Raw genomic sequence first — 141,962 nt, 5'->3', positions numbered from 1 at the left:
GTTATTTGAAAATTGAGTGAGTCTCATGTGAGACTGTCTCACAGATCATAATCTGTGAGACGGATCAACTCTACCCATATTCACAATAAAAAGTAATACTTTTAGCATAAAAGGTAATTTTTTCCATGAGTGACCCAAATAAGAGATCCGTCTCACAAATACGATCCGTGAGACCGTCTCACACAAGTTTTTGCCTTGAATATTTTCATTCAATTATTTCGATTCAAATAATATAATTTTATTTTAAAAAATTCAATTATTAATTCTATATCTATATATATCTATAATATCTATATCACTTTCCACTTCTTCTTTTTTTTTTAAAATAAAATTATTTATGTATGGACTCTCCCCACCACCTCTTTCCTCTAATCTTCGTAAACATCAAAGAGCTCTCAGCATGTATAATTTCACCATTATAGCTTATGCTTAAGCCGTAAAGGTAAGTACAGAGAGAGCTATTTTCAAGAAAAATGGAAGAACCAGAGTCCCCCCTTCAAATTCTTACACCATATTGTGGCGGTGGAAGAAAATGCAGTAATCCAAACTCACCTGAATTCGAGTTTCGGATGATTCGAAACCCATCTTTTCCACAGCCTAATCTCCTCTCTGCCGATGAACTCTTCTATGATGGATTCCTCCTCCCCCTACACAAGATTAACCTCTCCAACGTGCCTCCACCTCCGCCGCCGCGTCAGGACATCATTGAAGCATCTGAACACGGGGAAGAATCTTCGAATGTTGAATCGTCTGAGTTGTCAGCATCTCCTAGGTTGACTTCTTCGAAACGTTGGATGGATATATTCAAGAAAAGCTCACGCTCATCGACTACTGCTAGCACAGATGGTAATGGCAAAAGGAAGGGTATCGATGATTGCAGTAAGGAGAAGAGGAGAGAGAAGAATAATGCTGTTAGCGCGAGTAATGGGTTCAGTGCTTCGGAGCTAAACATAAACCTTTGGCCGTTCCCAAGGAGTAGGTCCGCCGGGAACGACGGGACCAGGCCTCGACCTGCTGCAGCGGCTCGGAAAGTGAGTAGCGCTCCGTGCTCCCGGAGTAACTCAGCAGGCGAGTCAAAGTCCAGGAAGTGGCCCAGTAGCCCTAGCAGAGCCGCTGGTGTTCACTTGGGGAGGAGCAGTCCTGTTTGGCAGGCTCGCCGCGGTGGATCTGGTGGCGGCGTCGCAGTAAGTGAGCGGAGTTCAGACGCATTCCTGAAGAGTGCTCGAAAGGGTATCAGAAAAGACGGGAATGACAGTCGCCGGAAGACACAAGCCGCCGGGTCTGTCAGCGAAGGTCCTATGTATATCGACTACCGGCATCATCTAAGCTGCAGAAGTGACGATAACAGCGCTCACGACGGCGGCGGCGGCGGCGGCATATCTGGTGAAGGGGTACGTGGCAATAATTTATTCAACATCCGAAGCCTCTTTACCAAGAAGTCTAATTCAGTATCGATATAATATATACTATTTTATTAGCATACTAAAGGATATCACTGTGTTTGCTCATATCGTTTTCCACTCATAGCGAGCGGCTCTAATTTCAAAATAGTGATTTTCTAAATATTTCTTATTATTTTATTTACAAACAACAACCCATTTATTTCACAAAATGTTTATTAACAAATTCAGCAATATATCAATTCATTAATTTAAATATTTAATAATAAAAAATTATTGACTTTAATACAATGTTGTATCGTCATCTACCATGTTCATTAATAAATTTATAATTATATAATTTATAAAATAATGTAATTATCATCTCTCTAATTAAATCATTTATTGTTCCTTACTTCCTTTTAAAAAAAAAATAATTTTCACATTTTATATGTGATTGATTAAATTTAATTTTCATATTTTATTAGTACCCCATGCTAAAAATAGCATCCGGCTTGGAAGTTACAATTTTCATTTTTTTTATAGTAACCAGTCGGAAAAAAATGATATTTTGAATTTATTAGAAAATGTTCAAGCAACAAATATTCCAAGTAAAATGATATAAAAACAACATGATTAGCATAGTTTGCGGATAATATTATAGCGCTCACGTACAAAGTGGCAACAAAATATAGAAGAGATCTTGAATTCAATGATGATGACGTTAATTTATGTGTACTTTATTAGTAATTATTTGTAAATTGTATTCACTAATATTTTGGAGTGTATTGAGAAAATATATGAGTTGATCTAATTGTTTGCAAACCATATTAGTTAGATCAATCATATTACACAAACTTTGTTCGACATGTTCGTTTGAAAAAAATATTGATAAGAAAAATCGAATTTCTATCTATTGGCTAAGCTATCTGTTCTATTAGCTCGAACATATGATCTATATTTTTATGATATTAAAAAGGGTAGCAACAAATAATTTTTTTGGAGAAGACACGTCACATGACCAATCGTGTCAGAGCTGACCAATAAATATTGACAAAAACTTGTGTGAGACAGTCTTATTGGTCGTATTTTGTGAGACAGTTCTCTTATTTGAGTTATCCATGAAAAAATATTACTTTTTATGCTAAGAGTAATATTTTTTATTGTGAATATCAGTAGGATTGACTCGTCTCACAGATAAAGATTCGTGAGTCCGTCTTACAAGAGACCTACTCATAAATATTTTGCTCCATCTGTCTCATTTATATATGTTTGTGCATGTTTTCACACAGATTAAGAAAAAAGTTTAGGAACTATCTAACTCCAAAATTTTCCACTGCCTAAACGTTACAATTAAACTCCAAATTATCAGATTTTCACCGTTTAAAATTGGCAATGAAACACAACAGATTTCCACCTCCAACAAATTTTTGCAATGTTAAAAACATTAATGAAGTAATCCAAGAAATTCCACAGCCAAAAACAAATTAATTAATTGGATTTTTAAATTTTTCAATGATAAGTGCACCAAATGTTTCCTGCTTGTTGGTAAATTTAATAGCCTTGTCCTTTTTATTGAGTTGAAACTATAAATATAGCCATCATATTTTTGCTTGGAGATTCAAATGGCTTGTAAGAGATGAAGATGTAATAATATGTAATGGCCAAATATAAGTTCATGAGCATGAATATTTATTTATTTATTTTTTTTAATCATATTTTCGCGTAAATGAGGACAAATTAATAAATATTTTTTTACCATATTTTCAACACTAACTAATAAATATGATAAATTAATACTTTTCCATTTTCAGAACAAATTAATAATTTTAAAAGCAAATTGAATAGAGGTAGGTTGGTAAAAAAAAAGTAGGGAAAACAATACTAAATATAAAAACTGCATTATATAATGAGTGAGTAGGAAGGAGTAATAAATTAGACAAAAACTTGTGTGAGACGGTTTTATTGGTCGTATTTTGTCATACAGATCTCTTATTTGAGTCATTCATAAAAAAATATTACTTTTTATGCTAAAAGTATCACTTTTTACTGTGAATATCAGTAAAGTTGACTCGTCTCACAGATAAAGATTCGTGAGATTCTCACAAGAGACTTATTCATTAAATTAAAGGTCAACAACGATTTTACTGTTACACGTGCTTTTGTTCTGTTTTTTTTTTTTTGTATGCGCGCGCGCGTTAAACTTAAATTAATCCTGTATTATAAAAAGAACTCTCTATCCATTAAACTTCCAATTTCAAGTGTTCCCGATTGGACTCGATGGGCCTTATCGGTTCTTGGACTCTTTGGGATTTCCAAAATTTCAGTCATGGAGTGGGCTACGGCCCAGTATCTTAAAAGATACTGATATTTTGAGAAAGTGTCGTTTCAACTAGTCTCCCTCCACTTGATTCTACTTGGAGTGAGATTCACAGATTTTAACTTCTTATTTGTTTTCATGCATATGTATGTATACATGCTGCGGAAAAAAAAACTAGCTCACCAGTTCGGATTGCAGGCTGCAACTCGTTTGTGTTATGATTTAGTTAGGACAATATTGTCTCAATTGGCGACTCGAATGTTTTCCGGTATGAAATTGGATTCCGGCGATGACCTGACTGATCTAGGTTACATATAGATTCCATGTAGAGTAAGTCTCTTGTGAGACGGTCTCACAAATCTTTATATGTGAGACGGGTCAACCCTACTGATAATCACGATTAAAAATAATACTCTTAGCATAAAAAATAATACTTTTTCATGGATGACCCAAATAAAAGATCTATCAAACAAAATACGACCCGTAAGACCATCTCACAAACGTTTTTGTCTTATTTTATATAAATAAGTTAACCACCATGGAAACATTGGGTTCTCTGTATATCATGTTGTAGAAAACTATATATATACATACATCTTATTGCATAAAGTACATCCAAAAAGTACTCTAAAATTGAAAAATATTATTATGAATGTGATTGAAACATAAACTATTGTATGTCTATTTTAATTTATATTTATTATATAATATTCACCAATTTTTAATAACTCGAAGTTCGATCACATGTTGTCTAAAACACATGTATCATAAAAAATAATTGATAGTGAATTTAACTATCAAGTTTTTTTTTTAATAAAAGAAACACATGAAATTCATTTTATTTTTTAATTAATTTTTTTTGAGTTAAGAGAAAATTATTGTAATTAAATATCGAATTCAAAATCTCGTTTCAAACTTATTTTTTTCGAAATTTAATTCAATGTGTGGCTCAGGTTCCGGTCCCCGTGGTTCAAAATCATAGGGACCCAACGCGAAATTGTACAGTCGAGAACAGCTGAAATGTGAAAAACTCTTAATTACAGATCAGCAAACATAAACCGTGATTAGTGATACGTAAAAACACCAATAATTTCCATATAAATACCAACGGCATTGCTCTCCACCAGTAAAATAGCTCTAGGGTTCGTTTTACTGCAAACATTTTCTAGAATAATCTAGGGTTTCTATGTGTATCCTCCATTTTTCGTCGAAATCTAAGACCACTGTTACACTCTGTACCTTCATTTTCTACGTATTCCTTCAAATTTCACCATAAAACCCTGCTTATCTGTATATATTGACGAAGATATTCGCGACCGATCGCTGTGCAGGGAAGGCGAAGTTCGTTGCGGTGTTCGATCTACCCTTGGATATTTGAGGAAAAGAGATTTATTTGATTTATCATCCATGGCGAAAACAAGACCTGGTAAAAGAGATTTGGATTCTTACACCATTAGAGGAACCAACAAAGTTGTCATAGGTAATGAGGGCGTTATTTTGTGTCTAATTTATCGATGAGGTGGTAGATTTACTAGCATTTATTTTGCCTTTGAAGGCTTTTTAATAAGTGAAGTGAATTTGTGTTTGTCAGTGGTATCAAAGAGCTGAGAAGTTCGTTTTGTGCATGCATGTTTATGACTGTATAGAGTTTCAACATTAGGCAGTTGGGCATTTGGGATTTGATTATTTGTAGCTAAATGAAATGAAAAACATGTTGGTATAGACTTGTGGACTTGTCGGGTGGGGTTTTTGGTTGTTTTGAAGCGTCGATGTTCTCTTAGGTCGACGATGAAGAGCCATAATTGAATATTTATGCGCACAAAGGTTGGTGGCATGAATATTTATTGCTGTCAGCTCTGGGTTCGGTTCCATGGAAAACTAAAGTTAACCTTTTGGTACCGCCAGAAAGAATATTTCTTCTTCTTTTGTCCACATTTCCAAAATATTTTTATTGCATATACAAGTTCGATATTCTCTGTCCAGTTTAAAGATATTGTACATCTAGTTGTTATGCTTAAAAAATACTTCTTTCCATTGTTTTAGTGAGTTTTTTATTTTGTTGTGATGTGAGCGATGTAAATTTTATTTTGATTTTTTTTTTCCTGAAGTTGGGGATTGTGTCTTGATGCGACCATCAGAAAACAACTCTGCCCCTTATGTGGCGCGGGTGGAAAAGATTGAGGCAGATAACCGTAACAATTTGAGGGTTCGAGTGAGGTGGTACTACAGGCCAGAGGAATCAGTAGGTGGGCGGAGACAATTCCATGGATCAAAGGAGTTATTCTTGTCAGATCACTATGATGTTCAGAGTGCTGACACCATTGAGGGGAAATGCATCATTCACACTTTCAAAGATTATACTAAGCTGGAGAATGTCAGGCCCGAGGATTTTTTTTGCCGATTTGAGTATAAACCTTCCACTGGAGCTTTCCTCCCTGATCGTGTTGCAGTGTGAGTGATGTGTTAGTTATGAATTTATCTTGCATGATTGATTCTCATAGCGCTGAAATCTGAGACTCTGAATGTTGTTCTTGGTGTTGCATTTCAAAGGTATTGCAACTGTGAGATGCCATATAATCCGGATGATCTGATGATACAATGTGAGGAATGCAAAGACTGGTAGGACCATTTCTTCTTCCTCCACTAATTTTCACTCCTGAGAATGCAAACATTTCACTTAATCCACAAGCTTCCTTCATGATTTTGCTACTTGAGACATGGACCATCTATTGCAAATAGTAATAGAGAAGATGGAGAAATTTATAGAAAGCTCGTTTTTTCTATTTTACGAACATCCATTATGGGTGCATTGTTCTTTTTGCTCGATCAACAGTTTAACTAAGCTAGTACTAGAAATGTGCAAATGTTTGTTGCAAAGAACTTCTAGAAGAAATTGATTTCCAGATGGTTTAGCAATTGCTAAGATTCTTTCAGTTTGCCAGCATGAAAGCTGATTGTCCATGCCAGATTTTCTTTCAAAGGTATGTCTTTCTACAATGCACATGTGTCATGCCCGTGACATTAATGGATATTGAACTTTAAATTAAACCCACAGGCGCATGAGTAGATGCCTATTTCTTATTCTTTAATTGCTATCTATAGTTACATGATAAGCTGATGGCTAAAAATTGTTCTTCATCTCATTTATGATACATGCTCATGTCTTAAGCTAAGATATAGAAACGTGGAAACAATGGGGTTGAAAATGGCTGGTGAGCTTGTTTGACCCAAGGGGATTATATATCAGTGGAAAGGGACTGAAATGTATGGATTTAGGCCACTAAAAATGCGTTTATAGTTAATTCTGTAGTTCCATCGATAAAATTTTTGGTAAGTTACCTGTGTTATCTGATATTTCATTTTAAGTTTCATCCTTTTTGGTCCCTAGGTATCATCCTGCTTGTGTGGGTATGACAATAGAACAAGCAAAGCAAATGGATCAATTTGTTTGCTCTGAACACTCAGTTGATGAAGATGTTAAGAAGCCTAATGACTTCCACATTCACAAATGGCAAGGTGCATCTAATATTACTCACTGCTGCGTCAATTTCACTTTGGAGTACTTCGTCTCATCCTTATCTTCTTCGATCTGGTGCCACATGAATTCTTAGTGTTGGATTTAGTTTTAAGCTCTTCATTGGGTTCATTTGTAGTTAAAACCAAGTAATTATAGATAATTTCTTTTGGCAGTGGGAGGACTTGGGGTGTGTGTGGGTGGGGTGGGGTTGGGGGGCTGGGGGTGGGGTGTTCTTCTAAGCCGCCTCTGAAACAGACGCCCTTCCTTTCATCTATCCAGCCACCTGCACTTGATACCATTAAGGTTAAATGGGGTACAATGAGAGCTAGAAAGACTCCCCTAAATAGAATATCATCAGGATAAAAGTAGTCCTATTCTCTTCTGAAATGTTATATACTAAGATTATGGACTTAATATCCCTCCTGCTTTTGCCCAGTAATTATAATTCTACTAGCAGGTGAGAAATCGTGAAATGATGGGAGACAGTTCTGGCATTTGAACTAATAATTCTAATACTTTCTACATAGTTTCATCCTTAGGATGCTGGATCTATTAAGAACGGTAAATTTGTGATTCGTGTTTCTTGTTGAATCTTTGCATTATATTTTTTCAGCGACTTCCTTATCGTTTCTGGCCATCACTCTATTTAAAGATGGTGAAATCTAATGTCAGTAAATACCACATGATTATTGCTGTTTTAACTGATTTTACCTTCTGGTATGCATTTATTTATTTAAAATTATCGATACAGTTAGTTAGATTGATCTGCTAAATTAGGTAGCACTCTGATGCAGCATCTGTGCCATCAAAAGTTTGTGTGTCCTTTGTTATGAATATGTTGTTGGCCTGGGCAAAACAAAGCAAATCAAGTTGATACTCCCAACAAAATTTCCACCTTAAGTCACTTGGAATAAATTTTTGTACCAAAATTGGTAATTTTTGGATCTGGATTAGACCTATTAGCCTATGCTTGAATATCCGTCTATATTATTAGTGGTATGACCTTACCTCTGTACAAATGCATCATGCTCAGTTGCTCACCACTCATATGAGTTGTTTACTCGCACAATATTGTAGCAGCAATCACAAATCACAATTGTTTCTGCTGGTCGTGATCGTGATAATTGTGGTACCAACAGGGAATTACTGTTTACTACTGAAGGCATTTCCCTTTTGCGCACACATGAAAACTTTCTTTTCCAATCATGGTACCTTCTGCATTTTCGCATGGGATGAGATCACCAATATTACATCAGAATAACTACTCGTTTCTGTGGATATGTTTCGTTGCTGAACTCTGAACATAGGTCTGATATTCTACAGGCAGAGACCAAGCGCCAGAAGACATAATCCTTCATAATTAGGCGACTGCAGGAAGGGCGCCAGGATTCTTGCATGAACTCTGCTGATGTTTTGTGCATTTTAAAGGGTGGAGAACCACATCTATGTCAAGACTAATCCTCTTAGTGTACTCTTAATGTATGTGTATTAATTAGCTTTAGAACTTGACTAAATAGTCGTGTTGAAAAATTTAACACACACATTCTTCTTTTTTAATTTAATGTTGAATTTTTCTTTGAATACTTCTTTCTGCGGTTATCAGTTCAATCTGTTTGATCTTGGTAGTCCTGTCCTGGTTTTCCGGCGTTGACCTAATTTACGTGTGATACAGGTATAACCTAACCTACTCATGATACGTAGCATTGAACTAAGGAGTAAAACTCCTTAATTAACTACAATATCATCCATCATTCATGTTCGTCGTTTAGACTAATTATTTCTTGTATATCCTAATGTACAAACCTTCCATCGACATCTGTATATTACTCAACTTTAAGAACTAAATCACTTAGAACTCTTTAATGGGTTTATTTTGTTGAAGAATAAATGGTAAACAAATATTCAATCAGATGCAAGAAAAACGGAGAGGTAAATAAGCACTTGTTGAAGGGACCGACCGTTTGTGCCAGAAATTTGAAAGCATTCAATAATACGATATAATGGATTTCTCACAAACTAACCGGTTCGAATGTGAAACGGACCCGTATTTTTGTGAAAGCACATTATCCAGGTGAGTCAGTGCCAGTTCTTAACAAGGTTGTTTGGTCCAAACGCAACTATTTCTTCACCTATATTTGTATTTTTCTTGAGGAAAAGCCAAGAATGCAGTAGCTTTACTCACACCAATTATGTGGCTGGATACTTATTGTTTGCTTGCTTGGCTTGTAATGAGAGCGTTTTCCTGCACTAAATTTCCTTATAAACGAAATCCTGAGACCATTGATCTCTTCCAACATTTGTTCACCATGAAAGAAGTGATATAGATATGTTGTGCCAAAGAAGCATAGAGTACAACTTCTGGTATTCTGTCATAATTTCATGCGTGTCTGAAGAACGAGACATCTATTTGCTTTTAATGGATGGTGAACCAGTTGCATTTCATTGAGCTGTAGAGCAGGATTATAAAGTAGGCAAAAGAACTGTTTATGACAGGAAATTGAAAATTAGATACATTAATGAACCCTTGAAAATAGATTTATGGGTTTCACTATAATTTTTTAAAACTGTAAGTTTCCCATTAAAAACGCACTGTAACGTCCTGCCCGTGTTGGTTAAATTAATGGGTTCACTCCTTAATTTAGTGGATTCAAAGGTAAAAAAGGTGATTATCAAAATATTTAATATAATCACTTCTATCGTTCACCGTCAGTGAAGCTTCCATTGCTCGTGCAGAGCACTTGGTGGACTCCCGTGATCAATTTCTGCAAAGAACTCTCGATGAAGGGACCTACAACAAGCTCTGCAGCTTTAAAAACGTCATCAACGGATTCGCAGTGCACACAACCACTTCTCAGGATATAGTTCATCTTATTTTTAATCCCTGCATACCCTTAACACAACCCACTTTAATTTGTTTCACTTTTAGCTTAAATCCAGAGACCTAAAACTTGTATTTTTTGTATGAAAAATGAAGGTAGAGAAGTTCAAGAATTCAGTTGAAGTGAAGCTGGTCGAAAAAGATAGGGGAGCTAAACTAATGACAAGTTATACTCCAGAATTTTTAGGGTTACCAGCAGTTTGGAGTCAAGAAGGACGAAAGAAAAACTGGAGGTGAAGGCATAGTGATTGGTTTCGTGTATACAGGCATAAATCCTTGACACCTCAGCTTGTACGATCCCTTGAATCCCTTCAAATAAAATATTTCTCATTTAATTTTTCTGGAACTTGAGGGAGGCCCTTTATTTCCTGAGACATCTTGCAATGGTGAGATCGTTTCTGCTCGGTTTTTTGATGCTGGGGCAAGAGCGTCGTTGACTCCTCAATGCTTCTGTTGATATTCAGTCACCTTTGATGCAGCTGGACATGGAAGGTATGTATATATCTGATTTTTCTACCTCCACTTTTCTTTTGTCAAGGTCATTGATAAACGATATCGAGGAGTAATACGGGATTGAACTTGAGAACTTAGTCATGGTGGTGTAATAATTTAAAAGTTATAAGAATATCGAATAGAAAATGGGGGCACGAAGTTGCTGCTCACCTCTCGTTAAACTATATGCATGCATGCAACGGCCTTTACGTGTTTTTGTTTTGCAGTCACGTCGCTTCAACTGCAGCTGGGAATTTTGGAGTCCCGGTGGTTGTGGATGGATTCTTTCACGGTAGAGCCAGTGGAATGGCTCCAAGAGCAAGGTCATTTTAGGAATTCTCGGAGAGTTTTATCTAGCTTTTTACCCCCCACCCCACCCAGTGAAATTAAAGCTTACATAAATTAATTGTAATTGACACTCTGGATGGATAACTAAGACGATGGATTTTTTCTTCTTTCTCGTTCTTTCTTTTTTTTTTTTTGTTTTCGTTTTTGTTTTTTGTTTAATATGATTGCTGTTTATAAAGCTGTTTATAAAACTGTTTATTCAACGGTGGGAACTTTAACAGATGTATTAGCAGCAATTGATCAAGTAAGCACCTTCTTCTTGTTCTTCCGTTAAGTTTTCTCAAAGAATTCCACTCATGAAGAAGAGAGTTTTGGCTGGATTCTTTGGTAGGGAGAGAGGAATGGCTTCAACGTCAAGTTGCAAGCCACGCTACGATTGTTTTAGTTACCACCTGTGGTTCGTGAGTGACACTAGACATTACGTGCTGCAATAATTCGTGCCTTGTCATATAATATATTTACTAGAAACAAATACACGGTAAAAATATCATAAGATAGTAAAAGTATGCGTAAAAAAAATTTAGTTAGAATGTCAATCTCGAATAGAGAATGAGATGGGTTTCACTCCGTTGCAGGCGATATTTGATGGGGTGGATATCTTAACACTGTCCGTAGGACCAGATGTACCACCTCAAGGCACACTCACATCCATGGGCATGATTGAATTATTCATGTTGTATGCACACAAGGCCGGAGTTCTCGTTGTTCAGGCAGCAGGCAATCAAGGTCCGGGTCCTTACTCCATCGTCTCATACAGCCCTTGGGTCGTTAGTGTTGCCGCTTGCACAACAGACAGAACTTCCCCTGGGACTCTTGTCCTTGGCAATGGTGAAAGGTGTAGTGGGTGGTGATCGTGTTCTCGTAATATTAGCAATTCGATTGATTTTCTTTAATCCTACAACTGTCCAAACCTTATGATTTGATCATTGTGTCGCACAAGTACTAGATCCCATAGGACACCATTTGCAATTATTACCTCCTGAAAACATATACAATTCACATTTAGAAAATCCAGATTTTGTACCACACGTCCAAGTTTCGGAAGTGGCTTGCTTCAGTATAAGTTGGTTCTGGCCAAAGATGCACTCAAGGTGAATGGAAAGTTTCCTATGACTCCTCGGTATGTAGAGGAATGCCAATATCCAGAGGCATTGGATCCTATAGTGGTGCAAGGCAGTGTGGTGATCTGCACGTTTTCAGCTGGTTTCTACCACAATTCTTCAACTCTAGAAGCCATTATTGAAATAGCAAAGGTTATTGGATTTATGGGATTTGTCCTTGTTGCAAATCCGAGTTATGGAGACTTTATAGCTCAGCCTATTCCCTTCTCGGTTCCTGGCGTACTAATCCCACGAATAACTGATTCTAAGGTATATGTTTACATGAACCACCAGTTAAACTAGCAGAAACAGGCAATCAAGAAAGTTCGGACTTGGGAAATATTTGCCTCACCTTTTGTTTGTTATGGATTATATCTCGATATCATGAGCAGCAGACTCAAAGAGACGATAAAGGGCATGGTATAAGATACAGTGGTAGGGCAGCCATAAGTGAGGGAAGAATTGCTACAGTAGATACCATAAGTGAGGGAAGAATTCGCTACTTACATGGAAAGAGCGCCAGTCGTGAGTAGATTCTCTTCAAGAGGTCCTGATTATATGGACCAAAGAAAGAACCCTTTGGATGTGCTTAAGCCAGATATTTTAGCTCCAGATAACCAAATTTGGGCAGCTTGGAGCCCTACGAGTGTTCAGAATCCTATCCTATCAGGTATTTTTTTATACAAAACTGTTGCTCAAAATCCTTACCAAGAATCTTCAAAAATGTCAAGTCCCCTGTAATCTAATACTACATTTTCAGGCAAAAGTTTTGCTCTAATACCAGGAACGAGTATGGCAACTCCCCACATTGCAGGCATAGCTGCACTAATTAAGGAAAAAATCCGGCATGGACTCCTTCCATGATTGCTTCGGCCATGTCCACCACTGCCATTAAGCGCGATAACAGAGGGGATCCAATAATGGCTGAAGGTTTTACCTCCTACATGTTACATCCAGCCGCACCATTTGGTTCTGGAGCCGGCCTAGTTAATCCCATTCGCACCGTGGACCCAGGACTGGTCTTTGCCACTGGTAAATTTTTACTCCATCTTGACCACCTTCCACTGATTTCTTTTCCAGTTCGATCTTGTATCTGTATATATTAATAGCATGAATTTAGGATTTGAAGGTTACATTAGTTTTTTGTGCTCTCTTCCAAACACCGATCCACCAGCAGTTAAAATGGCCACTGGAGGCTCATGTGGCCCATGTTTTAGCAACCCGTCTGGCCTGAACCAACCTTCAGTGACAATTACAGCAGTATCTGGAAAACGAACCGTGAATAGAGTCATCAAGAACGTCTCAAGCAAACCAAAGACACACCTTGATTCATATAATTTCTTCAATATATATTAGTACATGATTGTTTGATTTTGATAGAAAACAATTTTGGTGAATTTGTCGATAATATAGGAGCAAAAACAGATATATATATTTTGGTATAAGTGTTTGTAACGTTTTCTCTCGAATTTCTGTGTACACATATATTGGGAACAATTTTTTTTTTTTTTTTGCACTGACTTTCATATTCTTTTTTTTTTTTTGAATACTTGACTTAACTATTCTAACATGTTTATACATGTTCCTTGAGACTAATATAAAATTAATTAATCAGATGTGACGCCTTGTCGGAGGATATGAACAAGGCTCTCTCCATTCTGCTGAGAACTAAAATGCGCCCATCTTCCCCCGCAACTGTAAGCTCTTCTTTTGACTGGGTTCTGATCAAAACGACGATCATTCACGGAGTTGATGAAATTGAATCACCGCTTAATCATTTTTTTAATGAGTTATTTCTTTATGGGTTGTGATTTGAGATGGTGATTTTGCGATTTACAGAACAGGATTAATCAAATGCAATTTCCTCCGATCGACAATTATAAAGTTTCCTCTTCCGATGAAGTCTCCACCATTCCCCGCAGGTGTGCAATCACCAAAGAACGAGTCTTTTTATTTTAAAACCATGTATATGCTCGTCTTCGTGACGGACTAGAAAGTTTTGAGCAATCTAATTTTTGTTTTCGAATTTTTTATTTAGGTGCTGCTAAAATCTTGTGTTCATTTTTGCGGATTGGAATATTTATGCTACAATGAGTTGAAAGTGTAGGTTTTTGAGTCTTGATTTGTGGATGTGCTTTACTCTTGAAAAAAGATATGTAGTTTTGTGTGTGTGGTTAAGATGTACACTAGTTGCATGCAACTGGTGCATGCGAGATATTAATTAGTTGCAATTATGTTGATTTTCTGATAGAATCTTATTTGAGTTCAAACATAGCTCAAGTAGATGGATTGAAGTTGGTAATATTGTCTCCACGATGCTGCAGATAACGATGGTTGAATTTTTATGCGGTATCCAAAAAAATTCCTTTTTTACTCAATTGTAACGTGCAAATTAAAAACAAAGTGCATTTTGGAGTCTGAAACTCTGAAGAAAATTCAGTTTCACTGTGCAGAAATATCTCGTGTTAGTTATATTGGCGTGTATTTTGGTGTAAACCTCTTTCCATATTGTCTCCCTCACCAATAAAATGCTTAATAGAATGAACAGTGTCAAAAATAAAAATAAAAATGTCACTTGAAACTTGAGTTTTTGTCTAACAGAAAAAAGGATGGGGTGTCATAACTTGGTAGACAAGGATTGTGGGTGAGATTGAGCTACCTGCTTTGTAGGAGAATCGAGAATGATTTTGTGATGATTTCTGAAAGCTTTCAGGTGGTTTTTTGGAAACTAAATTGGAATATTGACATGCCATGTTATAGTCGCTTACTGATTATTTTCATACAAATGACAGACCTGGTAGCATACCCAACATCGTCATGTCAGAAATATATACTTAAGTGGAAAGAGTATCCATTGACCTTTATAATTATCTATTGTAGTCCAATGACAGAAGAAAATGTTTTTTCTTGGTCATGAGTCATAACAGATTTTTATGATAGATGTGATGTTTTCAGAGAACTTGGGGAAGTGCGAGAGTCCATGCACTCTGCTATATCGATGAACAAGACAGAGATTCTAGATTCTGCATTAAATGAATTTTCTGAGGTGATTTTGTTGTTTAAAATGCCATGCCAATTTTTTACTAATGACTGCATAATACTGACCGCAACTTGGTGTAGGGATACTTTGGACTATCAGATGAGAATCGTCGGACTTTACTGATGACACTTGCTAGAGAATATGATCTCAATCGAACTCAACTTCGGGAACTGATGAAGCAATACCTTAAACTTGAGCCTCCGAGTGGTAAACTTGTGTGTTGTCATTTATTCAAAGCGACTACGAGTGTTTTGATTTTTGTTTTACTTACTCTTGGAAATTGATGCATTTTATAGCTTTAGGTGGTATGGATGCAGATGATATTCATGACGAGGAAGGTTACTTGTCTGCTTTCTATAGGATTGAACGGAATCTGAGGCATTCTCTTAAGCCAATGTATGAAGTTCTATTTGAACGGTTGAACACACACACTGGGGGACTGAGATTCTTGTCCATCATGCGAGCAGACATACTCTCTTTGCTCATGTAAGGTTATGCAACCAATCTTACAATTTTTTCATTTTTTTCTTGATATATTTAAGTGAATCATACATATGCAAACTCGTTGTCCTAAACATGATGGGGGTATGTCACCCCACCTTAAATTGAAAGTAAACAAAAAAGAACGAATTTAGTTGTTTCACATGTTCTGTCGTTCTCACAATGTGCTTTTTCATTTCTATATGCATCATGATTTGCTGAACAGATACCGTAGAATATCTGAATCTTACTGAAACCCTTTTCAACCATCACCTCAGGGAGGTAAATTTGGCTCCACTGAGAGCACTCGACTCTTACTTGAAAGAGAAGCTCATTACATGGCTCAGTCCGGCTAACCTTCAGCTTCATAACATAACATGGGATGATCCAGCTTCCTTGTTGGAAAAGATCGTGGCATATGAGGTTAGTTTCTTGGTTGTCACATGCAATAGATTTTTCCAATCCATGTATTGCATCATGTAAACGTATAGATGTAGTCATTCTTATGATCAGGCAGTGCATCCAATCAGCAACCTTTTAGATTTGAAGAGAAGACTTGGTGTTGGACGCCGTTGTTTTGGATACTTGCACCCAGCTATTCCAGGTTTGCATTTTTTTTTGTCTACCATAGTCAGAATAACACGGGATAGCTGATTAACGTATCACAAACTGGTGGTTGCAGAAAATTTTCGACCTGTGTTAAATGGTCAATGCATAAGATAGCAAGTTTTCTTGCTATGTATTTGCAGAGTGTAAGTAGGTTGTGCCTTGAAAGTCACTCAATCAGATATCTCGATTATAAAGTCATATTGCTAATCTTAATTTCCCAATGCAAGTCTTAGAGTTTGTAAGTTATCAGTCTTTCTAAGTTGTTTTTAATTCCATAATGGTTTGAAGCTAACTGCATCAATCTATAATCTGCATTTTAGGTTTAGGCGTTGCATCAGTGTCCATTCAGAAATTCACTGCATTTGCTGTACATCATGCATATTCTATATATTTGCAGTGATGTAATAATTTTTTTTCCCTTCAGGTGAACCACTGATTTTTATTGAAGTTGCACTTATGAAAAATGTGGCTCAAACGATACAGGTGAATAACTTTCTACCGAGTTGGTGGAGAATTAGTACTTAGCTATCATTCGTTACTGACTAATTCAAAACAGGAAGTTCTATGGGATGACCCTCCGATAGCTGAATATGAGGCAACTTGTGCACTCTTTTATTCTATATCTTCTACTCAGGTAAATATTAGAATGGTCATAATTTTCTGCCCAAAAGTGATTTGATTCTAATTTAATTTTTGTTTCAATTCTTCTCTACATAGACCTGTACAACCTGGTTTTTCCTTGTTTGAGCTTTCATGAACTTTCTTTTTTCAGGATCTGACTATTTTCTCCTCTATCTCACATGCAGTGGTGATGAGATTTTATGGCTTCAGTTTGATGGAATGTTGTGGGTCTGCTTTTTGGGCAATTAGCTCTACTAAAATCAGCTAATTTTTTTTATTCAAATATAGTTCTAAAAAACCCACCAATTTTCCATAATTTTTTACTCAAATCAGTATCTAAGATTTGATTAACTTATTCTACAACATTTATTACATGCCTACCCTTTATTCTGTTCACTTTTTTCAAATAATCGTTATTTTATTTTCATATTTTAAATTCAATTATTACGCACTTACGCGCTTGTTTCGTATCATACTAATTCCCAGTTTCATATCCAAATACCATTTCAATTATCTTTTCCCCACAAAATACCTCAAATCATTTCTCGAATTTTTTGAGTTGATAGTCCAACCAATGCCATGCTCTATTCTGTTCACTGATTTTTGTTGGAAGTGCGCGAGTAGGATGACAAACTTATTATTAGTTTAAACAATTTGCGTGTTAATGATGCATTTCTTTTTCCCCCTCTTAAGTTCATTTAACATCATTCGATGCTGCATCCTTGCCCGCACCACACATTGATCTCCCCTACTCTACTTCATTTTTATTCTGAATTGTTAGCTTCTGGTTGATTCTTAATAATTATGCTACTGAATCTTTATTTTCCTGACAGTTTATGTAAATCTTAATTTGTAGCCTGGCTTATCTGGAATTAACCTGGGAAAGTTTCTTATCAAACGTGTGATTGATGTCGTGAGAAAGGACATGCCGAGAATCTCAGTAAGCGCAGATTTTTTTATGCGGGATTTAAACTGGAACATGCATATTACACTTGAAGCATACTCATTTAACAATCCATCTAAACTTCCATACTGATGATATGGACCTCCTGTAATTGTCATTTTTCAACACCCTTGAGGCTTAAAATATCTGCTAGAAAAAATTAGTAAAACCAAAGGTGAACATTGAGATCATACTCTGACTCAATAATGAAAGATATAGGCATTCATAATTATACATTTTCACTTAGCAGAGAAAGGAGAAAGATCATAACTGAACAAATTTGACGTTGTTCCTTGGAAACGTATTTCTGTTTCTAGTATGTTTATGTCATGCTCATATGCTCATTTTATAAGCCCTTTGCAGAAAGGATTTTCTTTACAGAATTGTTTTAGAATAGAATGTTTGAAGATACTGCTATTATAAAAGATTTGCTTCATTGAACAACAGCTATAGGATTAGTGCCTTAAAAACAGAAAAAAGTAATGAAATATTCGTACTTAAACCGTTGGGAAGCACAATTAAATGCATTTCTTGAACGATGATGATTTTTATTTCTCCACACTTAGGTCAGTCAGTTACTTGCCTCTGTGGTCAACTCGTTACACTTTTTTATACTCGTGGAACAAATATGAGAACTATAGTATCACATTTTTTGGGATTTTTCAGCAACATCATATTCTTACTCTTTCTTAAACCATTTTCTTCCCATTTCTTACAAACAATCTCCTGTTCTCACTATTATGTTGAAATTCTACACTGCAGACATTCGCAACTCTTAGTCCTATACCAGGATACATGCAATGGCTTTTGTCAAAGTTGGCATCCGCTGAAAGATCTACTTCTACTTTCAGAGAAATGTTACTAAAACCAGAAGAAGAAAGTGCTATCTTAGATGTAACAGAGTAAGTATGTGTCGATTCAATTTTACTTCAGATTCGATGTACTATACTTCTTTGTTGGGGTTCTTGAACTCTATATTGTTAATTCTGAGTATTTGGAAGGTGTGTGTGCTTGTGTTGCATTCTAATATATCCCGACCATTGTTAACCTCTTTGGCATAAACTTTCCATTTAGGTTTCCATGGACATTTTTTGCAGCAATACTACACCATAGTTCTCTTTATTTTGTTATTTCAGCATGTATTTTGCAGCATAGTTGCACCATATTACCACAAGTAGGCTGTTGTGGAATCTGATCAGCATATATGACATTATTACCGTCCTTGTTTACACCTGGGAGCCGGGAGGAATCCAGAAAATCGTGCTTGATTTAATCTCTTATCTTGATCAGGATCACACAATTATGATCAAGATAAAGATCAAATCAATGCCAGCTTTCGCAACCAAGTAATGATGTACTGTCGTTAACATGTTGATCTTGATTACCCAAAACTTCGCCAATAGATCTTTTGTATATAAATGATTTTCCTTCCGTTCTTCAATCATGTAGCCTAGTTTTTTTTTTTTTTTTGGGTTTTATTTCCAAATCTAGCTGAAATAGCATGCTGCAGCATATTACTTTGTCCTCAAGGAGTCAGATATTAGGATATGATTTTACTCAATTTAACTACTTGGGAAGATTTTACTATGTTTCATTTCTCTCTTTTTGTGGTTTGCATTATGAGGTGGGAAGATTAATATTGTTTATCTACACTTGTTCTGTCTCATGGTAAAAATTGATGATCCTTTGAATCCTTGATGTTTTTTTTTTAAAAAAACTATACAAAACCATGTCTCTTAGACTCTAGCCTGGTAACCATTCTTTACTGTGCTGTTCTCAATAGATTCTTATTTCAACTGACAGCCATTAACAAAACACCACGTCAAATAGGTTATGAATCAAATTTGATATTTAAGGTAATTTAATTGGGATCACAAATGCTTCTTGTTCTAATATATTCACATGTGACAGAGAATTTGCTTCTGGAAAAAATGGGATGGAAGTGATGCGGAACTTGTTATCCACAACAGATTATGAATGGGTTAATTCAACTTCTTTGACAGTAGCACTGCAAATCCCTTTGACACGGCTTTGCGCCAGGTATTTATTTTGATATATTAGTGCCAACAAAGAGACTCTCCTAGAAATTTTAAATAAACTAGGTAAAGACACGTGCGTTGCACGTGAGAATAATAAGTAAGGCTATAAGTAAGATTATACAAACAATAAGAACAACAATAAAGATAAAAATATCTCATTGCAAAGTAGATTATTTTAAAGGTTTACCAATATTATAACCCTTCATAGTTTTTCTATTTTGATCTTAACATTTTGCTTTTCTGGTGTCTTTGGGCTTTTAGCTTGTTTTCGATTTTTGTGAGTGAATGTCGATAGCTTCTTTTCATCTCCTATGTTAATTGATTGAATTTTCGGCTTCCTTGTGCTCATGTTGTGTTGACTTTTTTTCCTTGTTATTCTGGTACGTGGTGAACTATTTTTTCCCTTTGAACTTGAAGCTGAAATACTCTTCCTTTTCTTATGATATTTGGAGTTGGCATGTAATTTTCTATCTGCCATTAATCCTTCCGCTAAGATAGACATTGTGCCATTATGTTGTTTTACATTGTTGTCAAACTTAAACAAGAAATTTTTGTTTGACATTATTTTTCTCCTCGAGTTGTTGGAGATATTGTTCTGGTATTTCATCCTGACATCAAAAAATTTTATTTTTTATCAATGTGAAATTGAAGACAATCTGTTGTTACATTATGAACTATGTTACCTTCAATATCTTGTCGATGAACTCTTGTACTGGGAAGCCTATCAACATCACAGCAATATCCTCAAATAAAGTAATCCTTGCCACCAAATAATTTTCTTGTACAGTTAATGATAAACGATACCTGTTTATATTTCATTGTAATATTTATATGTTTTTTAACTTTGGCTTAGCGGTGAAAATATATATTTAATTAATATTTAAACATTTATATGTTTTTTTAAACTTACGTTTACATACTTACATACTTACTATAACCGAAACGACTAAAGTAAAGTTCACAAACAAAAATAAAATTAATAAAATGACTTTCTAGATGATTCATGATAAAATCCCCAACAAAAATAAAATAATAAAATGAGTACCTTGGACTCCATGATGGATCCAAAATCCAAGAAAATTAAAATTGTAGCACGTGAAAAAAAAAAGACTTGCTAGATGATTATACAGTAAATCATCGACAAAAATAAAATAATAAAATGATTTTTTTTACTCCGTAATAGATTGAAAATCCAAGAAAATCTAAATTGCAACAAAATATTGCGCGTTCAAATTCGAATTTCTTTGCAGCACAATATAGGCATGTCAACATTGAACTCAATTCATGGACTTCTGTTTTATCATGAATTTCAGATAAATTAGTATTTCCAATCCCAAGATATATCATTTACGTAATAACCTTTTGGTACAAATGTAATTACCTTCTTGTCTAGTCGCTTTTTGATGATCTTCATTATCAAGTGAAAATGGTTGAGTAATCAACCGACTGAAACCAAAACATGATGAATACAAAAATATTGTTAATAAGATGGTTGATATTGACATATGAATGGATCAATACTCAATTTATTCTTAACCTTTTTGAGTATGATTCAGAAGATTTCCGATCCATTTTAAATACGAAGAAACTTCAATGTAGAATATGCACAATTCTTAGATATCAATCAATAAGCTATTAACCTCATACTAGTTAAAATGTTCCAAAGAAATGGTTAATCTATAACAACCAAATGAAGAATGATTATATATATATATATATATATATATATATATATATATATATAATTAGTATCAGTAATAATAATGTGAAAAGACACAAAACCAAGATAATATCACGTGCTTCTAAGTATGCAAGTAATTAATAATAACTTTAAAGAAATGTTTAAAATAAATATCTGGGAAAAATTGTTCTTTGAAAAATTAAATTAATTTGAGTTCCAAAGCTAATTATTAAATTTAATAACATGAATATTTCGATTTTTTGTGTAAATTAAATTTTAATTAAACAAGGATATCAAGAGCCAAAATTATAATGATAAAAACAACCACTCAATAATAATTATATATTTTTGTGAACAAACCTTCTTCTACGAGATATAATTACATTATTTATGTAGTTTTGACCAAAAACCCCTAATATGGAGTCCACATATTATATATAATGATGATTCACATTCCCTATATATACACAAGCTTATATATAGAGACTCGCTTTTACCAAAAAAACAGTATATACACAAGCTGTTTTATGTATAGTGAGAAATAAAAAGAAGAAAAAATTTATATAGGCTCTTTTATGTAGGTTAATAGATTAAAATGACAATTCACAAACCAAATGACATAAATGACAATTCATAAAAATGAACATAAATGACAATTCACAATGTGTTCAATTAATTGTTTTTATAATTAATAATAAATCATTTAATTGCCTAATTCCTATAATAATAACATTAATCTCTCAAATAAATATATTAAATTTATCAATACTCAACTCACAAAATAAATATTAAAACTTTATAAATTCAAAAAAATATTTGAAACAAAATTAATTATAATAATTTGACATACATGTGATATCACAGATACAATAAAATACACGGTATAAATTTCTTTCAAAAATAAAATAACAAAAGCTTTTAGATTAAAATTAGATTGGAAAAAACGAAAAACAGTTAGTGAGAAATAAAAAGTAGAAAAAATTTATATAAGCTCTTTTATATAGGTTAATAGATTAAAATGACCATTCACAAGCCAAATGAATTTCACAACCAATGGACGTAAATGGCAATTCACAATGTGTTCAATTAATTGTTTTTATATTTAATAATAATAAATCATTTAATTGCCTAATTCCTATAATAATAACATTAATCTCTCAAATAAATATATTATATTTATCAGTATTCAACGCACAAAATAAATATTAAAACGTTATAAATTCAAAAAAATATTTGAAACAAAAATTAATTATAATAATTTCACCTACATGTGATATCACAGATACAATAAAATACACGGTATAAATTCTTTTCAAAAATAAAATACCAAGAGCTTTCAGATTAAAAGTAGATGAGAAAAAACCAAAAACAGATAGTGAGAAATAAAAAGAAGAAAAAAAAATTAGATTGGAAAAAACGAAAAATAGTTAGTGAGAAATAAAAAGAAGAAAAAATTTATATAAGCTCTTTTATATAGGTTAATAGATTAAAATGACAATTCACAAGCCAAATGAATTTCACAACCAATGGACATAAATGACAATTCACAATGTGTTCAATTAATTGTTTTTATATTTAATAATAATAAATCATTTAATTGCCTAATTCCTATAATAATAACATTAATATCTCAAATAAATATATTATATTTATCAGTACTCAACGCACAAAATAAATATTAAAACGTTATAAATTCAAAAAAAATATTTGAAACAAAAATTAATTATAATAATTTCGCCTACATGTGATATCACAGATACAATAAAATACACGGTATAAATTCTTTTCAAAAATAAAATACCAAGAGCTTTCAGATTAAAAGTAGATGGGAAAAAACCAAAAACAGATAGTGAGAAATAAAAAGAAGAAAAAAATTATATAAGCTCTTTTATATAGGTTAATTAATAGATTAAAATAACAATTCACAAACCGTCAATTCACAAACAAAAGGACATAAATGACAAGTCACAACCAAAGGACATAAATGACAATTTATAATGTTATAGACTCTTTTATAGGTTATTAAAATTAATTAATTAATAGATTAACATGACAATTCACAAATCAAAGGACATAAATGACAATACAACCAAAAGACATAAATGACAAATCAATTCACAAATCAAAGGACATAAATGGCAATTCACAACTAAAGGACATAAATGATAATTCACAATGTGTTCAATATTGGCTCTTTTATATAGGTAATAGATTGTTTGATTTTGAAATAGTGAACAATATCAAAGAGTTGGAACACTATATTATGAGCAAGTTGCTAGATATTCTAAATATAACCAAAGTGAACTAATTCCTTCATATTTCAAATCTGCCACTGAATATCATGCAATTATTATGAGAAAAACTTTATGAAAAATCTACAACTATATGCATATCCCCCAAGTAATCAAATTACATTGGCAAGAAGAAGCAAAAGAAAAAAGGAAGCATTTGCATCCTTGAAAGCCTTTTTTTAGTTATAATTTTGCGGAGGACATAACTCAAGAGTGAGGTACGTAAAATAGCACAATTTTTATAGAATGATATCTAAAGTTTAATAATTTGATTGGCATTTAGTGTGAGGTGAACATGATTTCAAGTGTATTCATAGGGCTGCTTTAGTTTTTTACATTTTGTTTTATTGACTTCCTACTACAGGTATCTTTTCCTAGAGAAGAAGAGGGGGAAAGCTCTAGATTCTGTCGGAAATTTTCATTTGCAAAATGGAGCGGTATGTTATTTAACATTAATCTGTACAATAGCACTTCTCTTCTTTCATACTTGTTACATTTTTTGTGTGTTGGATGCTGCTGGGCTGGAGGGGTTGTGGCTTTTTTATTTGGTGTCCAGTCTCCTTAAAACCTTTACTTGCATGGGTGCATATGAGTGCATGACTCTATTTTTCACTCACCTTCCCAAGTAAAAATCCATATTACCGCATCTACTTTCAGTTGACTTCGAGGGGGCTAACGAACTATCTGATTGAGCTTTAAGTCACCGGTTGTTTTATCTGTATGAGTTTACTCTCACAGACACACAATAGGAAAAAAATGTTCAGCCAGTAAAGAGATAGGGTAGATAAATTGGAATTGCAAAGCATCAGTACAGAAGAAGTTCATTGTAATCGGTTTTCATTTTGTATATTATATGTACAGGTGAGCAGGAGAATTAATTTACTTAATCTTACAACATTACTTATCTTGTTTCATGTTTGTTACATTTTATGTGTGTCGGATGATTGGAAGAATTGTGTATTGTTTATTATATGTACAGATGATCGGAAGAATCAATTGGATGGCTGATCGGTCAGAAAAAGGCCTAAGACAGAGTGCAGGAATAATGGTCAATTACATTTATGAGTAAGACAATGATCAATATTTGCTCGGGGCTCTGTATTTCATGGATGTTTCCATACTTCCATCTTCTTAAACAATGGCACTTCATGCTCAGTGTTATGATTCTTGCCATTTGGTGATGACTATCGAATTCATTCATCGAACTTTAGTTTGTCTTTTGTTTATGATCAACGGAAACTTTTGACATGCTGGCTTGCAGCGTTGAGAATATTGAAGAAAATGCTCAATCATATTTTAGTGAAGGAAAAATCCAAGCTTCTTCAGATGTCAGAGCCTACATCGAGGTAATCATTTGCCATCAGAGAACATTTGTTGTTTGATATGACATGCACGTATTTACCTTGTTGACCTTCATTGCACTGAATATCCACCAGAAACACCCGTTTTATGCTCACAATGATTTGGTTGGTGCAGCCCAGTCAAGATAATCATGAAGAAACTAAGGACTAGAAGATTGCGTTATAGTTTGTGCTCAAAATTTACAGGTCAAGCCTCTTCATACACACTAGTATTCATGACACCATAGAAATCCCTTCACATACTTGATTTATCTTTTTTGGAGTGAATACCGTGGCTTCCGTTTGTTTTGGTCTCTCTTATTTATGGAACAAAAAATGTGTACATTAATTCAACTGCTTCCATGATATAGTTGTGCGTCTTTCTAGCTATTGTTTCCTTAAAAAATTATTTCTACATGCAACAACTATTAGCAATTAGTTAATGGGTTCTTGTGCTAGTTTAACCTTACAAGAGATTATATATGCTTTCAATATTTCTGGAATCACTTTTTAAATATCAAATTATTATGATGAATATAACTGAACTCCTTGGAGTTTCAAAGTTAATCGCTATTGGAAATCATTCTTACAGGATTAACTGCCAGTAATAGAATTGTGCTTACCTGTCTGTGAAGAGGAAAAGCATGCCTATTTTTAGGGGTGTCAAAATGCGACACGACCCGTCAACCCGACACGAACCAACACGAAAAAAATCAGGTTCGGGTTGGGGGGATTCGGGTTAGTGTCATATTAGGTGGGTTTCGGGTTGGGTCGGGTTGGGTCGCGGATTGACCCGCGAACTTTTTTTTTTGAAAATATTACCTATATTTTTATATATTGTGTGTTTGAACAAAATTTATTGTATATTTATATGATAAATTTTCATCATTTAATATTTATTTTGCATATTTTTTTTTAATAATTTTTTATTTGATTTAGTAAATTTACTTTTAATTTTCTACGATTAAACTTTCAAATTTAAATAGGAAATTTTGTTATTATGTATTTAAATTAAAATATTCTTATTTTTTGAATTTTTTTCATTAATTTTTTTTAAAAAATTAAAAAAAAAATAAAATTCGGGTTAGGCGGGTTAGATGGGTTGAGTCGGGTTATACGGGTTCGTGTTCGGGTTGGGGGTTTTCGGGTTGCTTCGGATTCGGGTTGGGTTCGGGTTGAAAAAAATAAAAAAAAATCGCGGGTTGACCCGAAACCCGACCCAACCCACCCGATTGACACCCCTACCTATTTTTATCCATTTAACTTGAAATTTCATCTTATTGTATTGGATATACAACAAATTACAGAGTGATATTGTCTGTCTGATTGAGGAAGATGTCCTGACATCAGTTCTCACTAGTTTCTGATACATAATCCCTCGTGACTTTTGTGTTGTGTTCATCCATCATCTGTTTAGCATTCACGCAAACTGCACAATTAGTAAAAACTAGTTGAACGTTTAAAATAAGATAGAAGAAAAAGACCGGCTTCACTTGGCCTTTGATGCCAAACGCTTCAGGTTGTCCCATTTAAAATCTTTCTTGCAATGTGCAGACCGGATCTTAATTACATATTAGACACAAACTGTATAAGTTGTCAATTTTTTCCTGGTGAAAATAACATAAAAGTGAAAATCTTAATTCTAGTATAGAAAAATACTGACCTCTAGTATGCGTAGAGCTGAGAAGAAAAATCAAATCATAAACATACCATGCCATTTGCACACAGATGTTAATATTTTTGCGAGTCAATATTTCAGATTATACTAAAACTGAATTATTGATGCACCTAAACTTTTGTGCCTGGATGACTTCCACATCAAATCAGCACAAAACTCATCTCCATCATTCAGGGAATGCTGTTCCAGGAACTGCATCAGTTCTGCATATGCCTCTCCGTTGTAGCTCTGTTCTTGCAATCTACTCTGAGTTTCTAAAACTCATCCAGAAGGGGTTGTGTACATACATTTATAAGCATATTTATATGTTTGTTCCATATTATTGTAGTTGGTCATTTTCAAAGGGGGTGGTCTATATGGCAAAACAATTCGTGGTGTATGTATTTATTGTAAATGGAGAAGTGTAAAATTATTGTTGTCCACCTCTCGTAAGCTCGAATGTTTAAGAAAAATGATTTACAACATGATATCAGGGCCATGAGATCACAAGTTCAAAAATCGTGGACACTCTTTTTTATATTTTTAAGTTGGTCTAGAGTCTGAAACTTTTGGGCTTCGTTTACCATAAGTGAGTAAGTGACCAATATGCACATGTATACCTTGAATATTAGTTCTAGAACTATGCTCCCTGGTCTCCAACTTTCATGTAGGGGTTGATAAAAATAAAAAATTATTGTTGGTCCATTCAATGCTATTTTTGAGAAGTGATTTCTTGCATTTCGGTTCGAAACATCAAGAAAAGAAAGACAGACCTGAAGCTCTGCGTTGACAATTTTAACTGCAATTTAGGTGAACAAATCATGTAGGTGTTTAGCTGCTTTCTTTTCTGGTGAGGCATCTCCATATCCTACAAAGCATGCACTTCTTCAAACACTACATTCGCTTACGGATTCATTTCTATTAAGATAGTTCAAAACGAAGAAACTCACCAGGAACATACATCTTTTGGCATTGAACTCTTGTGGGGTGAGAAATCCTTTGTTTCAATGGTTTAAAGGTAAGACTTCTGGTTCTAGTGATGATATTAAGATTTAGAGGAGACAGGGCAGAACAAGAATTGAGAATCTGAGAGAAGTGTGTAGGATTCCATGGATGATGTTAGCACTCTTGCTTACTGTTATCTGTAATTTGTGTTAGTGGATGATTTGGATTTAATTTTGTTTTCTAAGGGGTTTAAGTTTAGTTTAACATTTTAGGGAAATATTGAAAATATCTTGAGTCATCTTCCTGAATATCTTGACTTTACATGGAAGAAAAAGCTAGTGTTTTGGATCTCAAGAATAAACTCTTTCTAGAACCTTACATTTCGCACTCGGACTGGTAAGATATATTGTTTTGGAATATTATACGGGGAAATTTTAATATTATTTCAAAACAAAATTGCTTTGAAATATGTAACAAGGCGCGAGATCTTATTATTTACATCAAACGGTGTCTTATGTGACATATACATGGTGTTTGGTTAAAACCATATTAAGTTTTATAGGAAGCATGAATTTGAGATGAAATAATAATGATAATTAATAAAAACAAAGCATATATGATATTTATGTGAAAATGGTATTGTCTCATCTTGTATTGAGAGGAAAAATCAAAGGATATGAAAATTTCTGTGAGATCGTATTATTGATTAATTTTGTTTGATTCATAAAAAAAAAAAAATTACTTTTTATGATAGATATGATTGTTTCACATATATTGATCCGTGAGATTATCATATAATAGATCAACTCATCAACTGAATGATGTGTTTTTTATTGCAAAAAGTATCTTTTCTTCAAATTTAAAAAACCGGGACATCAAAGTTCATTTCATCTTTGTTTCATATGCATTACCATTTTGTTAAATCTAATAATAAATTTCTAGGATTGGGAATATCATAAAAAAAATAGGAATTCTTTACGATTTCACGGCAGTTGGATTTTTATTTTTTATTTTTTTTTGCTTTGATTACTTAAAAAATTTTGAAATTCAAATCAACACATGGAAATGTACTCTTAAATAGGATGGATTAAATTTAGAAGTTTGAAATTCCAACAACTAACACAACATGTTCAAATATATTCAAGGCGAGTTTGAACTATAACTATTTTGTTAATAGCTCAGAAATCCCGCTCGAGTTTTGATTTGTTATTATTTTCCTGCAATCGATCATCTTTTTTAGTCTCGTATTCACATGTCTCAATGGTGAATCCAAGTGCAGAAAAGGCAGCTTCATACTACGTTTGGGAAGGCACTAACCTCACGTAAATCAGCAACATATTCAGTCGAAAAATCCCAGACATTCTGATATACAAAATTACATACGTCTAATCTTATCACGTAAATGATCAATAATGATAACTTTGTACATGATTTTAAAAACAAAAACAAAACTACTTTGGTCGATAATAATTTTTGTGACCGAGTATTCATAAATACCTGATAAACATACGAGTTTTCCATTTTTAAATTTACCGCACTAAAAAAATGAAATAATACCATCATAATGAAAATTGAAAAAAAGGTCCTAAAAAAGAACAAATTTGAGAAAAGAGATATCATTAGTCTCATTTTCGTCATTATAATTTAAAGGGTAGAGCCGATTGGATTTTCAAACAATTTTGTCTAAATGCTTTCATTTCACTAAAAGCATAATTATTCAAAAAGGTGACAAATTGTTGCGACCACCAAATGTACATAGTCAAAAAACATATCATTTGGTGCCATTTAGGATACATACGATGTAATTGTATGTAAATATGCTTTTTTTTTTATAAATATTTTAAGGTTAAAGGTCACCACTTCATTTTGGTTTTGTTTAAATTCGCATCGTGATGCATCATTTTTTTACTGTGCCTTGTATGTGTCGAAGATCCTTAAGCAAGATTTCGAATGGTTTGTTCTTATCTGCCAGGTTATTTGGTACGAAACTTGCAAGGGAAAGCATGAACCTTCGGGACAAAAATCTAAATGTAGAATGGACTGGGGCATATACACTTTTGGATTCTCTTTGAAAATTCAGCTCGGTGTGTGCTATAACATGGAGTGAATTACAACAGCCCTCATATTATTCTTCCAAGTCACCTTTACCTAATTAATTCATACTGGATGTTGATGTATGCTTTGATAAAACTTGTAACAAATTCAACGTTGGGACAGTAGTAAGAGATTCACAATATCTTGTATGTGACGCTCATGCTGATGTTATTCGGCATTCAGGTAATGTACAAGGTGCGGAGTTGATTGCAATCCGATGTAGCATGAACTTTTGCTTGAAACTTGGTCTCTCCAACGTGTACATCTTCTCGGATTCCATCGATGATGTTTGATCTGTACATAACCCAGATGATGAACTTGGTCCAATTGGTGTCCTGACACTGGAAATCAAATATTTGTTTAGGACCAATAACTTTACTTCTCTTTTTCATATGAAAATGTCGACGATATGTATGGTTTGTCTACAAATCACAAATCTTTGACGCTTTCATTATTTTAGAACGACTAGATGGAAACATTTCATTTTGGCTTATTAGTATTGTAACTCCAGATCTACCGATTTGATTTTATGAAATTTTTATCCTAAAAAAACAATTCATTTCGGTTATTTAAAATTACAAATTATTTTATATATAAATTATTAATATTATTATATATATATATATCCTAAAACCGTATTCTTCATACAAATCGACTGGATAAGATAGCCGTCGTAGTGAGGAAGCCAGCATCACAGGGATAAGTGCCGACAGATGGTGGCAGGCTTGTTTGCCAGACAGTTAATTGTGGTAAACAAATAATGGATTTCCGAAAATATTACAAATGCTTTCTTTTCTTTTTCTTCTTCAGCGATCCTTTTCCTATTCCAGCTCCGTTAAGTAACCACCATTGTCGACTACTTCAATCCTTAAAGCGATAACGTAACCATCCATTAATTCCCCACTAAATACGAACAGAAGTCGTGCTGTTACTCATACTTGCGCTAAATACACCAACCCTTGATGCAAAGGCTGTAATCTGTTGATATATTCTCTGTATATGTGCATAATCGCATGTGTATATGCGTAGTTTGATGAGTGGGTTTGTTGGCTGTGTGAGGGAAAGCTGGGATCTTTGCTCATATTGAACTCTGAAGCTATTCTATCGAGTCCCCAATCCGCTCCCTTCCGCTCTATTATTGTCCTCTTTTGTTGTTACGCAGTTTTGAGTAAATTATTCAGCTTTATTTGAGTTGTTTGGAGTCCGTATCGTCAATTTTCGCGAAGGTAACATGGATTTCTTTATTATTTGTCTGGTTTGTGTTTGTTAATTTTCTTAGTGAGTGCTGTTTTAGTTTATTGGTACTTTAATCTGCCATGGAATTACGATGGCTTTTAATTTTTTCTTTACTGAAGGATGAAAACTGCGTTGTTCTTGGCTATTATATAATTACTCGGTTCATATTGTTGTCAGTTTCTCCGGGGGTGTGGGTGTGGTTCCCAATGGGAGAGAGTTTCTGACATAGCGGCTTTGGATGGAAGGGCTTGATCTGAGGATTGTCGTAGGAAGACTGGTGTATTGTAAATGGGAATTGGATATAGTTTGTTTCAAAAAATTACTTAAAATTGAAATTGAGGTGTTTGATGCGTTGTGTTTTTTTATCAGGGAATTGAAATCTAAGCCCACCAAATTCCTCCCATCTAAAGTAGGTACCCCGTAATTGCTAAATTACTGCATATTCTTGCTTGTCTTTCGTATGTTGACAATCAGTTGGATTTTTCTGCTTTCGGTGTTGATTGATTATTCGTAAAAGAATTTCTGGGCACATTTAAAGTGGAACTTGTGCTCGTTGTTGGAGATGAAAAGGTTTTGTTATGCTATGGGGAAGCTTTTTCACAGTTTATAAGCTGTGCTTTAGAATTTCCTCTTTCTCGCAGGAAGTTTAGTTCTTACGCCGGTACTAAGGGATGGCAACTTTTAAGGATATTGGGATTGCTGCAGGATTTAACATTCTCTTCGCAGTAGCTTTCCTGGTAGCATTTGCCATCTTAAGGCTTCAGCCATTTAATGACCGCGTCTATTTTCCAAAATGGTACCTCAAGGGCTTGAGATGCAGTCCCGCGAACTCAGGCGTGTTTGTGAGCAAATTTGTGAATCTTGACTGGAAATCATATATTAGGTTTTTGAATTGGGTTCCAGATGCACTTAAAATGCCAGAACCCGAGCTCATTGATCATGCTGGACTGGATTCGGCTGTCTATTTGCGAATTTACTTGCTGGGGTAGGTCTAGTTATCTGAATTGTTTTGCCATGGTATGGTATACTAAGCATCAAATTGGAACACACGCAAGTAAAATTCAGAATCATGCATTTGATTGTTATTTATCGTCTCCTGCTTGAATGTGTGCTATCCAGACTTAAGATTTTTGTACCTGTGACGTTACTTGCCTGGGCTATTCTGGTTCCAATCAACTGGACCAACCACACCTTGGCTAAAGCTGGAATACAAGACAAGCTCGAGTACAGTGACATTGACAAGCTTTCTATTTCAAACATTCCGGAGGAATCATATAGGTAAGAGCTTTTTTATCTTTGAAACAGGGAAGATTGCAGGAGTTATTTTAAAATTTTGGCATTATCAACAATGTTGATTCACCAGTGCTGCATATGTATGACCCTACTTCGCAGGCCAAAAGCACACTTGACCGAATGCATAGTTGTTTGAAGCCTGTTTTGGGTTGGGCTGGTTTGTAATAAAGAATATGCATTCCTTAGTGGGTCGAGTATCTCTGACATTTATGACTAATATCGCAACTTGCAGGTTTTGGGCTCATGTAATTTTGGCCTACGCCTTTACTTTTTGGACGTGCTATACTCTGTCAAGTGAGTATGCAACAATTGCGTCAATGCGCTTACATTTTCTTTCTTCAGAAAGACGTCGTGCTGATCAATTCACGGTAAGATGCAAGTTTTGGTTCAATTTAGTTTAGAATATAGAAGTTTGTACTAAGAAAAATATAGATCATATGATGTCGCTGAGTTATGCAACGGTATATTTGGAAATTTTTTCTTCGCTCTTCATGAAAATTAGGTGGTGTGTCATTGTTAAAAACGTACTGAAAATGCTTGAACTTCCCGCATTTAGGGAAGAAGACAAGTCGGTAACTAGGAAAAACGGTTTGTAGTGGTGTTTTGCCGCAACCATTTGATCATACTAGCATACTTATGCATCTTATGACCTCAGAGGAATTTGATATTTGATTTAATATGGATAAGTTTATCTATACTTCATGAAAATTAGGTGGCTTGTGATTGTTAAAAACGTACTGAAAATGCTAGAATTTCCTGCATTTATGAGAAGAATACACAGTAGCTAACTTGAAAAAAACAGTTTATAGTGGTGTTTCTCAGCAACCATTTGATAGTTGTGAATACGAGCCTCACATACTAGCATACTTATGCATCTTATGACCTCAAAGGAATTTGATTTTTAATATGGATAAGTTTATCTATTCTTCATCAGTCAAAAACATTTCTGAATGTTGTTCCTTCTTGGTGTCTTTTGGTGCTTCTGGAGCCTCTTTCGCCCTGAATTAGGGACCTACTACTGCTTTTGAGAAATTTATTCAAATAACATATCGTGAGTTGTTCAATTTGATTAAGTTCAACTTTGTTTATTGTGTTGAATTTCTGGATATTAGGATCTGGTAAATGTTTAGAAGACTTGATCAATCAATAAGTTTTGTCATGATTTTAACAGTTTCAGATGTGTTATGCTCAAGGTAGCTTCACTTATTTCCTGAGAAATTTGCAAAACAAAAAGAAATGAAAACGAAACAAAAAAAAAAATATGTACAACCAATTTTCGGCATAGGTGATTTTATGACTCTGTTGTGGCACTAATTCTTAGCTCTGGTTCACCAGACCAACCCTCATTTCCAGTTTATTTTTAATTTACTGGGAGTGCTGAAACTTGATTTTTCTCAGGTTCTTGTCAGGAATGTGCCACCAGATGCAAATGAATTGGTGACTGAATCCGTGGAGCACTTTTTCTTGGTCAACCATCCGGATCACTATCTGACTCATCAGGTTTTCATTTATAAATGTTCATTTGTTATAACGAGAGCAGGAACTTTTGTCGGATTAGATTGAGGTGCATTTATATCCCTTGTTTACCAGAATGATTATTCATATATTGTCTATGCCTACAAAATTATTGTCTCACTCTTCATATATTGTGGTATCATGTCTTACGCCGGTCTTAGAATAAAACAATTATTCTCTTTGTCTTTGTTCATGTTTCAGACGATTTCTGCAGGTTGTTATCAATGCAAATAAACTTGCAAAACTGGTTAAAAAGAAGAAAGTTAAGGAAAATTGGCTGGACTATTACCAACTAAAATATTTGAGAAACCCATCAAAACGTCCCATGACAAAGGTATTTTTATTTACTGCACTTTAATTTAAATGCTCTGTTTCTTGTATCACTTGTTAGAGATATAGTTCGCCTGCTTTTTACAATTCCTTTTAGTAAATTGTGACATGGCACCATTTACTTCTTTTCAAACTTGCAGATCGGCTTCCTTGGCCAATGTGGAAATAAAGTTGATGCAATTGATCACCAGATTGGTCAAATTGATAGACTGACAAAAGAAGTAAGTATAGATATGGTTACATTCTCTTGGAAGGTTTGTGCCAGAAAAAGTTATCACCAGGACCAGATGGATCCTGGATTCATTGAGTGATGATGGGCGTGAATCTAGGGGTTTGAATTTTGTATAGTTTAAAATTCTCCCTGTGGGGTCTGCCCTGAGTGTAGGAGCAGCAATTTCAGAAGTCGGAGCGAATGTGGTCACTGAAAGCGGATCAACCTTACTATTTTCCTTTTTATGTTATTATGTTAGCAAGTGTTCCATCTTTCTTTCTCCTTGTGTGCTGTATGAAATGCTAGTTCATTGCAAAGGACATCTTTGCAATATTCACCTGTCACCATCAAAATAAACTCATTAAATTTTGTGTAATAGGAAGATAAAGGGAGTTTGGATAAATTATGACATATGATATTGTAGTTTGGTTATAAGACCTGTTACGGAGGAAGCCGCGCAAAGGGCTTAATATACTCTTCTGTTTGGAATACAACGATCACCTCTTTATAAAGGTGGGTGAATTTACTGAATATCAAATGATGGAAGAAATCACTCCGACTAGATCAATGTAAAATCAAGTCACAAATTTATCATTATTTGATTACATTGAATGTGCTTTTAACAAAATCTGATTTCCTATAAAATCAACAGCAATACAAAAAATTCGGGAGTTTGGGGAAATATACTATTCGTTTGATGGCATTTTGCTTTTAACTTGCAATCACATACGCTGAATTGGATGGAATAGTGTTGTATTTTCTTCAATGAGAATGCACATTTGTCTTTTTCTTCCATGTGGCAAACTGATTTGCTATAACTTCTTTGATAGTCTAAGTATCGCATTATGCAGATAGAAGAAGAACGTGAGAGGGTAAAAACTGATATCAGCTGTATCATGCCTGCGGCATTTGTCTCATTCAAAAGTCGGTGGGGTGCTGCTGTTTGTGCGCAAACACAGCAATCGAGAAATCCAACTTTGTGGATGACAGAGTGGGCTTCTGAGCCACGTGATGTATATTGGAATAACCTGGCAATTCCATATGTTTCACTGTCTATTAGGAGGCTTATTGTTTCTGTTGCTTTCTTCTTCCTTACATTCTTCTACATGATCCCTGTTACTATTGCCCAATCTTTCGCCAATATAGAGGCGTTTGAAAAGAGGGCACCATTCTTGAGATCAATCATTGGTAGGTGAGTTTAACTATATACAATTATTCCCATGCTACTATTCGTCAAGTAACGTCAAGTTGTAAAATTCATGCGTTTTGTTCTTGCTTCTGTGATTTACTTGTGCATCTTATTACTGATTGTCAGAACACCATTGTGGCGTTGTATTGATGTATGATCACATTATTTTACACCTGAAACTTTCTCTACGGCAGAATTCCTTTTGACCTATGTGCTTTTTGCTTGATTTCTTAGCCTGTATGCATAGTTTATCTTGTTCTATGTTCTTTTTACAACATTTCTTTTGGCGGGCATCTATGGCTAATTATTGTTGGTCTGCTTTTCAATTTTTACCGTACTATTAACAACCCATTTGCATTGTAGAGGTTTTCTCAAGGGTTTAATACAAGGATTATTGCCTGGGATTGCTTTAAAGATTTTCCTCATTGTGCTTCCAACAATTCTGATGATGATGTCCAAATTCGAGGGCTTTCTGTCCATATCGTCTTTGGAGAGGAGATCCGCCACGAGATATTATCTCTTCAACTTCATAAATGTTTTCCTTGTAAGTGTAATAACAGGAAGTGCAATGGAGCAACTCAATAGTTTTATTCATCAGTCTGCAAATGAGTACGTACTTCAATATATAAAATGCACTCCCTCTTGTGAGTAATATTGATATGCGTGTATAGTATTGTGCGGCTGTTTGTGTGACATAAATAGTAAAATAAGATGCTTTGATAATTACATGTTTGGAAGATTTGATGTGCATCATCACCATCATTTATTGTAATTGATACAAGAATAATGGGTCGGTCCTAAAATCGGCACCAATGCTAAGGTCGATGTTTAATTCCAATTAGTCGTACTTATCCAATTGTTGGTACGCATTGCTAAACAATAATTGGTGTTGGACAACGGTCGAAATTATTTCGTTTAGGCCGTTGCAAAGGTTTGAATATTTTAGTTGTACCGCTTAATTCAGCTGTAGATTTTGGTCAATGGCCAAGGTCCTTGTGTTCAATTTCAATGAGTAGCAAGTTGTCCAATTTTTGACAAAGATGGTTTAGATACAATAATTGGTATGATTATCCTGTGTGGAACAAAAATCAAATCATGAAACATGTGCTTAGGCTGCTGCAAAGGTTAAATAATTTGAGTTGTACTCTTAGCTTCAGCTGCCGGTTTTGTTACATTCAATTTTGTGAATTTTGGTGTCCTTTATACTCAATAATTCATGTTGTTGCTCATCTCAGGGTTCCGAAGAAAATAGGTTCTGCAATCCCTATGAAAGCGACTTTCTTCATAACTTACGTAATGGTTGATGGATGGGCTGGTGTGGCTGGAGAAATTTTGAGATTGAAACCGTTTATATTCTACCATCTAAAAAACTTCTTCTTGGTGAAAACTGAGCAGGATCGAGAAGAAGCTATGGATCCAGGAAGCATCGGTTTCAATACGGGCGAACCACAGATACAGTTATATTTTCTTCTTGGCCTTGTCTATGCTGTGGTGACACCAGTTTTCCTTCCGTTTATATTGGTTTTCTTTGCCCTGGCCTATGTTGTATATCGTCATCAGGTGAAAGTGCACTTGTTCTATCCTCTTATATAGCTCTCTATTTCAGAAAACAGTTTGACCTCGATCATAATTTGTGTTCGCTTCAAATCTCAAAACTAAGTTCATTTGGGCTTGACTTTGGTTTTGGCCTAGAGTTGGAATTCGAGCTTGGTTTGTGTGTTCGAATTCAGTTCCAAGCTCTCTAATGAGAACAAAGCTCGAAATATGGCTATAACCTCCAAGCTCATCTGAGCAAAATAATTTAGGTTAAATTGAAATCAAAATATTCAAACACGAGCTCGAAGTTCATTAATTTGAATACTGTTAAATATTATTTGAATCTGTTCGAAAAACTAATGAACTAGGCTAGCGAACACCTGACGACATCTGAAATGTTTGTCCCTTATTCTTTTGCAGATCATCAATGTGTACAACCAAGAATATGAAAGTGCTGCAGCATTTTGGCCAGACGTCCATGGCCGTATAGTTTTTGCTCTCGTCTTCTCACAGATAGTTCTAATGGGATTAATGAGCACCAAAAAGGCCGCTCTAACTGCCCCTTTCCTCATCGCGCTCCCCGTTATGACCCTCTCGTTCCACTTGTACTGCAAAGGACGATACGAATCAGCTTTTGTTAAATTTCCTTTACAGGTTAGAATGACTCTTAAATTTTCCTTCCCTATTCATGATTCTTTCTTCATTCATTTGATATTTTATCGGGGATTCCAGGAGGCAATGATGAAAGATACATTGGAACGTGCCAGAGAACCAAACCTGGACTTGAAAGCCTATCTCCAAACCGCTTATATCCATCCAGTCTTCAAGAATGATGATGATGAAGAAGAGGACGATCCGAATGGGAAGTTGGATGAAAGTGTGCTCGTACCTACGAAAAGACAGTCTCGTAGAAGTACGCCAGCCCCCAGCAAACTAAGCGGGGTGTCCTCACCTGAACAACTTGACATCTAGACAGCAAGTGTTTTTGAGGAATGAATGGTAGGAAGACCTGTTTTTTTTTCTTCCTGGAGTTCATTGTGGAAGAGTTTGTTTATAAGAAGATGTAGGATGTGAATAGCCAGCCGCCATGAGATACATATATTTATAACTCTGCATCAAAGTTTGAACTATGTACACTAGATCCAGATCGTGCTTAAACCTGGTTGTGGAACTTGTTGGTTTCCTTCGTTTCATATTTTATTATTTTCTTTTATATTATAATTTCTTGAAAGGAAAGCAATGGGCCGTGATACTTGTACGAGAAGGTGGTGGTGATGCCGGCTTAGAATTTTAATGATTTCTTAGTACAACTATTTTTTTGTTCAAATATATGTTTAAAATCGTTTAGTTAATAGTAATATTAAATTAATATTGGCGAGGAGATGGGTGATGTTCAAAGATTGTTAAATGATAAGCAAGTGAAAGTCTCCTGAAAAATAAATTGATATTAAAATTTTAAAATAATATATGTTGCCGGTCTGACATGTGTCATTTAAATGAATAATTTTAATAGATTTAAGTTAATAATTTTTTGAAAAATTTATTTATACAAAACTATGATTGTATCATTATCATAAATTAATAATTTTTAAAAAACTATGATGGTATCATTATCATAAATTAATAGTTTTTTAAAGAGGAAAAAAATTTACTTATTTACTCAACCAAATTTTTCACAATTTTTTTTCAAAAATAAACTTTATTTTTTTCAATATAATATAACACAATATATTTGAATTTGAGTAATAACGCAGAATATTTGTATTTCAGTAGGTATTTTGTGATACGGTCTCATGGATCTATAACCACGAAACGGATGGGTCCATATTTTTGACACATAAAGTAGTACTTCCTAATGGATCAGGTCAGGCCGGAAATCTGTATCACAAAATTGACTTGAAATGATTCTATAGAGTTTTTTTTTTTTTTTTTAATTTAGAGAACTTTCGTATTACATTATCAAGATATTAATATAATGATTTTTTTTTGTATAATTGTCAGTGAGATAATTTTTATTTTTATTATTTTTTTGTAATGTGAGTTTATTATTCAAAAAATAAAAAACAAAAGATTAAATACAAATATGTTTAGATATTTAAAAGATTGAAATAAGATGTGTATTTTAACATATTTGGATCTTATGATGTGACTGAAAACACAGTACCGGTGTTGTGCACTTTTTACACGAGATGATTAATTGATGACTCTCGTTTCGTCTGATAATTTTTTAAATTTATATGATATTGTGTGAAATTCATCAGATGATCAACTGAACATCTCGTATAAAAAGTGTAGTAGAGAATCCAAATCTGTATTTTAACCCAGTCTAATCGGTGGTTGATCCGAAACGAATTTGATTTTTCTCTAATCTAAAACGGGTACGGTACCTTGACGCTTTGAAATTTTTCGGAATACGTTTCTACAAAATAAATTAATATTTTGTTATTCAAGTACTATTTTTATTTTATTGAAAATTAAGTACTATTTTATTTCTTGTGATCTATAGTAAAGGATTCCAGTGCATTAAGCACAAAACTCTTTATCCAAATCAAAAGAGCAATAATGCTTTGACCAACGCATGCAATTATTCTTAGAACGTGTCTTTTACGTGAGACGATGCGAATTTAATGACTAAATCAAATATCAGAGAAGATTGGAACGTGGGAGTTTCAAATTTAAATAGAATGATCGGGAATACACAACGGTAACAAACTCTGATTAAATTCAAACACTGGAATTATTCGACTAGCAATTATTCGAAGTCACGATGTAATCCTCTAATTTAATTATAAATCTATTTCTAGAATTTATAATCCTGTTTTCATTTAACAGTCCAATTATTTATAATTGAATTTAATTAAACGAAAACGCATGCATCAACGATAGAATTACAGCTGTCGCCTAAAATCGCACACTGAAACCGAATACTATTTCTAGTCGGTTTAACCGTGTGTTGATTAATTTTTGAAGCTAAATTCAATCTATTCCCTTTCGAGTCAAGATCGAACGACTAACATGCAAATAATTGGTCCAAATTAAAAGCACAAAAATTACGCAAACATTAACCAATAACATAAAATAATTTATGAATCAAACCATCCAACGAATAAACAAAATCAGTCGTTTGTCCCTATCGTGGTCCCGATCACAAGAAAAAATACTCCATAAATTCAAAACTAAAATCAAATTTAATGTTTGAATTCATGTCTAAAAATAAGAAAATAAAAGAAAAGAGAAATCTCAATGACGGGTGCGGATCTTGCATGTAAAGTGTGATGATTTTCCTCTCGTTTTTCCGAGTCGTCGCCGTCTTCAAAAGTCTCAAAACTTGCGCCTTTTTCCTCCAAAAGTCGGCTGTCTCTCGAATATTCAACAACCCCTTAAAATGTCTAGGTTTTCCTCTTTTATTCCTCTTCAAATTCACGAGCAAATCTTCGCAGGATCTCGTTCTGATATTACGTACACGGACCCCGTGCTTGCATCCGGGAAAGGGTCCGTGTAGACTCTGCCCAAGAATTCTTCCGAAATGGTGGACACGGACCCCGTGTATAGGTCCGTCCTGGGGTCCGTGTAGACTCTGTAAAATCGATCCTCGGATACACGAGGTCCGGTTACAGGTCCGTGTAGACTCAGCTTTTCTCTTCTTTGGGGGTTGATGTGCACGGACCCTTAGACGGGGTCCGTCTTTGGGTCCGGGTGCTCTCTTGTGAAGCTTTCCTATTTTTCCGGGTATTTCGTGACATGGCACTGCGAGCTTGACTTTTCTTTCATTCCTTTGGCTTTCACTATCTTTTGGTCAAACATGCAAATAACCATAATGAGACGAATTAAGCGCGAGACTCGGAATAAAAAATGCCAGATAAGCACGAATACGACAAAAAAAAAATCCCTAAAATGCTATATAATTCGTGTTTATCAGACGATCTCATCGATTTTATTTGTGATACAGTTTAAATATGTTCATATTTACAAAACAAAATTATATTTTTTTATGGATGACTTAAATACAATATATATCTCACAAAATTGACAAGTAAAACTGTATCTGCCCAAGAGCTTTGTGTTATATATATTTGTACATACATATATTTGTACTATCTATACTATATTAATAAGTGTGAGGACATGATAATAACTACCTAGATAGGACACCAACTTTTTTTTTTCAATTTTACCCTTATATGATACTAATATTACACTTTTGTTTTTATTTTTTTTCTAAAATTTCAACACACACTTTTATTTTTATTATTTTTATTTCAATCATTCAAATATCAATTTAGTCCCTCCATAATTTTTTAAATTTCACTTTAGTCCATCGATAATGATAAAAAAGATTGTATACACACGCATCGCGTATGCAGAGTAACTAGTATATATATATATTTGTGTGTGTGTGTGTGCGCGCGTGTCTGGGCTGTGTGATAAGGGATAATTTAATATTTTATTTTTGTTTCAAAATCTAAATATATAATTTGTTGGATTATATGTGAATAAGTTTAGTTATATTTTTGGAACATGATTGACTGACAGTGCTTTTACGAAAGAAAAACAAACATGGCATGAGGATGTGTTAGTTTTTTTCTTTCATTTAATTTTATAATAGTAATATATATTAGACTAGTAATTTCATTTCATTTTATAAAATATAAAAAGCAATTAAACCTACACCACGTATAGAAGATAGTTAAGTTGAAAACAAATTTGAAGAAGAATAAAGCTGACATAAATTATTCCTTCAGCAAAAATTAGAAAATTAAATCTATATTTGATTAAACAAAAAAATTTTGGAGACCGATATCGACTTGACATAATTCATAAAAAAATATTACTTCTGATTTTGAATACGAGTCGGATCTCCGTCTCACACTAGTTCATAAGATTATTTAAACAAAAAAACCCACTATTGATTAAAATAGTAGGTCAAATAAAGAAAAAACAGGAGTTAAGTCAACTCAGTAAAAATCAAGTTACCAAGCATATGTGTGTGCAGTATATATATATACATAATCCTATATTTCCTTGTACAAAAGCGGAGAACACAATCATACGATAGTGATTCGCCGTAATTAACATTCCTGACTTTCGGAGATTCTTTAGACTGTTTCTCATCGCGTTCACGCCTAATCGAACCGTATTCTTCTTGCAAGTGGGATTTGATTGCTTCCTTGATCACTTCTGGAAATCATGGGATTGATGTGATCGATTCGTGAAAGAAACTTTTGTGCATGATCGATCCCGTGAGCCGGAACAATCCATTTTTTGAGGTAGTTATTAGATGCGTGATTGTTTTTTTTTTTTTTTTGTCTTTCCTCTTTACGAGGATTCTTGATTGATTGAATTGAATTAGTTTTGTTTTAATTTCTAGGCAGATTAATGTTTGTATCAGTGTTTTGATTAATTTTTTTCTCTTTGTGAATGTTTAAATCGGGTGAAAAACGCATGCTTTCTTTTCGAATATTCGCAGACGTATAATTGAATGTTCATCTACTTTGATCATCACGCAAGGCGAGTTTCCCGATAAAAAAAGTGAAGTGTTCATGTTAATTATTTTTGGTGACTGGTGTTTCCTTTGAAACTGGAGTATTTATTTTGTCAAAGATACGTGATCTATCATATGCATCTGCAGTGTGACTATGGCGCAGATGATTATGAAGCGAGAACCTGACATCTGTCACCTGAAAAACAAAATGGCAGCGACTCCAAGAAGAGTGGTTGAGAGGAGGCGGCGGCTTACCTGGATTTGGATGAGGATGAACAGGAATTTGTAAATTTCTTGCCTCAAGAAATGAACAATGCGTGTAATCAGAAAACAAGTATGTGTGAAAGTACCGAAATTGCCTCTGCTTTACTGATACCGGCTAAAAATAGTTGTGTTTCAGCTTTGAAAGAACCGTCATTTGCAAAGGCAATGACAAGTCGAGTGAATAAAGGCTCCACTGAGAAAAGAGTTTGTGAGAGGTCAAACAAGAGAAATATTAGCAGAAATAAAGTTTTGAATAAAAGGGGAGAAAGGGACGAGGAAGAAGATTGGGATGCAAGCATGGAGGACAAGAGGCGGTCTGTGGCCAGAAATTGCACTGAGCAAAATGAATCTGAGAAGATGGATGGTCAGAGAACATCAAAAAGGCGATGTAAAACCTCGAACAAGTTTCTACAAACTAATTTCTACGTAGGTGATTATTGGGTAGATGAAGAAGAGGATGTAGTTTTCTTGCTAGAAACAACGACGGGAAAAGGCGATTTCTCCATAGAGGCAAAAAACCAAAATCATGATAAAGATAACGCAGAACAAAGTTTTAAAGGCAGACAAAGGAAAGATGATGGCTTTGCCGAACATTTTAAGTCTAACTCCTCTTCCTCTCCCTCCACATCTGCCGATCCTTGTTCATCAATAAGAAAAACTGATAGGAATACTGTACAAAAGAATATAGCCACAAACATTAAGGTATATTTTACTTCAAAATTCTTTCTGCATTCGTTTTAGTGTGATTTCTGTAAAATGTTGATGCTTTTATCTCCCTGTTTGCCTCATGTTTTTTATTCTCCTTGTCATTAGAATTTAAATGAAAGGGTATCTGTAAAATGTCATCAGTGTCAGAGAACAGACAGAAGGATTGTTGTTCCATGTAGAAAATGCGAACAGAAATTCTACTGCGTTCAGTGCATTAAGCAATGGTGACCATACCACCTTAATCCTAATATATTTATTCTAAAGAAAATGTGGAAATTTTAATATTTTCTAATTGTATACATAGGTATCCGTTATCCGAAGAGGAAGTGTCAGAAGTTTGCCCTTTCTGCCGTGGAAATTGTAACTGCAACTCTTGCTTACATTCAACTAACATGTTGAAGGTTCGTTTATTTCTTGAGACAGTTTTGTGTTTTCAAATCATCAGATCAGCTAAATACATGTTCACTCTCCAATTTTAGACATCCCGAAGAGATCTCACTGATGAGGAGAAGACTTGGCACCTACAATATCTAATTAGTGAACTTCTTCCGCACCTTGAAATTATTCATCAAGAACAAATTGAAGAGATTGAAAAGGAAGCTAAATATCAAGGTATGTGTGTGAGTGTGCTAAACCAGGGTAGCGTTTTTGAAGGCTACTCTATTTTTGTTCTAACACAGTATCACATGGTCAGATGTTGAACCGTCTTATGTGGAACTAAAACATGCAACTTGCTCCATTGGTGAGCGTGTATATTGGTAAGTGATCTTGTTTCCTTTGACCTGAAGTTCGTACCGAAATACACTTGCGTATTATAAGTCCCATTCTTTTTCTTTCATGGCTATGGAGCAGCAACCACTGTTTGACTTCGATTGTTGATCTTCATTGGAGTTGCCCAAACTGCAGTTATGAACTATGTCTCGGTTGTGGCCGGGACATCCGTGGAGGTCACTTACCGGCTGGAGGTCACAACATAAAAATATTTCAATATGTAGATAAAGGGTATGATTACATGCATGGTGGAGAACCAATACCAGAATCCTCTCATGCAGAGGTTTTAGATGATATTTCTACAATCCCCGTTGACTGGGTTTCCAGCAGCAACGGGAGGATATATTGTGCTCCAAAAGAAATGGGTGGATGTGGGGATTTCTGTTTAGAGCTGAAATGCCTCCTTTCTGCTGATTTCATCTCAAGTTTAAGAACACGGGCTGAGAAAATCAAAAGTAAATATAAAATTATGGAGAAAATGTCTCCGACTAAGTTCTGTGATGACGAGTCTGGAGAGTTGCGTAGGGCTGCTTCAAGAGAGGGCTCTGAAGACAACTACTTATATTGCCCAGATTCAGAAAACATAGTGAACGAGGAAGAGTTTCGGAATTTTCGCAAGCACTGGGCTAAAGGAGAACCTGTTATTGTTAGAAGCGTTCTTGATCAGACTAGTGGATTAAGTTGGGAACCATTGGTTATGTGGCGGGCATTGAGTGAGCACAAAGAAAATAGGAACAGTTCAAGGATGTCAGATGTGAAGGCTATTGATTGCCTGGCTGGTTGTGAGGTAGTCCCACACTCCCACTTTCTTCAAGTCGTCCTGTATTTGAATAACTTGCCGAATCTTTTTATGCTGAAGATAGATTTCAAAATTGATGATATATTTAAATGGTCCTATGGTTTTCTCATATTTATTCCGACCAATTCAGTTTGACTGTCTTTTTTGTTTACGTTTTGTTAACCGTTGATTCTAATACTTAGTTTTTTTTTCTTTTGTAGGTTAAGATTTGTACTCGTAAATTCTTTAAAGGTTACACGGAAGGGAGAACATATGGAAATTTCTGGCCTGAGATGCTGAAACTCAAGGACTGGCCACCATCTGACAAATTTGAGGATTTGTTGCCCCGTCACTGTGACGAATTTATTAGTGCACTGCCGTTCCAAGAATACACAGATCCAAGGAATGGTTTCCTTAACCTCGCTGTGAAGTTGCCAGCAAGTGTCATAAAACCTGATTTGGGTCCGAAGACATATATCGCATATGGGATCAGGGAGGAACTTGGAAGGGGAGATTCTGTTACTAAACTTCACTTGGATATGTCAGATGCGGTATGAACTTCAGGACGATATATATCATTTTGATTTGTGCATCATTAAATTGAAAATTGTGCTAGTACATACAAAAGTTGATTAATTGGAACATCACCGTTTTTATCATTTATCAGTGTACTGAATAATCACTTGGCCATTTTCAGCAATGCAAGAATGAGTATTACTTCATCATTAGAAATTTATAATTTTCATATCTTATGCCGTGTGACAAACTTTCATGGATTTTACTGGTTCAGGTGAATATTTTGACACACACTGCAGATGTAGCGATAAGTCCTGAGCAGTACCAAGCCATTGAATTGTTGAAAGAAATGCACAGAGCTCAGGACGAAAGAGAAGGCAGAGACCTGAACAGAAAGCAAAAGCCTTGTGAGATCAACTTTGACGACACCAAAGAGAAAGAAGTTACTGATTTCCTGCCTAAAGTGCATTCAAAGCAAGGCAGCGCCCTTTGGGACATATTCAGAAGGGAAGATGTGCCGAAATTGAAAGAATATCTCCTCAAACATTCAAAAGAATTTCGACACACCTTTTGCTCTCCTGTTCATAAGGTGATTATTAATAACACTAACTAAAACTCAATGTTTTTTATTATTAAGTGTTGTACTAAATTTTGTCTTCTCCCAATTTTTTATGTAGGTAATTCATCCAATTCACGACCAATCATTCTACCTAACTTCAGCACATAAACAGAAGCTAAAAGAAGAATTTGGTAAGTAAACCTGTGGTGTTTTAGTAGTGTTTAGTTCCCAATCATATTCTTTGGAGACAAGACTGAAAGAACCGATTTTTCAATCATTTCAGGTATCGAACCGTGGACGTTTGAGCAAAAACTTGGAGAGTCAGTGTTCATACCTGCAGGCTGTCCACACCAAGTGAGAAATCTGAAGGTAAGTTTCAACCATTTTCAAATATTTCTTGAATTGGCATCAGTTTTTGCTTGCATGTCTTTTCCCTATCTGAATTCTTGTTTTCCAGTCCTGCACGAAAGTTGCTGTAGACTTTGTATCTCCTGAAAATATACACGAATGCCTTAAACTGACTGAAGAATTCAGAGAACTACCAAAAGAACACAGAGCCAAAGAAGACAAGCTAGAGGTAGCTTTGTTACATATGAATTATGATTGTGTGCTTTTATCTTAAATCCAAACAATTTTTTTTTACTGTTTCGCTAACTGACCAGGTTAAGAAGATGATCGTGTATGCTGTTAACCAAGCAGTCAAAGATCTCGAAAAATTGGCCTCTATGAGGGTTGCCTGCGATGAATAAACTGCATGCAGTGTTGAACCATTCAATTTTGCTGGTGAATATTATGTGGCATGGATGTTAGCAAGTCCATCTATTGTAGCACCAGTTTTGCACAATAGCTCAGAAACATTTTTTTTACTTTCTTAATTACTAATTTTCACAGTGAACGTAGATTTAATTAACTTGCCGGTGAGCAACACACAAATTTCATATGTTATCCATTATTTGCTCTATAAACTGCCTAGTTGTATTTTGTAATAAAAGAAATATTCCTAATAAAAGCAGCACAATTGTATCCCGGATGAACACTATGTGCAGACTTTACTTGCAGTAAGCTACTTTCTTTCTATTCCGTTTGTTTATTTTTTCTTGTCGCTCATGGCATCGCCATTCCTTAAGAAATAAAATTCTTATCCTCTACGTGGGAAATATTTACCATAATTCCGAATTGTATCCTGAAGGAGTCGGTCACTATATCTTTCCCGTCATTTGATAGATGAATGATCTTGAATCCGAGCTTGGAAGAAGAACGTTGACCTACACGCTATGGAATCGATCCAAGACAAATTTGGAAAATAAGTTCTGGCATCCTTTTACATTTAGCTATGCGGATTCATGACCTCAACAGATAAAAAGAATTAAGGTTTGTTGATGGCCACCCTACATCATGTCCTGCTTGAAAGTTGTAGAGTATACGAATGTTCTGCTTTGAAGTAAACTGAATCTATTCACGCTAATCCATTTTTCTACCAATCCTAAAACATGGAGAAATTTCAGCATGCGGCCTAGCCACGTTACACCAATTCGGTTAAATGAAAATGTACATGATTGTCAGTGTCTGTAACTGATGTATTTTTACGTTAACATTTTTATTACTTGGGTCAAGTTACATTTTCCAAATGTATTTTTTCAAGACATTAGTCATGTATATTATAAAATGTAATTCAGAACCGAGTGGTTCTGTAAGAACCTGACATCCGTTCCCTGTTTCTTGTTTGCTAGAAAGTTTTCACAAGGAGCAGCCATGCGCCTTTTAAGCCAAGGAATCGTTAATAACTTCGATGTCTCGGCATTACTGGAGCTACCACCATGATTTTCTTCAGCGCTCTAGTTTTAGGTATGCAACGGATTAGGGTAGAGACTATAGTGGAGAGTTTTGCATGTCTTACATTTATGTTGAAGAGAAATAAATAAATAATCTATACTAATATAAATATATGAATTGAAATATGAATTTACATAAATATTATGAATTTACATAAATATCCTTACTTTCATTTAATATTAATCATTAATATACATTTTCATATCAATCATTAATACATATTTTCTTTTCATTTTTTATTTCATAAAATTAAAATTAATTAATTAAAATATATCTATATCTATACTATACTAATATAAATATGTGAATTGAATACATGTTTTCTTTTTCATTTTCTATTTCATAAAATTAAAATTAATTAATTAAAATTTGAAATTAATTAAAATTAAATTAGTCTATCTATCTATACTAATCTATACTAATATCTATATATGAATGTGAATTGTGATTACATTGACATCAAATTCACACAAAATCACTTTATTTTTTTTTCAAATTCACAGAAAATCACTTTATTTTTTTATATTACAATTTGTCATATTAATGGTGTTATTTAAGTCATTTTTTATTTTAGTTTAATAAGATCATTAATAATGTATTTAACTCAATCAAACTAACTATTATTTTAATTTACTTTTGAAATTAATTAAAATTAAATTAATCTATCTATCTATACTAATCTATACTAATATCTATATATGAATGTGAATTGTGATTACATTGACATCAAATTCACACAAAATCACTTTATTTTTTTTTTCAAATTCACAGAAAATCACTTTATTTTTTTATATTACAATTTGTCATATTAATGGTGTTATTTAAATCATTTTTTATTTTAGTTTAATAAGATCATTAATAGTGTATTTAACTCAATCAAACTAACTATTATTTTAATTTACTTTAAATTTAATTTTAATACTTAAATTTATACATTGCCGTCAAATAATAATAGGAAGACAAAAGAGATGAGTCGGATTGAATAAAATAAAGTATTAATAAATATTAAGGTCATACAAAATTTCTTTCTCTCATTTAGAATAAATATATTTTCAGACTCCTCATGTGTCAATAGAAATATACGATTGAGAGAAATATTTTTCTGTAATAGATTTCAAACACTGTTTTTAAGTTATTTAGTCAATTTTTTTTATAAATGCTGTTAAATAAATATTACTAAATAATATGCTCTATTTGATCATTTTTTGTTCTTGCAATGAGAGGAGTTTTTTTACCCTAGCGTTAACATGTTTGATTGTTATATGTCATTTGTATTGATCATGTAATTGTGTTTGGATTGTTTTTGTTATTTGTTTGTTTGCACAAAGAAAAGAGAAAACAAAATCAAATATCCAACAAAAATGGTTATTTTTCAATTTTTTATTAGTAAGATATTTTGTTATTTTTTAAACACATAATGCATATTTTTTGTTTGCTTAGATTACTTATTTTAAAGTGACTTAGAAAATATTAAAAAATTGAAATATTTCTTCGTTTTTACTTTATGTCTCAGAATATCAAGAGATAATATTTTTTATTTATTGGGACAAATATATTTCCAAACTTCTGTATATAAATCAATATTTAAATTTTTTACGACATTATTATATTATCTAATCAATTTTTTTACTTAGATTGATAGAAGGCATTTTAATTTGAGTTTTTATGTTCTTGTTTATATTATTTTTGTAATATTATTTATTATGAAAATAATAGGTGAACTACAAAAATTGGTAGGTCTAAGGGTCTTCTGGTAAACGACAAATATGGATAAATTATTAAAATATATAATATCCAGTAGATTTTTGGCATGCGATTTTGTTCTAATTCAATGATTATGCATGATTCTAAATTTTAATTATATCACAAGTTAACGCATGTTTTGTTGTTGCTACAGATATTTTGTCAATAGTCTAATATTTTTCTATGGTTTAAGAAAAATTGTGTGACTTTGTATTATATTTTTACAGCTGTTTTTCTAAATGGTTTTATTATGATTTCAAGTCACCATTTTTCATTTGTGTTTTTTAAAGAAGTGGAATGAATATCTATAAAACGATGACATTAATAAGACGTCTTCTCTTTATTTTAAAAAAATATTGGAAAATTTATACAAATTGTAAATAATATGGGTTAATATTTAATTTGAGAGTGATTTATGTTTTTTATTGCTCGTATATATTTCAATTTCTTTGTTATTGTACTAAATAAATTATTTTTGAATTTTGAGTTATCATTTTTTTTCTTATCGAGATTGTTTGTGTTATGATTTTTTTATTCGTTTTGGTTAGTATTGTTGGCGGTAATTGATTTTTCTGATATTATATGATGTGTCTTGTTGTTTATATAAAAATAAGTATGAGAGTACACCAATCAAACCACGTATGTTGGGTCTTCTACTCTATGAAGAGAATAATAAATGGTTTCTGTGAATTATATAATTTCTTAGTTTTTCATATATATAGTCTACGAAATGCGTCAAATTTTGAACAAAAAAGTTTCGACAAACATAGTGGATGAAAAAAAAAGACATGTTAAATAAAAAAAATATGTTGTGTATTACTATGTTGGGTGCGATAATTGTCCCTGTTTGGTAGAGCGGTCGAACCGTGATGCTTGAGCTGCTGTGCAGTTTAACAGATTTGAGTTGCACAATTACTACTAGCTATAGTTTTTGGTAAAGCGACAAACGCTCAGTCTTACAATTTGAATCAGAGCCAAGGTCACGGGTTCGATTCTCATTGATTGCAAGGAGTGCAATTATAGGAGGAAGATTGTTGGGTGTAATAATTGTCCCTACTTGGTTGAGCGGCCGAACCGTGGTGCTTGAACTATTGCGTGGTTTAAAAGATTTGATTTGCACAATTACTACTAGCTATAACTTTTGGTAAAACGGCAAGTGCTCAGTCCTATATACTATGTCCTAATTTCTGTATGATATAATTCAAGCACATTTTTTTTATAGATATTTGAAATTAGGTCCAACTAAGTAACATGAAACATATACATATATATTAAATCATATTTAAAGCAAAATTTTAAGATCAAGAATGATTCAGATTTAAATTTCTACGAAGCACAATGAAGAAGAAATTGAAGAATTGTATGTGTACATTAAGTGTTATATAATGATTATGTTGCTACTTCATGGTTGTGCGACATATAAATGTCAATATTTCTCAATAAAATAGTTTTTGAAAAAGAAAAAATTCTTCATTCAGAAAAAAAATACATGAAAAACAAATTGTACATAATTTTCATTCTATTTATAATGGTATGAGAACAATTCTAAAGCTTTGTTGACACAATATAATAGATGAATTCTGTGCATTTTATTGAGACATCGAGCCAGTTTCACTTTATTTCCTCCAATATTATCTCGATATATTTCAAGGTGATACAAGATTGTTTTTGTCTCTTTTTTTTAGTCAAAGTGTCTAACCAGCTAATTCATAACATATATGATATAGCATAGAAAACTCCTTGTCAAATAAATTCACTTAGCCAAATATTGAAATTCAAATAAAATTCTACAATATTTCATCAAATTAATTTTGACTATCGTAAAATGCTCATGAAATCTAAATGGTTATATTATTAGATTAGATATTGAATAAAACAAATACTTTGACATATATTAGAATGATATCTCATATGCATATCTTAATTACATTATTCGTATCTATTCTCAAGATTTTTAAAATACAACAAATAATTTTGTATGTCATTCTACAAGATAAAATATTATAAAACAAAATATAAACTCGCTAGAAGAAAATTTGTTTTGTTTCAATGAATAATATAATATTATGTTCTAAACACAACAAATGAGATTGAAACTATATCATCCTCATGACATGATACACGCAATCATTATTGCAAAGCTTCCAAAAAATGACGATCAAAGATGATTTTCTTGAATTGTGTCAAATTAAATGAGGACACAATTCTAAGATATAGTCATTTGAAGAGATTTCAAGTAATTTTTCTCACAGTGATTGAGAAATAGTTGTTGAAAATTTATTAATCTTATAGCTATAGACAATCAGATATTTGCTGAGCATACCAAAATAATTATATGCATATTATAACAAACTACGACAAAGACAGGGGCGGATCCACTGTAGGGCCGGAGGGGTCCACGGCACCCTTGAATTTTTTTAATTTTTTTTTACTATGTAAGATATATTTTATTATTTAGTATATATATTATTTGACCCATCAAAATTTTAAGTATCTATAATTAGTCTAATGGTTAAAGACTTTCGATGTTTACACATATAGTCCATGTTTAATTCTTTTTATACGCTGTTTTTTGACATTGTTCTGCAAATTTTTTTTTGAAAACCTAAATAACGGGCTTTTACAAAGTCCCAACTTAAAACCTTTATAGTTGGTTAATACAAACACAATCAAGAAAGCCATTTGAAATAATAACCTTTTGCAAAACCTCTGCTATATTGTCGACTGACGAGTGAAATATTGTGGGACGCGAGTTCGGAGACACATCAGAAGGAAAAACAAGGATTCTTGGAATTTTTTCTACGTTCAGGAATTGAGGTAGACCGGCCCTCCAAACATATCATTCTGGATCCGCCCCTGGACAAAGAGTTGTTGAGTTGTCAAAATCAACCAAGAAGCATATTGGAAAGTGTGTCAAGTGGATAAGATAATTTCTCTGATTCATATACCGTCTATGGTCATGATTTTTTTATTTTTTATGGCTTAGTTTGTTTCATTTGATAAATGTTATTAACCATGTTTTAATTCATTTAAATATTATCAAAATTTCGTACATATATTTTCAGCAGTTTAGGTTTTTACGTGCAACGCACGTGCATTTTTCTAGTAAATAAATAAATATACACATGTATGAAACAGCAGAAATCGAGGAAAGCTATATTTCTTGATGTCTGCTTTTCTCATAACAAGGAATACGTACAACTCCTCAGTTTCAGTGTTTCATGGTATAGAAGCCTTGCTTCAGGAATGGTAGACGCAATTCTGAAGGCATGTCGACCAACTAACCATCATATCTATACGTGTGGTGTCATTGATACAGTGTAACATTTTTTCGGAAATGTTTCCAACATAATTCAGGAAAGAAATATGAACCTGCAACGGCAAGAAAGACCCAAAAAAAAGAGAGAGAGAGATTTACAGCTAGCTTGTTTCGAAAGATGTTGGAATACAACTGATTTTATATTATTTTTCCAAATTCAAACTCCATTGGATAACATCTTTTTTATGTAGGTAGATTTAGGAACGGTGGAGCATAGCAGTCATCTAGGTTGTAATCGAACTAAGATTAATGATTCCAGAGCACCTCGTGTAATGAGATGAATTTGAAATACAATAGAATTATTGGAAAATGATAAATAAGGACTTAAAGTTTCTTGTAAAACGAATTTACCTAATGAATTTTCTGAAGTTAAATTTTAAAATCACATGATGAAAGTCAAGACTCTTTTAAATCTAAAGGGTGATTATTCTTCGCGTCAATCTATACTACACCTGATATGATTTTATAGAACATGTGCCTAACAATATTTTTATCTGAATTCAGAACATCAATTGATGTTTTACATTAAATCATATCTGAGTGTAGCATAAACTCAACATTGGTTTCCTTGTGCGCAATAGTTTCCTCTTCTTCTATTTCCTGGGTATCCTCCCAAAAACGAAAGATACTTTAGTATATATGTGTGTATACGTGAATGTATATAAATAAGTTCAGTGTATGTAGTTCAAAGCGCTGAGAATGCTGGACAGCAGTGCAGGGGTTCCAGATTCCATTTCAAAATGTCAAACGTTCTTTTTTAGTTTTTATGGATAAATATGAGGTTAACATCTATCTGATAACCATATGATCAAAGCAGTCACAAACTATCTAGTGAGTTACACCCCTCAATCTTGATCCATTCGAGCCGCCAAAAGTGAAAACAAGCTAAGGGAGTGTTTGAGGGAACTTTTAAGAACTACTTCTTGCTTTTCATCAGACTGAAAGTGCTCAAGTTTGATATTTAACCAAAAGCTAGAAGTAAGTTTGTTATATTGACGTGTGCATCAAGCGTTACATCTGCACTCCGGATGAAAATTAACTAAAATTGTCAAAATTCAAACATGCAGGACTAAAACTGAAATTGATAACATAGAATAATAAGTTTTTTTTTTTTTGTTTATCTCAAGAATGGTCCTTCTATTCAAGTCAATTTTCAACTTTATGTCATAATCTTATCGCGAAAATTTCAAGCAGCTTCATGAATATATACATATAATGTAATATCGATGAGAAATCTATTTGTAGGGACCGAAGACGAAGAGAATGTATCAATCCATCTAAAGTGCTGTGGTCCATTTTATATTCGATCAAGTAGAGTCAATGGTTGTGAAAATATGTGTTACATATTGTTCTCTGTGCTTTCCCCGTACAAATATACAAACAAGTACACACAAAAGGGACACAAATTAAATATTTCTTCCATATATATATATATATATATATATATATATATATATATATATATATATATATATATATATATGTGGACACAACACACGGTTTCTTGTTTGGTTGAATGATATTTCTTCTATATATATATATATATATATATGTACACAAAACACGGTCTATTGTTTGGTTGAATGATATTTCTTCCATATATATATATATATATACATACATAAATATATATATGTATGTATATATATATATGGACACAACACACGGTTTCTTGTTTGGTTGAATGGAAAAATTTTCAGTGCTACCTTGATGAGGAAGACGACTTCATTTGGAATTTAGAAGTCTAGCTAGCTAGCTACACGGATTGTGGTAAAATTTTGGCCAAAATTTGAATAATCACCCATATAACACTTGTATTTTCTAAACAAAATATGTATGTACGTAGATACGTATGAAATTTGAATGTTTTCTATTCGAAAAATTAGAATGGAAAGTGTATTCTAATTAATTCGATCGATACCCAAAAAATAGAGCACTTCTATAATTAATTCTACCGATAAAATAAATTCAGTGGATTTGTTTAATAATTCTTTTTATTGAACAAGTGATTCCTTTTATCCTGAATTGGGTGCCTAACTTTTAAGATAAATTGACTTTGTATGCGGCTGCTGAATAAAGACCACCCCACGATACATATAGGGGTCATGCAATTTGCTAAAATAAAAAAAAAATAAAAAAATAAAAAATAAAATGCATTAATTCAAAAATATTATTACGTACGTACGTAGCACTTCCTCATCCGTCTTCCTTCCACTATATAAGCACTTCTGTTCTTCCTCTATTTCCAAGCATCACTCAAAATTCCACTTGTTTTCTCTTTTCAATTCATCCTTTCGATTACATTTCTTGATCACACACACAACATATTAATTAACAAGGAACTTATGATGCAATGGAATACATTAAAACTCAGATAATTCTATTAGCAATATTCATTTTGATGGCCGTAGCCATTTCTCTCGCGGCTGAACCACTTCCTACCGACGAAAAATCTAATGAAATTGTAGAAGTGGCTTCAGTTCATGCGAGCAGATTCCTCTCCCGAAGAAGATTTAGATGGCGATGTTTTGGATTAACAACATGCAACAAAAACCCTCGAATTTGCAGGCTAAAGGGTAGTCCAGGGGCGAGTTGTTGCAAGAGAAGATGCGTAAATCTCCGCACAGATAACTTGAACTGTGGGAAATGCGGGAGGAAGTGTAAGTTTTCTGAGATTTGCTGCAAAGGGAAGTGTATAAACCCTTTTACACATAGAAAGAACTGCGGAGGGTGCAATAATCGGTGCAACAGAGGGAGAACTTGCGCGTTTGCGATGTGCAGCTACGCTTAATTTAGTTTGACCATATCTGCTCGATCAGTGGGCTCGACGGATTAATTTTGACACTTTTATGTTTGTGTGTAGTTTAGCTGATGGCCGACATTGTTTGATTTGTGATTTAGTTTTTGCATACAGATAATAGATAATAATTAATTAATTGCAAAAACTTGTGTGAGACGATCTCACGGGTCGAATTCGTGAGACGAAACTCTTATTTGGATCATCCATGAAAAAGTATAATTTTTTATGCTAAGAATATTACTTTTTATTGTAAATATGAGTAGGGTTGACCCGTCTCACAGATTAGTATCCGTGAGACAGTCTCACATGAGACCTACTCTTAATTAATAACCTTTTGATTAACTTCTGTATGCCTCCCCAACTTTCAATTTTGGAAATATAAAACTTTGAATTTCAATGCTACTTATGAAGTGGCTTTGACATCTTTTTTTAGAATATATTAGCTACCGCTCCACATATCTTCAAGAAACTAAGGAAAAATTGTACTTTTGGTCATATATGTGTTCTTTTTTATGATTTGATAATTTATGTTGTCAAATTTCAATATTAGCACGCTATTTTCGTATTTTTGGCTATTTTAACATTTTATGACGTGACATTGATATGAAACATTTGTGGTGCTGAAGTGTGTAGTATCACACATCAGTATCCCAGATGAAAAAAGATGCAATTTTCAAGAATTTGAAGTTACAAGAATAAAATTAAATTTGAAAACATATAATATTAAAATAACAAAAAAAATATACAATATCAAAAATGCAATTTTCATTAAAAATGCTATATTGTGTGATATTTAGTAAAAAGGTCATTTCTCTTAAAAAAAAAGTAAAATCCATTAATACATATATATATACTTTAAATGTGTACTTAGCTTGCCACATTTAATTTCTCTTTCTTACTTCTTATGTGTTGAATATATGAATACATTAGCTTTGAAAATCTGCAAAGAAATATAGCTTGCCACATTTAATTTCTCTTTCTTACTTTTTATGTGTTGAATATATGAATACATTAGTTTTGAAAATCTGCAAAGAAATATATTTCTTTGCAGATTTTCAAAGCTAATGTATTCATATATTCAACACATAAGAAGTAAGAAAGAGAAATTAAATGTGACAAGCTAAGTACACATTTAAATATATATATATTTATATAATTGCAATAATTTCTTTGCAGATTTTCAAAGCTAATGTATTTATATATTCAACACATAAAAAGTAAGAAAGAGAAATTAAATGTGGCAAGCTAAGTACACATTTAAAGACTATCATTACTTTGCCAAAATCAAACATCGTACATTGAAAATGAGGGTTTAGGCTATCAACTACAAATAAAAACGTTACTTAGAATGTAATTGGAAGTTTTCTAATACATGTTGAGGGAACCAAAGGAAATCCACATAAAAAAAAGTAAAAAAAAAAAATAGAAACATTTATTATGTGGTCCGCGTGCTTAATTTAATAGTAATATATAGATGTTCAAGTTTTTTTATTATATTAGACTTTATTGATTAAATAGAAGGAAACATGTCTTCATTCACCAATTAGCTTCTCAAAATCAACTAGAGAAAGGAGTAAATCTTCATGTCAATAGAAATTTTGTGAAACAGATCTCCGATCACTGATCTATGAAAAAATACTATTATTTATATTAAAAGAATTATTTTTACTGTATGTATAGATTTGGTCGATCTTGTCTTACAGAAGATCTACTCTACATGAAAATCTCTTTGATTCATTTACCAATGAACTACTCAAAATCAGCTATGTTATGTACGTTTTTTATGAGGATAGAACCACAGCTGTTATTCGTCGGTGTGTACTTAATGAATCAATGGGCTAATGTAATAGTTCGCAAATCATGCTCGCAAGGTAAACCATACTAGGCAAACTATTGTGATAAGATCGTCCAAAAATTTGTCCGTATGATGAATCGAACTTATAATCATTGGTCAAGCACTTACTTACTCCACTAACTCGAATATCCTCGATACACCGTATGTCTCATTTTGACATGGTCCTTTGATTCATTTACCAATGAACTACTCAAAACCAGTTACATCACGTACCATTTCGACATTGTTTTACATATTTTTGTCAAATGTTAATATTTCATCACATAAAAAAATTTAACATTTCCAGGCATACACGGAGGAGAAATTGAAATTTTGGTCTTATAATTTGTCGATTACCAATTTTTTGTCTTATAAATTTTCATGTTGCACTTTTAGTCGTCTAAATTATCTTTTTCTGTATGTTTGCTTCCTTTTAAACAGAGTAATGACGTACGTGACTTCGAATTTGTCAGCAATATCTAACACCGTGTAAGCAATTCTATATCTCTCGGTGTCACAACTTTTTTAGGCTCTATGTTAGCATTTCGGTGAGAAAATAATTAGAAATGAAGTAAGGATCAATTTAGTGGACTAAAACTATAATTTGAAAATTTCAAGGATTAAAATGACCAAATTATATTACTAAATTTTATTTTAAACGATATATTGTGACTACAACATTTCCTCCTTATCTTTTAATTCTATTCTACTTTTGCTCAAGTTAAGTCTATCTTATTTCAGGTAAAACAGATCAAATCATGTATTGCAAACAGTTGTATCAATATTGCATCATCTACTAAACACGTCTTCTAGTCGTCTCGAATCAAGGTTTCGAAATTTAGGGTGAGTTCTTGAGTTTGAGACTCGATTGTAACAAAATACATTTTCGTTATTAAAAAAAAATATGTATACATATATACAATTTATGGATACTTTAATCCATATTGGTGAGGGATCGAGTCTCGGCTCCCCTTTATGGAGAATTTCTCCTGCCAACCTCTCTTCTGGGTACCTTCTGCCGGTGCATAACCCTGATTTACCTCCCTTCACGCCGGGGCTTGGGACGGCTCTGTGTAGGACCCTCGGGGGTGGGGTTTGAGTGAAAAATATAATTAAATAATAATTATAAAAAAAATACACTGAAAAACGAGATCGAGTCCAGTTGGTGGTCGAACTTAAATGAGCTACAAGCGAGCAGTTCAAGTTATTTGCTCATAGACATTACCAAACCTAAAATTTAATTTTTTTTCTGCCTAATTCCATTATATGACGGCCTCAAAGTTACATTTATCTTCTTATTAAATTAAATACGAGATTTTTTTTTTTAAAAAAAAAATGTGTTTGTACATGTTATAACAATCTATTCAACTCATTTAAAAAATCTTTTAATTTTGTGCTAAAAAATATATCTAATGATAACACCGATCAAGACTTTCAAACGGTATAGTAAACCAAATATCACGTGTTGATAGTTGTCCTAATCGAGCATCCCAACATTGTCTTGTGATTTAAAATTATCATGACTCAAATATTCTTTTTAAAACGCTGATCAAACAATGGTTGATGTCACACCTCAAATCAATGATTTTTGATGTAAAATGGGGCATATTCTAATTAAATTTTGAATCAAATAATGATATACCCAAAGGCGTAGCATAAAATAATGATTGGAATTAGTTTGTGATTAAGAATTTCTCCGCAGCCTAAAAATCTAGTCGTGTTTTCTACATGCAATTGGAATCAGAAAAGCTTGCTCGCGAACTGGTCTTCACCCGCCGTCGCAAGGTCCCTTAACTGCGACAAACTCCTCCCCAGCTGCAAACCCACCTTCATCTCCAACACCTCCCCGTTCTCCCTTCTCTCCAAATCCTCTTCTCTCAAATTCCATGCAATCGTATCTCCCATCATCTTGAAGAACCCAGCGTTGCTGCGGTACATCTCGAACACCATTCCAACTTGCCCTCCGTGCTCAAGAGTGTTCATCACACTCGCCAATGCGCCACCGGAAACTCCCAACACCGCCGCCCAACCGCCGTGAGAAGGGGAACCCACGAGAGAAGACCCCACGGCGGCGAGACCTGTTAACGTAGGAGCTGCCACAGCGAGAAACTTGTTGAGTTTCAGTGCTTTTTCACTCAATCTCAAGTAATCTTGTTTATCTTTTCTCTCCATGATATTTACTATCTCCCTCATTTCTTCCTCCAATTTTCGGTTCCATCCATTGAAACCTACCGACCTTTTGAGTTGTTTTCTTCTGCACTCGGACCACCAGACTGCGGGCTCGACATTCTCCGGGAACTTCTCGAGCATGGCGCCTAGAAGAGGAAGCGGGTACGCTTTATCCAGAGCCAACACTTTCTCCATCAACTCCTTCACATCAAAGCTCATGAAATTCCCGATCGATAAAACAGTTGTAATCTGATTCTGAAGCTGTTTGAACAATCTCGTTGCGTTTCTTTGTTCTTCAGCTAGCTGAGACGGCTGGATCTTATTCATAATCGAAAGAAGACCGGTTGCCCCAACGTACAAAATTGTGGAAGAAAGCTTCAGCGCAGCCGCTGGAGCACCGCCGCTGATTGATGCGATCCCCACCATCGTGGCGGCGGCGAGGATCAAACCGTTGATGGATGTCAAAAGAAGGCTGTTCCAGTTCGATCTCTGTTCACAAATATTCCTGTGCATCTCCACTCTATCTGCAACAGCTTCCAATATAGAATAAAGCTCTGCCACAATCAACGTATCGCCGCCATTGACACCCTCATTTCTCTTGATTGTCTCTATAACTTTGATAGGGCTGAGCTGTTTTTCATCAGTGAATCTGTGTAACTCCAGTTTATCCACAAACCCTCCTGCTCCGAGGCCCGGAAGAGAAATTTTTCCGGCCCGGTCTCGGGAACTGATTGTAGCAGCAACGATCCCTCTTTGCTTCGAGGACTTGCAAGAAGAGAACGAAGATTTCAAGATTAAGATGGTTGGCTTCAACGCTGCCATATTCTTTGATACTTCTGTTGAATTTGAAGCTTATATTTTGATGAATTTACACTGGAATGGTGCAATTGTGTGTTTGTATGTCTATATATATAATAATATGTATATATATGTCGACAATCAAATGAAACTCTAGACCGGTCGATGAGTAGTAGACTTCTTCTGAGCTAGTCTTTGTTTGACTTTCAAACTACGATACATTTATTTTTAAATTTTTTTTATCGGCAATATTAATTGAAATTTAGTAGCTAACATTAATATTAACTTTTAAGTTGCATGTGAGTAAAAATCAATGGTAATTTATATTTTATAAAAGATTTCGTTTATGTGATTCAAATTCACATTATTTCAGTTGGTTATTTTACCGATATTCACAATAAAAAGTAATACTTTTTTTATGGATGATTCAAATAAAAGATCTGTCTCACAAAATACGACCCGTGAGATCGTCTCTCACAAATTTTTGCATTTTTTGCTTTTTCTAAAATATCACTTTTATTTTTTATAGATAAAATTAGTTGTTAATGAAATTTTGGGTAAAGAGTCCAATTGCCAAGACTGCACACGCCAATAATCTTGACTACACGCATTTGCGGTTTATATTTTGTTCAAGGTTCGAAATCTGAATGCATGGGAAACAAATTTAATTCAAGTCAAAATTAGTAGCTTTGATCATTAATTGAAATATATTTCCAATGGGACCATTCTCCATCAAAAAACATTGTCTGACTTATCAAATTAAGAGTAGGTTTCACGTGTGAGACGGGTCAACTCTACCCATATTCACAATAAAAAGTAATACTCTTAGCATAAAAAATAATATTTTTTCATGGACGACCCAAATAAGAGATCTGTCTCACAAATACGATCCATGAAACCGTCTCACACAAGTTTTTGTCTCAATTAAATATATCAATATAAAAAAACAAGCTAAGTATATTATAAAAGATCGAATTTTTTTTAGTTAAGAGATATATTTGTCATAATTGGATCTCAAATTTCGGAATATCCACAGCACAGCATATAGAGGTTTTAGCATGTACTTTATTTTGGGTTGATTTCATCCTACATGTAGGAGCATTATCCACATGATTGAATCAAGGGCCCAAATTTAGTGATTGTACCTATAAATAAAATCCCGATTATTTTATTAAATTCGAATAAAAATTAATTTAAAAGTTAAATTTAAATTCTAACCTTATATAAATAATTTAAAAAGTATTTTAATATATTAATTGGTAAAAATTTAAGAGAGACCTAACTTTAATTGTATGTATGTGTAATAGTACTAGTTAATGTGTTAAGCATGAGCTCTTACAATTTCAATGTAAATTGTAATTTTCTGTATGTAAAATGTAATTTTTTTAGATTATATTTTTTCTCCATAAAGCACTGTGTTTTGGGTTTTAAATTGTTCAATTGTTTGAGAGTAGATCTCATGTGAGACCGTCTCACGGATCTTAATCTGTGAGACGGGTCAACCCAACCCATATTCACAATAAAAAATAATGTTCTTAGCATAAAAAGTAATATTTTTTCATGGATGACCCAAATAAGATATACGTCTCACAAATACGACCCGTGAGACCGTCTCACACAAGTTTTTGTCATTGTTTGAATTCTAGTTAAAATAAGGTTATTGTCAAAAGAACATTTCTGTGTCTTACACAACAAGATATATAGTTATTATAGAAAATATAATTCCTTATATATGATCAATCATTAGGATTATATTTTTCATTTATGATATATATGAATTCAATCAAACTGATTTAAAATTTTAAAAATTATTCATGAAATTAGTAAAATTCAATGAAAATGTATAAAAATGAAATTTTAATTATAATCTCATTAAACTAGTGAGAAAAAAACATTTTCATGCATCGAATTGATGAACAAACCAAATAGGCCTAATTTTTTTAAAAAAAAATGTAAAAGAAGGATAGGGAATGCATGACACTTAAATACTGAATTAAAGCAAGAAAGTATATTTGTTAATTGGGGAAGTAGAGTAAAGCAATTTCAATTTGAGTGTCCTGATTTATTCCATTTAGTTTGAAACTATTTTAATTATGAACAGGGGAGCACCCTTTTTACCCCCAAGTCCCAACCATTTGTGCTGCGCAATAATATGGAGTTGGATTCTCTGATGTAGTTGAAATACATAATTGATGTTGTGAACTTTTTATACGAGTTGATCATCTTGTTTCGTCTGACAATTTTTTAAATTTATCTGACATTGTGTGTGAGGTGTGTGAAAAGAGTACAACACAGATGTTGTGTTTTCAGCGACATGATTCCACTTTAGCAAGCTGCCAAGCCCACCATTCAAGCCCACAAAAACAGGATCAACCTGCACGACCAGGATTTCTGATCGAGTCCCGGGGGATTGATCTTTACGCTGGCCAGTTATCCATGCTCACATCCCTTTGAGAGCCCTTCTTAAAGGTTTAACTTTCCTAAATCGGCAGCACTCCTGGTGGTCATTGTTGGTGAATCCATAGTTGTCAAGGGCGCAAGGCACACCGAGGCTCACAAGGGCTCTGGAGCCTGAGGCGCAAGGCGCGAGGCGAGGCGCGCGCCTTACCGAAGCAAGGCGCACATTTTTTATTTTTTTAAAAATACATTTATCTTAGAAGAATATATTAATATTAAAATATGAAATAATTAAGTCAGAATGTCACACAAAACAACAAATAATTAATAAGTTCATAATAATAAATAACACGCTGTCACGTTGTTGGCTTCTGTAATTCTGTTGCAGTCTGCATAGCTCTTGTCGCCTTCTGTTATTTAATTTGTTAACTGGGCTGCTAGGGTTTGAGGTTGTGTTGGTCTTTTTACATTTTAAGTTAATATTAAAAAAACAGATAAGTTGCATTTTCTGTTATTTAATTTGTTAATTGGGATGCTAGGGTTTGGGTTTGGGGTTGGGTTGGGTTTTTTACATTTTAAGTTAATATTAAAAAAAAACAGAGAAAAAACACAATCCCAGGTGCGCCTAAGGCACGCCCGAGAGCCCTTCCAAGGCGAGCCCAGGCGCGCGCCTGAGCTCGCCTTTGTAAATTGTTGTGCCTGGGATTGCCTGAAGCGCAACGCTCGCGCCTGGTGGCGCCTCTCGCCTCAAGACGCTCGCCTTTGACAACTATGGGTGAATCTATCAGAATTAATATGGAGAAAATATTACAATCCAGTAGGGGATTGTAAGAGATTGTAATTGAAACAACATTAAAGCATAAAAGTGTCAAATCAACTCTCACAACTTTTGAGTTGTATCATCGTGTCTCTTGGTTGTATCATTTGATTCCAAAATGCATCTATATCAATTATTTACTAAAAGTTGCATTGTTAATGGACACATTCATTCATGAAAAGACACATCATTCATGGAAAGACACATTAATTCATGAAATGATACAACTCTCCATTGCAATTCTTGTCTATCTATAAATATATGTTATCCAATACGATAAGATTGTTACATTATTGTATTGAAGAGTTTCTTGTATCTTGGGGGTAATTTGTTGCCAAAACTCATTAACAAACTTTGAGAAGTGAATAAAACCTTAAAGAAAGTATTCCTAATAAACCTCAAACCCGAGTTTTTCCCTACATAACTTCTTTATTCTCTACTGCATATTGTTTTTCTCTATATTCACCAACAGTCATCGTCATAGAAAGAAAAGAGCCCCTTTGCTTCTAACCAAGGACTCAACTTCAGCGGCATCAGGGAACATGTACTCTATTCGAATGCTGTAGCGTTTCTCTACTTCATCGAACAACTTGGTTCAATCTCCCTGTATCTAAGCTGAAAACCCTGAACGATCCACCAGTTAAATGAGCGTACTCGATCAAAGCAACGTCCTCTGCACCACAGACAAATATAGGAATCGGTTTAGTGGTTTTCAAATTTTTTTCCTGAAATCAAATCGAATAGATATTTTCATTGAGAACACTTTGATGAAATTGATTGAACTCGTTTTCCACATGAAACAGAGAACAAAATATGACCATATCTCGATTCATAATTGCCAAACTATTTAATGCATTAACGGAACCTTCAGCCACAAGCAACATAAGAAAATCCCATGTACATGTGAAAAACAAGTAATTCACGTGTTAGGATTAATGGGGCAAAAACATTTTAGTTACCGGATAAGTTAAAATTATTACTACATATATATGAGGCAAATAAATTTATTAGATTTGGCGTAAGATAACGATTAAGAGCATATGTTTCAACAAAAGTTGTTGGAAAAGAAAGACACGATTTATATAATATAAATTTTTTTTTTTTAGGGAACTCTTATCTATTAATTAAATCAACAGTAACTACATTCATCAACCACGATGCGTAAAAACCCTCAATCCAACATGAACGAGAAGGATGAGATAAAGAAAAATGCGTTAAACAGTGCGCTAACTTGTTTGTATTTCTATTAACATGATCTAACTTTTTAAATCTGCCATAAGTTAAGATATCCAATATGTTCAAGATGAGTGAGTCTTATATGAGACCGTCTCACGGATCCTAATCCGTGAGACGGGTCAACCTTACCCATATTCACAATAAAAAGTAATACTCTTAGTATAAAAAATAATAATTTTTCATTGATGACCCAAATAAGAGATTTGTCTCACAAATACGATCCGTGAGACCGTCTCACACAAGTTTTTGCCGTTCAAGATTAACAGTCCTTGAAAACAAAAAATTCAAGTTTATTAACAAAAATAACCATAAATTGGATTTTATCAACTATAATACCTTCTTCAAGCTTTTTTGCGCAAATGGTGTTTGTCTGAGCAAATTTTCTGGCGTAAATTCAAGATTATTTGTGCAGATCGCAGCCCTAAACTTTGTTTGCTGCCATCTTGAACTCTTTTACTTCCGAAAATGTCACTAGTGCTCGGGGATGGCGGTGTCAATGGTTTTTTTGATACCAAGCAAATTGTTTAGGACAACAACAAATAAAAAATTAACAAGAAAAGGGTTGTGAAAAATGGCGAGCAGAAAGTGAGGACAACAAATGCGTACAGCGTAATTTGTTACGGGAGGGATGAGAGAGGCAAAATGAGTGTGAGAAAACTCATTAATAATTGGGATTTAAAAAACTTAATTGAAAAATGGAAAAAATGGATGAAAGAGGGAGCAAAATTCATTTTTGAGTTTGGTCAGATATTAAAACATAAAAAAAAAAAATTACATGGATATTGAATTCTAAATAATATATGTGCAGAAGTATTTTTATCCAAATTACTCGTAGATTAATGCCTGTAAAACGTGGCAGTCTCTCTCATACTCTCGTCTCTACGTATATATACACGTGCAATACTCGGATAACAGTTATTTCTAATTCTTTCGTTTTTCCTTCTTCACTGACCGACTCTTCTGGTAAGTTCAGCTCTCGCTGAGTTCTCCTTTTGATTTATCGATGAATTACTGTACCTTGATCGAGATTTAAGTTTCTCTTTTTGACGCTAGTGATTTACCACTTTCCCTATTTAATTTTATCTTGTTTGATTTAATTTTTCCGATCTTATTCTAGCCTGAAATCTGTCAATCGAAGGAAAAACCTGTTAAGAAAATGAATTTTTTTTGCTCGCGTAATCACTTCCTTTTACTTTTTTGGGTTTAAAATGACGACTTTACAATTATTGTGTGAATGGAATTTGTAGGAGAGTTATTTAAGCAGCTGAATTCGGTTTTTTTAAAAATATATATATTTAAATTCAGTTTGCTTTTATAACTCAAATGAAGTATTATATACCTCTGAGTTATGATTCATACACACTAGAAGGTTTGTCACTTTCCTGTCGAATTATTGCCCTTGTTCGATACATCAAGATGGAGACAGTGTCAAGTATTATCTTCGTAGCGTTTCTAGATGTTACTTGTTTGTTATTTTGACAGTCATCTGCTTTACCAGCGGAAATACAACGTTTATTTTGAGTTGATTGACTATAGTTGGTGAAAGTTATTAGTAGATCGATTCGGTTCACACGTGGGTTTCGGATGCAGATCGATGGCCGAGGCAGCAGCAACAATTGTCCCAAGCCACGAGCTCTTGGAGTGGCCAAAACATGACAAGCGACGCTTTTTACATGCTGTGTATAGAGTGGGAGACCTTGATCGCACCATCAAGTATTTTTTGGACTTAAGAACTATACTAAGCTTGCTGCTGCTCTGAGATAGAGATCTCTTTTGAATATCCATGTTACTTATTCTTATCTACGTGTTGCTAGGTTTTACACTGAATGTCTTGGGATGAAACTATTGAGGAAAAGGGATGTTCCCGAGGAAAAATATTCAAATGCTTTTCTCGGATTTGGGCCTGAAGAGACGCACTTTGTCTTGGAATTGACTTACAGTATGCAAATTCCTTGGTTATCTAAGTTCTTGAATTTTCATGGTTTTAATTTAGTCTAGGGGATTACTAATGCCATCTCTAACTAATTCTACCTTGTGCACTAAAACTTTATAAAAAATTAGCATAATGTGAATATTGCTTTTTTAGTTTCAGAATGCTGGTTGCTGGGCCACTCACAAGAAACAAGTGGCTACCGAATGTTTTTTGTCCCTAAACTACCTTTCTGATACTTCAGACCCTTATGCGCCACACATATATAATGCTAAACTTTTCTTCTCAATCCTAAAACAAAGGATACTGAATATTAATTAAGTCTGATAGAAGCAGTGAGAGAGAGGTGGCCCATAGAGGTGACAATTTGTTGACACTACTGAATAAAAGGCTGTATGAAGTAGTAATCTCTATTCTTCCTGTTGCATATCGATCAATGTTACCATTTGACATTCTTCATTACATTACAACAGATCATGGAGTTGACAAATATGACATTGGAACTGGCTTTGGGCATTTTGCCATTGCAAGTGAAGATGTGAGTGTTATCATCATCATCATCATCATTATTTTTTGTTTATTTGTTCGTCAATTGAACAGAGTGCTTATATCGGGCCAGAATTTGGTATTTATTTTAATTTATCTTACTTTTAATTTTCATTTTATTAGGTTTACAAACTTGTCGAAAATATTAAGGCCAAGGGAGGAACCATCACTCGAGAGCCAGGTCCGGTCAAAGGTGGATCAACAGTTATTGCTTTTGCTAAGGATCCAGATGGGTACATTTTTGAACTTATTCAACGGGGTCCAACTCCAGAACCACTATGCCAAGTCATGCTTCGCGTGGGTGATCTTGATCGTTCTATTAAATTTTATGAGAAGGTGAATTATTCTTTTTAACTGTGTTTAAGGTTTATTTATATGTACTTTAACTTTCTCGTCAACTAATCTTTTGGAGGTCGATCCATACTTGTTTCTAGAGTCCTTTACGTATGGATATATGTGAAAGCCTGTTTCCCCAAGTTTTTGATTATATAAATAGTAATTATAGGTGTTCCATCTCCTGTTTAATATTATTTTTTCATTGTATCAGCTTATCATGTTCATATTTTCTTGATGAAATAGCTTATCATTAAGGTGTTTGTGACCAGAGAAATAATTTTTGCTTTGAACACTTCCGTTATGATTTTGCTACCATCAAGTCCAGCCCTACACTGGCGTTTATTGTTAAATGTAAGAGCAAAATTAAATCATATTCGGAAATCCGCTACCACCATCTGTCCAAAGAATATCTCCTGTACTTGAGCGAGGTCTCTCTTTTGATGTCAGAATGTTGGTATGCATCTTACATACATCTAGATTTAATAATATGGATGCAAACGATATCCTGGAGTAAGGAACTACTAACAAAGACATTCAAACCGCACATGTTGGAAGCTGATAACTTTCTTTTTCATGCAGGCCTTGGGGATGAGACTCCTAAAAAAAACTGACAGACCCGAGCAAAAGGTTTCCATGTTGGATGAGAACCAGCTTTAAAGCTTTAGCGCATACTTAATATACATTATTTTTGTTTTGGTTATGTTTTGACAAAAGAACTTTGTAATTCACAGTACTCGATAGCAATGATGGGATATGCTGATGAATATGAGACGATTGTGCTGGAGTTGACTTACAACTATGGTGTCACTGAATATACCAAAGGAAATGCATATGCACAGGTAAGATGAGTTCTCATCACAATTAACCTTCAGCTCGTTATCATGGCATCATCCCAATCATACATATTGGTGAGTTCAATTTCAGGTAGCAATTAGCACAAATGATGTATATAAGAGTGCCGAGGTTGTGAACCTTGTAACCCAGGAGCTTGGAGGAAAGATAACTCGACAACCAGGACCAATTCCTGGAATCAACACTAAGATCACTTCTTTCCTAGACCCAGATGGTTGGAAAACTGTAAGTTTGATATTTTGGATATTTAGTTAATATATAGCGAAAGCAACACTACTTATAGTTCTCAGTAGCTTACAATACTAATATACTGAGCATCATCTGCCCTACCGAGCAGCCCCCAATGTGTCCTTTTATAACTACTCGACTCAAATCTCACACTTATTTATTTATTTATTTATTTTTTTGCCGTTTTTAGGTTCTGGTGGATAATGCAGATTTTCTGAAAGAACTCGAGAAGCAAGAGTGAGAGGTCTCAAAATCCTGGAGGATAACCGGCCTTAGTGTTTATGGTTTAAGCTCCCAGACCCAGTTGAATAAATAAATAACGTAGAACTGCCTACGCTTGTATTGGGTCCAAGTTTGAAATGCAAAACCACCATCTCCCGTCTTTTTGTTCGTGGATTTTGTACTTCTTTCTGTACACAACCAGAAGTAGGCGATGTGGTATAAATGTGTGTGCATTTCTTAGATGTGGTGTACTATATATCTTTATTATCGGTACAAAAGTGGGGGTGGGAGGGACTACGCTGACACCCGGTGGGCAACAGCCCTTGGATCAGCGATCCTTACATTGATCTAAGGATTGTGCTGTCTCCAGGTGCAGCATAGTCTCCCCCTGAATAAAAGGAACGGAATGAACTTTGATCAAGTAAAATATTCCCTTCATAAAATTTGTTGGATAATAATACTGGGGGGAACGTCTCAAAGCTCGTCTATTCAAAGTGACGTTTCACTGGATAACCAAAAACTGGGGGGAATTTTCATTTTTGCACGTAAGCGAATAGCACAGGAGAGAAGAATTGGCACGACATATATTGCAAAACAAAAGAGAGGTAATCGAAGTGATCGGCCATCTGAGTTCGGGACATAGCTACATAAAAGAAGAAATTCGAGAGACGAAAAAAAGAAAAAAGGCAAAGAGCACTATCATTCGGATGGAGGAGGTATGAATACTTCCCGTTTGAAGGAGAGTCATTGTTCAAACTCACGTAAAAGACATATAAATTATATTTCATTTTCAAGAAACGATTAGATTACGAAAAGCCTAACTTGAACATTTTATTTATTATTATTTGAACTTTTTTGACAACTATTTATCTCCCCAAAAGTCTCAAAATTGTAATAGACAATGAAGCAATAGTTGTGGGGTCGTTTATCCAACTCCATATAACCAAATGGATCAAGGCAATGATAATGGACAGGTTGCACTATTAAAGGGTGTCCAACGTTCATCATTTTATCGTGACAAAGTTGTGGCTCAGTGGGGATCTGAATGTAGCTTTAGACAACAACAGATCTATAGTTGTGCAGTAGAGTGGTAATGATATAACCTCGGATATATGTAGGTAAATTTCACTTAGAATCTCAGAGGAAAACATAATTATTGTGCATTGACATGTAATTAAGAGTCAATGAGACGTTATCCTCGTGATATTGTCACAACCCGCTTTCTTTTTTTTTTTTTGAAAAAAAAATAGAGTTCACATGTGAGAATTTACGTATATACTGAAAATTATGATTCAAACGAAGATCTTACTCTAAAATTATGTTTAATAATCAGTGTTTATCACTAATACTGAAAATTAGAGATGAGTAGTTTTATATTCCAAGATAAGTACTTTGATACAAAAGATGGCCCATATGTTTTAAATTTGTTGGCAGTACATCCAGCAAAATAATATGGACTACTGAGCATTGTTTTAGTTATGATTGTTGGTCCATTTACTTTCTTTCTTTCTTGTTGTTTTTTTTTAAAAAAAAATTCTAAACATAAAAAGTTATTAAACTTTAATCATTAATGCAGCCCAATATAGTGGCAGTTTGATGGTAATTGTTCGTCATCGGAAAAAAGAGAGGATAATATTTCCAAAAAAGATTCGTGAGACCGAACAATATGTAACGAGAGCTTTGATTTCCCATTAAATATAAGAGGTATTCCATCTTTTTCTCCTGTTAAAATCATCACATATAAAACAGTTGCCGTTTGCTGAAGATGCAAGCCGACGACAATTGTTTGTTCATAATAATAATCATTAAAAAAATGCATACGGAAACTTCAAACTAGTAACGATAATACATATATATTAACCTAGACCTGAAATCAATCTATATATGTCGCCACGACTTTTACCGACCTCATAAGTGCAGACTAAAAGGATCCAGATTTGAGCAAGTAAATACCCTTCTTTTTTGTTCGTGAAATCCAGGCTTCACCCTCTTTTTGTGCACGAATTATCTGGTCTGCCATGCCTCCTCTATCGACCCTAGCTACCCCTCTACAAAAACCCACAACTTTGTTCTAATCCTACGTACCTATGTTACATATACATGTCATGTCCTGTGTGTCTATAAATAGATATGGTGGTTTCAGTTCTTGCATGGCAAATTGACTTCACACGACAGTTAGTACATTAACATTCTTTTGATTTGTTTGTTCTTTCTGAAATGCGTCGTCCTTTTTGGTCTTTTATTACGTGGGATCGGAGTGTTTTAAGCCAGACAAAACCGACCCTCATCAGTCGCTGGATGGATTTTGGAGGTAAAATTTTATTCTGAAATATCATTTTTTTACACGAATGGCAAACCGATAACTTTGATAAAATTATATGTTTGTACATGTCTGGTTGGTCAGGCATATGCGAGATGTTGGTTTGGTTCAATTAAAAAGGCATGCTCTACGAACGTAGAGCTCGTTTATTTGATTGAGCCGTGCCAATATCACGTGTCTGAACCACCAAAAAGGGACGGACGTGACACATATCATAGTTATTGATGACGATTAAGAATGCAAAGATTATAACTTACCGTATACTTGTTCTAATGTCATCATAGATACACGTGATTATCGACGAAAAATACTATTGAACTACCAAATATTGCAACTTTTACGACTTCAAGTAGAGTTCAAGATTTAACAATCAAGATTTTATATCTAAATAAAATAACTAATAACTGATCGACATGGTTTGTTAAACTTATTATCTAAATTAATTTGTCGGATTAAATGTAAGTAGAAGTTGCGTTTCACCTACACAAATACGTGTTTTAGCAGCTTAAAGCAGAATGGGCCTCTAGCTATTTGGGCCTGACTCTTTTTTTGGGCCCTATAAACAAAACCAAACTAAAGTAGCTGAACATATAACTGTATAAATATATATAATTATCAAGGGCCCAGGTTCTTTATTTTCTTTGTCTCCCTGAATTAGGTGTTTGTGGGGGTTTACTTTATTATATCATTTATGCAATCAACATTTATTTTATTCGGATGGATTTGAATTGACTTTTTGGGAAAAAAAATTTATAAAAAAGAGGCTTCAATTTATATTAATATTATATTAAAAGGGAAAAAATGTCATTGGAAATTGGAGACATTATTTTGGTCAACAAATAAATGGCTCAATAGCATAGGTAGATATAGTTATTAAATATATAAGTGAGCGTATATCAATTATTTAAAATATTGTGAATCTCGATGCACTTGAACCGCTGGATTAAGTCATTTTTAAAAGAAAGATTCTTCTTAGTGATAATTGTTAAGTAATTAACTGATTAATTAAAGTCGATAAAGTTGTATTCCATTAAAAGGTGATCGCGAATCAGAGTTTCCTTTACTCCCGACAAAAATACATCGCAAAATGTATACGAGTAGACGGAAACTGGAAAGAGGAGACATCAAACATCAATTTTCATAATGTACTCTCGTAATAATAATCGATCATACGACATTGAAAAATATCATATCAGGTTATCTAAAATTTTATCAAATCGCCTGCGTGAATAAGACATAAATGTCGATAAGTGAAACCGTGAAACTTGAAAGGACTCATTCTTAGACATGTTACACGTATTGTGAATTTATTCCTTAGACATCCTTACAATATAAGTTATCCATATAACATTGAAAAGTAATAAAAAATAAAATCGCTTACTACAAGTATGTTTAAGATAAATTATTAATACACACATATAATTAATTTTTGTCATGTATAATTGTATTTTGGCAAAAATTTGTGTGAGACGGTCTCACGAATCATATTCGTGAGACAGATCTCTTATTTGGGTCACCCATGAAAAAGTATTACTTTTTATGCTAAGAGTATTACTTTTTATTGTGAATATGGATAGGGTTGACCCGTCTCACGGATCATAATCCGTGAGACGGTCTCACATGAGACTCACTCATGTATTTTTATCATCTGTATTGTCAAACTTTAATCCTAGTCGACTATCTTCGTTTATTATGTAATTTTGTCTCCGTCTCAGGCTACATCTTTCGAAATGTATAATTGACAATTTCTTATTAGTATCCACGTTATATTCAACATTTTTTTGAATAAGTATATTCCATATATTAAATTAATTGAAGTAGAAAATCATAGATAATTTGTAATATTAGTTTTTCATGTTATCTACACATTATATTTCAAACAACACAAAATTATATTTCCAAGTTCTAAAAAAAACAAATTATCTTGCAAATTGTTAGAAGTTCACTTATATATTATCATAAAATCAATATTTATTTGCTTAGAGATTTATTTATAGAGATAATAAATCACAAAATGATATTCCCAAGTTCTAAAAAAAATATTATTTTGTTAATTTTTTAAAAAATTAATTGCAACGAAAACTATTACTATAAAACAATATTGTCTGGTCCCATTACTTTCTTGGAAAATGTCGACTTCGTACACCCCATTATGTAATTAATAATATATGTCTGCATTGTACGGATCATTAAATAATTGTTCACATAAATTTTAAAAAAATGAAAATATATAGGGATTTTTTTTTGCCTTTTTTGAACGGAATATAATTTAAAATAATGGAGGTTGGGACAGGTGTGTTTTGGTAGGGGCAAGATACTAGACCGTCGGTGCACACAGTGCCATTTGTTTGTATGGTTAATTTTTATTTTTTTTTTTGATTATTTTGCGTCGATATTTGAAAGAACAATTTTTTTATTTGACGATTTTATAAATTTTTATACATGAGATTGATCAATTTTATTCATATTTGATATAAATAATAATAATTTTGACATAAAAAATAATATTTTTTCATTAGAACTCAATTAGAAAATCTATTTATGAGATCTTCTCACAAATTTTTTTATATATTTAAAATTACACTCAAATTTATACTTTGAATCTAATTAGATTTCATTTTTTTAAAAAAAATAATATGTTAGAAAAAGAAAAAAAAAATTCTGGTGTACGTGTAAATCTAATGTGACTCTTTCATTTTCTATGTAATAATTTTTACGACTCTCATAATTAAAGTCAAAATAATGATAAATCTCAACTTTGACAAAAGAAGAAGCATCCCTTTTCGAAGTTGTCGTTGATTTATTAGTAGGTATTTTATAATAAGATTTCACATAATTTTTTTTGTCCGAAACAAATCAATCATATCTATATTTATAATAATAAATAATATTTTCATATGAAAAATATTATTTTTTCATTAGTGACTAAAATAAAATATTTTTTTCGTAAAATTAACTCATAAAACTATGTCACCATTTTTTTGTGTGTTGATGTGAAGTTATCCTACCCGGTCAGTTTACTTGGTACAAATAAAATGGATGTGTGCTTCTAACCAACAACCATCCGATGTTAAGCTGTCATTCTATAAATGTATTCATTTTTTTTTTCTCTAAAAACATATATCGGCAATCGTTGGGATTCAGTCCTCATATTACAAAAACTCAGTTTCAACTATTTGACTTCTATATTTTTTAAGCTATCTGAAACTTAGAAATACAAAAGTTAATGATCATGTACTCAATTTGAGCCGGTCGATATTGTTAATTGGTAAATTAGTACTTTAATTTGACTGTTTTATACCCACATTATGAGTGCAACAAAAGATTTTCCTTTCTTTTCAATATCCAAAATTGTCCGATCCAATGAGTTACTTGTAATCGAAATGCATATATTTGTATCATAATTTCATCGATATATACATATATCGACCAAAAAAAGTGAATCTAAGTATTATAAGTGCATACTTAATTTGGTATCTAATTTACCAAAAAGATACAAGAGGGATAGAAAACCGACTGACAAATTGTGTGGCTGTGGGGAGTTTGGGTAAATGAATCATTTGTTTGGTGTCACGTTCCAATGTTAATTAGTCGCCGTTGGGTTATCTTAAAACTTACCCTTCGGTGAACTGGTAAGGAGTAAATGCTGCGCATAGATTTGAATTCGAATAAGGACAAAAGAATCTGCATCAAAATTTAGGCAAAAATTTGTGTGAGACGGTCTCACGGTTCGTATTTATGAGACGGATCTCTTATTTGGGTTATCCATAAAAAAGTATTATTTTTTATGCTAAGAGTATTACTTTTTATTGTGAATATCAGTAAAGTTGACCCGTCTCACAGATTAAGATCCGTGAGACGATATCACATGAGACTCACTCCAAAATTTAAACCTCTCGCGAAAGATCAGACAAGTTATTACCAATTTAAGCATAATTAGACTTCTTTTTCTGTTTTTTTTTAAAAAAAAAAACAGAAAAAGAAACATTCAGCCTCGCTCTTCTCTCTTCCTCATTTATTTAAGGTGGCAGGCAGTATGAGCGAAAGCATGAGGTCAGTCATTCAGTGACCTTTGCTAAGTTTCCTGAGTGCAGCAATGGCTGTCATTTCCAAAGCTCTCTTCTTCCTCGCGATTCTCTACATTTCATCCATCTCTGCTTCTGCAGAAAATGAAGATCCCGGTCTTGTCATGAACTACTACAAGGACTCTTGCCCTCAAGCTGAAGATATCATCAAAGAACAAGTCAGACTACTGTACAAACGCCACAAGAACACTGCTTTTTCGTGGCTTAGGAACATTTTCCACGACTGTTTCGTCGAGGTAATTTATGGGTTTGTTGTCGAGATATTTAATATTTTATGCTTGTCGATTGATTTGTTTTGTGTTGCAGTCGTGTGATGCATCTTTACTGCTGGATTCAACGAGGAGGGTTTTGTCTGAAAAGGAGACAGATAGGAGTTTTGGGATGAGGAATTTTAGGTATCTTGAGACTATTAAAGAGGCTCTAGAGAGGGAATGCCCTGGTGTTGTTTCGTGCGCGGATATTCTTGTCTTGTCCGCTAGAGATGGCATTGCTTCTGTAAGTTGAGCTCTCTCTCTTCTTTTCGTTTTCTTGAATTTACATGTTTTAGTACGCTGCAAACTCGAGATAAGTACTCAGAAATTCGCTTGTTTTAGAATTTCCCAAATTTTGGTGCACACTACCCTGAGTTTCTGACTCAAATTCTTGTCCTTTTTGGGCATTTTCATTCTAAAATGGTGATGTGTCGTGTTTCGGTTAACTTATCGGAAGTTTCAAGATTTTAAGTGCCTCTATTTGTGGATCTACCCAAATTTGGTGTTTTACCAGAGGCCACAGTCACTGTGATTTGTAATTTTATTTTTTATTTTTGTTTTTGTTTTTGTTTTTTGGACAGGTTGGAGGGCCATATATTCCCCTTAAAACTGGAAGAAGAGATGGTAGAAAAAGCCGAGCAGATATTCTTGAGCAATACTTACCAGATCACAATGAGAGCATGAGTGTTGTACTCGAGCGTTTTGCTAGTATTGGAATTGATACCCCTGGAGTAGTTGCTTTACTTGGTATAAATCCACGATTTTATCCAGCTAGAACTCTTTTATATTCAAGAATTAATTATCATCATCATTTAAGTATAATTTTTATCTTAGATTCACCCGTTCTCAAGAAATATATAATATTTTGGATGAATCCCAATCAATAATGTAAAATTTTCTGTTAGACAACAAGTGTCATGGGAATTAGTCATGTTACAGGCTCTCACAGTGTCGGCAGAACCCACTGTGTAAAACTGGTGCACCGTCTATACCCGGAGGTAGATCCAGCACTGAATCCTGATCATGTCGAGCACATGCTCTACAAGTGCCCCGATGCCATCCCGGATCCTAAGGCCGTGCAGTACGTGAGAAACGATCGTGGCACGCCAATGAAACTCGACAACAATTATTACAGAAACATATTGGACAACAAGGGCTTATTAATTGTGGATCACCAACTAGCCACAGACAAGAGAACCAAGCCCTTCGTCAAGAAAATGGCCAAGAGTCAAGATTACTTTTTCTCAGAGTTTGCTAGAGCCATCACCACTTTATCTGAGAACAACCCTCTCACAGGCACCAAGGGTGAAATCAGAAAACAATGCAATCTTGCCAATAAGCTCCATTAAAAGAGTGAGGAGTGTGGGTGACAAATAAAATGGCTTCTCTTCTGTTTGTGGCAAGATGAAGGTTGTGATGGCAGCTGGCCAGTGTTAATTATCGATCTGTTTCTTTGTACTGTGGGTTTCTTTTTTCTGTGTATGGAGTTCATGGGGAAAATGTGGGTGTGGATTGTTGTAATGACCGAAGGTGGTGGGTGTGTAGGATGCTTGTTATGTGATTATTATGGTTGTTGAATTTGCAGCAGCAAGATTCATGTTTTATTTGTTTGGTTCTTGAAACTCTAATTTTTTTCGGAAGAGAACTTTTCTTCTTTTAGAGGATATAATAAAGAAAATAAAAGGCTTGATAAATAAAAATTAAAGAAGGGCCCCTCACGAAAAAGGGAAATGATTATACGAAAGTTGATAATGCGAGATAAGATCCCTCCACAATAGCAAATATGGTTGGCTGTACGTGGATGTGACCAGAGAAACGATATTCAGACAATGATTGAACCCTTACAAACTAGCTATTTCCTTCAAATGCATTCACAGTAGAGTAAACCATGTCACCACAGGCCTGGAAAAAAGTGTTTTAAGGTTAAAAGTAATAGAAGTTTTCCTTGAACTTCCAAGTATTTGTAAAGCACATGTAAAACAGCTACCTTCTATTATTTCCACCAACCGAAGACCTCGATTGTGACAAAACAATCGTGCAACACTTTGCATGAAATCCAAGAAACGAGAAAGAAATTATAATTAGCGAAGGCATGATCCTTTAAGCTTTGGACCCAGGCCTGGTCTATTTCAAGAAAACCAAAAAAGAAAAAAGAACAAGTAGAGAATATTAAAATCACTTATCTATTAAGGAGAGTTCAGAGAATAAAGAAAGCTACAAAAGCGCAAAACGACTTGGTAAGACAATCCACCAGCATTTTAACTCAAAACAGAATGATGGTTATTCACACAATTATTTGCTTACAAGATAATCAATGCTATCGCACATAAAATTCAGACGAAGGGTTTCATGTCCCAGGATAAAGTAATGATTCTAAAACTGAGTAATTTAATCATAAACAAGACACACACGAACAACTTGAAATTACCATACTCGATTCAGAGTAATTAAAATAAAGAGAGATTGCGAACCAATACACTTCAATATCTTTATAAGCAGAACTCTCTCACGTGTTAGAAAACATCCTGCTCAAAACAAGCACACACTCTAAAACAGCTTTGCAGGTTGCTGTATTCCACTTCTCATCATCGCACAGAACTCCTCATAGTTAATTCGTCCATCCTATAACACGCAAACATGTAAAATGCTTATGTAAGTCGAAGAGGCCCTAAAGCTGTATGATATCTTAACTCAAGTCGATGTACATACATTATCTGTATCCACCTCCGAGATTATTTCCTTGATGGTGGTCTCATCCCCCATGCTGTACTCCTTCATAGCACTTTCCAGTTCATCTCTCGTGATATACCTGAAGTCAATAAGATGAATAAAATGACAATTTTTCTTGGCAATAGTGCTTGAGGTAATTAATTAACTTTGAAAGAATCGTCGATTCATCATCTTCCAAGAGCTCAGACTTATGAAAAAACGGTTTATAACAGATTATCATAATCAGGAGTCATCAATCCCAAACCATTGGTTCAACAAAACCCAATATATATAAACAGGTACATATATCCGCCAAACCTCCTGCCACTGGAAAAAAGAAAACCGTTTCATAAAATTTACCTTCAGTGCTTATTTCTAGGCATCTGTTGCCAAATGTCCGAGAATGTACATGTGTGCCTTTTTATCAATTGATTACAAATATGTATTCACAATCTCATGCTTATATGCAAGGAGATGTGTCAAAAAAATTTCAAAACTTTTGCTGAGTTATCCCCCATGAACTAGAGCTTTTATGAAAAGTGATTCCTAGATAAATAATTTTAGTGTCAAATTTAAAAAACGATGAACTAGCATAATCAAGCTTGGTGATCAGTATGACCAAAAAAAAACCCTGAATTTAATTATCTTTTTTCAATCTGGAGAGTATCTCACCAAGTATTCAAGAGAACTATGCCGCATTTTGTGAAAAAAAGACATACTTACCCACTGCTATCTTTGTCGAAAAACTGAAATGCACTAAACAGATGTTCATCTCTTTCAAGCTTATGCCTGTGCATCGTGGCAGTGATAAATTCGATGTAGTCTATCGTCCCATTACCGTCGACATCAGCCTGATATCAATGGCTTGAATTGTTAAAATGAAAAGCTGTAATCAAACTGCATAATGTCCAACAAAATTCTCTAGTTGATGACATGCTAATTACCGCTTCCATAAGTTGTTTTACTTCGGCTTCAGACAGTTTTGATCCGAGCCGAGCTAACCCTGTTTTCAATTCTTCATAGGTGATGGTACCACTCTTATCTGTGTCCATATTAGTGAACATTGATTTAAGACCTTTAATTTCTTCTTCCGACAAACTTTCCGCAATAACCTGCAGTTATTCCAGTAATTAACTAAAAACCATCTGTTTTGGCCTTGTTCTTACTCAACCTTAATTCATTTTGTGATTGTATCTTCTGCCCAATATAAACATTACAGAACTAATAGCCGCCCAAGCAGAAGAAAATGGTGAATCGTACCAGAAAAAATAGAAGCAATTTCTTTGTGAGAGATATATCAAGGTATAACAACAAATAGAGATGCAATATATTTGTTCAAGAAATTTATGAGAATAAAATTTAAGCATCTTACAGAAAGCAGAGGAATATTATAACAGTTTAACCTTGTCAATATTCCGAGGCATAAATAGCAAGATCCTTTAATAAAATTGATGACTCTTAACTTTCCAGTTTACAGAATGTTTATCCAAAGTGAAAACAGAAAGGTTTACCTTTAGTGCAAGTTTTTTAAGCTTATTCATTGCCCTGAACTGCTTCATTCTGGAAAGAACCGCACTATTGATTGGCTTGTCAGGGGCTTGCCCCTTGATCCAAGGGTGCTCTTGAAAATCAGTACCAAGAATGTTTTAAGTTAAAGATGATTCAAACATCATTATAAAACACGAATGTTCTTTAACAAAAGATTTAGTTCGAGTGTCAATTATAATATTGAATATGAGATAGATGACATATTATGGCATACCGAGTACTTGAGTAGAGGTAATTCTTTTTTTTGGATCCTTTGTCAGCATTTTTCGAACAAGATCTTTGGCACTGGCTGATATGGAAGGCCATGGCTGACTGTCAAAATCAACTTCTTCTTTCAAAATAGCATCAAATATGCCCTTTTCAGTTTCTGCGGCAAATAAATCCAAGAATCATTTAGAAAGGAACTGACTCCCAAAATATTTATCCATAAATCAAGATTGGTTTTACCAGCCCAAAATGGAGGAACGCCACTGAGGAGGATGTACAAAATAACACCAGCACTCCATACATCTATTTCCTTTCCGTAGCTTCGCCACAACACTTCGGGAGCAACATAATATGCACTACCAACTATGTCGCGATAAATTTTTCCTGGAATTTATGTATGACATTACTATTTATTAAAGCAGAAAAATCAAGAAGTTACTAAAATGCCAGCTAAAATTTTTAACTGAAATGAATTGATGGATCGTTGAAGGCATGAAATTTTATTAAAGACCGTACACAAGAAATGCTTATATAATTATTTTATTTTTTGGCATCCGTCCAACCACTCTTGTGAAAAGACAAATTAACAAACCAATTGGATGCCTAATCTTGACAAGATCAAAATCAACATTGACTTATTAACAAGGAACTAAAGGAAAATTTTGAAATCTTTGTCTAGATGTGCTTAAAGTGCCAACTAAATTTGGTGTTTGCCCACAATTGAGATATCTCACCATGTAATCCTTCAAAAATCTGTTGGTTTCTTTCCTTTCCACAATTTCCAGATAATTGACATTATCACCATCTTCCAAAATTTTTTGGATTTTTCCTTTCCCGATATAATGTTACTTTCTCCTACCACACACTCACGCCCATGGAAACCCTAATTTCTTTAAGTTCTTACATTTTGATAAGTAATGAATCCAGAGGATTGTAAAAATGTGATATTTACCAGCTTGAGGATATCATAAAGTAAGGAATTTTCCATTTGAGTACATCGTAGTTATTGAATTTATTAACTGATAAAACCCAATTAAATAATTGTATGTTTGAAGGAATTGCGGATTTCCAAATTAGAAACAATAACTAATAATATAATAAAGTTGGATCATTGAGATCACTCAACTTAATACAAACTCGCTTGCCCTAAGCAAAGTAAAAAGACTCCCACCTCTACATCATCTACTAAAAGAACTTCCTTCCCACAGTGATGATTCCAACTTACACAAACGCTATCGTAGACCCCGAGAAAATCAGATATAGTGATGATTCCAACTTACACAAAGCCAGAATGCATTTTCTCCATTCTTGACCCTTTTCATTTTTCTCTTGGTCTCCTGTTAACCATAATTATGCCTTTTTAGAAACGCAAATGCACTAATTTCTAAAGATTATCTAACTCCAGAAAGATTACTTTGATCGGGAAAGTCAAGAATCATAGACTAAGAAAGGAACTGATGGTTCTCATGAGTCAAAGATTCATAACACCTAATTTGCATTTACACTGAGAACGTGTTTGGTTTGGGTGATAAGATAACCATGTTTATTGGGAGATAAACAATATAATTTTGTAGGATAAGAAAAAATGTGGCATAATTATTAACGAGTTTGGTTCTTGACTAAACAGATATTTAGATTAAATTTTTAAACAAATGGACACTTCAATCCTCACTAAAAAAATCTGATAAAATTTTTACGCCCAATCATCTTCCAATATTCACTGGTTTCCTCTCCCCCTTTCATAATTTCATCGACTAAGTCCATTATGCCATTAACACCTAAACAAGGACATTTAGATGGTTTATTCCCAGGATTTTTAAACGATTGCTATATGTTCTTAGAAATTTTACTCATTCTCATTAGCTTTTGATATCCTTTCAGGTTCAAATACTTCGCATTTTTTAGAAGAGAAAGACCCGTAAAACATTTTTTGAGTGCACGCGTTTTCAATGGCCGAGATTTTTTTTCCAAAACATGCGAATGGTATGTCGAGGGAGTAGAAGATAGAGATATCGAATGGAAGGTATTGGGTGACATCCACTGTCCTTTACCTTTACAACTTTTTTTAGATTGAATTTACATTTTCTGAAGTACGAGAGATGGGGATAAAGACGAAAATTTCTGTAGCTTTGGCTTTTAAAATAGGAACGAGAACGATGATAGACCATTCCTTCTCCATAGAGTAATTCGTTATCAAACCAACCAACACGATGATTTGTGACAGGCCTATAGTTTTGGTTTAAAATAATAGAAACTTTACCAAGATTTGGATGTGAATAGATTCCCCCCTTTATCCTCCATATGAACCATAGCCAAAGGTCATGACTCAAATTACAATCCATGAAGAGATGCAAAGATAAGCAAAATATGCGCAAAGTGCAATTCATGAATAGGCGGAAAGGTAAACAATCGTAGATGAGCTCAATTGTTCAAACACTTCTTTCAGAAATGCTAAAACTGTTTCCTATTATGTAACTTTATTTATTCGTGTTACTGAAATCCAAATGATTATTCATTGAAGGCTAAACATATACCAAAAGTCAGGGATCATATACTGATCAAATATATGCTCAACTGACATAATTATCACCACTAAGGAAGAGAAATCTGTTTAGCACTAGAAGGAAGAAAAATACACACCTTCTTCAATAAAAACAGAGAGCCCGAAATCCGTTGCTTTCAACCTTGCATTCGCATCCTTACTTGAGAGCAAGAAATTCTCAGGTTTGAGATCCCTATGCATCACACCCATAAAATGGCAATGGTGAACAACATTGACAATCTGTCTACAAAGATCAGCGGCTAAGCTCTCAGAATAATGCCCCTGAGCAATAATTTTATCGAAAAGCTCCCCTCCACCACAAAGCTCCATGACTAGATGCACAGACATTCTATCCTCATAAGAACCCTTGAATTCCACTATATTAGGCTGCCCACTTAAGTGCTGCATTATATGAACCTCCCTCTTCATATCTTCCTTATCATTCTTACTGACGAGTTTCCTCTTCAATATTGACTTGCAAGCATATGAATGCCCACTGCCAATCTCAGAACAAGAATAAGTTACCCCAAATTGACCCCTACCCAATTCTTTACCAATGTTGTATTTTGTCTTGACATCCTCAAAGGGCTTTCCCAAAATGTTATTGGGCTCTAATTTTTGAATTTGGTTTTGGGGTTGCGGTTGTGGGTGGTGGTGCCTCTCAGGTTGCGGCTGCGGCTGCGGCTGAGGCTGAGGCTGAGGTGGATGCTGATGCTGGGGCTGGGGTGTATATTGAGTCGATGGTTTTTGATGATCTTGGTGGCTTTGCTGGTATCTTGTGTTTGCTGCTCTTCCTGATCTAATGCCATTGGTATCGGGGCTTGTATATTTGTTCTTGCTGAAACAACCACCCATTTCTTTTTCTTGGCAGCCAACGAAAATGGGATCAATAATCCAGATTTATGAACGGATTTTTAAAAAAATACTAAAAAATGCAATCTTGTAACTGAAATGGGCTTTTCTTGACAAATCCGTTGAAAGATTCAAACTTCAGGATAATAAATGGAAAAACAAAGATACAAACTTCGAAATGAAACCTGTCTCGGAGCAGTGATTGGGGACGAAGGGAGCTCCAACAAATTTTCAGCAATTAATCTCGGCCTATCATGGACGAATCATAGTGGAGATGGTGATAGAGATCAGAAATGCAATCTTACTTTCTGCGTGTTGACTCTTCAGTTCTTTGTCGAGTGTTTTATACACGTCGTTTTGGGTGCCAAAAAACGAGGTTTCGTAGAAGATGATATTTAAGACCATTTACATTTGGGTGATCATACTTATTACCCATACCCCGGACAAGCAAGTAGAAAATGAGAAAATAAATTATAAGTGCATAATTAATGTACAGAGCATATAATTTTTCGTAAAATGGTAAGCTAATGTTCGATTTTGTAATCGGTGTCACTGTCAATGTCACATATTTGATTATCATTGCAAGAAATGTAATCGTCGGAAAAATGATTGATGATCTGCAATAATTGTTATTTTTCCTTGAATGCTATCATTTTTTGTGTATACGACAAGAAAAACATTTCTCTTACACCAAACAGTAAGACACACCTTCATGATCCCTACCGGTCATGCCAATATTGAAAAAAAGCATAACTTCTGCCATTGCCGCATCCATCTACACTCCTATCGTAGATGGCTGCCATTATGAAATTGTAGTATCTGGTTGGAAAAAGGGTTGTTTATCCTAGGAAGATAATGTTGGATAAACGAAGAGTAAAGGGTGGTGAATGAAAAATGGAACGAGAGTTGTCCCACGTTGGAATATTAGTCAATTTTGGTCTTCTTTATAAGCTCCAAGTTCAAGTTAAGGGTTTGGACCTTAAGGGTTACCAGAAGCTTTTAAGAGGGGGAGGACGTTAATAGGCTAGGTCTAGGTGAAATACACGTGCACGTGTGCGGCCGTCCACGCACGACGTGGACAAATTTATTTGGAAAAATAAAGTTTGTTAACAGTAGCACTGTCCAGGACGCATCAGAGCAGAAGCTCGCGTGCACCAACACGCCAAGAGCGTGCTAGGTCTCGGTGAAGCACACGTGCACGTGTGCGGCCGGCTGGCACGACATCGACAAATTTATTTGGAAAAATAAATTTTGTTAACAGTAGCACGGTCTAGGACGCATCAGAGCAAAAGCTCGCGTGCAAAGCACACCAAGAACGTGCTACGGCGTGCATGTCAAAATCAGGCGCGCGGGTGCAAGCGTCCCACTGATTCCCATTGGTTTTGTACGCACCAAACGGGGTGTGTGTCCCTTGGTTAAGGTTGCATCTACTCCAGGCCGCTGTTTGCACCAAACAATGTGTCTCTTAACTACTCGCAGAGAGTTGTGACTCTTCCACGCATGCGGTTCGGGAAGTTGTGTCTCTTCTACGCATCCGGTGATCGATTATAAATAATCTCTATATACATCAGTAATATTCTTCTCGCCATCTTGAAAGTTTCTGCGTATCGTATATTAGTTAGCAGCTATTGAGGGTTTGTATAGCACTGTGATACAGGCAATTTCGTCTTGCGGACAGAGAAATATCCTTGCCTCGACTTACTGTTTGTGCACCTTGTTCAGAACCGAGAGAAAGACAAATCACAGATAAACCAAAGTCCATCCTTGTCCTACTTGTACGAGCCACAACTTCCTCTTGAGATTGTTTTTTTGTTTGAAACACCATTGTGTTCCATCAACTACAGCAGGGGCTATAAGGTTGGTGGGATCTATGCAAATAATGACCATGACATAGTTGATTCTCCAGATGCAAATTTACTTTGAAATTGTTTTGAATTTAACTGTGATCTCTGACCGAGTTATAAGAAAATTACTGTCTGAAATCGATTGTGGTAACAATCTTTCACCAAGAGCTCATATCAGATACCTATTATCGGATTTTATCTTCAATTGGGCTTAGTAGCTCATTTATTCAGCAGTGGATACCCAATTGTTTGTTCAGCTTACAATCAGCCCAATTATTATAAGACCTAAAAGCCCAATTATATGATTGGGCCAACCGCAACTCATGAGGACGGTTTATATTTACAAAAACACAAACAAATCATTGGTTCTCTTAAATAGTGAATTGTTGAGATGAAATAATCGTCTTTTGTTATGTAGAGCAATTGAAACATGGTCTTTGATATGTTGTACGTAAGGATGTAAATGAACAAAGTTGCTCACGAGCTATTCGGAACTCAGATCGGGAGAAAAAAAACTCGTTTAAGATAGTTCGTTAATCTTATTGAATCGAGAGCTAGATAATTTTATAGATTCAAGCTCGAGTTTAAAGATATTCGACTCGTGAGCTCGCGAATATGCTCATTTATAGAGTCGCGAGCCTATTCTCGACTAGGCGTGTTTACTATTCCCAAACATGTTAGTTTAACATTGCTTTATACATGTACATTATATTGTATGCTCAAGCTCGATTATATTTTTAACGAGCTCTATTGCCCATTTAATGAACTAGAAAATGAACCCGATTAACGAGCCGAGCTCGAGCTAAAATCGTTAAAAATGATAAACAAACTAGTAACGAGCCGAGCTCGAGTTATTCGCAAGCTTAGTAACTTTAAAACGAGCCGAGCTCAAACCTCATGATAAAAATAAATTAGTGGAGTGTCGATAAAAATTATCAGATAATTAATATTATTAGTATTATATTTTATTATTAAGAATGAGAAGCTTAAAATGAAAGACCTTTTTTTGTTATTTTGATTGAACGCGAAATAATTTTTTTTTACATTTGATATAAAAAATGATGCAGCACACATATTAACGATCAATGTACAATTTTTGTGTTTATATGGAGACAATTTTTTAAAGGATTGTTCATTGCATAAGTAAATGATAAAAGAAATAGTAAAAGAATAGGTAGGCATATTTTTATAAGAGTATGTCTCTTGTGAGACGGTCTCACAAATCTTTATCTGTGAGACAGATCAACCATACCGACATTCACAATAAAAAGAAATACTCTTAGCATAAAAAGTAATATTTTTTTCATGGATGATCCAAATAAAATATCCGTCTCACAAAATACGATCCGTGAAACTGTCTCACACAAGTTTTTGTCTTTTTATAATCATGATTGATACATGAATGATTCATAACTCATCTGTTTGATATATTATTAGATTGCATTCGGTTTGACATATATCTAATTATTGAGAAAGAGTCCGATTATTTTATCTTTTGTAAAAAAAAAAAGGATAATTGATTTGCATATTCTTTTTTATATATTTAAAGTTTAATTGATTATCATATACAAAAATTAATGTATTATGGTACTATATTTTTGATAAAATATCTCTCGGAAAAGACAGAACCATGTATCAATCGTATTTTTAATGTTATACTTGAACTGATGAATTTAAAATTTTTTATTTTGTTTGTGGATATAAAATATTCAAGTGAATTAAGTAATTCAAATAACAGATGGCTTATAATTTGTTATAAAAATGAATTTCCAATGCATTTGAAGCAAAGTTGTTTCTCATCAAATAGAAAAATATATGTCGAGCATATATATATGGTTAGAATGTCAATTTATCGATAAATAAAATCTGGCTATTTATTTTAAATATGTTTAAATTAAATGAAAGTGAAATCATGGGCCACCACCGCAAGCCCGAACAATGTAGATGGACCCAACAGTCCAAGTCCGGTCACTGATGCATCCAAAACCACCAACGGAGCCCACTCGTGCTGTGTAATCCAAAATCAATGGCCCTTGAAAATGATGGCCACCATTCCAATTTACAGCAAATAAATAAAGTAGCCAACTTCAATTTTATTCACAGTTTCGAGAAATAAATTGAATATTTGTAGGAGTTTATTTTTTCAAAAATAAAATAAAATCAGAGTAATAATTTGGAAATATATGAGAAATTTGAAGGACACTGATAAGGACAAATGAAATGAAGGATATTTTGGATGGTATTATTATTAAACCATGTATATTTTTATGCATTGTTCTAGAAAGCTCGTTTGAACAACGAACATCCACTTTTTAGATTCGACATTAATTCGAAAGGTTTTATTTATGTTGTTCGAATGAAATTATTTATATGAAAATACATAATTATCAAATAATAAGGTATGAATATTTTATTTTTAAAAATAAAAATGTACAAAATATTTCACACTTTTTTTTTTTTACTGTTTCACACTTAGTGTACGCTTTTTAGAATAATAGGAATCAATATAAAATATTTTAGACCAATAACGTAAAGAAGGGTGTTTACCAATATAAAATATCTGAGGCAAGTAAAATGAAAAGGGATAACCTCACAATTTCAAGAAACAAAGAGAGAAAACGATAGAGAACACTAATTGGTATTTCAAGAGAACCATTTCGTTGTGGTTATACAGTTCAAAATAATTGAGTCGCACTTTCAACACTGTCTATCGATTTGGTAAAGTGATGAGGGTCGTATTTATAATCGATATAAGAATCAATATCACGTATTTTATTCAAATAATTTATGTATTGATGTAATTATTGAAAATGTTATTATTGAAGAGTAATAAATGTTTCCATTGAAAGAAAAATCGAAATATATATAACTATTGAATTATTGTACGACTCAAAATATATGAGTTGCATCAGTATAGTTTTTGGTAAAATTCGATTTATTTTTTTTTAAAAAAAGTTTCTCTATTGTAGTATGATCATCGGATTCATGTTTGCTGATAATTTTTTTTAATCAAATATATATACGTGAAATTTACATGATCAGAGATTCAGACTGCATAAGTTCATTATTCTGCTGCATTTTGAAGCCCTTTTGGAGGGACCTCTGTGTTGTGGCACTGACAATGAAATCATGATAAGGTTTTGAATTAAAATGACAAGTTTACTTTCGAGTCCCACCCCGTCAAATATGCCTTTGGAAAGACACCATTCTCAATATAGGGTTTGATTTACTTGGGATTAAGGAAATTTTTTTAACTAGGTTTGCGTAGATTTCAGTTAAAATTTATTTGGTGCCCGAGTCGGCCTGGCCATTTGTTTCGTGTTTTGTCTACATCACTATAGCTTCGCCCAAAACCGGGGAACAACTATTTTACCTAATGAAACTCGACAGTACACGTTTCTAATGATAAAAGCCTACCATTTTTTTTTTTTTTTTTGCCCCATTCATAAAATTTAAAAAAAAAACGACATAATAGATATGACATTCACAAAATAACGGATATAATAGATCTATTGTGAGACATATTCGAGAGATGTATTAGCTCGATCCATATATGAAGTGAAAAATAATAATACTTAGTTAATATTTTTTTATAGATCTGGTCGGATATTCATCCCACAAAATTGATTCGAGATACGGTCTCATTGGAGTTATCGTGTGCACCAAATGAGGTCAATATGTATTAGTTGTTACACATGGAATAGCACTTGTCTATATTTTAATACAAAATATATTCAATACCATCTAAATTTAAATTTTTAAAAACTTAAGCCGACATATCAAATAATCAATTATTCATAATGTATTAAAACATATAATTTTTTTGAATTATTCCCTATTTTTTTATTCTGTTTCATAAATGATGTTTTTCTTTTTATCCTCGTAAATACTGTAAGTAGTTTTTTACATGTTGATGAATTTTAAAGTGACAAATATTCTTGATTAATAATCCTAGTGACGGTCCCAGCATATAAAGCCACAGTTAGTCAATGCTAAACATCACAATCCAACACAAGAACAGTATTCTTGTAATATTTATTGCATTCTTAACGTCATTGGACATTATATATCAGTTTTTTTCATGCCGCAGCTATCAAAATTTTAAATTAAAACATGGTAAAAATAAAACCTTTTAGTTATCCCACATCATTTATATGAAATTCTTGAGAGTTACGTGTATGAACTTGAACAATTTTCTCCTATTTAACTAGTTTTTAGGATTGATTTAGGTCCAAGTCATAATCTTAACATGATATCAGACCTCATATTTTAATGTTATGTGTTAGATTGACAAGACTGAATTGAGTTTAAGTTCTAATCTTAAAAAAAATAAAGAAAAGATACACAAAGTTGAATGTTTCTTTATTTTGTTGGAGTTAAAAAAAATAATTAAACTAAATTAGTCGAACTATATTATTTAGTGCCAATTGCGATGGAGTAATTCCAGTCAAATCCAACTATCACAAACAGACAACAATCATTGGGATTTGAGACCAATATTTTTATATGCCAATATTTAATGTGTCAAATCCTGAAAAGACTGGTTAACAATGGCGATTCTACCTCAGTGGACCATATCTCTCCATTCAAAATATTTTAAGCATTTTGTTGGGTCAAAAAGTTAGGTCCCCAAATTTTCACACAATTGTGGCATTTTTATTACAGTTTTTATTTCTTAATTATAAGACATGTTTTTTGCCATAATATTAAGAAATTGTTGAAAATATAAATATAACATTTAAAAATTTACTTTTATTTATTGAGTGCTTACATAAAATAATAATATGTTATCTTTTTGATAGTTAGTTGATTACAAGATCACAAATTAAATAGGGATATTTAGAAAATCGATACCTCCTCTCTAAGTAATTCAATAGCTTCTAACATTACATGCACATCTTTCATCTATGAATTTTTTTTACATTTAACCCTTTAAAATGTAAGATATATACAACCAGGGGCGGAGGCACACTCTTTTATACCCAGGCTAAAACCTCGGGTGGCACAATTTTTTTTAAAAAAAATTTATATGTAAATTTTGTATAATTTTGGAATAATATGATATTAGTCCGGGTAGATCAATTTAAAATATTAAAAGATTGTAGAGTTTAAATTCGAACTCGGGCAGAGTCATATTCCTGACTCCGCCACTGTATACAACCATATGGATTTTAAATGTGAGATAAATATATACTTAGATTATTGTACGATTTTAAATATAGTTGTATTTACATGTAATCCCTGGTAAGCTTATGCAAATCAACACCATCAGGCAGTGAATTTATTTTGTTTTTACAGTTTCAATTTCATATTCCCAACAGAACCTGCTTGTGTAGCTTGTCTAAATTATACTGACAATAATGAAATTCAGACAAAATGAGAACGAAATTCGAATGAAACTACTGTGGGCCTGCTCCCTCGTAATCGAGCTTTTTTTTATATATTATAACCTTGGCCATAGAAGCTGAGCCGGTGTTCATTATATGCATTATTGTTATTACGCCCACGTAAATAATCAATCCTCTGGATATTTCAGATCATTTGTTTTTTACACTGGGTCACCGGGAATTCTATGTATGTTCCTATTCTGAATCAAAATCCGAATCGGATCATCAAGAGTTCATTTTTCCTTTAAGGGTTGATCAGAAATCAAGATTTCGGCGATTCTAAAGGTGGAAATTCAATATATATATGTGTGTGTGTGTTGAACGTTAATGGGCAAAGGCCGAACTCTGATTACCAGCCGCAGCGAATACTATTTGGGAAGTCTTGATAATAACCACGGCCAAGAAACTGCAAACGGTGCGTCGGAATTGGGAGAGGATGAAGTTTGGTCGGTAGTGGACAACACAGAAAACGGGGATGATCACTCGGCAAACGGAGGCTGGAGTTCACGGGCTTCCATGGAGAGCAACGGAAGCTTCGGTGTCTACCGGAGTCGCCGCGCCCCACCTCCACCTTCCGACCACCACCGCCAGCTTGGTGGCTTGTCACTGGCTTTCGAAGATTCCAGCAACTCGTCATCATCACCGAGGATCTTGCACCAATTCCGTGGACAAGACGGCGTGTCGGAATCTCCACGTGGCCGCCACATGGCTGCATCAGCGCCAGTGAACGTACCTGATTGGTCCAAGATTTATCGAGTTGACTCAGTCGAGTCCCTGCACGAGTTGGATGATGGGTTGAACGACTATCACCCGGGCGTCGTCGTGCCACCACACGAATATCTCGCCCGTGAGTATGCACGAAGCCGGACAAACGCGGCCAACTCGGTGTTTGAAGGTGTGGGGCGAACTTTAAAGGGACGAGATCTTAGCCGTGTCCGTGATGCAGTGTGGAGTCAAACCCGATTCGACGGCTAATTGTTGTGACAATTGTCGCTAAATATTTATTTCAAGATTCCTTTGATCGTTGTAATAATTGGATACTCAATATTGTCACTGGTGGAAGGCAAGATTCTTTTGGTGGACATTGAATTAAACCAAATCAGTTCACTTGGAAGGATCGAGCTCAAGTCATTAATTAAACAAGCGTCTTTGTTAAAAGCTTCAAGTTTCCTAGTTCATTTTCCTTCTTTGCCGCAATGTGGTTAATCATTCAATCAAGAAATTAACATGAAATTTAAGTGCATTCGGTCAAAGTACGGATTATTTCATCCTACCCCTGCAGGCAGTGCCTGCAGGGGTACATCCAAGGGCCAGAATTTTTTCTGGCCCAATTTTATTTTTTTTTAATTTTTTTTTCCCCCATGAAGTGGAATCTCAACCACTCATATGGGGTGTGGGCACTGCCCACACACCCATAATCGAACTAACCGTCAAAGTACAGTATTTTATAGTATTCGTGGGATTGATTAATTCCTCGAAACAGCATCACGATCAAGTGGTGCACTTGGAGTTGTTCACTTCGACTTTGCCAACAGAAAATGAGGATATATATAAATGTTAATAAAACCTTTTGCGTTTTCGTATTGGTATGAGTTTAGTGCAATCCAATCCTCAAATATGATACTATTATATCGAAGTATAGCTATTTGAGTTAATTAATCATCATTGTTAATTTCTACTGTCAAATATTAAATTCCAAGAAAAAGGGGGAAAAACCGTTCAACAATTTTTTAAAATTTACCACCGAATAAATCGTGCAACTATTGCGTATGCTACATGATGTTATTCACACCACTTGCTGTTTAAAAAATGTGAGTATTTTGTCACGTAACGAGAAGTGTCCATCACACCAAATAAATTGAAGATAATATTGAATATCTTATCACAAGGAATGGTAATAATGTGCATCATTTATTCCCACATTATTGGAAGGAGTTATTCAAACCAACCTTTCCAAACTAAAGATGTCGATTTCCTCTAAATCCGAAGGAAAATTCAATATTCGACCCGAATGGAGAAATGTATGAATAAGATTTTTTATATATATTCGACTGCGATGTTAATCATATTTTGTCCATTATGGTTCCCATCTGTAACTGTAAACATTGGACGTTTGTGTACATTTTTTCACCAAGCAAAATTACTAACAAACCCATGTCAGATTTGACTCGTGCGCAAGACTTAATTCAAATTATCGGTTATGATAGTGGAGATTAGTAAATCCCAGAGATCATCAATGAGACTCGTTATCTGGGTAAAAAAATGCCGAGTAGTTTGGGTTAAAGTTAGGGGAAAAGGATATATAAACCCAAGAAGTCCTTTTAGCGGAAAGGTGATTGATTTGATGGTGGGGATGGGCAGTAAGTGGAGGTAGTGTGAGAGATTTTCAAAGGTGGAACAAACAATAATATGGAGTGGTGCTCACCTTTTTCAAGAAAATGAAACGACCGTATTGATTTATTGTGCTCAAGACTGCTCGGCGCCACTGGTTCTATATTCCCACCTGCATTTGTCCACAATATATGGTCCACGCCCCCACGAGAGGATAAGAAACAGGACACCCAAAATTATGGAGTTATACTCCCATCACTATTTATTTCATTCATTAACTCGTGACATATATCAAATGTCGCATAATTGAATAAAGACAAGGCCAAAAGAAAAGGTTGAAAAACAACCTATTAAAAGCAAAGGAAAAGAAACGAGATGAGATGAACATGACTAAATAATCCCCCATGAAGTTTTTTATGAATAATTTGTTCATATCACATCATCATCCCAATTCAGTAGCATGCTTTGGAAACTCATCGGGCGACTTCTCTTGGCAGCCCCCAGGACCCATATATAATAATCACACGGTGAAGTGGCTGTCGAGATTCGGCTGAGACAATTAGACTGGATCATCTCACTTTCAACTCATTAAATGATCGTAAACCGACCCTCCTGTTGCCACCCTGAACATACAATTTGCACCATACACGTATATAGGATTGTGTGCAGACGCCATCGTAACAAAAAAAAGCTTACTAGAATTTTCATACAGCCTATTCAACGTAAGGACGTGAAACTGCGAAAATGAGACATCGAATAAGAAAAAGCTCATGTTTCAAACATAACAATCACCCGTCAACCAACTGCACATGCGTAAAACATTTACCCCACACTTTTATATGGAGACAACAAACATATGCAGCCATTGTTCATGAAAACCATAAAATCCAAACATTTTTTCCTTGCTATGATAACAAAACTCGAAAAAGGAAAAAATTAAACAATGAATTCAAACCATCCCAACCAAGAACCCAGTTAATACAACTATTCCACCGCAACAGCTAACTGCTCCAACTTCATGATCCACAATCGAAAGCTGCTGATTTCCTCTTGACACATCACTACATCAACATATAATTATTTTAAATTTTTTATAAACATAAACACAGATCATGCAGCAACAAAAGAAAAGACAAAAAATTGATCAGAAGTGACAGGGAAGAGAAGTGTTTCAGTAATTCCAAACACTGATAGACCAAGTCTTTATGATGCACTGAAGCATGTGTTTTTTATTTTTTATTTTTTGGGGGGTTGGTTTTGTGCTTGAGGTTACGGTGGCAGTTCCAGTACTTATGGCAGCAATTACAGAAAATTGAAAAGAAAAAAAAATATGGTAGAGATGATTGGATTCAGTGTTGAAAGCTTGACCAGGACAATCACATTATTCAGGAAGTACTTGTCTAAAAGAACATCCAAGACCATGTTCTTCAAAGGTGGTGTGTCCTGAGAATAGGGGAGTAAATATTACATGCGTCAACACATGGGGGAGGGGTGTAGAAATATATTTAATCCTAGAAAAAATTAAAATCAAACACAATTTTTCAAACTTAATATCAGTTTAAACTAGGCAAGATTATGATAGTCACGGACAGCACAAAACTAAGATGGTAATGCAACGACAAGGGGAACCATAAAATATCTTTTGTAATACAATAGGCAACAAACAAAAAAATTCGCAACAACTTAGTCGTGCCAGACAAACAGAGATTCCCAAAAACCTTCCACACAAATACTGTCGGAGAGCATAATGAGAAAGAGAGGAATAAAATATTTTTTGTTGGAAGCAAGAATGCATTTGCTAAAATTTCTGACATGGCAATGGTTGGATATACCTGCGGCTGTTGCTGTGTCGGTGGTAGGTAGTCCCCGTATCCAGTGTACCCTGCATAGTAGAAGTTTGGATCCTGTGCTGGTTGAGTATATCCATAGGTTTCATAACCAGAGGTATATCCATAATATCCACCATTCCACTGATTTGGATCAACCTGAGGCAGGAAGGTTTGGATAATTAAATCACATACAACAAAAGTAAAAAGGACCAAACAAAAGTTACATGAGTAGAACCTGTTTGTTTGATGGACTACGACCCCATGAGAGTCGAATGCTTTGTCCTCCCAACTGGGTTCCATTCAAAATATTTATAGCTTGTTCCGCGCATCTTCTGTTATTATTTATGAGTACAAGACAAGTTTTTATATGCACTTTTTAAACACTTTGACTAAAGAGAGGAAAATATTTAATACCCTCAATTTACCTATCACTAAACTGAACAAATCCACATCGTTTGCCTTCAGGTATTTTCACATGGAGCAACTGTCCAAAATTCCCAAACAGCTGTCTTAATTGCTCATCAGTGACATTGGAATCCAAATTCCCGACAAATATCTGCAAGGAAAAAGCCTATAAACCATGAGCACATGCTTCGTTACAAAAGCACACAAATGCAAATATCAGTACATTTTACTCACCGTGGTGTTAGTTGGATCATCCTCACTTGCTATTCCTTGTGACGTCTGGTATGATGCTGCAATTGTAAGATATGTGAGGAAACAGAGGAAAATAATTGAAAAGTAACGAGGGAAAAAATTGGTGTTGAAGAACAAATAAGAACCCATGACGGTCCACACTAAACACATCAAGTGAATAAGAAACTGTGACATCCCATTCGAGAGTCATTCCAGCAATTATCCAACAATGAAAGCCACATCATTCTAAAGACAGCTGTTGACTATGAAGATGACAGCAACTAAAACAGAATATAAAAAATTGGGTATTATCTGTCTGAGGTATCTTTAGTAAGGAAGCATAAGCAGCGTAACAGCTGGATACGTAGCCATAAAAATAGTGTTATACAACCAAAGATCAAGCATGGGCAAAAGAGCAGAAAATAACTCAGTTCAGACTAGCCATGGTAACTAACTGAAAAATAAAAATGTTGGCCACCTTGCCTTTTGTGTGACTATTTCTCATCTATACGTCATTCAGTTTGAGCCAACGCCACCTCACAAAGCATGCAAAAGCTACTTTCCTGGCTAAAAAGGATCACTCTTCTGGCAGCTCCAATGACCGGAACTCTCGGTTGGAAGCCTAGAACTAGAGTAAGGAACAAGCACAAGGGCCAGTGGAGAAGCTTCTAAAGTATCCCTTAATAGCAAAACATCAAATGAAAGCGCCACTGCCAACATTTCCAGCATTTATTTGTCCAACTAAAGACAATCACTTTTATAGCAGTCAGGAGGACAACTAACAGGATGTTTCGAGTGTGTTAATTTCCAATCTCGGTGAGCATGATCTTAAAGGAACTGTACCAAGACATATCGAAGCATTGTTCAAAGTATGAGATACAAAGACAATTAAAACTGCTTGGTATAAGCAGTTTCAGTGGCCTCGTATTGCTTCCCAATTTCCATGGACAGCCCTTTAAACAGAAGTAATTATAGGGTAGCATTTACTTCACATGATTAGAGTTGGATCTGAAAATAATCAATTCCTCGAGGAATCAAAAGTAAGCAGCATTAAATTAAAACTGACCTACAAAAAAACCAGGCACTAAAGAGTTATCATTTCAGCTCACATTGGCTCCAGGCCACTATATGATAGAGCTTCCAATCACCCTGCTATGAGACAACCATAGCCTTTTATAAGATTACACAAAGTTTTAATCCGTCAGAACCTAAAATGTTCAAAGCACTGGAAGGAAATGACACCACAAGCTGTCCTTATCTTCAAGAATTCAAGAGAGCAACAAACTCTAAAAAGCAAATAACACCGCACCAGATGATTCCTCAATGATTTGAGACATCCATATTCAGATATCAGAACAGACGAGAATAAAAGAAAGATCAAACCCAGAACAGGTAAGTTCATCGATACTCCAGTAGCCATCTAAAAATTTAATGCAAGAAACAGACATACCTTTGTTCTGATTCCCCACTTTTTGTTTGTTAGCAGCTGCACCAATTCGCATCGGCCTAGAGGAACAAAACATTCCATTCATCTCATTCATGGCACGCAATTGTTCAGTTTCATCACAAAATCTCACAAACCCATAGCCCTTTGGACGCCCAGTTATCGCATCCGTGACAACCTTCGCACCCTTAACTGAAGGATAAGAGGCCCTAAAAGTTTCTATGAGCATGTAATCAGTAACATCGGATGCCAAATCTCCAACAAAAATTGTGTACTCAGGAGAATCATCACGTTTTTCACCCGCTCCCATAGATGCCCAGTTCAGTCTAAATGTTTGCTCAACATTGGGCATGGGAGTGCCGTTATAAGTCTGAAGGCTCCTTTCAGCAGTAGCATGGCTGACAAATTCAATAAAGCCATAACTTTCTGGTTGGCCAGTTTGCTTGTTACGGATAACTTTAGCAGACACCACCTATGGAGAAAAACAGCTACATAAGATCCAAAATACATAAGATCCATAACCAAAAAAAAAAACTTGATGAAGTTCAACAGGCTGCATCGTGTAGTAGGTCATAGTTCCAATTTCCAGTATGGCACTAGTTAAATTTTTTCCCAATAAATTTATCGCAATCTAACATGAATCATCTTGTGTCACACATGATTAAATTCACCATTTCTCCCTGTATATAGGGTTCTTCATTATTTTATCTTTTCAAATCTATTATTTTTCAACTTCTTGACAACTGAACTTTGTTGTTGTAGAATTTCACAATCCACTGATTGCCCCCAATGGAATATGTCATCTTAACTCCACGTCTCTATCACAAGTCAGGTATGTCTTACACTCGTAAAAATTATTTGCACCCTGTGACCTGAGCTTTATAGTTTTCCATTTTCTTCCTTGATATTAAAAATCCTTATGAGAACAATCACGTAGTTTAGACTAAATGATTAACATAACATCGCCAACCTCCATTTATTCCAAAGCCTCATTCCAGTATATCATATATGAAAAAAACAGCTATATGTATGATATCCTGATTCTTGATGGCTAAAACTGCCTTCATTGAAATCTACATTATAATTATAATAATTATAATTATATGAACATCAAAAGGTTGACTATTTTGTGAGGTGATTAAGGATAGAATCACAGTAACAGGAGACAAGGTATGAATTATGGGAGAAGTGAGCTTGGTGAAGTTGTCTGCATCTCAGATTTCGGGTGGGTGTGCAGAGCCTAAAAGAACGTGTAACAGGCCCTTAATTATATATTAAGCACTCGAAACTAGACCAATTTCGGGGGTAGACTGCATTATCTCTATTAGTTCAAGGAAAGGATGAAAGAACCACCACAAAAAATTATGCCACATTGTTCCCAAATCCCAAGTGCACACGAAAACAGCGAATTTCTAGGGTCCAGTTCAAAACAATGTGGTTCAGGGATTTAAGACACTAAGGACAAAGTACAAAACAATTTCTAGTTCAGGGTCAAGGTCATTTAATTATGGGCACAAAGATTTACATTAGGCTAAGATTTTCCTAGTATTACAATTTAGATCTCTTACCCGAAGTATAAAGCGCCCAGATACAAATAATTTATTCTCAAAACACTACCCTCAAATGCTAAGAGATAAGTAGGTATAACGCAAACCTAATAGTTTACAACCTAAATCGGAATCTCATACGGGCGAAAAGCCTGATCAACGATTCAGAAATGCAAACGAAAGAAACAAAACAAAACTTAATTAAGAAAGAATAAAACTTGGAAAACTTGACTCGAGCACTAAACTTTCCAAATACTAAGAACCAGCCTTCCTGGATTTTTTTTAAAAAATCACATATGAAATTAAAGAGTGCAGGTATTCACGTATACCTCCCCGGAAGTGCCGAAACAGCTGATCAAATACTGCTCGTCCATCCAATACTGCAGATCACCAATCCAGAGACTCCGGATCCCGTCGTCCGCCACGGGATGCGCCTGACCCGTCGGATCGGGGGCGTACATAGACTGTTGTGGAGGCTGCTGGTAATAGTAGCCAGAAGCCGGTGGCTGCTGTGGCGGAGGGACATGATATTGCGGTGGCTGCGACATCCATTGATGAGATTGCTGTTGTTGAGGGTATTGCTGGTATTGAGGAGGCGGAGCCATATGAGATGGGACATTGGAGTTGGGCGGCTGCATGATCGTCGAGAGGAATCGGAGAAGCGGAACCCTAATACGGATTAAGGGAGAACGACGTCGAGGATCTTTGGCCTCTAAATTTAAATATTAATATGATATGAATATTTTTAAATCAATTTATATAATATAAAAAATTTAAAATAAAAATTCAATTTATCGAAATTTCAAAGTAAAATTTTATAATGTAATAATTATAAATATCGTTGAATGTTATATTAATTACATCTTAATATTATTTTTATTTATTATTGTGTTTTTTAATTAATTTAAAATTTATTTTTTATTATTTAATTTTTTACTCCGTTGGGTTATTATTTTTGTCAATGATCTTTTGAATATTTATTATTTATAATAGAGAAATTTCCCGGAGTTTGAAAATAAATATTGGAAAAACTTAATAAATATATATATAGTTTTTTAATAAATATGCACGACATACTTGTACAAATTTTATTTATAAAATAATCATCTCGTGTGCAAACAGTTTAGTCAATTATTTTTATAAAACTCTTCTTAGAAAAATTAAAATTTCTGTTTAATTACGTATTTTAGACTTTTTTTATATGATTTTTAAAAAAAATCAATAATTATTATATTTATACAAATATAATTTTAACAATTATTTTATATAGTACTATCACACACCCATCCCGTTGATTTTATCTTACATATTAAGACACTATCCTGGATAGAATCAAGGTTCAAATTTAGCCATACATACATGATGTCCACTAATTTTTTTAAAATCATATATGAATATGAATTTTGTCCATCCAAACCACGTGGAACAATGCCCCACATGTGGATCAAAGCAACCCACCAATCCTTATTTAAATAAACATCAAATTATTTACAAATTGATAATATAATAACTAAATCTAAACCGGATAATCAAAACGTTGAGAAAAGTAAAACCTCTTCCATTTCATTTCCAATCCAATCGGTGTATGATATTAGGAAACCGGATAATCAAAACTCGATTTCATCGAAATAATTTTTCAACTTTGTTGATAATTCTACGTCTTCTCTCAATTTCGTGGTATTTGGTTTTGTTGATTGTGTTGGAGATTTTGGTTAGGGTTTTCGTGGTTTGATCAGTTGATTGAGGGTATTGGAGAAAATAGAATGGCACAAGCCGTGGAGGAATGGTACAAACAGATGCCAATAATTACGAGGTCTTACCTCACAGCTGCGATTGTGACGACGATTGGTTGCTCTCTCGATGTAATTTATTGTGCCTGTTTACTTGTTCCGTTTTCATTTTCAAGTTTTGATATTCTGGAGAAATCTTTAGTGTTTTTTTATAGGAAAATGGAATCTTGTATGTTTTGTGTTTTCTTGTATGACATCATATAGGTTTTCAAGTAATATAGGCTGCATCTTTGGAGCTGAAGACAGTTTTATTGGTTCTGATTATTTTTGGGGGTTAAAAACGAACTTATTGGTTGGCAGGGAAAAAGCACCCAGCTATTGGCGTATTTGTTTTCTTTCTGAGGTTTTTGGATTGGGCACTTTACTAAGTTGCATTTATTTGTTGTGATTTGCAGATAATATCCCCTTATGATTTGTACTTGAATCCCAAGCTCGTGGTGAAACATTACCAAATATGGCGGGTTATTACCAATTTCTTGTATTTTCGCAAAATGGGTAACTAATCTGTTTACTATCCTTCACGAAGATGGGTTCATCTGGTGGATTTTTGTGTTTATTTAGTGATGAATGAATGGAAATAAATCATTTTGTGGGGCTCAATTTAATCATGTCTGATGCATATGATCATTACTTTGTGCTATCAAATATTAGGGAATGATGTCCGTGCCTTGGCCATTTTGACAGTATAAACCTCCCGATTAATTCTGCTGCTATTTTACTCTTTGTCATTGAATACATGCTTGGGTGTGTTTATTGTTCCTTATTTTTAGAAACGTTACTGTATTTGTTAAATGTTTCTATTGGTCCAAATCATGTACATGTATGATGTAGGCATCTTTTCTTTCTTTTGTGGTACAGTGGGATGTTTCTCACGCCTAACTGCAAAATTTACTTTTTTTTGTTCTTTGTTCATACTCAATAAATGGAGAAAAAGGTTTTGGTGCAGATATTGGCCAATGATGAGCTGATTAGATGCCGGCTAATTAATCTGTGTTTCTTATTAAAAAAGTTATTGCAGACATGCAGATGTGCACTGGGATAAGTTCCTTTTTTTAGACAATTTAATGATGCTGAATTTGATTTTTAATGCTTCACAGATTCATTTTAGCTGGAGTTATGTTTTGCTTTATTTTGGAGGAAGTTAGCATCCAACTTGATGAATTTTTTCTCAACCAATACTTCCTTTCGATAACACTGTTACTTTTCTTTCCAGATTTGGACTTTCTGTTCCACATGTTCTTTCTTGCTCGGTATTGCAAGCTTCTTGAAGAGAATTCCTTCCGTGGGAGGACAGCCGATTTCTTCTATATGCTGTTGTTTGGTGCATCAGTTTTGACTGGCATTGTTCTTATCGGTGGGATGATTCCTTATGTCTCAGAGTCATTTGCAAAGATCATCTTCCTTAGCAACTCACTCACATTTATGATGGTATGCTGCCTGTGGCCAGAAGAACTGCACGTTTAACAATTGCATTCTCATTGCTGTCGAACCTTACTTCTCCTGGAATCTTGCTTTTCTGATTTTGTAGGTATATGTATGGAGCAAGCAGAATCCCTTCATCCACATGAGCTTTTTGGGCCTCTTTACATTCACAGCAGCCTATTTACCATGGGTAAGTGGGCTTAAATTTTCATCAACCAGTTGCATGGATGCTTGTTCAATTTTCCTCACAATAATTTTACTCATTTCTCTCCTTTGTCACGTTCAGTTTAATCAGAGTCTATATGTGTTGGCATTTTGAGAAGGTTCCTAATTTTATTATCAGCCTCAATGTTTTACTCCCCAATTGTTTGGTAAATGTGTGAGTAATACGAGGGAAAAGTTATTTATTGTTGCATTTTGAGGGCGTTCCTTCAACTACACTTGGTCAATTATAGTTATGTCCATACATCTGGTGATAGTGTGTGTGACATTGTGTTTACCTTTCTGCAGGTCCTCCTTGGGTTTTCTGTCCTTGTCGGTGCCAGTGCTTGGGTGGATCTACTGGTAAGTCCTCACTGATGCAATATTGCAATTGGTTCTATGAATCTTTATCGTGAAGTGACAGATATTTTAGGCACTTTGTGTTAAGTTTTTGAACGGTGTTTCACAATATCATATGCATGCCAATGATGGGGAAATTATCATTTTGTGTGATATAATTGGATTGTGGCAAAGGTTTCAATACTATTTGTTTGATAATGAACTTGTAGTTGTACAAGTACTCTAAATATGTACTGAATGTGCCAGTTTTTTTTTTGGTCTTACCCAAAAATATTGAATTGTCAGGGTATGATAGCTGGTCATGCCTACTATTTTCTTCAAGACGTGTACCCGAGAATGACTGGTCGAAGACCCCTGAGAACTCCAGGTTTAATCAGATCATTATTTGCGGATGAACCTGTAGTGGCAGCCAGGCCCGCTAATATAAGATTCGCTGCTCCACCGGAGGATGTCCAACAGAATTGATTCATCGATCATGTAATGTACGTAGGATCTGTTTGAAATTTCATTAGGAGCTGTTTTAGAAGCCCCCCTAGCCCAAAAGTGTCCATGGTATATTAGTAAGGCAATTAATCTTTTCTGGCATATGAACAATGTAAAATTTTTCTCGTTGGTTTGCATTTGAGCATATGTAATAAAATAGAAAAAAAACATTTTGTTGATTATTTCTCTTGTTATCGCACAAGAAATGATCCCCCATATTCTCTAACCCTAAATCAAATACAAATTGTTATTTTATTTTCTATGGTTTTTACCTATTACAGGATAATTATGTCGTAAAAATATTCTAAGTAACTTTTCTTCATGTATCAGTAGATTAATTTTTAATTTAATTTATATATATATATATATATATATATATATATATATATATATATATATATATATATATATATATATATATATATATATATATATCCAAATGGATATATCCATTTGGTTTATAGAAAAAGTAGAGAAGGAATTAAATTTATTGTCAGATATTGTTTTTGGTCCATAGAAAAATTAGAGAAGAATTTTTTTAAAAAAAATTAAGATGAAAATTATCTGTTTTTGAAATGGAAATGACTGAAAAAAATTGGATGAAAAACAAAATTCGATAATTTAATTTTGATAAACATTTTCTATTACATAAACCCTTGATTGCAAGTCCAGCACAGCTCAGCTCCCTTAAACAAACCAATGGCATTACGCTGCAATCTCCGATCGTCGAGTCTTCAACGCTTCCGCCTTTTCTCCACCTCGATTTTGAACCCAGATTCCAAATCGCTGCTCACAAGCAAAGAGAAATCCCGCTCCGCACTCTCGCTCATCCGCTTTGAGAAAAACCCAGAACGCATTCTCGACATCTGCAGAGCCGCCGCCCTAACTCCAGAGTCGCACCTCGATCGAGTTGCCTACTCGCGAGCCATTTCGAGCCTGAAACAATCACACTATTACGAAGGCATTCGGAGCCTCATAAAGGAGTCCGTTACCCGGCCTGATTTCAAATCCGAACGCTTTGTGTCCCATTTCGTTATCTTATACGGCCAGGCGGGTCTTATCGGTGACGCTGCCAAGCTGTTCGACGAAATGCCTCAGATGGGCGTTGATAGAAGCGTCAAGACTTTGAACTCCCTGTTGTTTTCGTGTATATTAGCAGGGGAATACGGCGAACTGAAGAGGGTCTTTTCAGAGTATCCTAACAAGTATGGCTTGGCACCGACTTTGGAAACGTACAACACTGTCCTGAAGGGATTCTGCGAGTCGGGCAGTGCGAATTCATCACACTCTATCTTGGCAGAGATGGAGAGAAAGGGAATAAAACCCAACGGAACAACATTTGCCACTGTGATTGCAGGCTTTTACAAGGAGGAAAAATTTAGCGACGTGGGTAAAATGATGGAATTGATGAAGAAACATGGTGTGGCAACCAGTATCGGGATATACAATGTCAGGATTCAGAGCTTGTGTAAGCTCAAGAGATCCACGGAAGCAAAGGTGTTGCTGGACACAATCTTGGGCAGGGGTAGGAAGCCAAATCGGGTGACATACAACCATTTGATTCACGGGTTTTGCGTTGAAGGCAAAATGGAAATAGCCAAGAGCTTGTTCAAGGAGATGATTGATTCAAAATTGAAGCCGGATGCCAAGTGTTATTTTACGCTGATTTATTATATGTGCCGAGGACAGGATTTTGAGAGTGCATTAGCTATTTGTAAGGAGAGTATGTCGGAAGGCTGGGTACCAAATATGTCGACTATGAAATCTCTCGTTGATGGGTTAGCGAGCATCGAAAAGATTGATGAAGCAAGGTGGATTATTGGGCAGGTGAAGGAGAAGTTCTCGAGGAATGCTGGTGCTTGGGCTGAGATTGAGGAAAACTTACTAAAATAGAGTAGGGAGTTCTAATTTTTTCCTTCTCTTTCGTTTTATTTTACTGAAAATGGTGCTTTGCGGTTTTCTTGGTTTTGGATTTGTTCATGCTACCGCATGGACAGTTCCCAATCTAAGGTTTACAATGTAATGCAATGTTTTCAAGCGAGAAAATACATGTGATTCCTTTGCATTTTTCATATCAAGGTTTGGAACACCACCCTATAGATGATATATCCAAGCACCTGTTTCCTATTGCGGTTATTGTAGTTTGGTTCTGATGATACATACTATTTATTCCAGATCTTTTTTTGGGAAAGATCCAGATTTTTGTATCTCAGGAATTGGGCAATAACTATTTGTTTGGGCATGCCTGCTTATGCATTTCACTAGATGTTACTTGGTAAAGAAAATGGGGATTTTTTTTTCCATAATAAAAATGTAAGATTTTTCACAACGTATACGGAGTGTGAACATAAAATGTTAATCAAATGTAAATTGAGACTCTTTAATATTATTATTATTACTATTATTATTCATATTTTGAGAAAGGGGGCGGGGCATTAACCTTTGTAATACAGAAATCCCATTTGTGTATACGCATACAAGTGGTAAACCAAAAAGTGATCGTCAAACTTGTAATGGTCTAAAGCTCACTTTCTCCGCGTCACATAATGTGAGACGTATCGTTCGATTTTGCGGAGACACCAAGAAATCACACATGATAACTTGGCTCCAAAGAACATCTCAGCTGCTGTGGCAAATGATAGAGCAGCCAGGTGCTCTGTTCATGTTCTGGCCTGGGGCTTCTTTACAAATTTGGTTCCATTTCTCAGATATTGTGCCCCATATGCTGCAGTTGACGCCACCGTTGTAGAAGCCACAACCCAACTGCACCAAACCAAAATAGTAGGATAATTTAATCACCATGCAGAATTCCATGGAAACATGGACGATTTGATGAAATTACCTCAAGATGTGGATAAAAAATTGGGTTTCTTCATTCCCATATTCTGGCTGAAGAAGAGCTGCCGCAACCAGGACCAACTGGAGCACCGTATTTAACTGTGGACGGGAAGAATATTGTTTTATAACCTTAGTTTAAATCTTGTTACACATATTTGACACCAGTTATAATGATACCGATTGTGCGCCAAGCACAAACTGAGAAATGTTAAAACCTTTAACTACTTACACTAATTCCAGACTAGAAACCACAAATCAAGACACATATAATACCTTAAATAACACTCTATAACTATACCGAGGTAGGAGAAAAAGGTAAGTTGCAGCCTTTTAAAGTTCTTTTTCGACGCACAAAGTGCAAAATATCATACGGTGTACCTTGCTTATCAAGAGAGGCTCAACTTTTTGGGAATGCGCCCCATCCAGGTTGAAGAAGTCATGCCAACTGTTTCTCTAATTGCGAAAAAAAAGGGAAAAAAAGAAGTAAGAAAGGCAAGATACTAGCTATAGCCAAACCGATGCTATGATTGACATTGGTCTCACCTCCCAGTCCAAACTGCTAGCTCTTTTATAGACCGCACCACAAACAAGAGCAAAATCACGCAGAACAACAAGTGAAACCAGTCCAGCTTCAAGTTAAGACAGATGCACAATAAAACACAAATCACAAGGTACAAAATAAGGAACATGTCTCATATTCAAATAAGCTCTATCCCGATAAAAATAAATAAACAAAAAATAACTCTATCGCAATGATTTACAGGTAGTGGATAATAGCCAAAATGCTAGAAAACTGTTTCTTAACTATCTGGTATTCTAGACTAAAATCAGGCTGTACTATACTATTTACCGGCTGAAACAAAATGCTGGATAATGAAGAAACTAATCCAGAACATGATAGAAATAACACACACACGCGCGGACAGACATAGATGCTTATTCATAATACTGAACAAAATTACCATGAGTAATAAAAAAATCATGTCCTGACCCTAAGGAAAGTAAAAAAACTTTGTACTATAAAAATAAGGTAGTGCAGGAATAATAACGTAAGTTTTACTCACGATGTAGGAGATCCTTATCTACCATTGCAAGCACAACACATCCGATTAGAACCTGTCAAAACGTAATCATCGCCACATATGAGCAAACAAAGTTACTAAACATATTTTTGTACCAAATATATAAAAGCTGGTGCAACATGATGGAGGATTACTTGACATTGAACATATATCAATGCCATTAAAAAGAAAACAGAAACAAACCTTGTCGGCTAATGGATCAAGGTAGGACCCAACTACAGAATTGATTCCCATCTTCCTAGCTATATAACCATCGAGCTAAAAATGTAGGTAGAGACGTGAGGAGAGGAGTATTGGATACATATTACAATACCACAAAGCAACCGGAACTACAATTCATACCCAATCAGTAGCTCCAGATATAGCAAGTCCAATAAAGGCATATGAATACATGTCATTTGCAATCATCCTGCAAAATGGTGCAGCAATAAACACTTGATTCGGTCTACCCAAAAGTTAAAATATCGCACATTAAACATTCTTTAGGGAGCATATTTTTGAAGTCAATAATGTTTCACTCCGGAGTTCCCTCCAAAGCTCCCAAAAAATCACAATCAATCTCTATATACAAAGAAATAACACATATGACATAATGAAGTAAACTTTGCCGTTGGAAATATCAGATTGAAAAATTGTAAAACACACCATCCAAGCAATGGACCGGAGAGCATCCGCGCGAATGAGATATAATTAGGAAGATTGAGGTAACTGTCGATGATTACATCATGACTGCCGGGAGCATCTATTGCAGACGCATTTCCAAATTTGTCGTCGGCACCCTCGGTCAACAGCTTCTGCGCATCATAAGCAGGTCGAAAACGTAAATTGTGAGGAAAAGAGGGCTTCTGGAGTAAATTAAGGGCACGGAGTTTAATGAAGTATGAGGCGACGTTGGGCTGGAGGAGGAGAGGGGTGGCGGATTGGGACAGCTTCCAGGGAGGATTGCAGAGGAATAGTGGCCCACCGATTGGGAATAGAAACCTAGAACGGAAGAGAAAGTGCGTATGGGAAATTTTCACGGGGGTGTAAAGCAGAAATGGAGCTGAAATCGGGGAAGGAGAGGTCGAAGAAAGGGAGAAAATGGTTCTGAGGCGAGATGAATCGCGGGGGTAACTTGGAGATCGGGAGAATCGAGATATGAGTGATCGGAAAATGGCCATCGGCGGTGTGCACGAGCATTGTTTGATGGAGCAGTTGGACGTCGGAGAATTCGGGTTTTGTAGTTCAAACGGTGGGGTTTGGAGGAGACGGACGGACTAGGTTGACACGTGTGATGTTTCTAAGGCACGTGTTACGAGCCGCCAGCTACGGCAGACTCACTCATATATTATTATACTCTTTAATAAAATACTTTTTAAATTTTATTTTGAAATGACTGTGTACAGTATTTTTGCTACAAGTTTTTATCAAATTTCAAATTCACCATATATTACGGTTTATTATACATATATTATTCTATACAGAGCAAACACTCTTTAAAAGCGTTGAATGAAAGTTTTCTTTAAAATTTATACTATTATTCAATTTTTTTCATAACCAGACAGAAGATCGAACCACTTCAACCGATCGAATCGAAAAATTGTTATATCATATAAAATAATAATATAATATAGTAAATAATATGTTTCAAATTCTAAAAATCTTAAATGTTTTCGTAAATAAAAATACAATATATTTATCAAATTTTAAAATCTAAACAACTATTAAAATAATATTTTAACAAAATTTAAAATCCAAATAAAGATATATATAACTAAAATTAAATTTAAAATATATGAAATATTTTAAAAATAATAATAATCAAAATCTAAACAAAAATAATAATAAAAAAAAAAGGTGAATCGGCCAGATAAGTTTTTAATTGATTCACGATAGGTCTGAATAAGTTTGCAAAACATGCATGTACAGAAACTTATTCAGTTTTAAGTTTTGTTTATTTAAATAATTCAAATATGATTTAATCGGAGTACTAACATGATGTTAGATATGTTAACAATATCAAACAACATATAACGGAAAATGGCTAATGCCGGGGCCCTAGCAATAGATATCAGACGACTTCTGGCTCTTCAGGGAAGCCACTCTCCTAGTCATACTCGGCGTTCTACGAATTATGTTGCTCACATCATCGTCTCTTTTGCTTCTTCGTCTCATTCCCCCTTTATTTAGGAGTGTAGTTCTTTTCATTTTTGGTTGATTGACATTTTCAATTTTCAATGAATTACAAGAGTTCTTACCGTATGTTCAAAAAAAAAATAAGAGTTCTTACCGTAAAAAAACGACTAATGAATAAAAATAACTAATCAATGAAATTAGCATAAAATCTCGTCTAATTAGATGACCAAAACCTTAAACAAACCAACTTATAATGTGAATTTGCTAATTTTTCAATTCATGTAAATACTTTAACCAAAATGTTTTGCTAAATTTCGAGGATATACAAATAGATACTCTAACCAAAGTTTGAGTGACAACATAGAGTTTGTTTGTCTTGTATCAATTGTTACAGGCTCTTACCTTTGTACAAGATTCAATAGCCTCGAAACATTTGGAGCGTTGAGTTTACATTATCAGACACAGACCCTACGATTCCAAATACATTAAAGACGTTGGATCTGATATGAATGTCCGCCCAAACTATAAAGCATTTCACGCTATGTTGGCAATGCATAGGGATGGAGACCGACCAACAATTGTATATATCTTCGAAACACCACTTTATGTACAAAGAGTCGAGGAAATATTTAAAAAGTTGAGTCCCTCGTTCTCTCACACCTCATACGTATAGTATATTTAATTTTTTTTAAAGGGTATGTAAGAAATTTCTTGAAGAAACATTACTTTTCACAAACTTAATAAATACTCAAAAAAGTTGGAACGAATTAATGGTCATAACTCATAACTCAAAACCCCCCATGTGATGAGCATTGATAATTGAGTAGGGGTCCTCCCAACACATCAAGGATTCAAGAGTCAATAAATATAGCAACTACAAATTTTATTATATTGAGCTGTCAAAATTTAAATAACTTCTTTTTTAAAAAAAAAAATACGTACTATTCAAGATATATGAATCAAATTGACCACATTAATATTTACAATCTAATATTTGAATTCAAACTGAATTTTATTAAATGGGCACCAACTCCATTATCTGTTAAAGTTTGAACTTGAATTTAAACTAAATTGGTCCATTTCAATTTCAATTAAATTAAGACAAAAACTTGTGTTACACGCTCTCATGGACCGTATTTTGTGAGACAGATGTCTTATTTGAGTCATCCATGAAAAAATATTACTTTTTATGCTAAGAGTTCTACTTTTTATTGTGAATATCGATAGGATTGACCCAGAACACAAGATATCTATTCTTAAATTAATGCTTGGAACTTATACGGTTCGAACTTGTTATAATGCCGTGAGCTCATATATCATATATTAAATATATATTTACATGTCGTACGGGAGAAATTACATACTTAGTTCTGTATCGGTCAAGAGTAGTTCTCTTGTGAAATGTATCAACCCTATCGATATTTAAAATAAAAAGCAATACAATTAGAATAAAAAGTAATACTTCTACCTATATTCACAATAAAAAACAATACTTAGTATAAAAAATAATATTTTTTCATGGATGTCCCAAATAAGAGACTCGTCTCACAAAATACGACCTGTAAGACCGTCTCACATAAGTTTTATCATCGGTGAATTCACGGTTTAATCTAATAATTTACATTTTTTCTTTAATTTTAATATTTCTTCGTCGGAGTATTATTAATGACATCTAAAAAAATATAAATTAGTGGATTAAACCGTAAATTGAGGAGATCACATATTAACATGAGAAAAAAAACATTTTACGACAAAAAAAGTGTAATTATTGTAGTTAGGTATAACATATGGAGTTTGGCGGAAGATAACAGTTTTCAAATCAAAGCAAATAATATAATACGGGAAATACCATGATTTATTTCCATGCCCCCCTCGACAGCTAATAGTTTGTATATTATTTTCATGAAAAAGATTTGAGGTGCGCCCCTCAACTTTATCCGAAAAATGCGAGCCCAAAATCTTTAAATTCGACGTGTTATCTTGTTTCCAAGGTGCAGGAAAAGTAGTTGTTCCCATGATGATTGGACAAAGATATTATTTCCCATCTTCTTCATGATTGTTGTTCAATCAATCTCAAATAAGTTTTTCAACTGCATGCGTCTCTTTAAGGCAAATCTGCCCACAGTTCATCTTCAATGATCAATAATTCCTCCCTATTTTTTCTGTTTTTCTTGGTGTGCCACCTTTGATCATCTTAAATTTTAATTAAGAAAATTTGAATCCAAGAATGAAATTTTTTATATGATATTTGGGGACGTCAGGAAGAAGGTTCTTGTTGCTGAATCGTGACTAGGGAAGGGGGGGAAGAGGAGATGAGAATTCTGTATTGTTGCAGGATTAAGAGAAGCGATACAATGAAGAAGAATTCTTTGAAAACTTCTAGAACTTCTGTTAAAGAAATTAAGGCTGATGCCGAGACATTATACACGATTGCCCGAAGTTTATCGATGAATACGGGTTAGAATCCTATAATAATATCCATTTCTTCTGGTAAAATCTTCATGTTGCATCAGATGTATTTTTCTGTGCATGGTTTCTTTAGTTTTGGGTTTTATCCATTAATATTGGAAGAACCCTTTGTGTTTTTCTACACGTATAACTTCTTTTGGATTCTTTTTTTTTCCCACGAAACTAGAGTTGCTTCTGATCAGAATTAATGTCATTTTGTTTCGAGGTATTTAGCCTCAACGCTGAAATTCTAAAGTAATCCTTTACAGATCGAATGATATTTTGATATTGTAATGAACAGGTAACAGCAAACAGAGGATAATCGCTGAAGACATACTCAAACATGGAAATGTGAGAGTTCCGGCTGAAGTATTTACTTTCCGAGAACTTGCTCATGCCACAGAAAATTTCGATCCCGAACTTCTAGTAGGTGAAGGAGGATTTGGGAGGGTCTACAAAGGATACCTCAAGAAAACAAATCAAGTATAAACATAAATATTTCAGAGTCTGATCTCTCCTTTTTGCCTTTCATTTTCAACGTTTAAAACTGGTAAATTATCTTACATGGCTAATCTGTTTCCAGATTGTTGCTGTGAAGCAACTGGACAGAAATGGGGTTCAAGGGAACCGAGAATTCCTGTCGGAGGTCTTGACTTTAAGCCTCGTTCACCACCCGAATCTCGTGAATTTGATAGGATATTGTGCAGATGGCCGCCAACGGATATTGGTCTATGAGTACATGCATAATGGATCGTTAGAAGATCAACTTTTGGGTAGTTCTTGATTCATGATTTGTTATAGTAGCTAGTAAATTGAAAGCGTCGAAATGCATCAAATTTCGTAAGTAACGGTTGCATCTTTCTCCTGGTATCAGATTTGCCACCAGATAAGGAGCCTCTGGATTGGTACACGAGAATGCAGATAGCTAAAGGTGCAGCTCAAGGACTCGAGTACTTGCATGATACGGCAAATCCTCCGATAATATACCGCGATTTCAAGGCGTCCAACATATTATTAGACAAGAACTTCTGTCCTAAGTTGTCGGATTTTGGGCTTGCTAAGTTGGGTCCAACGGGAGGGCAGGATCACGTGTCAACGAGGGTGATGGGGACGTACGGGTACTGTGCACCCGAATACGCAAAAACGGGCCAGCTGACGACCAAATCCGATGTTTACAGTTTCGGGGTGGTGTTTCTTGAGATTATTTCAGGGAGGAGAGCTATTGATAACACGAAACCACCCGAGGAGGAGAATCTAGTAGATTGGGTTAGTTTGAGTAATATTATTTATATCAAATTTATACATTAGTTTAACTAACATATGGATTGATTTATATGTATAGAGTAGATATATAGGTCTCTAGCAATCTAAATTAGGTTGTGGATCTTGCAAATCCGACCCCTAGTCCAGCATTCATCCAAAGGGTATAATCATAATGATGAATTTGTTTTTGAATGTGGAATTTGCAGGCAATGCCACTATTCAAGGACAGGAGGAAGTTTACATTGATGGCCGATCCATTACTTAAAGGAAATTACCCAATGAAGGGACTATTCCAAGCTCTCGCTGTTGCAGCAATGTGTCTGCAGGAAGAGGCCAGCACGCGGCCGCTGATTGGAGATGTCGTCACCGCGCTTGAGTATTTAGCTATTCCGACGGATGAAGAAGATTCAAATGCAACTGATCATCACATCTTAACAAGAACGTGATAAACAAATTATCCTGGAGAGAGAGGATTAATGGATGGTAAATGCAATATTCCTCCTCGTTGGTCATATGACTACTTTTGTGTTGGTAGTTTTGCTTTTCTATTTTGGAAAGATTTTCGGATATCAACAACGCAGTCAAAGGAGAGATTTGTTGAAGTTTCGGTTCTTTTTGAATCTCGATCCAAGAATTAAATTAACATGGACAAAATAATATATGCATGATTTGCTAGCTTATTCAAGGATCGAACGTTTTGGACCTTTGGTGCTATCAGACCAATGAATCTATAATGTAAGTTTGTAGGTGTAATATTCATATCAAATTCCCTTGGCTGGCCAGTGTGCATGTAGAGAGGGGAATCAATCCATTTGAACAAGAATGATTTTTTTACATTGTTAACAAGTTTTATACGATAAATGAAGCGTGGATAACATAAAACAGAGTCTAAGTAAATAACATTAAGACTTCTATTAAATCTTTGTGTAACATGCATATTTTCTAGTGTTTCAAACATAGTTTTAGCCATTGAGTTAGAATTCTAGATTCATGTATTCATGAGATACATATTAGCATCGTTAATTCTTCCCACAACTTGGAAAAAAAAGCTCACTCGCATGGACACTACACGATATAGGTGAATTTTTTGGAATGTATATGCGAAGGCTAATTATATGCTCGTGTCGTCCGGGCTCAATTCACAGACTTAACAGTTGAATATTCACATTGATGCTCACTAAAAAATGGGGTTGGATATATGGAGATGAGCTCCTCTGTGGCAGAACACGTCTAACCTGCTAACCAACCTACACGACTGACCTCCCAACAAAAACACCGAAAATCATGAAAAAGAGTGTTAGAAAGGGGCCCGATCGAAGAACCCCTCCAACGTTCAAGTTAAATTCCGACAATCAAAATATATGCTGAAAATTAAAGTGAATGCACCCCAGAAAGTGAAAATCAAACCTGATATTCGTAGAGAAAAGAAATTACCAAAAATCAAAGGAGCACTTGTTAAGAAAATCCTAACTATTCATGTCCTAGTCGAGAATTGAGCCCTCCCCAATTGATTTAAGTAAATCAACCTACGAGGATCTTGTTGTACGAGAGATATGACATTCATTTTGTCCCTTGTATCCAAGTTGCCAATCACAGAGCTCAACTATGTAGTCGACCTCGAGAACATGACTTCTATCTATCTCTATCGGATGCCACTCTTTTTGTGTGTTTGACGTAGACATTTGAAAAATAGTTCTCACATACATCCAAATAGTACATATATTGAAGAATTCAGTTTCCCTTTATAAAATGGATGTCACATCAAACCTCTCGTTCCAAGATTGACACATTATCACTTTTCGTTCAGATCTTCTCGATCACTGGATTAGGAGGTCGGCCAACTGGGAGCTCAAGTAAGTTAAGCAGCTAGGAGGTAGGAGCTCAAGTCAAGTAGCTAAAAGCTAGGAGCTATGAGCTCTTTTAGTTGGCATGGCAGCTAGGCAAGGCATCAGAGTTGGGCCAAGGCAAGGGAGCTAGGCCAAGGGAGGGTCATCTCAGATGATTGTTAGTTTATTCGAGATATGTAATCCTCTGTCATTGTCGGGAATCTGAATTGAGCTGACTCGTAGAATTTTATGTCGGATCTTTCCTTCGAGTATCATATATCCTATGTCATGACTGCGAAATATAACCCACAAACCTTTTTCTTGAAAGTTTGGAAGTGAGTACTCTAATTCCCAGAAGCTCGTCAATTCTAGAATTGATATTTAATATACATTATCTTGGACAATCTTCTCCTTTTTGAGCTAACTTTTGAGGTTGAGTTAAGTCCAAGTTCCAATCTTAACAATATTTTTAAATATTATTTTCATAGTGTTGCATAGTTACTCGATAGCTGCAACATGCATTAAGTCATGCATGTGCGTCATTTGTTAAAAGGTCAGTAAAAGAGATCCATGCGCAAGTTTTAATTAATTTGTATATGAATTATTCACCATTCGTTAGGGTTTTGGGGCCCTTGGCAAAAAGAGTATGGGCTATGAAAAATATTATGAAATGGTAGAAGAAATAAGAAGATAGTGTCAAGTGGACATAGAAAATCTATATGCGGGAGATTTTAGCAAAACTCTCCTTTGAGTTCTTGGAATGTTTGTCAAGCGCTTAAATATTGTAGTGTAGTTTGCTATATTTGTAAGTGATAATTACTTATAATAATTAATTTTGGTGTTTTAGTTGCATCAATTTTTTTAGCAAGAATTATGAGAAATTAAATCTACTAATATATTTTGTAATGTGACGAATTAATTGTTTTCTACTACTTCGCCGGCATTGATTTGTCGAAATAAATTTATTTTATTACTTGGCCATTTATTGATAGTATTGAAGTAGTATATATTATTTTACTTCAACATAATTTTAATTTTATGAAATAATTGTTGAATACAACTCAACTGATTTAATATATATTATTAAACAACATAATATAAAAAATATAAATTATTAAACAAAAAGTATAACTTTCCCAAACATTTTGTATCTAATATATAATACCATTCAATTATCGTGACTCAAGAAGTCAAAATCTCGGTATACCAAAATTTTCTTTACATACAATTAGGTATACCGAAATTTTCGATACGTATAATTAACACACATATGCCGAAATGTTATGATATACCGAAATTTCGATACGGTATCAGTATATACCGTTTTATACTGAAAAAAAATATCTTATATATTTTTTTAAAAAAATTAACATTATTATTTAAAATAATATATATATATATTATATATATTATTTCGGTATTTAGGTATATACCGAAAATTTTCAAATTTCATATCGGTGCTACACGAAAATTTCGGCATCAATATCATACTGTAAATTCGGTATTTTTTGTACGGTAATCTCGCTATACCGAAAATCCAATGTTTTTTCCAACCCTATTCCAGTGTTCTAACATATATTTATTTAATTTAAATTGATTAGATTATGGGTATCATTTAATAAGTGACGGATAGTTTAACTTTCAGAACCTCTGAGCTTATCTTTTTAGGGAACGCGTATATAATCTCTAAGCATAATTAATCTCTAAGCATATTGTACTTAGTTAATAATTAAGGTGCCAAGTAATATATGAATACGTACATATGCATGAATAATTCCTACGTAAAAATATGAAACCAGTGAATTAATGACATAACACAGAAAAAACTGAAAAAGGAAAACGCATAACCTTTCAGTATAAATCTCTTCCACTGAATAGTATACTCAAATAGAACATACAATTTTACGAGTTTGATCAGGCGTCGTAAGGCAAATCTCCGAATCCGTAGTGAAAATAATATTTTTGGTATAAAAAATAATAATTTTCACTCAAATCAGTATATATATTACACAATGTACTTTTTTACATAAAAAATAATTGCAATATAAAAATCATTTCACGGTTCAATAATTAGATTTTTGAAATTTTATTTATCAAATCGTTGGAATAATTTCAGTTCAAAATAATAATAGTAATAAGAAGGTTAGGTCGGGGTTCTTCTTGGGCTACAGTATCTCAGTTGATTTGGGCTAACTTCTATGAATCCCTTGCTAAGGCCCAGCCCGTAATAAAAATTGGGCAAACGCCACTGCTAAGACTGCCGCATGAAGAAAATGTAAAAGAAGCCACTCTTTACCTGCTTTCCTTCCCACCAATTTAAATTTATCCAAAATGTCAAATTTATAATTTAATTTTTCAAATATTGAATATATTCTAAAATATTCGTGTAAGAGTTATGTATTCAGATGCCAAATTTGGAAATTTTCCTCGAAGTTGCACTAGAAAGTAAATTTTGAAAAACAATTAGTATATTGATGTTGATGCACTGTTTGGTTTGAAAGATGAAATAATTGATAATAATGTTTAATGTGTATATCAAGGTTGATATATCGTTTAGTTTGAAGGATGAGGTGATTGAAGAATGATGTACGTTTAATATATTGACGATAAATTCATATATATCGATATGTGATCTAAATTTTCTAGGCGACGCTATGCGTTGGGTAGTCGTCCATCGTCCCGATTTTTAGAAAGACAACATCTTTGGACGTTGTTAGAAAAATTAGCCTCCTAATTAGTGTATAATTTTTAAAATTTTAAAATTTGTTAAAAAAGATTGTATAACATATTTTTCAATCAATTTGTACCGGAAAAAGAAGGAAAATATGTCATTTATTTTGAGTTTAGATCCGATATAGAGGAGTTGTCAGATAAATAAGAATACGAATAAGAAGAATTAAATATTTAGGTAAAAAAAATCATCTTGACGTTTTTTTTTTGTGTTAGCTGTGAATGCTTGTCGCCTAGTTTTTAGAACATTGATATATTGATAACATAATAATTTAAATTCTATTTATATTGTCAAACTTGAGTAAAAAGATAGAACAAAGATGTAAACATTCTTTTTAAATCATTAAATTTAATTTCATTGGATCGAATAATCTAGTGTGAAATTTTTTTGGTAAAAACTTGTGTGAGACGATCTCACGAGTTGTATTTGTGAGACGTTATTTGGGTCATCCATGAAAAAGTATTATTTTTTATGCTAAGGCCCCGTTTGGTTTGAGGGATAAAGTAGGTTTATATTATTTAACCTACTTTATCCCTCGTTTGGTACGCGTGATTATTTAACCCACCTTATCCTTCCTATGAATGATTAGGTTATATTAGGTAGGTTAAAATAATACCTCCTCACCCCCTAGGATTATTTATCCTACTCTTAATACATCCTATTTTTCCAATTTTATCCTTCTCCTAAATTCAAACTCACCACCACTTCCCGCCTAAATTCAAACTCACCACCACTTCCCGCCGCCGCCCGCCGCCGCAATGACCGCCGCCCCCCGCCGACCGCCGATCGCCGCCGGCCGTTTCCGGCCGACCATTTCCGGTGGCCGTTTCCGGTGGACCATTTCCGGCCGGCCGCCGGCCGCCATTGACGCCGTCGCCGCCGCCGCGAAGGGGAAGGGCAAATTCGTCTTTTCATCAAAAAATTCAAAATTATCATACACTTAAAAATCTTACCAAACATAATATTATATTACCCCATATTAATCCATCCTACCACAATCATTTTCTTTATCATTTACATATTAATCATTAGTTTATCATATCTTTCTAACCAAACGTAGCCTAAGAGTATTAGTTTTTATTGTGTGTGATTATGGGTAGGGTTGACCCGTCTCACAGATTAGGATCCGTGAGACAGCCACTCAAATGTTTTTCAGTTCACGATGGCTGGCGCCTTTCCATACGGCCAAGGCCTTCTAATATTTATGAGTGAGTATCATGTGAGATCGTCTCACGGATTTTAATCTGTGAGACGGGCCAACCCTACCCATATTCACATTAAAAAGTAATACTTTTAGCATGAAAAGTAATATTTTTCCATGGATGACTCAAATAAGAGACACATCTCACAAATACGACCAATAAAACCATCTCACATAAGTTTTTACCAATATTTATACAGATCATTTATTATTCCAACAACTTTCATATTCCGTTGCTTTAAATTTAGGTTGGCTGGGTGACCTCATATAATGTCAGGTTATGCTCATTGCTGACGGACTTCTTCTTTATAGCTAATTTAAACAATGCATGTCAAATTGACTAAAAAAATTTATGGTCATCAAAATTGTTATAACAACAAATCAATAATGTTTAAAAGCGTTAAAGGTAGAAATATGCATATAAAATATATAATAGTGAATTTAACCATGATATAAAAGGGATAACAGTAAAAATGGTTATTTAAGTTTGCGACTTTTGTGTTTGATCATGTAAATATTTAATTTAGGGTTTTGATTCATGTAACTTAAGTTGTGTTTAGACTTTTGACACTTTTATGATGTAGTAGTTATATGATTTCCAACACATCAGTATTCCCAATTTTGCATCAATATTTTCTGATGTCACGTCAATATTTTTGCCTGCAGCACATCAACACCCGAGCAAAAAAAAGACTACAAACCATAATACAATCAACTAATTATATGGACAAAACATCAATAGTCGAAACCATTTTAATTATTTTCACAAAATATAATAATAATAATAATAATAATAATAATAACTATAAAAGAATTGTACTTCATTATTCATGCAAAAAATTACGAGGAGTGAATAAAAAATATTATGCAGAAGGAAAACATCTTAGAAAAATGTCAAACATATTGTTTCTTTCTACGGGGTGAAATTGTCTATGGATTTTTTTTCCAAGAAAGACGAACATGCATGCATGCAAACTGCGGACGGATGAAGATTTATTCTCGGAGAAACAATAAATAAATAAAATCTGATCTAAAAATTGATTATTGACCGAAGCAAAATGCATAATAACAGCTTGATACTTTTTTGAAATAAAAATCTCTTCCGAGTAACAAAAGGAATTAAAATTCTAACTCCGATCACAAAACGAAACAAAAGATGCATAAATAGTTTGGTTTAACATTACAAATTGACAAGGTTCTTGTTTACTTGATCATCTTTAATATGTAGGCAGAGTCAATACCCGAACCGAGTACCCTTGCAGGGCAGTGAAAATCCATCTGCATTCATGTATTGAATCCAAGATAAACACCACAAGGCAAGGATATACGCCGGGTTCGTTCTTGACTTCTTCCCTTGCTTCGCGTCCTTTATGTAAACAAACCCTATTCTTTGACATCGCTACTTCATCTTGATCATCACTGCAAATTATGGTCATTAAGCTAAACGTTTGGAAAAAAATCCCCAAAACAGTACTAGCTAGTAACTTGTGAACTTTGATCCATAAGTAAACCAAATCACATTCCAGATGATCTTCTGCTCTATGTAGTGTCCGAATTTAGAATGGTGGATGACACCAGAAATACGCTACCTTGATTTACACAAATAAGGATATACTAATCGGACATTAGTTGGAAGAGGAAGTTCCATACTAAAACTGATATGGTATGGGTATTGGACCATGACAAACATCAAGATACCCATATGGTATCTGTTAGTTGTCCTACATGAGTTAGATAAATAACATGGGAGTTACGTGTATGGACTTGGACAATCCTCCTCCCTTCAGCTAGTTTTTGGGGTTAAGTATAGTCCAAGTTCTAATCTAGACAGTATCATAACAAACATTAACAGAAACTGCCATGGGATCATGACCGACATTGTCAGGAAATCAAGACTGACCAAATTTGCGTAACAAGTCATGAGTTAGCAGGCAACAAAGTAGCAAGCTCAAAAAAATTTACCTTGCAGATGATGTTTTGGTCATGCACCCTCACCCACTACCGCACCCTTGATCCTTTCAACAGTGCATTTAATAAGGCTGTTAACCGTCGCAACCGAGCCCAGAGAGAGTTTAGCAGTTGGAACAGAATCGACAAGTATCTGAAAGGCAACCGTGAGCAAAGATCCACCAGATCCAACTTCAGAAACTTCACCCGCCTGATTGTTTAGTCCATTAGGTAGTATAGCAAAACCAGATGGTAGGAGGGCAACATAATCAGGGTCCCCGCCGCTTAAGACCACATTCATGGCGACAATGTCAACTGGAGCGTAAATAACATAGGATCCGGTCGAATCGGTGCAGCTCTCTTGTAGTATCAGCATATTGCTTTGGCTTGAGTTTGAACTCTACATGAAGATTCATCTTGAAGTTATGGGATCCATTTTTTCAGTGAATATATAGAATGATTAACATGATTGATGAGTGGAGTGAGTTATTAATTGTAACTTACGTTGACACGCAGTAAAGAAACCGAGTTTCCTGGATCTCGACCATTTGCTATATGTGCCATTTCTTGAACAAGACCGCCATTTGAAAGAATATCCCACTTTAATGATACGAAAGAGAGAAATTAAGATTATGTAGCAATCTAGATAAGCTAAATCTAAAGACAAATATATATGTCATGTACCCCAGTAATTAGAATGTGTATGTTATAGCTAACAGAAATGATCTCACACTTGACTCCTCCGTATTCTCATCTTCATCCACAACAAATCTCAAATAAGATTCAAGGATTCAAGTCTGAATAATACCTCGCTTCTCGAATTCTCATCCCGTAGGAAATCAAAAACTCGTTTTGGTGGAACTGGCAGCCAAAACGAAGTTGCAGCACTAAGCACAATCCCAGGAGGTCTGCCTGGATCATCGACACTCTTTCTGGTCATAACTCGAACATCGTCAGCACCACTTCCAGACAACGTTGTCCACGTATGTGCCGTAGAAGCACCAACGCCAGTGCAGAAGCTCATCACCATTCGTTCTGCCAGCTTCAGCATACTCTTTCTACCTTCTGGGGAAGATATCACTGCACCATGGTATATAATAAGAATCTGGAAAATATTATTGTACAGATAAGAACAGTTGTGCAACGATCTTTATTACATACCCCCAGCTTCTCCAGCTGTAATGTTATTAGCCATCACACTTGCTAGCCGTTCACATTGTCTGTCAAGGGTTGCAACCCATCGTCTTGCCCCGAATGCAAGCCCTGAGTTAACTAATGGCCTGTATATGCTATGAACCGCTCTATCATCCACTTCTACATGTTCAACCCATGTAACCTAACATAAATTTGTCCCGAATTTGATTAGATAAATTCATTTTCGACACAAATTGCTCATTAGAATGTGAATTCAGCCGTACTTTGGAGTAGCCGTTGGGCAATTCTTGAATCAAACAACCAGATGGCCTTCTTCTACATCTCGATATAGTAGTAGGTCTTAGGTTATCCAAAGAGACATCAACAACAGCCCAAATTCCATCAGCGTGGTGTTTGCAATATCTTACAAAGTAGTTTTCGCGGGTCGGGACCAATGGAGAGGGGACTTGGAACTCAGCGGTCATCTGAAAATCAAATCAAATACAATATTAATTAAGAAAAGATTATTATAAACTTAGGTATACAGCAAATTAGAAAGTTCATTTAAACCAATCTTCTCAAACGTACCACTTGTAAAGCTCCATTGTAGTTACCAGCCACACCAGTAGATAAGATTTCCAAAGTCATTGCTCTAGAGACAATACTAGAAAACACGCTTGACCACTGATTCTGTAAAATCATGAATCAAGAATCAAATGAATTCCAAACAGAACAAAAAAAAATCCGATATCACGAAACCATACCGCATCCATCAGAATCTCCACCAAGTTAATGTGATTCATAATCACGACGGTCGACTCACGAGAAGCTTCAGATTTCAATCCCAAAGGCTTCGGCCCTATCCCACGTGGGAACGTCCTCATATACTCCTCTTCATTCAAAGTCTCAGCAGAATTACCAGTGCCAGGAATCCATAAGGGCTCTCCAGTTTGAGCCATCCTGAACAATTCCTCCATTGCTGCAACAGCAAGCTCAATGATCATTGGCTTTTCAGAATCACTTGGGCCAGAAACCGACCTAAGAAGATCAGCTGCTCCGAATATCTCTCCTGCAGACATGCTTCCATGTGACGCGAAATTTCCTACTCCAAGATCAAGTGAACGAGATGCTCCAGGTGACAGATGAGGGTAAGTGAGCATTGGTTTTCCGACATACTTCGCAGCGATTCCTGAAATCCTATCGATCTGGAAGAACATCGTATATACATATATTTGTATAGTTTCATCAACGCCTTTAAAACAATTAAACGGTTCCAATTTCCACGTAATTAATATTAAAATACCTCTTCTCTTAAACGAACATTTTCGATCCTAAGATGCTGTTCATCAAATGACATTTCACCAATGGCTGCCGGGCCGCCACAGTTTGGACAGGTAGCATTGCCAAGAGCTTCTTTGTAACGAACGTTCTCTGCACGCAGCTTATCGTTGTCGTTCCTGAGCTGTGTGTTCTCATGGCGTTCATGTTGGGCCTGCAATTAATCATCAAAATCTATTGACAATCAAATCAAAACCTCCCAAAAAGAACAAGAACTAATATAAATGCCCACGACAACATCCCAAAAATGTGAAAAAGGTTCGCATCACCTTCATTTGAGTGCGTTTGTTTTGGAACCAAAATTTAATTTGTAATGGCTCCAAACCCAGTCGACGGCCAAGCTCCTTCCTTTGTTTATCATCAGGATGAGGGCATTCCTTAAAAAACCTGTTCAAACAGCACGTTGTAAGGGGTAAAGTAAAAAAGAAAATAAAATGTTAGTTGCGCAAGAAAATGGGAGCAGCTTACGATTCCATTTCCTGTATTTGGTGCTGTGTGTGGCGATGATATCTCTTCTTCTTGGGACGTTGATTGGGATCTTGATCGTCACCGGAGGGGGCTTCCATGATATCAGTTCCCGATTTGCTTTCATACTCATCGTCCCGAATAAGGTCCAACTCGTTTTCTGGGCTCTTATGACCCAAGTCGAGCAAGTGATGGTGGCTATTGAACATGTTCGGCTGAAACATTTCTACTCTATATAATGCGCTACGGAGGCCGCCAAGAAACTAGAGTCTTTGCTATCTAGGATAAGAATTTGACTTGAAAATCAGATCTGAAAATTATAATTAATGAATCTTTTAGAGAAATGAGGAAGGTAACAACAAACAAAAATCTGACGAAATCTTGAAACAATTAATTAATGATTCTATCAGGGCCACAGATCTGTTTCTTTACTCAACAACAGAAAATATATGCACATGAAAATGGCTATTAAAACTTAAATCGGTGGAGTACGAGAGTGTGCACAAGGTTTTTAGTGAGTGTTCTGAGAAGGGTTTGAAGAGGGAATTATTAATTAATTTTTAGTCCGTGCTCTGTTACTGTAATCCGATATAAAAATTGTTTTTTTTGGCGGAGAAAACAAAAGAGGAAAATGAAATGGTTGACAAGAAACAGTCCGCCATTAAATGGGTTGTCCATTCCGCATGCTGTTTCATCAGAAATGAATTAAACTTCTTAAAGATGAGGGTGCACAACATGGTAGGCAAACATTAAATTCAATCTAGAACGACTCAAATAGTAGAAACAAAATTTGTACTTTTTCCGTGTTACAAAATAAAGATAAAATAAACTCCCGACCTCGTTAATCTATTCAAGAATGGAGGTCTTCAGACTTTCCGGAGAGGTTATTCCACCATGCCTAAGCATCAGTCGTTGAAATTGCACATATTTACCAACAAACCCTAGGAAATTCTGTACTAAACTTGTACTTCCTTTCTCTCTCAGAATTGGGGCTTAGCTAGCTTTTTGGCTTTTAAATGTCAGTGCGTTGAGTTTAAGCAGATTCTCTGGCAGTGTCTGAGAAAAAGCAAACGAAATGGTTACATGTAACAACAGACTAGCAATGGACTTTTTTTTTTTTGTTTTTAAGCTTCCAAACAAGACTTTTCTTCTTTTTTCCTCTCTCCTGAAGTGACAAACGGCCAAAATGAGAAAAAAAATATAAGGAAAGAAAGAGTTGACACAGTGTGTGCCTTTCACACCAAGCAACGTTAAGTTTTTTCGAACTGGGATCACATAAAACGCTTACAAGATACAGGCTGGAGTGATCCAACTCAAACATTATCTCTTCAAGTATGAACAATTAACGGAAATAACAAAGAAATAAAGAAGACAGCTGAATTCGGTAAGTACCCTTCACAGAAAATGAAACTTAATGCTGTTTTACAGACGAACAGAAGCTTGAAAGTTGATAAAAAGACGCATGCTCAACAGTTGAGTGAACTTACAGTAGCTGGAACTTCCAAGAAAACCCTATTCCGAAATTAGGGTAAAGCAAAAGAGTGAAGGCTGAGATCTACTTCTGAGGCTTAAAAAACCGGCTCCCGGATTGAAAACTAGTGTGGCCTGAAGTTTATTGCAGATGGTGCTTTTCTTGTGAGTAGAATTTAAGAGGAATAGTGAGGTATTGGGATTGAAAGGGATATAAATGGATGAGGAAAAAGAGGCGATAAAATCAAAATAGAGAGACTATTAATTAAAGGAAAAAGAAAAAGAAAAGAATTTCAGAGAAGGGTGGGTGATGAAGAGGCGAAGAAAGGAAAAGGGGAAGATGTGGCAGCGAAGGAGTAATGGCAGAGCGTGTAGAAAGGGTGCGAATGCATTAATGGCGGGGCGTGAGGAGAGAGCCGAGTCTTTATTGCTCAAGAAAGAGAGGGGTTTGGGGGTTGGTATCTCGGGTTTAAATTTCCTCTGTAAAAATCATTATAGTAAATATTCTTGAAATCTTTCTTTTTTCTTTTGAATTCATTTCGTTTTATATCTTTTGAATCTTATGATATTGCGTGTTAATAATATTTAATGGTCCAAAATTTTGTTGTGTATTTCACAACAATATGCGTATATTGTTTGGACATTTGTTATCTAGTTCATAATGAAATCATCATTATGAAATGAAATACATTTGATTAAGCCAATATTGTTTAGGATTTAGTTTGTAATGATTCTATTCATAAAATTGAGTGTATTACGATAAGTGGAATGTAGAAATGCCATTCAATTAATTAAGTTATATATAAGAGCTAATTTAGTGTTTTAACTTTGCATGTTTTATTTTCAAAAAAAAAAAATTTGTCATGTTTTGCGTTTTCGCCATTTAATTAGTTAAATTGAAATGTATATTATATTTTTTAATTAAAAAAATCATTTTACCAAACCTTAACATGATGTTTAGATAAGTTAACGGTATCTGGTGTTTACATCAACAATTTTCAATACAACATCAGTATTTCGGTAAAACAGAACTAAAAAACAATCGTATTCTTCAAGATCAGCTTTGAATATTTACGAGACCAAAACCGAAAATAGTCAACGTACCTCATGGATCGAACTATTTTCCCTATTTAGTTACTGGTTAGTTTAGTTACGAACGAATTAACTGTTTTAAATCGGCTCGGATTTCTGTTTTAGAAAAAACTAATCGTATCGACCGAATGCTTACCCTATATAATTTTTAAAATTTTTATTTTATTTTTTGTGACAAGTGATTTTAATGTACGTATTTGATATTAGATATTTTAGATGCTCCTTAAAATTTAGTTTATTATACCAATTAAGAAAAATTATTCATCTAAGAAATTAACAAAAAAATACTTATATAATTAGTTAATTACTAAATGTGCTATTTTTCAAAGTTAATTTTGAATGGTCTATCATTTAGTAAAATATATATTATATTATAATAAAGTTAATTATATATGAAAAATACATAATAAATACGATAACGTAAATATATCATTCACTGCGGATTTTGGACGAAATAGATGACATACTACCGTAGAAAACAATTTTTTTTAAAAAAAACTATCTTTCTGGAAAAAAAATAAGTGCTGAAAAATATGTCTGCTCGCATATTACTAAATCATGAGATATAGGTATAACTTAAATAAAATAAAACTTATTAAATACCACGAATCAAAGTTTTATTATTACAAAACATAAAAATAATTGTGCAAGTTTTTATGACGTGTGGCCTTCAGCCGCTAACTTTCAGATTAACATGATAGCATACAAATCACACTAAAGGTAAATCACAATGGACAAGTTCTATTCAATAGGCTTGCCTAAGAAAATATTGACACAAAAAATCGAAATCTTAATAATTGACCAAAGATTCATTTATTACACCAATTCGAATATATGTAAGAATTATATTATATTTTATTTGCATTTATGTAAGACACCAAGAAGCGTATCAACGAATGGGCAACAGCATTTAATGCATATATCTAAAATCGTGCGATTTTTCCTTATTTTTTTGTCCTCGATTGAGCAATCCATCCATTTGTATTTGTAACAAAGTATGAAATACAGAAAATATAATAACCACTCGGTTTCACTAAAAAGTTTGATATTATTATATTAATGTATGGTAGAAAAAGACTTCACATAAAATACATGTAACGCGAAATTTCAAATATATTATTTGTCCCTGAAAATATAAATTATGATATAAAATAACAGTTGTTTGATATTGAGTAATATTACGAAACGCCTTTTTTTTTAAAAAAAATAATCCAAATATGGTATTTCAAAGTTAGAAAATTTATAAAATGTAGCAACCAAACATCAAGCTACCGCTCATCCATGCACTTAGCATCGAGGGTTCGGTAGCGACCCGATCAGTCCTCGTGCAGTCATCGGGAGTATGATAATCATATCACTCGCTCTATCGATGACGATAAGATATCATGAGTGATATAATCTTATCACTCACTTCATCGATTACTTCATATATCAACAGATCAATAATGATAGCAATTAACAGAGTCAAGGCTCGAAATGCTATGCACTAAAAGTATCAACTCAAATAAATGAGTGAATGCAATCATGTTATTCACCGAAGCATATAAGTCACTCAACAATCCACGATCAAAATACGTAATGTCATTCCACATCATTATATACGTCAAAATAAAACAGTTCATGCCTACTTCAACTGATACTTAATTTATCACCGAAATTTCCTAAGGATTTTTCCCGAAAAATCTGATCATGTGACAAATAATTTATTTCACGTCAACTTCTATTTATTTTTCCAATGTTCGTCCATTTAGTTTAAAATTCCAAAAATCCATAATTTAGGTTTTAAAATTTCTAAAGATCATTGCAGTGTAAGATATATCAATTAATTTAACTTAATAAACCTAAATTCCTCAATAATATACAAATTGAAATTTTAAGAATTAAATCGTATCGAATCTGACATTTTCGATATTTACTAGGAATTTCCAAAATTTTCATTTTCTATTTCTAATTCTATAAACATATCCCAATAACGATTTAACATTTCAAAAAATCATAAATCCCAAATTAATAGGTTAAATCCGAAATATTATCTGATTAAATTCTGAAAATTAGCTTAATACCTCCAATCGCTTCAATGATTCACATATAATCAATATACAACATATATTAAATGTTGGATTTCAATTGAATCAAAATACCCAAAATCCGAAACCCTAAAACCTAAAATATACCTCTAAAAGTTTCGAATTCAAGCTTCACACAACATAACCCAAGGTTTCCTTCCGATTTCTGGCTACTTTTTTTAAAAAAAGTAGTCACGGGATGTATATTTAATATATCATTTATTTCACGTATGTACAGGAGATGAGTGATTAATGTGTTTAAGGACATCTTATGAGATTGTGACATAAGCCTCACTTAATGTGTGGTAGTATATGTCTTTAATATACTAATTATTAAATCTTAATATATCATTTTGGGCTGAGCCATTTATTATGGTTGGAATAAAATAAAATCTAAAATCCATCACATTTAATTTATACTCTAATTGCACAGCCACACGTAGCAAGACAATTAGGTCAACGCATTAAGTAATTTGGTCAAATATTTTAATTAAAATAGGTCATTTGATTTAATATAATGGAATATAGCTCTTTCGATGGGATTTTTTTATTCATTCAATGTTTTGATTTGTACATACTAATGATATAAATTTTCATTAACATAAATAGAAGTAAATTTTCCTATCAATTAACATGAATAATAACGCAGAGATTCCAAAATAAAAAGAGTTGGTCTCTTGTGAGACGGTGTCACGAATCTTTATCTGTGATACAGGTCAACCCTACCGATATTCACAATAAAAAGTAATACTCTTATTATAAAAAGTAAGTAATAATTTTTCATGGATAACCCAAACTAGAGATATGTCTCATAAAATACGACCCGTGAGACCGTATCACACAAGTTTTTGCCAATAAAAATATGTTTCCACTAAAAGCGGTAATAATTATTATATGCAGATATTAATTTATTGGTAACATCATCGGTCGGAACCCGATCCCCTGCTGTGCACAGCATGATGCTGTGCACAAATTGATTTTTTTTTATTTTTTTTAATTTTTCTTTTTTCTTTTCTCTTTTTTTCCCTCTCTTTTTCTACTTTTTTTCCCTCCATTTTTCTCTCTTCCACAAACATTATTCACACACTTTTATATGAAAATAGTATAAACATTTGTTTTCATCTCGTCTTCTTTTGTCCATTTTCTTCTTTTTCTCGTTTTTCCTCTCACTCAATTTTATTATTATTTTTTTGCAGGAAATACTATAACATACCAGGTTCGATTTTTTCTTCTTTCAAATGTCTAATTTTTTTTCTAATTGTTTAGCTATCGATTTTTTTATTTGATTTTATTGGTTTCTATTTTTATGTTGCTATTGATCTGAAACAAGCCAAAAATTTTATTGATAATTTCAGATTCTTGATGGATTATAATTCAAATATCGAATTCAAGCCTAAGATTGGTATGGAATTTGATAGTCTAGACGAGTCTTGGAAGTTTTGGGTTGAATATGGTGGGAAAACTGGATTTGGAGTTAGGAAGCATTATTTTAACAAGAAAAATAACACCGGATTTATAACTTCGTATAAATATGTTTGTTGCAAGGAGGGTGTTCGTAAAAATGACAAAAGAGAATCATCGACACTCAATCCTCGGCTTGAGACTCGAACAAATTGTAAAGTAAGAATGGGTGTCACATTTGTGGATAGTAAATATAAAGTTAATGAGTTTATCGAAGAGCATAATCACTCACTCCATATTCAAGAAACAGTTCATATGTTGTCTTCCCAACGTAAAATTACAGAAGTTCAAGCCTATGAGATTGATTTGACAGAGGATGTTGGGCTTAAACAAAAATCAAATTTTCAGTTGATGAGTAAGCATGCAGGGGGAATAGATGGTCTTGGTTATACAAGGTTGGATGCTAAAAATTATATTCGATCCAAAAGACAAAGAAGTATGGTATATGGGGAAGTTGGTTGTCTGATGCGATATTTTCAACAACAATTATCTAAAAATCCATCATTTTACCATGCTAATCAGATGGATGTGGAGGAACAGATAACAAATGTTTTTTGAGCTGATGCGAGAATGCTAATCGACTATGAGTATTTTGGTGATGTTGTGTCACTAGATACCACGTATTGTACGAACCGTGCATACCGACCACTTGCTATCTTTTCAGGTTTCAATCATCATAGAGGAGCAGTGATTTTTGGTGCAGTACTTTTGTATGATGAGACTGCTACATCATTTAAATGGTTGTTCGAAACTTTTTTAGAGGCACACAAGCAAAAAAAGCCTCTCACTATCTTCACTGATCAGGATCAAGCTATGGCAAAGGCCTTACAGGAGGTGATGCCTGAGGTATTTCATGGATTGTGCCCATGGCATTTGATGCAAAATGTCATCAAAGACTTGGGAAACTTGATGAAAGATGGTTCTCATTTCTTAACTGATTTTAAGAGATGCATGTATGGCATTGACGATGAGACCCGATTCGAGGAGGCTTAGAGTGTTCTACTAGTACAATATAATATTCAAGAAAACACATGGGTGCAATCCACTTACAATATAAAGAAGAAATGGGCAGCTTGTTACATGAACAAGGCTTTCACACTTGGTATGAGAAGCACACAACTCAGTGAAAGTGTCAATTCTGATGTCAAGAGTTGTATGAAACCCGACTTAGATATAATGCAATTTTTTAAGCACTTCGAACAGGTCTTGGAGGAAAAGCTGTACAATGAGCTAAGATGTGAATTTGAGACACGTCAAAAATTACCGAGATTAAAGCTAGAGAGTTCTCCTATGTTGCGTCAACTTTCTGAAATTTATACCCTCACTATCTTTCATCTATTTCAAGTAGAGTTTGTTTTGTTCGCAGCTGCTTACATAAAATATAAAAATGAAACTCAACCATTATTTGAATATGTTGTCGGGCGAATTGATAAAGAAGGAGAATGGAGGGTGACATTTAATCCTAGCACAAAGATGATTTCATGTAGTTGCCGAAAATTCGAGATGACTGGATTATTGTGTTGTCATGCTGTGAAAGTATATGATGTGCAGGACGTAAAAAAACTGCCAGAGCATTATATCTTGAATAGATGGACGAGAAAAGCTAGGAGTGGAGTGGTACACGATTGTATGGGCAATGAAGTCGAAGAAGATCCCAAACGAGAAAGTACATAACGATATAGAAAACTTTGTATGATGCTCGTAAGACTGGCAACCGAAGCCTCCGTCCACCAATCAACTTTCTCTTTGGTGCATAATTCGGTATGTGATCTAACCAAGCAAGTCATGGAAATGCGTTTGACTGAAGTGAGCCAAGACAATAATAGTGGTGTCAGGACATCATCGATAGGACCTTCTATGATACAAGCAAAATGATTCAAGAAAAGAAATGGTGTGAAAAAGTCAAGAAGGTTGAAGAGTTGGGTAGAACTTCAAGCAAAACGAAGAAAAACAAATTTGAGAGTCGAGGTAAATTAACTAATATTAATACTTTTTTGAAAAAAAAATTATCTAGATTTCTTATTTTTACAATAATTGTAGGACATCGGAACACATGATGAATTACTCGTATCTTGTTCAGCACCTCCGGTACCTCATGCATGTCTTCAAACAACTAGAGGTCAATTCAATTTCACTGAATTATTAATGGTATGAACTTTAATGATATTTAGAAAATTTTTAATTGGTAAAAATTTTAAGCCAAAAAAATATTAATTCTTATATGGTAAAATTGATTTTATAATATTTATTCTTATTTAATGCAGGTACAATTTGATCATCCTCACCATTCTCTTGAAGCCATGGATTTCAATGGAGATATATCCAATAATGCTCTTGAGTAGTTTTTTATTTAAAGAATAGCCGATTAACATTGTTAGTTGAAATTAAGTTTAAAAATGTATGAATTATTTATTTTTGATGGAAATGTGGTGTTGAATTTTAGTTTTTGATATTGTATGATGGAAATGTTCTAAATTTTAATTTAAGCATTAACATGTTAATAGTTTTATATTGTTAAAAATTTTGTTCATTGGAAAAAAATTAATAATACTCATCAAATTCGAAAAAAATGATACGATTTTTCACATGTAAACATTTAATATAGTAATTTTTAATTGCAAAATTATTAATTTAACATAAAAAAATTAAAATGTTTATATTATTTCATATAAAATTGTTCAATGTTTGTGGAAGATGGAAAAAAAATGGATGAAAATAGAAGGAAAACAATATAGAATAAGAGAGGAAAAAAAGAGAAAAAAAAAGAAAAATTAAGAAAAAAATAAAAAAAATTCAACTGTGCACAGTAGCATGTAGGCGATCCGGATTCTTATCGGTCCTGGGTCACACACATGCAACGTAAGATGGAATACGAAATTTTATACTAATTAAGCTTGAAATAGTAAATTATGTGTATAATTTTTTATTTTTTATTTTTCAAAACTTTGAAATTCGATAATAAATAATTTTACCTAACTCTCCGTGGAGAGGTTGGTCCCTCTCTGGAACTTTTGGCCTTTGCCCACTTCCTCATAGGAAGAAGCAATTTAGAATCCAAATATGGGCCAACTACTTTATTTTTGTCTCTTGATTACTTTTGCGGAGAGTTGAATCAGATCCATTTCTTAATAATAATTTAACAAATTATCTATCTATTATATAATCTAAACTTTGAAATATATTATTTAAAAAACTTTGAAATATATAATCTATATTTCGACTTAGGTGGGGAGCTTGTTTTTTCAGCCATAATAGATATACAAACGATTTATATATATACAAACTTTTATGCAAACATGTCTAAAAGAGTTTTTCTCCAAGTATAATTTTTGAATAATAATTGAAAGCTGTTTTTTTTATATGTTTTTAAAATAAAAAATCGTGGGTTTAACGGGTAATAAATCGCAAACAAGGAAAAAATTAAAATTAATAGGTTTTTACAAAATAGTTGTCTAAACACCTTATTATTTATTTTAACTATAAAAATGTTTGTATAAAAATAATTATTTAAACATATATTTTATTATTAAAACAACTTTGAATTTTTTTTAGAAATTTTCATTTTTTTAAGATTTCAGCTTAATTCCTCACCATCAATTTGACCGAGGCCTTCGAAGGAGCCAGAATCAAAATTTTAAATACTGAAGTTCTAGGTCCAATTCTTCATATATCGATATATTATTGGGATTTGTATAACTCGGCCCCTTCTTCAAATTTACGAATTTTCATTTAGTAGATATATTTCAAGAAATTGACGTGAGATGATTTCGAGCCAATGTGGATGTTACTGTTAGATTAATACTGGAAAATTAACGATCTTGAATCGTGCTAGCTAGAAGACGTTCAAGAACCTTTTCGTGCCAAATTCATATTAATTCGGGTCGACAAATCCAGTCATGCATTAACAAGACATACCCAAACAAAAACACGAAAATTATTTGTTAAATAAAATTAAGTAAACGTCAGCTTTTGGAATCACGTTGCAAATTTAAAGAAATCCTCTCCAATGTTTTTGTAAAAATCTCTCAGTTTCCCAACTTTAGGATCCTAAAGCGCTATTCGGCCATATAATTCTAGCATAAAAAAACTTTCCAGTCCAAAGCAGCTGATTAATACTTGATTTTGGACCTGCAAACAGACGACGCATTCTGAGCTTGAATATAGACAGATATGTCACACGAACTATAGCTGGTCGCCTTTATTTTCAAGAATTTCAGCACCTCCGCCCTGCCTCGGAAGAATGTGGACGAGGTGAAATTCAGGCAGCCGGTGGTATAATCCTCCCAAAAGAACGAATTCGACACCAAATGATCCACTATCACAAGCACTTCTGTCGTGATATTGCGCTGCCCTCGAGCCGGTATCTCGTCCCCCTCTATCGGTGCTTCGGCCGCTGGCGTGCCACGATAACTTATATAAGATGTAGTGTTACCAAATCTGAAGCTTCCGTAGTTAGGATTCTTGACATTCACGGTTATTCCTAGCGTGACATTGACCTGAAACGGATTGAAAAACGAGTTGAAATTGAGTAAAACGACTCGTAGAGTTGTGATCTTGGGCTGTTTTGGTTTGAGGATGGTGAGAAAAAGGATTAGTGTTGTCAAAAAGAGAGTGATCGTGAGAATTGTGGTTATGCAGCAGCATGTTTTGAAGGTTTTTGGTATCTTTCTAGCGCCCATTTATGATTTTGGCCTGAAATCAAGAAGATGCGGGTGCCCGTGGTATGCTCTTTCTTGGTGGGGGAAATGCCGTCTGCTGATGAAAAAATTGATCATACAAACATATTTGGGTAGCTTAGCAGTAGTTTTATACTTTATTGTAGTGCTTGTATATTTACGTGAGAAGTTTATTTTAAAGAAAAATTATAATTTTGGTTATGCAATTTGATCTTTTTCATTTGTTTTCATATTGCATATTTAGTCCTGTAAATTGATACTTATTCCCACGTCTAATCAATTTTTTTTTCAGAATACTGATTTGATACTGGAAATTGACGAGTGTCTATTGTCACGTTAGTACTCTAATAAAAAAAAAAAAGTGAAGTGAAAAAACCCCAATTTAGAGGACTGAAACTACAACTTGAAAACTTACGTGACAAAATAAAATATGATAAAGTTAAAAGGACCAAAATTATAATTTCTCCTTTATTTAAACAAAAGCCCATAAATAGCTCAATCAAGATGGATTTTTATGTGAGAGGTAAAAATTTAAAAAAATTGCATTCTTAAAAACTTCTCCTAAATTTATTCTTTAACAAATCAAACGATCATTTTTATATATAAAAAAATAGTATCAATTAAATCGAACTCTCATAAAAATCAAGATAATCCAATCGAATTTACACAGACCTAAAATCTCACAAAACTAAATTATAATCGAACTTTGCAAAAAATGTATCTACTGTGACGGGAGTTGGGAAATAGGGATGGGGTAGTTTCTATGCAAATTTAATTGATTGGATGGTTAATTTCGAGGTGCGAGTGAAATTTAACTCATTAGGCACAAACGGTCAAACTTTAATATTAAGTGAGTTTCTTTGTGCAAGTTGTGAACACTATGTGTTACAGATATGTGACAAATCCAAATAATGGGGTTGAAAACGGTCCAAGTAGAAGGCCCCAAAATTTATTGTAAATCACATCAACAAAATGAGTAATTTTTATTTAATAGTAAATAATAGAGAGTAATAGTTATAATTATATAAATTGATTAGTTTTGTTTAAAAATGTAGCATTATAAAAAGAAATGGAATCATGAGAATTAGGACTGGTTCGATCGTACCGGTAATTTGAATATGGAAAAGAAATGATACTGATGTTGTACCAATAATTAATTACAAGACCTATCAGAAGGTTGTGATCCATTTTAATTTAAGACAAAAACTTGTGTTAGACGATCTCACGAGTCGTATTTTCTAAGAATATTGGTAGAATTGAACCGTCTCACGTATAAAAATTCTTGAGACCGTCTCACAAGAGACCTACTCATTCAAAGTTGTGATCAATATTCTTTTTGCAGAATTTGGAGAAATCATGCGGAAGCAATCAGAAGCTCGTATGTTTAAAGACCTTATCAGCTACTACAGAACTTCATAGCATAAAGAAGCAGCAGAAACGGAAGAAATCGAAGTCGACATCTTCCCCAAACTACTCAAATTATTCCTCTTCGTCAAGATCAAGACTCAAGAGTATCGAAAACAGAAGCCTAGTTGATTTGTTGAAGTCAATACATATTTGGATTGATTCTGGTTGCGAAATGCAGATTGTAGAGGCTGTGCTAGGTAAATCAGTTGGGCTTGTGATACAGGATTGTGTTTCCTTTTCTTCGCTTCTTTTTCGTTTCAATTTCTCTTTTTCTTGTAAGCAAAGTTACGAAAAGCCTTGAACAGAGAGGGAATGTTGTCTAATAATTGTTGGGTTCCTTAATTCAATTAAATATTATAAATGTAAGAAAAAATTGTAATTTTACTTAACGTAGTTTTAGTCTTCTCACTTATAAAAGTTTGGTTTTCATGAAAAAAAATGTAAGAAACCCAAATTTTAACAAACTATAGGATTAAAACACAAAATATGTTAACTTAATTACAAGACTAAAATTATAATTCTTCTTGAATCTTAAGATAATTTACCATGAAATTTTAACTTTATATAACAATTAGATGAATGATTCCTCGGATTTCTTAGATTCTGGGCTCTCATACTCCATTGAACCGGGTTTCAAGAAAAATGTTTTTTTTAATATAGCAAACCGAGGAAGGAAATAAGAAATTTACATTCTTATATATATACACTCGGGTTCCATATAGACATTAACTGCTGGCAATCCGTAAGACCAAAGGTCAGTCCAACTGAAAACCAAAGGCCAGTCCATAAAATAATTTTTGAAAATAAAATAACAAAAGCAAGGTGAACTTTGGCGGGAAATTTTTGCTTTGATCGGTCCGACATTTGACGCATTCAGATCGCGTTCATACGTTTGTACACAACTCAAGCCTTTTTCCATTGCAAACCAGGCTCATGATTTGTATCCCTTGTGCCGACGTGCGCGAGAGATAACCTCTTGACCAATATTTCTTACATCTTCACAAAGTGTAACTCAATAAAAGCTCACAAATGACATGATTATTTTCTTATGTGGGACATTTCCTACTTACCATCTACTAGATCTTACTTGTCCAATTTCCCGTTAAAAAAGAATAAGCTCAATAAGCCTCTAACTCCAACGGATATTATAGGGGATAAAAATTCAACTGTGACAACACATCATACCAAAATCAATAATCAAAGAAAAAACAAAAGTAATTTCCCCTTAAATTAATGCCTCATCTCCTCGTACTGATTGATCTACTTTCAGTTGGCATGCTTCACATAGGTCAAATTTAAGTTCTATACCTGTCGTATGCAAGTCAAACAAGTATCATTTATTTACCTCCTAGTACTCATACAACCAGACTGACCTTAACAATTGCACATGGAAAAAGATGAATCCAACATCATAAAATTAAGCCAACTCTCTTATTCCTTTCTTTCCATTTCAAATTACTCAAAACAAGCATTCCCTTATAACTTCCTCTTTTCACACCACCCATTAATGGAACAAATTTATAAACAACGCCTTCTACATTTCACCATAGTAACCATTTCCATTTTCTCATTCGGCCGGAGAAATGTGGAGTACCGAGAACATGATTCCGATCCAATCCACCCCGGAAAACAGAACCATGCATCGGCACAACACGGCCCGATACTACGCTCACCGTGTGAAAGAAAGCCTCACCACCCGAGTTTCGAAACTTATCTGCACCATTGTTTTGGCACTCCTTTTCATAGCGGGCATCATTTCATTCATCCTGTGGCTCAGTTTACGCCCCCACCGTCCCAGAGTCCATATCGAAGAATTCTCGATCCCCGCGTTGGCCCAAGACAGCGGGTTCCTGAACATGCAGATAATCTACAACGTCACAGCCCGGAATGCGAACCAGAATATTGGTGTTTACTATGATTCAATGCAGTTGACTGTTTATTACCAAGATCAGAGCATAGTCGGTTCGCCGGTGTTGTCTTCGTTTTATCAGGAGCCGAAAAATACAACCATTGTCGCCGGAACACTAAGCGGAGCCACCCTAACGGTGACTAGCGAGCGGTGGCAGCAATTCATGGCGGCCAGAGCTCAGGGCCAGGTGGTTTTCCGGCTCGATGTCGTGTCTGTTATACGGTTCAAGATATCAAGTTGGGATAGTAAGCACCATAAGATGCACGCGGATTGTCCGGTCGGGGTAGGACCGGATGGCTTGATATTGCCGATTTATAAGGATAAAAGGTGTCCGGTTTATTTCAGTTAAATTTAATTTATGTATAATGGACACGTAATCCTCTTAACGGCTTTAAATTTATTTGATGCGAACATTCTGGGTTTTAATTTTTAATTGATGATTTAGTATTTATATTTTTTTAGTTGTGCTATTTAAAATTTCAAAATTATGTAAATTCAAATCATCAATATTTATGAGTAAAATAAATCATGAAAAATTATGTTTTGGAATACATGATTTTATCAAAAAGGGGAGAATTCGGTATTCAACTTGAACAGAAAAAGATATGGAAGAATTTTTGGATCCGATTAAATAATTAACATTTAACACGAAATTTTTTGGAGTGCAGGACTTGCCATGTGCCAAACGATATCAGTTGAAAACGGATGAAGGATGTTAATATAATAAATGAGGATAAAAACGTATGATATGTAATATAACCCGAATCCAAATCATCGTCATGTCACCATGTGAAACTTAAGTTTTGATTCTTTTATTATGGGAATTTTAATTGATTTGTTTAACTTGTCTAATTTTGGATTTTGATCCATTAAATTATCAAATTTTTGTTTTGTTGCATTAAAATTTAATTTTCAACTATTTTTTGTCAAATTTCTGGCATGAAATTTGACAATTCAGTAATTTTCGATGTCATATCAGTATTTTTCGATGACACATCAGCAATTTGAACAAAATAACATGGAAAATAAAAGTTAGTGTATTAAAATCAAACTATAAAATCTGAGGGGACTAAAACTCAAAATTGAAAAAGTTAGTTACCTAGAACACAAAATTGAACTAGTAAGTTGATTGAAAGAGCAATTTTTCCTTCAGTTATTATTTAAAATATGACTTTCTCTCACTTCCTAAAAACAGAGAAAACAATTATTGAGGTACACTGATTTTGACCCATATTAAGTTTTGGTTCATTAAGTTTTTCAAATTGATTTATATAAACTAAAATTTAATTTTTAGCTAATTTGGTCTAATTGCAGACCTGATATCAGAAAAATAAAAATTTTCCTGATATCAAGTATTTTTCAATATCACATCAGTATTTTATGGTGTCACGACGACCCTTCGACGAAATACGACTTAGAGCAAAAAAACAACAAATGACCGAACAAAACCAATATTCAAAAATTTAATAGAACAAAATTCAATATAATAAAAGTTAGTGGATTAAAAGTTATTTTCCTATACTTAGACAAGTCACAAACAAGATAAAAACATCACCAAAAAAATATTTTTTGTTAAACACTTTCATTCAATAGAACACGATTTTTTTTTTTTAATATTTAAGATTATACCATGAAAATATAGTTAAGAAAATACCATGAAAGTACACATTTTACTTACCTAATATAAAATTTGAGTGGAGGATTGATTGCAAGAACGCCTCGAGAATTTTCATAATCTTCCTAGAGAGATTTTTGTGGTATAAATATTTTTGTACATAGAAAATGAATGAGAAAGTATAATATAATAATATTTATTTATAATAATATAATTAGTGCTTGTAACACCAATTAGATCGACTAATAAATGGTAATATTAAATTAATCATGATTTAGAGATAGATTAAATTGCGATTAAATTTCATAAAAAAATCATTAGTAGAAAATACACACAACGTAGCTTATATCCCCCCATTCATTGTATATAAGCTAGGGAACCATAGTATTTTTTCCCAGGTCGTTTCTTACTTCAATCTATTGGACATATATACAAGGTTTTTGTTTGTTAATGATAAACAAAACACAGACTGTTTGGGATTTTAAAAAAACAAGTAGAAAGAAGTGTATGCATGCTTGCAAGTAATTAGTAATACCTACCTTTCCATTTGGCCAGAACAGTAATTCATCATAGGAACTCAAGCTATCAGTTTTTGAATGTAAAAGAAAAGAACAAGTTCGAAGTTGAATTCAGATGTTAATGCTAGAGTACGCAATAGCTAATATTTGGATCACTTAGATTGCCTCAACGCAGGCTGCATTCCTCTGAAATGTACCATGCTAGGTCTATAGCCAACACATTTCTTTCCTGATGGTGCAAATACCATACATCTGCCTTTTCCAGATTTAATATCATACTCGAACATATTTCTCCCCGTGTCATAAAATGTCAATATGTTGTCTGTTATATAAACAGTTCTGTTCTTCATGAACTTTGGATGATCTTTCAACATTGACGACGCCAGCGGAATAACAATTTTATGGTCACCCCATTTGTAATCTTCCAATATCCATGCATGAATCTGTTCATGTACAACTTTGGTAATGGAGATCTTATTCTTCCATTGTGCAATCTGGACATTATTCCAATCTGGAAATAAGCGAGATGGGATTGCAACCTCTTTAAATTGTTCGGTGACCACGTTGAGGCAGATTATTCCCGGATCACCAGCCGTAAAAAGTCCGAATGTACAAAACTCATCACCGATGTAACGAACTCTTAATTTGCAAGCAGGATTTTCATAGTGCAAGTTAGTAGGAACATGGAGAGGCCTCCAAGCAGAATCGGTCCCGATTGTTAGAACTTCAAAACTAGCCAGTTTGTTGTTTTGTCCAAGTGATAAGACACCAGCTTGTATTCTTTAGCTTTGGTGATGAATCTCATGCACATGGCTTGTTCAATGTGCTTTGGACTAGAAAGATGGAGTATGTATTTCGTCGAAGGGTTCTTTATGCGGAATTTATTGGTCGAGATACATCTTTCCAACAGTAATCCATTCAACCAACTTACAATGGTGAACGATTCTGTGTTGTCGTAGGAATGGGGTTCTACGGTTTGTTCTTCCCACATGATTTCAGGGTGTATTAAAGCAAACCGAATCATATGTAGATAGGTGAAATTCTGTTCTTGAATGGTGTCACGCCACAACTTGCACACTGTTTTGAATCTCAGTAAGGATTGCACAGGTAACCAACTCAAGATCTCAATGATTAATTCATGGGGTAACCAATCCATTTCCTCTGAGTCATTTCCAGATTTACTCATATTCATCACGTTTGATGCTGAATCAGAATCTTTAAACCGCAAATTTCTTAAAGCCAGAACCAAATTAAAGACAGCTGATCCAGTCCGAGTTAAAGATAATAAAGATTTGTTGAGTCCCACATCCCCAAACAATCACAATCACAATCTAAAAAAACAATTAGGTACAAGAAAATTCGGAGATAATTTGTACCTGTGAAAATCTAAGGCAACTTCTCTGTCAAAGGAACAATTGCGAGTCACGCGTCAAGCTTCCTATATTTCTACGATCAATCCCAAGCCCAGGAGGCGTTTTTGATATTAGGGTTTAACTGAAAGGGTTTTGTATGGAGTGGATACGCAGATGGTATGAGAAAATCTCAAAAATGCACGTAAACGAATCCGCAATATATAACTTGTATGCGCCGAGCTGGACTTATATAACCATACAGAAGGCAATTTTCTCTCTTTATCGTGGAATATTTCACCCTACCTCGTGAAGCACTGTCCCGATGAGAAGATCAAAGGCCCAATTTTAACCACACATATGCGGAGTCCATCAAATTCTTTAAAATCAATGGCCCAGATCCTGTGAGACACTATCCCTACATAAAACATCGACAGAACCATTTTCATCTAAGTCGTCTACAGGTTGTCAATGAGTCCAGGTAGAATACGTACGTAACAAGTTTACAATACTTATTAATATCCTACCCATTTAGGTTTAATATATATTCGTATAATTTATTCATTATCTCCAAGAAGATTGTCTTTTATATGAGATTTTGTAGATTACATGCATGTTGATATCCAATTAATACTAACGCCTTTAACGGAAGGTTCGATCCTGGCCCACACCCAAGATCAAGGGTTGAGATTCATATCATGGGGAATAAAAAAATTTAAAAAAAATAAAAAATTGGGCCAGAAAAAATTCTGGCCCTTGGATGTACTTCTGCAGGCACTGCCTGTAGGGGTAGGGTGAAATAATCCGCCGTTAACCTGCGTTGCATATATATGTGATTTTTTTTGTGTTAATTTTTTTTAAAATTTTTAATTTAATGATTTAATCATTTAAAAATTCAAAAGTTTGGATAAAGAGTAAAAAATATATTTTATAAGTTTGCAAAATTTTGGGAAGTTGAAATGATAATGATAAGGGAATACACAAATTTAATAAAACATAGT

The 141,962-nt window shown here is 34.2% G+C and overlaps 17 protein-coding genes, 2 long non-coding RNA genes and 2 pseudogenes across 34 annotated transcripts; 14 read left to right on the top strand and 7 right to left on the bottom strand.

Moving 5' to 3' along the window:
• The first annotated feature begins 327 nt into the window (after positions 1–327).
• Positions 328–2,044, top strand: LOC140836813 (uncharacterized). The gene has a single exon (XM_073202630.1). The coding sequence runs from the start codon at positions 474–476 to the stop codon at positions 1,458–1,460; it is 987 nt and encodes a 328-aa protein (XP_073058731.1). The 5' UTR covers positions 328–473; the 3' UTR covers positions 1,461–2,044.
• Positions 2,045–4,801: 2,757 nt separating this feature from the next.
• Positions 4,802–8,778, top strand: LOC140836812 (chromatin remodeling protein EBS-like; annotated as a pseudogene).
• A 2,710-nt stretch (positions 8,779–11,488) lies between these two features.
• Positions 11,489–13,390, top strand: LOC140837419 (subtilisin-like protease SBT2.4; annotated as a pseudogene).
• Positions 13,391–13,649: 259 nt separating this feature from the next.
• LOC140836810 (uncharacterized) lies at positions 13,650–27,172 on the top strand. 6 transcript variants are annotated; one of them, XM_073202627.1, is made up of 17 exons: positions 13,650–13,731; positions 13,874–13,956; positions 14,990–15,080; positions 15,155–15,281; positions 15,371–15,560; positions 15,833–15,977; positions 16,068–16,158; positions 16,588–16,646; positions 16,720–16,797; positions 17,641–17,724; positions 18,490–18,629; positions 19,639–19,767; positions 24,103–24,175; positions 24,718–24,803; positions 25,000–25,084; positions 25,215–25,285; positions 26,906–27,172. In XM_073202627.1, exons 1-16 carry the CDS (start codon positions 13,672–13,674, stop codon positions 25,248–25,250), a joined length of 1,557 nt encoding a protein of 518 aa, XP_073058728.1. In that variant the 5' UTR covers positions 13,650–13,671; the 3' UTR covers positions 25,251–25,285; positions 26,906–27,172. The 6 variants fall into 6 exon arrangements, with proteins under 6 accessions (XP_073058728.1, XP_073058729.1, XP_073058725.1 ...); XM_073202628.1 differs by having other exon boundaries at positions 14,975–15,080; positions 15,392–15,560; XM_073202624.1 differs by having other exon boundaries at positions 14,975–15,080; positions 26,931–27,172.
• On the bottom strand, positions 19,821–21,439 carry LOC140836036 (uncharacterized). The gene is made up of 3 exons (XR_012118963.1): positions 21,304–21,439; positions 20,450–21,212; positions 19,821–20,374 (listed from the first exon to the last, which is right to left on the bottom strand). It is a non-coding gene; the product is annotated as an uncharacterized lncRNA (long non-coding RNA).
• On the bottom strand, positions 26,967–28,319 carry LOC140836811 (uncharacterized). Its single transcript, XR_012119181.1, has 2 exons — positions 27,686–28,319; positions 26,967–27,603 (listed from the first exon to the last, which is right to left on the bottom strand). It is a non-coding gene; the product is annotated as an uncharacterized lncRNA (long non-coding RNA).
• Positions 28,320–30,402: 2,083 nt separating this feature from the next.
• Positions 30,403–38,305, top strand: LOC140836809 (calcium permeable stress-gated cation channel 1-like). Of its 6 annotated transcripts, none has more exons than XM_073202617.1 (13): positions 30,432–30,523; positions 31,188–31,294; positions 31,380–31,995; positions 32,130–32,288; positions 32,536–32,671; positions 33,702–33,803; positions 34,033–34,152; positions 34,289–34,369; positions 35,211–35,551; positions 35,912–36,157; positions 36,784–37,108; positions 37,505–37,738; positions 37,817–38,305. In XM_073202617.1, the coding sequence occupies exons 3-13, from the start codon at positions 31,682–31,684 to the stop codon at positions 38,054–38,056; spliced, it is 2,298 nt and encodes a 765-aa protein (XP_073058718.1). In that variant the 5' UTR covers positions 30,432–30,523; positions 31,188–31,294; positions 31,380–31,681; the 3' UTR covers positions 38,057–38,305. The 6 variants fall into 6 exon arrangements, with proteins under 6 accessions (XP_073058723.1, XP_073058721.1, XP_073058719.1 ...); XM_073202619.1 differs by lacking the exon at positions 30,432–30,523 and having other exon boundaries at positions 31,380–31,419; positions 31,652–31,995; XM_073202622.1 differs by lacking the exon at positions 31,188–31,294 and having other exon boundaries at positions 30,403–30,523; positions 31,661–31,995.
• A 3,813-nt stretch (positions 38,306–42,118) lies between these two features.
• LOC140836808 (lysine-specific demethylase JMJ26-like) lies at positions 42,119–47,533 on the top strand. 3 transcript variants are annotated; one of them, XM_073202615.1, is made up of 15 exons: positions 42,119–42,351; positions 42,714–42,900; positions 42,967–43,532; positions 43,644–43,762; positions 43,843–43,939; positions 44,018–44,150; positions 44,233–44,296; positions 44,391–45,096; positions 45,309–45,638; positions 45,878–46,192; positions 46,281–46,353; positions 46,446–46,531; positions 46,620–46,739; positions 46,825–47,220; positions 47,387–47,533. In XM_073202615.1, exons 2-14 carry the CDS (start codon positions 42,873–42,875, stop codon positions 46,909–46,911), a joined length of 2,724 nt encoding a protein of 907 aa, XP_073058716.1. In that variant the 5' UTR covers positions 42,119–42,351; positions 42,714–42,872; the 3' UTR covers positions 46,912–47,220; positions 47,387–47,533. The 3 variants fall into 3 exon arrangements, with proteins under 3 accessions (XP_073058716.1, XP_073058715.1, XP_073058714.1); XM_073202614.1 differs by having other exon boundaries at positions 42,714–43,532; positions 43,680–43,762; XM_073202613.1 differs by having other exon boundaries at positions 42,714–43,532.
• An 11,766-nt stretch (positions 47,534–59,299) lies between these two features.
• Positions 59,300–60,732, bottom strand: LOC140836035 (probable F-box protein At4g22030). The gene has a single exon (XM_073201450.1). It carries the CDS (start codon positions 60,680–60,682, stop codon positions 59,432–59,434), a length of 1,251 nt encoding a protein of 416 aa, XP_073057551.1. The 5' UTR covers positions 60,683–60,732; the 3' UTR covers positions 59,300–59,431.
• Positions 60,733–65,925: 5,193 nt separating this feature from the next.
• LOC140836807 (lactoylglutathione lyase GLX1-like) lies at positions 65,926–69,462 on the top strand. Its single transcript, XM_073202612.1, has 9 exons — positions 65,926–66,071; positions 66,699–66,821; positions 66,923–67,047; positions 67,512–67,576; positions 67,708–67,920; positions 68,500–68,547; positions 68,652–68,759; positions 68,845–68,997; positions 69,191–69,462. Exons 2-9 carry the CDS (start codon positions 66,703–66,705, stop codon positions 69,239–69,241), a joined length of 882 nt encoding a protein of 293 aa, XP_073058713.1. The 5' UTR covers positions 65,926–66,071; positions 66,699–66,702; the 3' UTR covers positions 69,242–69,462.
• Positions 69,463–75,573: 6,111 nt separating this feature from the next.
• On the top strand, positions 75,574–77,480 carry LOC140836806 (peroxidase 42-like). Its single transcript, XM_073202610.1, has 4 exons — positions 75,574–75,863; positions 75,934–76,122; positions 76,460–76,625; positions 76,818–77,480. The coding sequence occupies exons 1-4, from the start codon at positions 75,639–75,641 to the stop codon at positions 77,225–77,227; spliced, it is 990 nt and encodes a 329-aa protein (XP_073058711.1). The 5' UTR covers positions 75,574–75,638; the 3' UTR covers positions 77,228–77,480.
• Positions 77,481–78,290: 810 nt separating this feature from the next.
• Positions 78,291–84,117, bottom strand: LOC140836805 (calcium-dependent protein kinase 2-like). The gene is made up of 8 exons (XM_073202609.1): positions 82,983–84,117; positions 80,583–80,726; positions 80,350–80,502; positions 80,099–80,208; positions 79,532–79,699; positions 79,311–79,438; positions 78,588–78,687; positions 78,291–78,500 (listed from the first exon to the last, which is right to left on the bottom strand). The coding sequence occupies exons 1-8, from the start codon at positions 83,737–83,739 to the stop codon at positions 78,426–78,428; spliced, it is 1,635 nt and encodes a 544-aa protein (XP_073058710.1). The 5' UTR covers positions 83,740–84,117; the 3' UTR covers positions 78,291–78,425.
• Positions 84,118–91,040: 6,923 nt separating this feature from the next.
• Positions 91,041–92,132, top strand: LOC140836034 (protein S40-6-like). Its single transcript, XM_073201449.1, has one exon. The coding sequence runs from the start codon at positions 91,295–91,297 to the stop codon at positions 91,940–91,942; it is 648 nt and encodes a 215-aa protein (XP_073057550.1). The 5' UTR covers positions 91,041–91,294; the 3' UTR covers positions 91,943–92,132.
• Positions 92,133–94,029: 1,897 nt separating this feature from the next.
• Positions 94,030–99,466, bottom strand: LOC140836804 (polyadenylate-binding protein RBP45-like). The gene is made up of 7 exons (XM_073202608.1): positions 99,084–99,466; positions 97,214–97,679; positions 95,767–95,822; positions 95,553–95,683; positions 95,363–95,459; positions 95,131–95,283; positions 94,030–94,359 (listed from the first exon to the last, which is right to left on the bottom strand). The coding sequence occupies exons 1-7, from the start codon at positions 99,390–99,392 to the stop codon at positions 94,357–94,359; spliced, it is 1,215 nt and encodes a 404-aa protein (XP_073058709.1). The 5' UTR covers positions 99,393–99,466; the 3' UTR covers positions 94,030–94,356.
• An 814-nt stretch (positions 99,467–100,280) lies between these two features.
• LOC140836802 (derlin-2.2) lies at positions 100,281–103,192 on the top strand. Its single transcript, XM_073202607.1, has 6 exons — positions 100,281–100,616; positions 100,940–101,039; positions 101,758–101,972; positions 102,073–102,156; positions 102,477–102,530; positions 102,813–103,192. The coding sequence occupies exons 1-6, from the start codon at positions 100,518–100,520 to the stop codon at positions 102,990–102,992; spliced, it is 732 nt and encodes a 243-aa protein (XP_073058708.1). The 5' UTR covers positions 100,281–100,517; the 3' UTR covers positions 102,993–103,192.
• A 466-nt stretch (positions 103,193–103,658) lies between these two features.
• Positions 103,659–105,173, top strand: LOC140836801 (pentatricopeptide repeat-containing protein At1g11630, mitochondrial-like). The gene has a single exon (XM_073202606.1). The coding sequence runs from the start codon at positions 103,710–103,712 to the stop codon at positions 104,901–104,903; it is 1,194 nt and encodes a 397-aa protein (XP_073058707.1). The 5' UTR covers positions 103,659–103,709; the 3' UTR covers positions 104,904–105,173.
• Positions 105,174–105,393: 220 nt separating this feature from the next.
• Positions 105,394–108,243, bottom strand: LOC140836800 (CDP-diacylglycerol--glycerol-3-phosphate 3-phosphatidyltransferase 1, chloroplastic). Its single transcript, XM_073202605.1, has 8 exons — positions 107,576–108,243; positions 107,273–107,339; positions 107,114–107,188; positions 106,913–106,964; positions 106,392–106,477; positions 106,227–106,301; positions 105,853–105,947; positions 105,394–105,773 (listed from the first exon to the last, which is right to left on the bottom strand). Exons 1-8 carry the CDS (start codon positions 108,088–108,090, stop codon positions 105,671–105,673), a joined length of 1,068 nt encoding a protein of 355 aa, XP_073058706.1. The 5' UTR covers positions 108,091–108,243; the 3' UTR covers positions 105,394–105,670.
• Positions 108,244–110,945: 2,702 nt separating this feature from the next.
• On the top strand, positions 110,946–113,522 carry LOC140836799 (probable serine/threonine-protein kinase PBL23). The gene is made up of 5 exons (XM_073202604.1): positions 110,946–111,502; positions 111,795–111,976; positions 112,077–112,266; positions 112,368–112,759; positions 112,963–113,522. The coding sequence occupies exons 1-5, from the start codon at positions 111,358–111,360 to the stop codon at positions 113,200–113,202; spliced, it is 1,149 nt and encodes a 382-aa protein (XP_073058705.1). The 5' UTR covers positions 110,946–111,357; the 3' UTR covers positions 113,203–113,522.
• A 6,003-nt stretch (positions 113,523–119,525) lies between these two features.
• Positions 119,526–125,255, bottom strand: LOC140836798 (homeobox-leucine zipper protein MERISTEM L1-like). Of its 4 annotated transcripts, none has more exons than XM_073202600.1 (13): positions 124,886–125,255; positions 124,236–124,454; positions 123,402–123,708; positions 123,203–123,320; positions 122,899–123,087; positions 122,360–122,800; positions 122,184–122,285; positions 121,880–122,080; positions 121,623–121,797; positions 121,270–121,541; positions 120,966–121,061; positions 120,477–120,861; positions 119,526–119,933 (listed from the first exon to the last, which is right to left on the bottom strand). In XM_073202600.1, the coding sequence occupies exons 3-12, from the start codon at positions 123,620–123,622 to the stop codon at positions 120,496–120,498; spliced, it is 2,181 nt and encodes a 726-aa protein (XP_073058701.1). In that variant the 5' UTR covers positions 123,623–123,708; positions 124,236–124,454; positions 124,886–125,255; the 3' UTR covers positions 119,526–119,933; positions 120,477–120,495. The 4 variants fall into 4 exon arrangements, with proteins under 4 accessions (XP_073058701.1, XP_073058702.1, XP_073058703.1 ...); XM_073202601.1 differs by having other exon boundaries at positions 123,402–123,677; XM_073202602.1 differs by lacking the exon at positions 124,236–124,454.
• Positions 125,256–129,430: 4,175 nt separating this feature from the next.
• On the top strand, positions 129,431–130,480 carry LOC140837418 (protein FAR1-RELATED SEQUENCE 5-like). The gene is made up of 2 exons (XM_073203571.1): positions 129,431–129,923; positions 130,152–130,480. The coding sequence occupies exons 1-2, from the start codon at positions 129,431–129,433 to the stop codon at positions 130,478–130,480; spliced, it is 822 nt and encodes a 273-aa protein (XP_073059672.1).
• A 6,568-nt stretch (positions 130,481–137,048) lies between these two features.
• Positions 137,049–137,876, top strand: LOC140836033 (NDR1/HIN1-like protein 26). The gene has a single exon (XM_073201448.1). The coding sequence runs from the start codon at positions 137,154–137,156 to the stop codon at positions 137,826–137,828; it is 675 nt and encodes a 224-aa protein (XP_073057549.1). The 5' UTR covers positions 137,049–137,153; the 3' UTR covers positions 137,829–137,876.
• The last annotated feature ends 4,086 nt before the right edge of the window (positions 137,877–141,962 follow it).

Source organism: Primulina eburnea, chromosome 7 (assembly GCF_022965805.1).
Source record: "Primulina eburnea isolate SZY01 chromosome 7, ASM2296580v1, whole genome shotgun sequence".
NCBI lineage: Eukaryota > Viridiplantae > Streptophyta > Magnoliopsida > Lamiales > Gesneriaceae > Primulina > Primulina eburnea.
This window is presented reverse-complemented; position numbering and strand designations above follow the sequence as displayed.

Coding starts and splice junctions, on each gene's coding strand:
- LOC140836813 (XM_073202630.1), top strand. CDS start 474: ATGGAAGAACCAGAGTCCCCCCTTCAAATTCTTACACCATATTGTGGC.
- LOC140836810 (XM_073202624.1), top strand. CDS start 13,672: ATGAACAAGGCTCTCTCCATTCTGCTGAGAACTAAAATGCGCCCATCT. Junction 15,282..15,370: donor TAAACTTGAGCCTCCGAGTG/GTAAACTTGTGT, acceptor TGCATTTTATAG/CTTTAGGTGGTATGGATGCA. Junction 24,804..24,999: donor ATGGTCAATTACATTTATGA/GTAAGACAATGA, acceptor GCTGGCTTGCAG/CGTTGAGAATATTGAAGAAA.
- LOC140836809 (XM_073202622.1), top strand. CDS start 31,682: ATGGCAACTTTTAAGGATATTGGGATTGCTGCAGGATTTAACATTCTC. Junction 32,289..32,535: donor ATTCCGGAGGAATCATATAG/GTAAGAGCTTTT, acceptor CGCAACTTGCAG/GTTTTGGGCTCATGTAATTT. Junction 36,158..36,783: donor ATTCATCAGTCTGCAAATGA/GTACGTACTTCA, acceptor TGCTCATCTCAG/GGTTCCGAAGAAAATAGGTT.
- LOC140836808 (XM_073202613.1), top strand. CDS start 42,873: ATGAACAATGCGTGTAATCAGAAAACAAGTATGTGTGAAAGTACCGAA. Junction 45,097..45,308: donor ATTGCCTGGCTGGTTGTGAG/GTAGTCCCACAC, acceptor TTTCTTTTGTAG/GTTAAGATTTGTACTCGTAA. Junction 46,354..46,445: donor GAAGCTAAAAGAAGAATTTG/GTAAGTAAACCT, acceptor CAATCATTTCAG/GTATCGAACCGTGGACGTTT.
- LOC140836035 (XM_073201450.1), bottom strand. CDS start 60,682: ATGGCAGCGTTGAAGCCAACCATCTTAATCTTGAAATCTTCGTTCTCT.
- LOC140836807 (XM_073202612.1), top strand. CDS start 66,703: ATGGCCGAGGCAGCAGCAACAATTGTCCCAAGCCACGAGCTCTTGGAG. Junction 68,548..68,651: donor CTGACAGACCCGAGCAAAAG/GTTTCCATGTTG, acceptor TGTAATTCACAG/TACTCGATAGCAATGATGGG. Junction 68,760..68,844: donor AAGGAAATGCATATGCACAG/GTAAGATGAGTT, acceptor GTTCAATTTCAG/GTAGCAATTAGCACAAATGA.
- LOC140836806 (XM_073202610.1), top strand. CDS start 75,639: ATGGCTGTCATTTCCAAAGCTCTCTTCTTCCTCGCGATTCTCTACATT. Junction 76,123..76,459: donor CTAGAGATGGCATTGCTTCT/GTAAGTTGAGCT, acceptor TTTTTTGGACAG/GTTGGAGGGCCATATATTCC. Junction 76,626..76,817: donor TGGAGTAGTTGCTTTACTTG/GTATAAATCCAC, acceptor GTCATGTTACAG/GCTCTCACAGTGTCGGCAGA.
- LOC140836805 (XM_073202609.1), bottom strand. CDS start 83,739: ATGGGTGGTTGTTTCAGCAAGAACAAATATACAAGCCCCGATACCAAT. Junction 80,503..80,582: donor CGTTCCTCCATTTTGGGCTG/GTAAAACCAATC, acceptor TATTTGCCGCAG/AAACTGAAAAGGGCATATTT. Junction 78,501..78,587: donor CGGAGGTGGATACAGATAAT/GTATGTACATCG, acceptor TGCGTGTTATAG/GATGGACGAATTAACTATGA.
- LOC140836034 (XM_073201449.1), top strand. CDS start 91,295: ATGGGCAAAGGCCGAACTCTGATTACCAGCCGCAGCGAATACTATTTG.
- LOC140836804 (XM_073202608.1), bottom strand. CDS start 99,392: ATGCAGCCGCCCAACTCCAATGTCCCATCTCATATGGCTCCGCCTCCT. Junction 95,460..95,552: donor TTTGTTCAGTTTAGTGATAG/GTAAATTGAGGG, acceptor AAATAATAACAG/AAGATGCGCGGAACAAGCTA. Junction 95,284..95,362: donor GTAGTCCATCAAACAAACAG/GTTCTACTCATG, acceptor TTCCTGCCTCAG/GTTGATCCAAATCAGTGGAA.
- LOC140836802 (XM_073202607.1), top strand. CDS start 100,518: ATGGCACAAGCCGTGGAGGAATGGTACAAACAGATGCCAATAATTACG. Junction 100,617..100,939: donor CGATTGGTTGCTCTCTCGAT/GTAATTTATTGT, acceptor TGTGATTTGCAG/ATAATATCCCCTTATGATTT. Junction 102,157..102,476: donor CAGCAGCCTATTTACCATGG/GTAAGTGGGCTT, acceptor ACCTTTCTGCAG/GTCCTCCTTGGGTTTTCTGT.
- LOC140836801 (XM_073202606.1), top strand. CDS start 103,710: ATGGCATTACGCTGCAATCTCCGATCGTCGAGTCTTCAACGCTTCCGC.
- LOC140836800 (XM_073202605.1), bottom strand. CDS start 108,090: ATGGCCATTTTCCGATCACTCATATCTCGATTCTCCCGATCTCCAAGT. Junction 106,965..107,113: donor TTGATCCATTAGCCGACAAG/GTTTGTTTCTGT, acceptor ACGTTTTGACAG/GTTCTAATCGGATGTGTTGT. Junction 105,948..106,226: donor AGCCTCTCTTGATAAGCAAG/GTACACCGTATG, acceptor TCCCGTCCACAG/TTAAATACGGTGCTCCAGTT.
- LOC140836799 (XM_073202604.1), top strand. CDS start 111,358: ATGAGAATTCTGTATTGTTGCAGGATTAAGAGAAGCGATACAATGAAG. Junction 111,503..111,794: donor AAGTTTATCGATGAATACGG/GTTAGAATCCTA, acceptor TGTAATGAACAG/GTAACAGCAAACAGAGGATA. Junction 112,267..112,367: donor GTTAGAAGATCAACTTTTGG/GTAGTTCTTGAT, acceptor TCCTGGTATCAG/ATTTGCCACCAGATAAGGAG.
- LOC140836798 (XM_073202600.1), bottom strand. CDS start 123,622: ATGTTTCAGCCGAACATGTTCAATAGCCACCATCACTTGCTCGACTTG. Junction 121,798..121,879: donor TGCCCAACGGCTACTCCAAA/GTACGGCTGAAT, acceptor AATTTATGTTAG/GTTACATGGGTTGAACATGT. Junction 121,542..121,622: donor TACAGCTGGAGAAGCTGGGG/GTATGTAATAAA, acceptor ACCATGGTGCAG/TGATATCTTCCCCAGAAGGT.
- LOC140837418 (XM_073203571.1), top strand. CDS start 129,431: ATGGAATTTGATAGTCTAGACGAGTCTTGGAAGTTTTGGGTTGAATAT. Junction 129,924..130,151: donor TCGATCCAAAAGACAAAGAA/GTATGGTATATG, acceptor CTATCTTTTCAG/GTTTCAATCATCATAGAGGA.
- LOC140836033 (XM_073201448.1), top strand. CDS start 137,154: ATGTGGAGTACCGAGAACATGATTCCGATCCAATCCACCCCGGAAAAC.